The sequence below is a fragment of the Canis lupus genome, chromosome 33 (genome assembly GCF_011100685.1).
Source record: "Canis lupus familiaris isolate Mischka breed German Shepherd chromosome 33, alternate assembly UU_Cfam_GSD_1.0, whole genome shotgun sequence".
In the NCBI taxonomy this organism is placed as follows: Eukaryota; Metazoa; Chordata; class Mammalia; order Carnivora; family Canidae; genus Canis; species Canis lupus.
This window is the reverse complement of record NC_049254.1, coordinates 1274455-1391172: the sequence shown is the minus strand read 5'-3', so window position 1 is coordinate 1391172 and position 116718 is coordinate 1274455. Positions and strand designations below refer to the sequence as shown.

Here is a 116718-nt window from a genome sequence, read left to right as displayed (position 1 = left end):
TACTGAGAGTCTTTCAAGGCCAAGAGAACTGCAGTGTCCTCTCGCTCCACAACACATGGCGTGTTTTCCCCTCCGTGATTGATATTGAAAAACACTTATTATTGGAAATACTAGAAGAGACAGTAACAAAGTTGAGAGTTTAAGGAGGTTTGTTTGCAGAGCAAATCATCATTAATAGGTCTGTTTAAAAACTGGATTCAACCTTGATGGAAAAATATCTGGAACCAAACACAGAACACCATCACCAGTTTGCTTCCTATGAGTTGTGAGCAATTTATTTCTTCCAAAGACTTATATTTTCATGATGATAAAAAATAATTACACCTATTTTAGTTAAATATTAGTATAATAACTACACTCTGCAATAAACTGGAAGAGGATGTACTCTAAGAACTTTATAGAGCACAGTTGATATCATAGGCCAAACCATAAAAGAAGAAATCAAGTAGAGATGAGAGGCTGTATAATGGGGCCAGTTGTATGTACAAATAATTCAGCCTGTAAACAAAATCTGTCTCTGCAGAAATATCTGCAAATCAAGGAAATGACTTCTCTCTGAACCAAGAAAGGATACTTCCTTCAGAAAAGGAATCATCCTGGCAAATATATGATCAACAAGAAATGTATCCTGTGTTAGTGTGGTTGTGGTAGAGAAAAAAAAATGCAGCAGCATGTGGCAGACGAAGCATCGAGGAAGAAGTGTGAAGTTAAGCATCTTTGACAATTATTGGGCCAGTTCTCCCATTAAAAGAGTTAAAAATCAAAAAAATTTTTTTATTTGGCAAACTGCTGCTAAATGTCTACAAGTTTTGGGAAGCCTTGGAATTATAAGAAAATCAACGGTGAATTCAAATCAAATGTGCACCAGAGAACTCTAATCAAAGAGGTGTTCGGTCGGAGAGGTCTTTCTGTCCAGTTAATCGAGGAAAGCGTATGATGTATTCCTGTCTTGGAAAGAAGAGTACATTGGCATGTGAATGAATATCTGTGAATCAAAGCTGGAAAACACAAATCCAAGTATTCATACGTATACAACTCTGGCTAATTTTATTTAACTCCAAATGAAACCTTTCTGTGATCTGACGTCAGAACTGGTATTCCACTAGCAAGCTGTGGAAGAGTAGTACGTTGGTTTGTTTTTTTCTGGAACAGGTGAAAAACGTCCTGAGTGATTGTAGTGGTGTTTGATGGTGACCCAAGATTGCCGAGTGCGTCTCTATTGTCGTGACATGTGTTTGATTTCAAAACATCTTTCTCTAGACCTGGGATGATCTTTCCAAATCTAATGCCATGGTAATGTAAACTAAGATTTATGCTTAATAGATTGAACAGAAAGCTTTATAAACGCAATTAGTGTCTTTAAAAACTATTTTATGGAGCACCTGAGTGGTGCAGTCCCTTAAGAGCCCGACTGGACTCTTGGTTTCGGCTTAGGTTGTGACCTCAGGATCCTGATCTCCAGGTCGGGGGATGGAGCCCCAGGCTCTGTGCTCCAAGTCGAGGCTGCTTAAGTTTCTCTCTCCCTCTGCCCCTCCTCCTTTCTTTCTCTCTCTTTGTCTCTCAAAAATAAATAAGTGACTTTTTCAGAAAAAGGGCACCTAAGTGGCTCAGTTGGTTAAGCGATTGAGTCCCAGGTTTAGGGATTCAGTCCCTCACTGGGCTTCCTGTTCAGTGGGGAGCCTGCTTCTTCCTCTGCCCTCCCTCCCATGAGTACTCTCTCTCTCTCTCTCTCTCTCAAAAAAAAAAAAGTCTTTAAAAAATATATCTTACATGGGAATCTATATTCAAAAGAATACCACAATCCCAAGCATCACTTGCCACAGGATGGGAATAGTTATGATAAGAAGTACCCTGTTTTGAAGGGATTGCTGCATGCCAGGCAGCAAGAATTTCCTCTTAACAACTGAGAATCCATTTTTTTTTTATGTTAGTGGCAAAATTACTACATATTTGAGTCTGCACATGTCGGACTCCAAAAGATATGTAAATTTTAAGCTTATTACCCTGGAAGGAAAATAATAATCTCTAGGACACAAACCTTTTACATGTTAATGTAAAAAGTGTCATGAAATGGTGCACTAGGATTTCCATGAGCAGAGGAGAGGAAAGAGGTAATCTTGGAGAGTTGTGCCAGGTAATGCTCAGAATATGATTGCCACAAATTAGCTAATAAAAAATCTGAACTTTTAAAGAAATCTGTGAATAGCTGTAAGATAGGCTTTCTCTCCTTTCACTCATCAAAGAAACAGAGCTTAAATTTGTACCATGGAGTCACCAGAACATCTTCCCAGCAGTTTTTAGATGTTCATTACCCCTCCTCCCTGCTGTTCCTGCAGCCTGGACTTAAGGACGGGAGAGTAAAACGGAGCCCCTCTCTAGGGGCTCAGCGTGGCCCAGGTGGCGCCACACTTCTGAGTCTGCTCCGTGCCCACTGGGAGTGAGGAGTGGCAGGTGGGGAGGTGACCGGGTGGCCGGTAGACCAGCGATGAGCTGTGGGGCCCAGGGTAAAATATATGTGAATAAATGTGAAATATCTGGAAGTTAGCTTATCTAGAAATCCGTGACTTCTAAAATGTTTGTGTTTCCTTAGTAAGATATAACAGGTGATTTCTCCTGATCTTTTATCTCCACATGAAGTCAAAGATCATCCTAAAGACTGTTGCGATTGCCCCATCCAGGCAAAAAGATCATCAACAGATAAGAGATGATTCATCGAAGATAGATAATTATCCCCAAATACTCAAAAAAGTGAATTTATTATGCCTACCTGAAATTAGAGGCACTCATACAGCTTGGGAGAGTTTATTTTACAAGAAGGTAATAAATGGACATCTTTTTTTTTTTTTTTGCATTTTTTTAGGAAATTAAATTTTTTATTTTGGTAGAGAAGTACTCATCCTCACTTTCGAGGTCATCTAGGTGATAATAAATATTCAAAGAAGTCTATTTGCTTTGACCAGAAGTCTTCCTTAGCGTCTTTTGAACTGTAAATGTCGAGGGTCTGCTGGTTTCCCACTTGCTGGCCCTTCCTCTAGATAGGACCTGACAATCTCAGAGCCATTTGCTTGCTGTGGAGACAGGTTCTGAATCTGGCCTGACTTGCCAGGCAGGAGGAGGTGAGGGTGACGGACACCAGTCTGCGAGGAGCAGCCGTGTGAGTGACCAGCCTTGCTGGGGGGCCGGCCCCCAGGGAACGCACAGCACTCACCCCGCCCCGACCTTCACCTGCACCCCAGCAGACATCTAGGTGCACAGGTGTGAGTCCCGGTCCCGCAGCAGGACAACCGCACATGCCTGCCTCTATCCAATACTGACCCATCAAAACCAACTCACCACACGTTTTGTCGTCAACTCAAAACTTCTGAAATACTTTTACCAAGAGTCTATTTTACTTTCAGCAATAGCACACACGTTCTACTTGAAATAACAAGCATAATGAGAGCAAAGAGTGTGTCAAACTACATGAGAGAACAAGAGAGGCCTTACAGTGGCTTGTGGGCCGCAAGATATAAAGGGAAATTGTGGAGACATATGTGAGGGAAACAGACGACAGGTTCAAAGGAAATAGATGACCGACCACCTAGCAATTGTTTGAGGCGTTGCACTTACTCAGAATTTGCCTAGTGTGAGAGGACAGACAGGTGGGCATCGTTCTGCAGCAGCCAAACCCGTTCATCTTTAAGGCAAGGGTATGATTGTATCCCAGCCAGAAAAAGCCTCGGGTGTGCACCTTCGCACTTCCCGTGTGCCCAGCATGTTTGACGCAGGAGCGAGGCTGGGGACCAGGCCCCCGGGAGGCGGGTTCCAGGTCCCGACCGAGTGTGGCCACAGCAGCGAATGGGCCGCGAGCCTCGGCCCCCAGGCTGGCTAGGGGCTGGCTGGGGGCTGGCTGCGGGCCGCTGGGGGCTGGTTGCAGGCTGGCTGCAGGCTGGCTGCGGGATGGCTGGGCCCCCAGCGAGGCGCTATCTGAGCTCTGCAGACACAAGATACCACTTACTGGTTCTGTGAAGATTCACTGAGTGTCTGCGATGCACCGGTTGCTACTTCCCGCCATGGGAAACGAGTCATAAACACAGGACGGGGGGGGGGGGAGCGCCAGTGTTAAAGGGAGAATTCAAGGTCACCTTAGTTGCAATCTGGGATGGGTGTCTCCATTCTCCATTCCTTCCGAAGGCAGCTTTTTTTTTTTTTTAATTTTTATTTATTTATGATAGTCACAGAGAGAGAGAGAGAAAGGCAGAGACACAGGCAGAGGGAGAAGCAGGCTCCATGCACCGGGAGCCCAATGTGGGATTTGATCCTGGGTCTCCAGGATCGCGCCCTAGGCCAAAGGCAGGCGCCAAACCGCTGCGCCACCCAGGGATCAGATAAGTAAGGATCCCACTTTGTGCTTCTCTCACCTGGCTGCACACTTGCTTCTGCTCATTTTCTTTGTAAATGCAACGTTCCCAGACCATGGGAGGGGGAATGGAGAGGAACAAACAAGAAGACCTAGAAATTTGGTTTCCTGCTTCACATTAATTAACCTTCTGACCTTAAGTAAATTAGTTAATTTTTTTCTGAGCCTAAGTCTCCTGGAATAATTCATAGAATTTTACACAAGAGATAAAATGAAGCCCCATTTCTGGGAATCAGTACTGTAAATTGAATAAAGACAGAACAGTCACAGACTGTTCTGTGAGTTTCCGCCTGAACCTTATCATCCAGGGGAAAATGTTCCAGTTACAGTTTAGGCACAGCAATCTCCACCGCGTGTGTATTAGCTCTTTGCCCCACACTTGTCTTTTCATTTCTTATTTCTTCAGATCTACTTTTCTAAGTAGGGGATATATATTCAATGTAAAGGAAAATGAAAACTAAAAAATATTTTTTTTTCGTGGAAAAAAAATCATACTGAAAATACATATGTAGGTATAGGTATAGTGATGTAAAATACCTATGGGGCCTTGTGGTTTACAGTCCTGTTGTAAAATCTCCCTTTTATGTTGTCTCAAAGGAGCCAACTCAAGAATGCAGACGTAGGGATCCTGTGGTGAAATGCAATCGAATCATGGCTAATGGGGAAATGAACAATCTGTCTTTTGAAGAACGGCGAGAAAACTTGAGATTTTCTCCATCTTCATAAAATGGTTTTATTTATAATCCTCCTTTTTAACATACATACATGCACGCACACACATCTCCTCCTTCTACCTGAGTCAGTTTGCAGAAAGAGTTGAGCCGAGTATTCTGATGTGTAATCCTTGCACATGGGAGTGGTCATCTCAGCCAAAAAAGAAAAAGAAAAAAAGGAAAAGAGAGAAGATGAATCTATTCCACCCGAAGAAAAGTTCAAGAGTTCCTGTTGTTTAACAAATAATCAAATGAAGCTATAACGAGTATCGCTGCTTTCTATAGCTTTAAACTGAATGGAGGCATGCCCTTCCCCCCAAAGAATTGTTAGCTGTTTGCAATACATCTCCTGGTTAACACTTTACACCTTAATATCTAAACCATTATTTTCTTCCTGGCTCAGCAGGAAATTCTGTCTGTCATTAAATCAGTGACCCCTCATGTTTATGACCCGCAATAACTGCAGGAGCCTGACTTAGGTGTGGGGTAAAACCTGTCTAATTAGCATCAGTCTACACATTAGCATATGTTGATAATGGCCTTTCATGGGTTATATCGTTTTGGCATCAGCGATGGATAACAGAACCTAGAGTAGTTCTTCTTTATTATTTTATCTTCTTGCTATAACTTCCTAAGCATTTTTTGTCTTGTCTTTCCCCCCCCCCCTTTTTTACAATGTATTTCCAGAATTACTCTCAGTATCGTGAACTTTAGGTGCCTCGTTCTTGCTTTCTGAAGAGGGACCATGGGCAGTACTAAGCTTAAATGTGTTAACATCTTTAGATCATCAAACCTCTTGCCTCTCTACGCTACAATTCTATCTGTTGCTTTAGATCTGCTTCAACATCCATAATTCATTGCTCAAGATACAGGAAACTGACTGAGGGCTGTATGAAATCCAACTATTGTAGATAGAAGGAAAACAGGTAAAGGAGAAAAGAAAAGAACAATAGGAAAGATTGTAAAAGAAATGAACTATTCCTATCAAAATGATCTAGCAGTTATTTAAACAAGGTCAATTCATCTTAAAATCTACAAGGATATTTCCTGGATTCAAATTTCTAAGAAATTCTATTCTTCTATTTTGAGGTCAAAAATTAAATACTGGGCTTCTATTACTACAGTAAGTGATAAGTGCTGGTAATGTTCCTTTTGTGCAATTGAAAGTAGCTTCCACTTTTTTTTCTTCAATACCAAGCTGTATAAATATTTTTCAGCAGCCATCTTATATGATGTTAAAATAATATAGGATGCAGGTGACCTTATTTGTAATCTCTTAAAAACATAATTTTAAACTAATATATAAATAAAACATTTGTACTTAATTGTTCATTGCATGAGCAGTTTTGAGTGGATGGCATAAATTGACTTGAAAAATAATGAGTGGTGTGGGAAGTCTATAATATTCAGAATTCTATCTTACATATTTTTGATTCTGTGTTCCACAATAATTTTCATCATAATTTAATGTATTTTAGGTTTTAACTCATTTGCAGCATTTATTTTATTTCCCTTTCTATTTACACAGTCTTTAATATATATGACTTTTTTTTCACTTTGCATCAAGTTTGGTCTAGAATCTAAAATAGAGTCAATAAAATTGTTCAGTATGTAATTGATTTGCTTTGTGGCCTTGATTTCGCTATTGTGCGATCTACCATAAAATAATACATTTGGGCACCTCTTTCCTTCTTTATTATCATTCCTTTGAAACTTCTGGCTGGAGAAGAAAAAAGCTAATAGTGTTTAAGAAGACTATATTTTTCCCCCTAATTTTCCTAAAGGATAATAGGTGACAGTGTTGAAATGCATAATGTAACACATCATTTGAAAGTCTATTTTTAAATAATCGCCCACCAACAGTGCAAGAGTGTTCCCCTTTCTCCACATCCTCTACAACATTTGTTGTTTCCTGTCTTGTTAATTTTCACCATTTTCACTGGTGTGAGGTGGGATCTCATGGTGGTTTTGATTTGTATTTCCCTGATGGCCAGTGATGCGGAGCATTTTTCTCATGTGTCTGTTGGCCATCTGGATGTCTTCTGTGGAGAAATGTCTGTTGATGTCTTCTGCCCATTTCTTGACTGGATTATTTATTTTTTTTGGGTGTTGAGTTTGATTAAGTTCTTTATAGATCTTGGATACTAGCCCTTTATCTGATATGTCATTTGCAAATATCTTCTCCCATTCCATAGGTTGCCTTTTAGTTTTTTCCACTTTCCTTTGCTGTGCAGAAGCTTTTTATCTTGATGAAGTCCCAGTAGTTCATTTTTGCTTTTCTTCCCTTGCCTTTGGAGATGTATCGAGCAAGAAATTGCTGTGGCTGAAATCAAAGGGGTTGCTGTTGTATTCTCCTCTGGGATTTTGGTGGATTTCTGCTTGCATTTAGATTCGTCATCCATTTTGAGTTTATCTTTGTGTATGGTGTAAGAGAATGGTCTAGCTTCATCCTTCCTCATGTGGCCATCCAGTTTTCCCAACACCATTTGTTGAAGAGACTATCTTTTTTCCCATCGGATCTTCTTTCCTGCTTTGTTGAAGATGAGTTGACCAGTAAGTTGAGGGTCCATTTCTGCGTTGAGCTTCTCTTCTACCATACAACTGGCAAACACCCCACTCTTATGCCTCCATGTAATAATGACATGGCTTAATTCAGTGTTGTACTTTTTGACCTCTCCCAAGTGCCTTAGTTGAAATTAACCAGTGTAAATCTCATAGCTCTTATTTGTGATCATTCCTACTAATTTTTTCCAAGCCGTGTGACACTTTGAACATCTTCTGCTTAAAACTATGATTTCACAGTCATCAGAGGGTTCTATTTCTTTTCCTTAGTCTCTATGTACTGCTTCTGTTTCCTTAGTTACTCTTCAGTGATTGTTTGAAATGTGCCACATGATTCATATTTTTTATCTCTCTGCTCTTCATTTATTTTCTTGCTTGGACATTTCATATCTTCTAATGACTTTAGTCATAAATTCCAGTAAAATGATTTCTAAGTTTACCGAAACTGGTTCAACCCTATAAAAATGTTTTCAATGGAATGTGTGATCACTGTCTCAAACTCATGTTGATCGAATACATCAAGATTTTCCTAGACCTGGTTCTCCTCCAAACAGCTTCATTTTCTTTTAGACTAGCCAACATTTTCCAAGTTTTCACACTCACATTCTTGTAATCCTTCCTGACACTTTTTCGAATCTACTTAATTATTGCATTCAGTAAATTCTTCCACTTCATGTCACCTTCATTTTTCCTCTTCTTTCCATTCCCACTGTTATTAACACCTTCCAGTCCAAGCTATCCTTGTTATATGGCTAATTTAATATTCTCCTTAGCTATCTTCTTGCCCCCTTGAATAGTTGCCCCTAGATACTATTGCTTTCCAAAGTATTAGTTTGCTCCAATCACTTTTTGCAAAAAATTTGTCAAAAGTTTCACCATTCCTATTATGTAAAATAAGATTGAATTTATTCAAATTTGTGAATTTGTTTCTTTTATCTTTATTTTATTAAAGTTATGTGCAACCATATTCAAGAAAATTGTTCTAATCCTATTTATTTTTTTAATCTAAAAATGTATTGTCTCAAAATTTTATATTTTTCTACTTACAAAAAAGATCTATGATTTACTCATTTGTATCTGACCATGCTATTTGCATAACTGTATCTATATTCATATCTGAAGCCTTTGCCACAAGAGTAACGTGTATAATTCCTTTTCATGTCTTTTCATACACTAGTCTTAAAGGGCAATTTAAATTCCTTTTTACCTTCTTTAAAATCCAGCAGAAATGAGTCTTCACTCATCTTAATTCTCTGGCTTTAAAATAGAGAAATTCAATTTGTCACTTACCACTAATTAATATCATTCTTTTTCTCCTCCTTCTTCCCCTCCCCTTGAAGGACAATTCACGCGAACCCCAAAAATCAGGGGCGGGGGGTGTGGTTTCCCTTCACCGCGTCTATGGAGCGAGGAGTTCGAAGCGCTCGTACTAAGCAGACGAATTATCGCATCTATCAGCTCACTACCGTCACCTTCTTCTTTAGCTCCACCCTCTCCTCCTCTTTCTTCTTCTTCTCCTGTTCTCTTTCTCTTCTTCTTCCTCCTTCTCCTTCTTCTTATCCTCTTGTTTTTATTTCTTCTCTTTCATCTTCCTCCTCCATTGAGGAAGCATTGAGTTTCCAAGTGAAGCTTAAGCACCTTGGAGGCAGAAAAACAGTTATATATTCCTTGTCACAACAATTTCTTAAAATATTCTCTATTGTTAATGAAGAAAACAATAAATGAAGAGAGAAAAAATAGAGAAAAGAGGATACTATCCTCAATTTATTCAATAAATATTTTAATGAATTCTTCTTTAAAGGCCCTAAACTAGATCAAAGTAAAACTCAGAAAGCTGGTAATATACGTATATTTCACTTTTAATCTTTGTTAAGTTTATTAATATTTGCTTCTTGCATTTCATTTTTTAAACCTTTACATAGACCTTATATTGAACGTATCTGATCTGGGTCTTGGAAGCAAGATTTTAAACAGTTTTTTTTTTTTGTTGTTTTTTTTAATTCTAAAATTTAGAATCAATGTTTTTAAGCAGTTTTGGGGCATGTTCCTTTTTTTCTTTAGTTTGACTACAGTTAGGTATGAGCTATAAATAATTTGTATACAACATCCTGGGATCTAGCCTTGCATTGGGCTCTCTGCTGAGGAGGGAGTCTGCTGACCCCTCTACTGCTTGTTCCTCCTCACCACTGTGTGCTCTCTTTCTCTCTTGCTTGTTCTTGCTCTGCTGTCTCTCTCAAATAAGCAAATAAAAGCTTTAAAAATAAATAAATAAAATACAAATCAATGGGAAGTTTATCACCACGATGCAGATAAAATGTATAAATGTAATCTATAATGAAAATGAGTCCAATTTTTGTCAGTGACCTTTGTTTGCATTTATACTGATTTCCATCACAATTTTATTTTATTTTTTTTATCACAATTTTAAAGAAAACTTCTTTCAGATTATTTTTTATCCAGTCATAATTATAACAAACCAAAATTTTGAAACTTAGTTTTAAATCATTTAAATATGTTTAATGAGTTGTTACAATCAATATTTCAAAGCACATATTTGTGATAAATTAAAGCTTGAAGTTTTACTTGTACTCTATTATAATTATTAGCTGAAATTCTATGTAAAGTCTCTTTCAAATAAAGCAAGCAAACAAACAAGCAAACAGTAATCCATATTTTATGAGGATTTTACTTGAACTTCAGGGTAATTAAGAATAAATTGCAATATAAGCTCTTTTTAACAAACTGGACCTAACAGTAATTCTCTCTTCTGACTGTCACTTTATGTTTAAATTGTGTTTAAAGCACATCATGGTGTTCTGAATCTATGCATTAGATCAAAGCTAAGCTCTTTCAAAATAAATCAGCTAATTTCAAAATCAAAAGTGTTTCTAGGATGAAAGTAAAACTTCCAGTTTTAAGCTATCAAGGAACACTTAAGTACTATGTTTCTAATCAGCATAATATCATAGAATTCTAGATATGAGTGAACCTTGGAGATATCTATTTCAACCCCCCTCACTTTACATAGAAGCAATATTCACAGAGATTAAAATGCAGCCTGCCCAAAGTCTCACAACATTTATGATAAAGAGTCTGATAATCAGGTGTTTGGACTCCTAGTTTAATTCTCTTTCCCTTATAATCTTTTTTGGAGTGGACAGCAAGAATCTCTTCTATATCCCACTGGGATAAAATGGAAGCCTCTTTGAGAGTTCCTTGCATGGTAGTCGAACTGAGGACAGATATAGTAGTTAAAATAAGCCACTATTTAATAAAAGATAATAAAAGATCTTGAATAAACATTTTACTAAGTTTGTGAATTTTTTCAGGAGGTAAGTATTAAATGAATGTTCTTGTGTTTCCTTTTCCAGAAGAGAAGAAAGTGATTTGACAGTATAGTTAGTAATTCCCTACTGTGAGCCTTATTTCTGTTTATCTTCTCTTTTAAAGAATGTACTTTATATAAACTAGCTATCTAATTCATATATCTTAAGTATAAGTGATCTTGTCAGTGCAATGGAAACTAAGCACATACAGGAATGAAATTTATCTCAGAATTTAACAAAAAGCGTAGAAGAGAAAGGATAAGTTGCTAAGTTAGTCATCTCTTTTTTCATGTCCTGTGTGATAATGCTAGAACAGTGGAAAGGGATCTCTAAGGGAAATGATATTAAACTCAAAATTAATGACTCAACATTAACCCGTAAATGCAGATAAGTATTTTTAAAAGTTTTCAATCAGCAATAATCGTGTCTCAGATAAACCTCGTTGGCTATCATGCTCTCACTGTGCAAAGCTGATACATACATTTAAAAAGCATAATGTAGATCTCTTAGTTTAATATTATGGCATTTTTCTAAGACCCTAATATAGGTGAGTGGAGATTACAAAAATTAGGATTATGACAAGATGTTGATCAATACTCGTAGGAGAAGACTACATGAATAAAATTTGCATTTTTGTACCTCCAGTAGGTTGGTTGACAATGCCATTTTGTTGCCCTACAAGATTACAGACCAAACCAGTAACAGTCAGCTGCTTTGAGGAGATTGGGAGTGATGATGAAAGCAGATATCAACTTTACACGGACAGTTTTAAATTTTGTATTAGAAAGAGTGTATTCATTATTAGACTTTTAATTGAAAAAAAGTTTTAAACTAAGATTCTAAAGTGACAAACATGATTTAGCTTGGGTAGCTGAAAGTAAATAAGACATCAAAATAATGTGCAAAGTTATCAATATTTACAGAGGTATGGATAAATGATTCCCTATCATCACTCAGATTACATCTCTAGGAGTTATTACAATCAACATGGCAGACTGGACAGCAGTCTTTAAAGACGATCGTGTACTTGAGCATGGTTGCAGGGTAAAATAAATTGCTTATGGAAGCTGGAATCCTCTTCTTTGGAAGTCCTTAAAAATATTCTCATAAGTTTGAGGCCCATAAAAACAAGTATGAGGACTATGTGATTATGTAATAGTATACACTATAAATTCATGGTCATTTCTAACAATTTCCTTTACAGTATTTCATATTTAAAAATCAACTGGCAAACACCTCCTGAGCCAGCATGAAGATCCTGTCATACAGCCTCCCCAAGCAATTTTATGAGACCCCTCTTCTGAGGTTGGTAGGGATGAACCAGATGTCCAACTCCAGCTCCTTTCGATCAGGGAGCATGTGCTTGAGGCCTAACGAGAATTAAAGTTAAATTCATTGGTTATCACCTATGCGATATGAGTTGTATGACCATTTTATGTTTTCCAAGATAACTTGATCATTGTTTTTCTTGCTTAATTCTTCTCTTATAGTCTTCAAAACTCAACATAAATCCCTTAATATATTAAAATATAATAAAATGCATGTTTATTCAAAGAACATAGAGCTGCAGTACAAAATGGCAACACAATAATTAATCCAACTTTCAATGAAGAAACAGGAAAAATAAACTTTATGCTAATACTGTTTTTAAATTGAAGATTAAAAGTCCATCCAAATTGGTCATCCTTTCCCAAATGAGATTTTGATCAAGCCCAGTGATATTTCCCTTTCTACTTGAGTGCAGCTGTAAACAGGTCTCCAAATCCAGGGAAAAGCCTGACTCCACAAACCCACCCACACAGTTTTGTAAACATTCAGGATTCTACATGTGGTATCACTCAGTTATTAAATGGAAGTCTGTTCTTTCATTGTATCCCTGTCATTGTGCAGATTTCTCCAGTTCAGTGTAATGCATCATCTTGGATTAGACGAGCAACAAACTCTTCTGTTTTCAACTGCAAAAATATAACGGATGAAAGAATTTACCAAAATAAGAATTTGGGGGCTTGAGAACCCTCTTTCAGAACATCTTCTGGGACACATCAACCAACAGCAGCATGTAGCACAGCTTTTGGTAGGCATCCATATTTCCATTTCAGAGGCAGCCTCGTCCTAGGAACAGCTGCAGGGTAGAAGGAAGAAACACACACAGAAACCAACATTTACCTAATTTTACGTAGTCCATGCTAGGAGAAAAATACGTTCTGTTGGTGTGTGTCTACAAACTCTAAGGAATGACTGCGCCTCTTTTAAGCGATAAAAACTTGTGAGGCTATGAAAGCATACTTCTAGACTCGGAGCATTTTGATCAAATATCATTTCAACCTCAGACACACGCCGACGTTATGCGTTGCCCTCGGTACGCCCTCTTCATTTTATGTCTTGGCAAAACAAAGCTCCGCTACCGAGGACTTATTTCTCAGGCCTCCGAGGTAATTCTCTAGGTAATCGAGATGTCACTTGAGTTTTCAGCGCTCAGATCTGACATGTGAAACTCCCCAGACACAAGGTCTGCACAGTTTTATCAAGTGCTTCTCGGATCTGAGGTTCTAGCACCAGAAACCCAAGAAATATTTATTTCTGGTAGGAATGAGTGAAGGTGGTGGCCTAGAAGGTGCTTTAAGAATGTTGTACCCGATGCTATTTTCAGTCTTTCAGGCCTGAGAGATGTTCTTTCTTTCACACGTGCATTATATTTGATAGACTTTAAAGATTCTCAAAAGGTTGATTTTGTTTTGAAACGAAGTGATAAATATCTCATCCTGCAGTTTTGCTCAAAGATGACTGGAATCAGTTACGTCTCCCGAGGTGAGGTAACAGCGGTGGGGGAAGCACCCGATACCCACGCGCGGCTTCCAGTCTGTCCTTCCACGAGCTCTGATCGGACTGACTGGCGTCTGGCGTGGTGCTGCTTGAAAATCAAGTTTCGGCCCCGCCCGCAGGCCCCGCTCCCCGGCAGAACCGTCCATCGAGGCGCGGCTCGCGCGGCCCAGGGAGTCCGCGAACGGACGCTGGCGGCGGCCCCGAGGCCCCGAGGGCGGCGCCCAGGAAAGCGGCGGCCGTCACACGCGGCGCGAGGCCGAAGGATTTTTGAGAGATTCTACACGTGGAACCAAATCCGCCATTAGATGCTTTCTCTCTTCCTGTCACGAGGACAGATTTTCCTCGGTCCTGAGTCACATTCTCCGGAGCTCGCAGCAGGCGGGCCGCTGCCCGAGGGCGCCGCACAGCGCGCAGAGCAGACGGCGGCCGCCGTGGGCGGGGCGGGGCGGGGCGGGCGCGGCGAGGGGCGGGGCGGGGCGCGGCGAGGGGCGGGGCGGGCGCGGCGAGGGGTGCCCCGGCCTGCTAGCGCGCGCTCCACGTGGCCCCTGCCCCAGCGCCCCACCGCGCCTCGCCGCCCCGGGACGCTGTGACCAGATGACACGTGTTTCAATGTTATAGGGCCACAGTCACCTGTCGCTTAGAGAGGCAGCTCCCGCGCCGCCTGCGCTCACTGCCGAGCCCTGGGGTCAGGCGCCCCCCGGGCGTCGGTCCCGGTCGCCGCCTCCCTCGCATCCCCGCGGGGCCCGCGCTCCTCCCGCCCCACGGCGCCCCGCGGCCTGGGCCAGGTCCCCACCGCCACCCACGGTTGGGCGCCCAAGGTCGGCGCGGCCTGCTGGGGACCGAGCCCACCGCGCCCGTTGGACCCACTAGGGACCGTGCAGGTTGGGGGGTGAGTGTCCTTGCCACGGGGGTCGGAGGGGCGGAAGGGGACAGAGGGGGTTGGAGGAGGTCAGAGGGGGTCGGAGGGAGGTCGGAGGAGGTCAGAGGGGGTCGGAGGGAGGTCGGAGGTGGTCAGAGGGGGTCGGAGGAGGTCAGAGGGGGTCGGAGGGAGGTCGGAGGAGGTCAGAGGGGGTCGGAGGGAGGTCGGAGGCGGTCAGAGGGGGTCGGAGGAGGTCAGAGGGGGTCGGAGGGAGGTCGGAGGGAGGTCAGAGGGGGTCGGAGGGAGGTCGGAGGGAGGTCGGGGGGGGGGGCGAGAGGGGGCCAGAGGTCACACTGCGCCGGGCTGGGTGCTGCGTGTCCCCAAGCCTTTGAGCAGGTTCCGCTGGGCCGCCCTGGCCCGACCGCCTCGGGGCGGTATTTCGGAATACGGTGACTCGCTCCGAGGAAAACTGAGTACCCCTCTACCCGAAGAGAGTTATTTTCAATTATTTTGAATAATTTTACATTTCCATCAGCTGAGACCTTACGTTTGTTCCAGGTTGTTGGCAGGGTGGCTCCATACCTGGGAAGCCAGGAGGAAGCTATGAAGCGTCTCTTGAGAGCAACCAAGTCTGAGATCATCCACGTTCTTCCAGAGGAGGCCCTGTGGGAACACCTGAAGACCATAAATGGGCACATTTAACACTAGGTCGATTTAGAGATGGTGAAATAAAAAATGTGTTGTATGCCAGCTGAGTCCTGGAAATGTATGTATTTAATTCTATCCTCAAGGATTAAGCTACTTCTAAGAAATCTGAATCTCCTTTATACCTGGATATGATTAAAGGAAAAATAGGCAAAAACCTGCCGATTGAATAGCTCTCTGGAAGAGGCACACACGGCACCCCAGAAAGACAGCCGTCTGCACACAGCGCTAATACATAAGAGGCCTAGTGATAATCAGGGCACCTTCTATATTTTGCTACAAAATCTCCCGACGTAAAAAGTCGCACAAAACAAATCTAAAGAACCACGTCAGCCTTTGACCATCATGTCAGCACAAAACGTTGTGATTCAGTACAACACGGAACAGCATTTTCTAGCATATGTTCTGCAAAACAGATACCTAGTTAAAAGCTTTCTGTGGTCAAATAAATTTGAATGATGTAGAACAAGCACAGTTAAACAGATGTTTTGGCGCTGCACTCTCTAGAGGCTTTAACAAAGAAAAGCATAGAGGTTCACCAATAACAGGCATAGAGCGTATAACATTTTCCAAACTTAGTCACAATACCACTACTGCTTTTTCCAAAGCAGACCACTTTGAGTAAACCTGCATCTTTCTCCCGCCCCAATCCAGGAGCCCTCTGTTTTCATTTAAATACACATAATTTGTAGGAATACATTTTAGCAATGCACATTCATTGTGATCTTTGGAAACAAATCAACTGCAACAAAAATTGGTGCAGTAACTACTATTTTTTGCAGCAGAAAAGCAAAATCACAAAATGGCATGTAAAATTTACCAGCAGCGCAGATACATGATGCTAAGAGTTCAATTTTTCTTTTCAAGTAGAAATTTCCTAATAACCTTGATTTCATTTCTAAGGCACTTAGTTCACAAAAATGTCTAGATATCACACAAAGATACTAGATGAAGCATAATCTGTACAACTCTTATCACAAACAATTGTCAAGATCAGTTCTGTTTTTAATTATACAGTAAATTGTGCCACGTATTTGACCATCCTTAAGGCTATCACAGCTTTGCAGAAGTTTGTATTCCCAGGGAATAGAAATAGTGGGCACAAAGAACTTTAAAGATTTATGTATAATTTGAAATTTATTGTTCCATCAATTACATTTCTAAACTCCCCTTAGTTTGTTCATGCCAAACAAAAGCAGTCAACAATCCCTCTTGATGCTTTGCAACAAAAAATATTTATAAACACACACATGATCTGTTATGATGTCAATTTTGGTGATTGTTAATTCTAGACAGTAATGTTCCTCTTTGGGAGGACAAGGAAGCCAAATAAAAAATGTTTTGTTTTGAAGCCAGTGAATATAATTTAAAATGGGCACTTCTCAGATTCCATAACTGTCTTGCAGTTGAAGAAACAATGGCAGAGGACAGTGATTCTATGGGTAGTAGCTTTGGAAATCTTTCTCAGTATTTTATAAAATGCTTAAGATACTAAAAGACAGCCAAACATTTTTCCAGAAGAATTCGGAAAATGGACAAAGGTCAGACAGGGATTCAGGAACTAAAAAGACCTTATAAAAATCCAAAATTATGAGCAGCTGGTTCTATCCAACTCCTGTGAAGTGGAGTGCTCTGGTTCAAGAGTTTCCTTGTCATGCAATCAAAGGACGGAAACATTAAGATTGCAGATGGGAAGTGGTGACACACTGTAATTTCATACAGATCATGATGGTTTGGTGACATAAGAATTACTAGACCATGAGGCCGGGGGTCCATGAAATGGATTAAAGCTTTATTGCTCTTTGGAGTTCTGACAATGACAAATGCTCTCTCTGATGTTGGGATTATCTTGTCTAAACTTTTGTTTCCTTAGTTTCAAGTTTCACTTTTTCCTTAACCATCTTTTAAGATCACAAATAACTTCCGTTTTTTCATTGTTATTGGAAGGCGTTTAGAAACGCCCCCCTTGTTTTATGCCTTCTTCTCTGGCATCACATCTGTGCATATTGTCATTTTTCAATTTCCAATATCCTGATAAGTGTTTTGGATGATAGAATTAATGATACGGTCACGTGACTCAATTGCAAATTCCTATTAACAAACAAAGGAAAAGAATGAAGACAATAAGACACTTTTACAAGAACACCCAGATGCAAAATTTATGAATATTATTTATTAATACATTTATCCAACTGCTGGCATCAATTAATGATGCAGATGTTTGGCAGCAAACTTTTGAATAACAAATCAAACACATCATATATGTCTTTTCCACCATCACACACACACACACACACACACACACACACACAGTTTCACAAGTGAGGTTTCTGATTTAAGTTAGAAATAAAGACTTTAAGTAAATTCTGAAAAGCATTTTGCAAAGACATTCATTTTTCTTGACTAAAATGGAAAAGATAATTGATAGAAAAAAATACTTTTTTTTTTTTTTTTTTTTTGACTCCAAACCTGATGGCACTTTTCTCTCTTCTTACCATTCTGCCTTTGTCATTATCATGCATTGTGAAAACACTGCTTCTGGTGAAGTTAAGTGGGTGAAATCTTTAATATGAAAGGAGTTGTATAGTACACCAATTCAGCAAAATTTGATGGCATTAACATTCAGTGTTTCTCTAGTACCTGATAAAAAGTGTGTGAAAGTCTTGCAGATGGAAACACATTAGGGTTTTACATGTTGCTAAAAATTTCCAGTAAACCAGATTGGAAACTTTGTTCTAAAAGCATTACTTCCCAACAGACTTTCAGGCTGCATTTGAATATATTATAATTGCAGTTACTTTTTAAAATATTTAAATAATTGGGTAGTGGATGGGGTCGTCTAGTTAAGCTAACTTTCCTATTAGTTTTTCTGTCTTACAAAAAAGAAAAACAGCAAGAACATGTTCCACGTGCCCAATAGAAGTTACATCAATTGGCATAGCAAAGTGATATATACTTCATTTTAGGGAAGGCAGAGAAATGGGTCAGCAAAAACGGTTAGATGTGTTGTAGATTTGAAAACTTTTAAAGTAGAAATTTCTTGCAATTTAAGAGGGAAGACTTTTAAGAACAGATGAAAACTTCATGGAAGTTTATTCCATTTCTTATTCTTTAATTCCAGGCCACTAGCATTGTTTTTGGTACATGGGTATTTAATGACTGTTGTCATCATTGACCGGCTAAGTACAAATAATTGAAACTATATTGTGTGCTGAGCATTGCTTTAAATCTTTTTTTATTTATTTAAATTCCAGTTCACTATCATACAGTTAATATTAGTTTCAAGTGTACAATATAGCCATTCAACACTTTTATAGAACACCCAGTCCTCATCACAAGTGCCCTCCTTAATCCCCTTCACCTGTCTCACCCATCCCTCCACCCCTGCCCCTCTGGCAACCGTCAGTTTGTTCTCTGTAGTTAAGAACGTGTTTCTTGGTTTACCTCTCTCTCTTTTTTACCTTTGCTTGATTGTTTTGTTTCTTAAGTTCCACATAAGGTATTTGTCTTTCTCTGATTGCCTTACTTTGCTTAGCGAAAAACTCTCTAGTTCTGTCCATGTCCTTGCAAATACCAAGATTTCATTCTTGCAGATGGCTTCATACTATTCCATTGTGTGTGTGTACACCACATCTTCTTTATCCATTCATCAGTCCTTGGACACTTGGGCTGCTTCTATATATGGCTATTGTACATAATGCTGCTGTAAGCATTGGGGTGGATGTATCCCTTTGAATTAATACTTTTGTATTCTTTGAGTAAATAGCTAGCAGTGTAATTGCTAGATCACAGGGTAGCTCTATTTTTAACTTTTTGAGGACCTTCCACGGTGGCTGCCCCAGTTTGCATTCCCAGCAACAGTGTAAGATGGTTCCCCTTTGTCCTCAGCCTCACCAACACCTGTTGTTTCTTGTGTTGTTGATTTTAGCCATCCTGACAGGTGTGGGGTGATATCTCATTGTGTCTTTGATTTGTGTTTCCCTGATGATCAGTGATGTTGAAAGGTAACCATTAAACAGCAACAGTAAGGATATCCATCATACCAATGAGTTTATAGTATTAAAGTACTTCAATTTTTGGAGAACGAAGGCTCAGCGGTTGAGCATCTGCCTTTGGCTCAGGGCATGACCCCGGAGTCCTGGGATCAAGCCCCGCATCGGGCTCCCCACAGGGAGCGTGGTTCTCCCTCTGCCTGTGTCTCTGCCTCTCTCTCTGTGTCTCTCATCAATAAATAAATAAAATCTTACATAAATAAAAATAAATAAATAAATAAATAAATAAATAAATAAATAAATAAATAAATAAAATTAGAATTAGATAGGTATACTTTTAAATCTCAGTTGTCACTGGCTGTGCCCCTAGGCAAATGTCTGATCTTTCATAAGGTTCCCACATCTATAAAATGGAGGAAATAATATCTACATCATAATTATGGTAAAAGATTAAATGAAATATTTTCTGTGGAGTGCTGCTCCACACAAGGGAGTCAATAAAACATTAGTATGTCTTCCCTGTATCAGAAAACTTAAAACCAAAATATATAAAAGTTTCATTCTTTAAAATTTGAGAACTTCAAAATTGGCAATCACATTGCATGGCATTGTTTCTGCATAGTGTACTATGAGGAAAGCAGGACATCCAGGGTTTTAAAAAGAAAGTCAAAATTTCCCTCACACCTACACTTCTACATATGTCTTCTCTAAAGATTGCTGATGGCTTTCTTGAGCAAGCTCACAGGGTTAGGGTTGATACCCGGCAACTTTTTAATCAAAGACAACTTCTACATTTCCAAATGCCACCTGAAATATAGTTTTCATAGTAAAAAGGAAGCCAAGACTCATGAAAAATAATTTTGACAACACTATATACGTTATAGATTACATTAGATACTACTAAATTTTTATGACATTTCTAGAAAAGGAAAATATATAGAGACAGAAAATCGATCACTGCTTGCCTGGGCTGAGATTGGGAGTATGGAACTGCAAAAAGGTGTGAAGGAAATTTCTGGGGAGTTCTAAAATTGGATAGTGGTGATGGTAGCACAATTGAAAAATTTTACTAAAAATTAGTAGGCCATTTACTTAAATAAATGAATTTCATGGTATGTAAATTATATCTCAATAATATTACATAAAAAACAAGTTATTATATGGCATTATATTTGCATTATGAGAATATCAATTTCTTTACACCATGGATTGGCACAGAAATGTAGCATTTTCTGCACACACCCTATTTAAGGAATTATACCCTTGAGAGTATACCCATTGGGTGGCTCAGTGGGTTAAGTGTCTGCCTTTGGTTCAGGTCATGGTCCTGGGGTCCTGATCCAGCCCTGCTGCCTCAGGCTCCCCACTCAGCAGGAGTCTGCTTGTCTCTTTGTCCCCCTCTCCCCCTGCTCATACTCTCTCTCTCTCAAATAAATAAATAAAATCTCAAAAAAAAAAAAAAAAAGGAATCACAACCTTGACAAAATGTATCATTATTGTCATTATAGCTTCCTCTCAAATTCTGTAATAACAAGTAGACTCCTTCCCCAGAGTAGAGACTACATCTTGCTTATCTTCGTATCACACACAGTTTTGGGTGCATCCATTAATATTCAATGATATTTCTGTTCATCAAATATTATGCATTATAAAGAGTGACTATAAACACTAAGACATTAAATAAATAGAAGTATTTCTATTTCACTAGAAATATGCTTCAATATGCTTTCACTGAGACTGATTAAATATATTTATCTGTATAATTTTAAATTATTTGTAAACATAGTTGAACACTGCATTTAGCAATAAATATGATCAGTGATAATTTACCCATGAGAGGTAAAAAAACAAACAAACAAACAAAAAAACTGAGACTAAAAATCTACAATGTAATTTATATTACCTTAGATTTTTTTCATTGTTTGGGAATTTTTGATAAAGTTTATTTTTGCATCAAGCAAGAAAGTGGGTGTTTTACAAATTACAAAGTAAAACTTAGCAGCAATATAAAAATGTAATTGTTTTTATAATTTTGCATATTTTATACCTGTTTGTAGCGTTTATGAGAGCTTTGATGCTATATCACTGCACTTCCTATTTATATCTTCCTATCTTACTCATTTAAAAGAGATTAAAATTTCTTTTTTTTTTAAGATTTTATTTATTTATTCACGAGAAACACACACAGAGAGAGAGAGAGAGAGAGAGGCAGAGACACAGGCAGAGGGAGAAGCAGGCTCCATGCAGGGAGCCTGACACGGGACTCGATCCCGGGTCTCCAGGATCACGCCCTGAGCTGAAGGCAGGCACTAAACCACTGAGTCACCCAGGGATCCCCAAAAAAGAGATTAAAATTTCATTTTGGTTAAATATCATTTATGCTTATGACTAAATTCTGATGAACATCTCTAAAGTAGGAAGAATTAGTGGAATTTCAGTTTCGAACTATCTATTGACATTTTGTGTTGTTAACTTATGAGGTTCATGGACATTTCAGATAGAGTCATTAAGAATATGTCTCAGAAAAAATCTAAGAGCATGTAATCTGAATCGTATTACTTATAATAAAATATATTGAAAAATAACACGCATAGTTTGGGGCATTGAAGTTACACCCCAAACAAGCAATTGAATGGAGAAACAAATTTCATTTAGAAACTGTAGACAATCTTTATAGTATTGAAAACCTGCAACTTGGAATATTACAGGTCCTGCCTTGCACAAGGTGGACCCTCAGAAAGTATTAAAAGAATTAAGGAAGAAAGGGAAGGAAAGGAGAAGAAAATCAAGAAAGAAGAAAGGAGAGAAAGATAAAACATAGACTCTTATGTGTTTTTTTAGGAATGAAAACAGTGGAATCCCCAGTAAAGCTGTATATGGCCAATTCATGATAAAAAAACATGCTGTTAGCTGTATCATTAAATGCAAAGATCCCCTGAAGGCAAATGAGGGGCTCAGACAGATGTCCTCAATCATGAGAGTTCATACAAAAACATGCTCCATATGGTTTAGAACACAAGATGTATGGCTCAAGTGGCCCAAGAACAAGAATACACAGCAAGCGGGGGAGAAGAGGAAACAGTACAAGATCGGCACCATGTTAATAATGGTGTTGATAGTATAATAGCTAATGAGAGCATACCAATTAAGAATGGCTCATCTGCATGTACATGACTGAGCTTTTTATTTTTAAGGCACGTTTTATAGTTCAGTTAATGCATATACATAAAACTAAAGTGAAGAGGAGACTTTATCAAACCAAATATTTTGATGTATATGCTCATATCCTTACCAAGGATAGAAAACATTGTTAAAACATTGTTAAACATTGTTTTAGAACTAAAAGAAGAAATTGCATCCAGATCTCTAGGAAATTGTCCATCTCCTGCAAATGTCTAAGTATCAGGTCAATGTGCTTTAGCTCTGTTACAAGATCAACTCCAGAGATCTGCATCTAGCATTTTAATCTAATGTTTCCTGAAATAAGCAGTTACTGTAAGGAAAACCAATAAAAGTGCCTCTTGCCCACAATTTAATAAGGAGATTTCCACCATGGGTAAACAAATACAATCACAAAGCTCCGCAAGACTAAAACCACTCACAAGAGCCATATTTTCTTCTTTAACAACCACATTGAATCAAATAGCTGGCCAACTTTTTTCCACGCATTTACTGTGTAGGATCAAATAGTTCTTTTAATCAAAATACAAATTTGCTGAATGAATCAGATCTTCTAAGAGCCTTGCATTTTTCTCTTAATTGTTAAAAGACTTTGGAAACATTTTCAATCATTTCAGACTAAATCTAATAATTTACGTGTCCTACATAGTAAAAAACTATGCTCACAGAATAGCCATTTACCACACTTAATATCTACTCATTTGAAACAACATTTCCAGAACTCTAAATGTATGTAGTCCACTGAAAACTAGGAAATAATGGCTTATAATTTGAAGCCAAGAAACGGAAATTAAGTTTTTATTATTTGAGACTGAAAAATAGCATCCATAGAAAGTCAAAATATTCCGTTTCACTAAAGCAAGCCTTGTACCTTATATAAATTTTATTATTACATACCTCAAATGTCAAAGACAATAGTCATTTTTTCAACAATGGGAAGTAGGAGAAAGCTTGTTCTATATTTTGAAAACAAGTATTGATCAATTGTAATGTAAAAAAATTATTATCTGGAGTAGGTCAAATGGCTCCCAAAGGGTTTCCCAAAATTTACCTTTTAAGCACACTTCCTTTAAAGCTCAATTTTGATGAACATAAATCCTAAAACGAGGCGTTTTGCTGTACCAAGATAAGTAAGTAGGGAAGAAGAACTTACCCACTTGAGTAGGTAAACTAATGTTTTATGTATGATTTTCCATTTTATCCTTCCAACTCTATTAGCTTAATATAATTATTTTAATAGACATGGTGAAAAACTGATAAAAACAGCTAAGGGTCTTGACATCAGGTCTGTTTAACCCTAAACCTAAACCCTGACTTCTTTCCACGATAGTTATTTTTTAACAAGCATAACAGGAAGTACTCACAGTGACATAATATCTGGTGATATTCATGTTTATTCACTTATCCATGCAAAATGATCACTTTCAAAAAGCCCTTTAGTGTTCAAAACACCTGGGACATACAAATAAAAATTATTATAGACAATCCTCCAGAAACATACACTCTTAACGGCAAAGGGTGGTTCAGAATTAAGAAAACTAAGAAAAGTGCAGCTCACTCAGTAAATGTGGGTTTACTGACTGCATGGATGGTGGGAAGAGCAATTTATCACGGCTCTTGAACTGTTGGAGTCAGAAAGGACTACAACTCCTTCAAGCTTCAACATGAACTTCAGCGTCACCTTCACTACATTCTTCACCTCTCTATTTCACCAACATACCCAAGGCCCAGATGAATGCCTGACACAGAGTGGGTCTCTCCAAAGAAGTAAACAAATACAAAAAAAAGCCACCTTATTTGTTTCTATTGCATAAATGCATGGACTTTTGGCTTGCCTTAGTACTATTAGCCAACTCCAGCTACTTTGATGCTTTTGTTTCCATTGAGCTATCCAGTGATCTTAAGCCACATAAACAAACCGTAAGTGTGAGTTTATAAATTCAGTCATGTTTTTACAAACTTTAACACCATTGATGCTTCTATCAACATGTAAAAGTATGAAAAATACAAACATTAACTGAAGATGCCATTTTTGGAAAAAAGAATGAACAGTTAGAATTTCTCCCACATGACAAATAACCCAGAATATTACAACCAACCAAGAGGATCCTGTGCTATTTTCAATTAACTCCTTAAACTCCTGACAGACCAGTTCAAAAAGCTCTGTTCAGTAGGATAGGTAATAAGTCACCTTTATTCTTAATTCCTGTTGAAAAATATGTCCATTTAAAAATTATTATATATGCATTCTTTCTCACCTAAAATCAATATATGTAGCAAAGCTACAAGGCTTTATTTTTCTATATATAGCACTGCAGGTTTTAAATATGATGTGATTTTTTTCATTTTTGTTATTGAAGAAAATTTGACATGTTATATTAGTTTCAAGAGTACAGCATTGTGATTCAACAACTTAATATATTATGCAATGCTCACCACAATAAGTGTAATTACCATCTGTCATCCTACAAAGTTATTAAAAAATTATTGACTATATTCCTGTGCTGTACTTTTTATCCCCATGACTTACTTATTTTATAATTTGAAGTCTATTCCTCTTAATCCCCTTCACCTATGTCATTTATCTCATTCCTCCTCACTAGCAACCACTAATTTGTTCTCTGCATTTAGAAGTCTGTTTTTCTTTTTTGTTTGTTCATTTGTTTTGTTTTTTAGGTTCTACATATGCATGAAGTCCTAGGGTGTTTGTCTTTCTCTGTCTGACTTATTTCACTTAGCATTATACCCTGTCAGTCCATCCATGTTGTCATAAATGTAAGACCTCATTCTTTATTATGGTTAAGCAATATTCCATTATGTCTACATACTATATCTTCTTTATCCATTTATCTATTGATGGACATTTGAGCTGTTTCCATATCTTGGGAGTTGTAAATAATGATGTAATGAGCATTGGAGTATATATGTCTTTTCATATTAGTCCTTTCATTTTCTTTGGAAAAATACTCACTATTGGAATTATTGGATCCTATGATATTTCTATTTTTAATTTTTTTAGAAAGCTCCATACTGTTTTCCACAGTGGTTGCACCAATTTACATTCCCACCAACAGTGCATGAGACTTTCTTCTTCTTCACATTCTCACCAACGTGTTATTTCTTGTCTTTTTAATACTAGGCCTTCTGAATGGTGTGAGGTGATGTCTCATTGTGGTTTGATTTGCACTGATGATTAGTGACGTTGAACATCTTTCCAAGTGTCTGTTAGCCATTTATGTCTTCCTTAGAAAAATGTCTATTCAGCCCACTGCAGTTTTAATCAGATTATTGGAGTTTTTTGGTAATGAGTTGTATGAGTTATTAAATAATTTGGATATTAACCCCTTATTATATATATCATTTACATAATTTATATCATTATATCATTTATCATTTATATTATCATTATATCATTTATTATATATGATAATTTGTAAATGATATATCTATTAAGTGGTTAATATATCTAATAAGGGGTTATTATATATAATATATATCTATATATCTTTTGTAAATGATATATCTATAGAGGCAGTTGTATGATAACAAAAAATATCATACAAATGCCTCTTTCATTCAGTAGGTTTCCTTTCTATTTTGTTAATGTTTTCCTTCACTGTGAAAAAGCTTTCTATCTGGATGTAGTCCTAATAGTTTATTTTTGCCTTTGTGTCTCCTTCCTGAAGAAATATCAAATATAATAAATTTTTTTTCTCAGTGTTAGTTACATTGAGAATTAGATCTTCCTATTCTAACATCAGGAAGATCTGTAGAAAATATCTAGACCAATTCTCACTTAGTACAGGTAAAAAACAGAAGAAATAGGCAAATTCATAATTATAGTTGGGGACTTCAAAACCTCACTCTTGACAATATAGAAGTGATAGGAAAAAAGTGAGCAACAATATAGAATAATTAAAACACCATTAAAAAACAAGATCTACTGATGTCGATAAAAACACTCCACCAAATGACAGCATAAAATGTGTTGTATTCAAGTGCCAAGGGAATATTCACCATGATAGACCATACCTTTGGTCATAAAACAAACCTGAAAAAATTGAAAGGAATGGAAAACATATCATGTATGTTCTTTTTTTTTTTAAGATTTTATTTATTTATTCATGAGAAACACAGAGAGAGAGAGACAGAGACATAGGCAGAGGGAGAAGCAGACTCCCTGAGGGGAGCCCAATGTGGGACTGGATCCGGGGACTCCAGGATCATGCCCTGGGCCAAAAGCGGCACTTAACCACTGAGCCACCCAGGCGTCCCTATGTATGTTCTTTTATCCTTTTGAATATTAATTTGACATTTGAATATTAAACAACATACTTTTAAGTGATCCATGGTTAAAGAGGAAGTCTAAGAGGAAATAAAATATTCATAGAACTAAATGAAAATTAAAACAAAAGATATTAGTATTAATGAAATGTGCTTAAGTGATAAGAGAGAAACATAATACTGTATTCTTATTTTAAAAGAGAAGAATGACTTCAAATCAATAATCTATCAAGAAACTAGAAAAAGAAGAACAGCAATAACTAAACCGTAATTGAGTGGAAGAAAAGAAATAATAGTTAAGAAAAAATACTAACAAATATAACCAGTACAACAATAAAGAAAAGCAATAAAACAAAAAAGAAGGTTCTCTAGAAAAATCAAAAACAAAATGAAATAAACTACATAGTAGTCCCACAACAATTACATAAATTGTATTAATAATTTAAAATCTCCTGAGAAATAGATCTCCAGGCCTAGATAATTTCACTGGTGTCTTCTATAATCATGTAAAGAAAAAAATTTATACAATCTCTTCTAGAAAATAAAAGAGGAGGAGATAATCTCAACATTTTTTAATGAAGCCAGATACCAAAAGACAAACAAGTAAAGAAAAAGCAAAGAAATAAGAGAATAAAAACTACATCTACATATCTCCCATGAACTTAGAAGCAAAATTCTTTTTTAAAAAATGTATTTATGTATTTATGTATTTATTAATTAATTAATTAATTAATTTATTTATTTGAGAGAGAGAGAGTGAATGAGAAAGAGGGAGCACACAAACTGGGGAGATGCAGATGAAGAGGGAAAAGCAGACTCTCTGCTGAGCAGGGAGCTAGATGTGGGGCTCAATCCCAGGACCCTGGGATCATGACCTGAGCAGAAGGCAGATGCTTCACCAACTGTGTCCCCCGGGCAGACCAGATGCAAAATTTTTAATGATTAGTAAGTTGCATCTAGCAATGCACTAATTTTTCATACATCATCGACATCTATCTATCATCTATCATCTATCATCTATCTATCTATCTATCTATCTATCTATCTAATCTATGTACAGATCTCTAGAATCAGAAATACAAAACAAATTGAGTATTAGGGGATCTTCAGCCCAAGATAAATAGTAATATTGGCAAATTGAGCATTACCTGAAGGAGGAACACTGCCTGAAGGGGAGAATCCAAATTAATTTTGACAAGTCTTTTTCATTTTTGTGCTGCTGAGTTGCTGATATGAAATATATATTTATTGTATGAAGTGTACCTATGGCAGTTAAATTCAGATAGTGTTATCTATAACAATTTGTATTGGCTTCCTCCCAAGGCTTTTGATTTGCCCTGTATGAGAATAAATGAAAACCATATGAAAGTCAATAAGTCCTTGATAGTACATGACATCCTGTGTTCTCTCATCCTTGATTTTAGCAAACATTCCAAGGTTTTGGCTTCCATCATTGAGGGTGATAGGCTTCAAAAATGTAAGGGCTTTTTCTTGGCTTCAGATAAGAATCCCAAACTTAACACACTTCCATAAATCATTGGTGTGGAAATCTGTCAGAAAATAGCACAACAGTACTACTTTTTCCTTGTGGTATTTGGTGTTTCCAAATTAGATTATTTGTTGAATGTTCAAGGGAGTAGCTTTGCTTGAAGGGTTCACCATATGTCAGACGAATCTCATGCTCTTGAAATGGAGTTCACAAAAATGAAATCAAGGGTTACTGTCTGTTCCTTCCTCTGCCATGGTGGGAAGAATCAAAGGATTCTGCAAAAATGTAGCTCCACTAGCAGAGTCACTGAGTAACATCGTGTATGTCGGAAAGCGACAAAATGGAGACTACCCAAGATCCTAAATCAGAATGCATTTTATAGTCGTTTTTCAGATTTCATTCTCGTTAGTAATATAATTCTGACAGGCAATCGAGCCCACACTCCAGAGCATGAGTCCTGGAGTTGATTTTGACTTCAGTTCTTCCCCTTACTAGCTATATGACGTGATGTGATTATTAACCACTTTAAGCCTCAAACTATAAAGTGGATAATAACATACTCATTTCATAAGTCTGTTGGGAAAATGAAATAAATATATTAAGTGTTTGGCACATAGTAAGTGCCCAATTGATACTAGTTATTATCATTTGGAACCGGTAAATATAGTACATATGCACATATGCATATATACACACACACACACACACATAATAGAAATTATCCAGCAGTTTCTAGATTTTTATTTGTTGTTACTATTACTGTTGTCTTTTTTACCATTTCATTTTCTTTTTTCTTCTTTTATACTTCCAATTTAACTGGAAAATTATCTTTCTTCAAAGAAGGAAGATGATAGCCCACCTAGTGGGAAAACATGACTTAATGACGACTATTCTCCACCAGCTTGTAACTGGGTTTTCCCAAAGAATTTCAGGGTGAGGACTTCTGTAAACCTCCACAATCTTTATTTTATGGTGTATTTAATTCTACCACTTATTTTCCCAAATTGTGTCTAGATCCCCTGGGTCCACAGAATATGTATCCCAGATGCCCCGTAAGAAGGGTGGTTTTTAGTAGGCATGTTGACGTTATTTGTACATAGTAAGAGAGTAGAGAGAATCAGAAAAGCTTTGGCATTTACCTTGTTAAATTTTTATAGCTAAGCTCTGGTTCAAGGGTCTACTTAAACAACTTAACTGCACTAAGAAAAATGAGAGCATTGAGACCAGTGAAAGGAGTTCACAAAATTCTATGAAAATGAACCAGTTTTAGCAGAAAACAGTATGTTCAATGATCCAAGATACACAACTAGAACATTAACTAGTTTTATTGACCTGAAGGAAATTTACACTTTTTTCTATAAGGACAAAATTTTTTAAAAAATCAGGGACACTGTCCTTTATTGTATTATCAAAAATTGTCTTAATACATTAAGCGAACTGAGATAATTCTGAGTGCTTTTTGCATACCAGGCATTGCAATGGGCGAGGGGGCACAGTGGTTTGCAGTTCTTGGTAGGTGCCCTCAGCTGCAAGTAGAGACGGGACCTAAGGAAGAGGCAATTTCGATATAAGTTGATGTGCTCTGCAGGATCCATCACGGGGTTCCTCAGCTACACACACACAAAAGGAAACTCAGCACAGTGCTGGGACATAAGGAGAGGAGTAAATAAACGGTCGGTGCATGATTCTAAACAGAGGAACAGAAGTTCAAAAGTTCTGATGTGTAAAAAAAGAAACCAGTGTGGCCTATTCAGAGAACAAGGAGTGTTTCGGGGCAGTTGTGTGTAGGGGCAAGAGGTAGTGGACACACACGAGACTACGGCAAGAAGAAGGCTTTTCTTCAAGTCCAATCTCACTCCCGTACCAGTTTAGGTAGGATTCTATTTTGCAGAAATGGTCATTTCTGGCGGCTGTGAGCTTAGGTCAACCGTTGGCTGTGTCTTCATTATTAGGTGGGTTACCATATGCAAAGTATATAAATGTTTCTCACGAAAACCCAGAATAGGAATTCTTTTAGGGGCTCCTAGATGGCTCAGTTGGTTAAGTACCAGACTCTTCATTTCAGCTTGGGTCGTGATTCCAGGGTCCTGGGATCCAGCGCCTCGGACTCCTCACTCAGTGGGGAGTCTGCTTGAGATTCTCTCCTTCTCCCTCCCCCCATCTCTCTCTTTTTCTCTCTCTCTCAAATAAAGAAGTAAATCTTTAAAAAAAATCAAATCTTTTTTAAAAACCAGAATTCTTTTAAGAGGTCAGGAATTCACATTAGTTGCCTTATCCCTGAGAAATTGCTTTTGGAGGAAGGAAGGGGAAGGAGGGCTTTTAGGGGTCACCCCCTTTTCCACCTGCTTCACTTATTGACAGCCACTGCCAGGCCCCTGAAGCATTTGCATGTGCAAGAGGATCTATGTAATTAAAGTTGCTCTAATGTCTAAGTCTGGCACTGGGCTTCAGACTCACCTCTTCAATACTCAACTCATTAAGGTTTTGCTAACATGGTAATTTTAGCAGACTCATAATGTCTAACTAACTTTTCCTCATTCCCCACCTCTAATGGTGCTACCCTTACCACGGTCAGTGAGGACCTGCATTCTATATGGTTCACTGTGACTCCTACCTTTTGAAAGACTGTTATATCAAATCGGTAAGTTCTGCTGATTATTTCTTTGTGTCTTTGTATGCATTTCACTATTGACATTCCACGTCGCCATTCTAGAGTAAGAGCATAGCTTCCTGCCTATGGCACCCAAATAGCTTTCTCGCCTCATAGAGTCTGCTGCTGCCCCACCCCAAACCATTTTTGCAAATTGCCACTGTCACTCTCCCCAGAGCATTTTTTGGATTGCAGCAGCAATGATATTGCAGAAATAACACAAAACAAGAAGGTTCAGCTTGAAACATCTGTTTGTTTCCTTATTAGAATTACTTTGGGAAGGTGACTTGGACCTTCTGAGCCTTGATTCTCTCAGATATTAAAAGGGAGTAATCTGTGCTCACAGGTTTGTTGAAAAGATTGAATGAGTTAGCTTGTAAATAAATGGCAATAACAAAAAAACCTGTTTCCTAATAGCGCTTCATAGGTGTTCACTGAATGAATACGTATATTCTTCTTCACCTCTTCCCCTTTATTGAGCTAACCTGCTGCTTACAAGTTATTCTCTACTCCAATCAATGGGATCAAATGCTCATTTTCCCTCAAGGTAATCTTAAATCGGACCTGTTTTGTAACCTCTCCCCATCAGCTTTACCTCTACGGAATTCTTGGTCACTTATCTTGCCTTTAGTGTTAGTCTTTTTTGGTTTTCACATATAATCATGTTCTTTATATAGCTTGCAAATGACTATGGACCTACTTTATAAAAACTATCAGGTGTTTCTTACGTAACATTTGCAGGTGTGGTTGTTTGTTTGCTTTTCATTTTCATTTTATTGGCCTGCCCAAATACTTTCCTTCTTTTTCCATGAATGACATTCTGATTTTCTTTTGGACAGAAGCCACTCTGACACCTCTAATCCTATAGATCACGGATCCCACCTGACCCCACGGACTGTCTCCAAGGCAATGCACAGGACCATCTCAGTAATTCACTCTTTTGCCCAAAATGATTCATATAGGGCTTGTGAGCCAAGCAAAGCATAAGGGGGCAATCAGCCCACAAGAATGACAATGTAGATTTAAATTAACTAGAGCAATATTTTAAAAGACATAGTTTGCAAACTAACCCAGTTGGGAGAAAAATAGGGTCAAGTGAGGAAGACAAAGAATAAAGACTTAGTCCTAGGTCCTACTGTCCATGATCTCTCAGCTAGGAAATTCATCTCCAGGCTTTTCAGCCACATGGGCTCAAAATCCTCTTTTTCCTTATGCCAATTAATTTTTTGTCATTTACAATCAAAAGAAAGTTGCCTAATACAGTTATGCTTTTTAACTATGAAGATAATATTTACCGCTTATTTTTCTAGCTTGCTGATGATGAGATTTAGACAAAAAGTGGATTATATAGCGTGAATACTCCTCACTAATGGAGAAAAAAGAAACAGGAGCACATTCTTTGTGGCTTATATAAATTTCATTATTTTGCTATTTAAATAAGCACATATCTTAAAATAGTTAAAAATGCTTCAAAGACCACTTCTGTATTCCAATCTGTAAAAAATATTTTCATTATGTTTATTATAAAAATATAAATGTTTCCACTACAAATCATTTTACATTAGTAAGAGGCCATCTACATTGTATGACATAAACTAAATGAGTAATTTTTGAAAATACAAGTTTAAAGTAAATATATATTGCCAATCATATCACATTTATACATGGCTTAATTGATATTTAGCACAGCATAAACTGGGTGAATTACCAGAAATAAATAATATATGTTAATCAAATTTAAGATACAAAACAGATAATATGGTACATAACATTGTGAAGGAGTGTGGTTTCATGTTTATTGAAAGTCAATGCAGGTCCTGTACAAAGAGATGGCCATCAGCACTCTAGTACCTCTACTCTACAGTTAAGAATCGTACACTGTTATGTTTACATATGTACAGGGTAAAAAGCGTGTAAAGTAAATTTATAAGATGTCAGATAAAAAAATAGGGGAAAAATGAGGAGCAATATACTGTGTATACAACCTCTACTTTCAAATTCAAATGGAAACCACAGCCAAAAGTAGTGAAATAGATTCCACAATTCTCGACTTCTATTAATTCATGAAATGCACAGATTTTGAGTATGCTTAGAATAGTACCTAAGATAGTAAATGCTAGTATGGGAAAAAAAAAATGAGATTGAAGCCAGATTTAGGTCTCAAACATTCCACAACACAAACAAAATGATTTTTTTAAATGTCTTTTTAGATGCTTCTAGCAGGCTTACGTGAAATTTGTAGTTCATTTCATAATTGCATATATCTTTTTAAAAAGTTCATGCTCTTACAGATCCAATACAGAATTGGTTTGACTATAAGGAATATTGCAGAAATCTAAGAAATAATCTCATACATGAAGGAACACAACCTAAGCCTTATTACACTAAATTTACAACGGATTAGCACTTGTGAATTTTGATCTGTGACTGTGAGCCGTACAGGGTTCCATTTTGCATGAGAACATGAGGGCTGCAGCTTTGATGTATTCATTCAATTCTCGTGACCTATGCATTTCTCATGTCTTATTCCTATAACATGATCATATCAGTGTTAGAAAGAATACAGATAGAGCTAAAATGCTGCTTCACAATATATTCATGGCCAGATCTCCACGAGATACATCTTTTCCAATATTACTGGGTGCACTTGTATTTGGCCCTTAATGGAATAGCACATCTCATTTCCTGCAATGAGAGATCTCTCCACTGCCTCCAGGTTTTCAGTCATCTGCTGGTTAACCAGCTATTTTGAAAACCAGATGCTCAACAAATGCAGAGGAGTTCAAGGCTTCTAAGTCATAAACCAAAATTACAACAGGTGCATGTCAGTGGAAGACTCTTAAAGATAATAATACCTGCTATTGATGATCACAATGTCTAATTAAATGAACTAATCCCCAGTGATGCAAATGCATAGTTTAGTTTTCATTATTCCTTATAAACAGCTCAACAAGTTTAAGCAAAGATATTAAGTGACATTTCAAAGTCAGTCAGCAAGTGATTATTTGACTCATGCATTGGCCTCTAGACTTTGTCACCAATTAATGCAGCAATCCAAATAGGATTCCAATTCTTTCCAGTGTGGCTATTCTGTACTCAGGAGCTATAACATAACTCCTTTACTGATGGAGGGAGGGGATGGTCTAAGCACCAGAGCAGGGCAGGTATGTCACTGAGAATCCATTACATACAAGCCAGTATATTACACTGAATTAGGAGCATATAGCTTACAATAAATGCAGAGATAAAAATGGATGGGATAATTCAAACTGAGATGTGGGTGGTGGATGAATAGGGAAGGGGTTTGGTTTCTTTCTTTTTTGATATAGATACGGGTACATAGAAGCGGATGGTTCAGAAAATCTAGAAAGAAACCCATCATCCCCCCATCTAGTTTACCATGTTTCTTACTGCTGACAATCTGAGAAAACATTTGGCACTTGGCTGTAACAAATCCAAATTAAATCATCAAGGCATAAATAGAAAGCAATAAAAACAATTCAAAAGAAAATAAATATGTACTTTTCTTCAAAATTAAGACACATTTTTACATGATAATACTTAAGGAGGCTAACAGTTAAAAATATGTAGTACTTAAAACAACTACACACTTCATTTCTATATGAGTTTAGCAGATGAAAGAGAAAAATACAATGACAAAGGTAGTATATATGGCCAGATAGTTTGAGGTATAAATTCCTCTATTTTGTTTGCTTTTAAAGAAACAAAATACCTGGTACAGATTTCTTCTGTGTATAAAAATATTACAAGTCTTTTCTTTTGTGGCTATTAGTAAACAGAGCCACCATGTTCATTTTGTTATTACGCTTGTTCTGCTTCTATGATAGTCAGTTTATGATCAATGGCTCTATGCTAGTTCTTCATCATTCCACGCTGAAGAATTTTAATTTAACATTTAACCCAACAACTAATATAAAAAAGCAGTTACAAAACAAAATACATCCCTCCTCCCATCCACTAAATGATAGGGGAAAATAAAGAGTCTTTCAATTCCATTTTAAGGCATTTGTATTCATATCTGAGTGTCTTATTGGGCTTGGAATTGCCACCAGCATCTCCAGCACTATCATCTGTCTGTAGAATGATGCTACATCTTCCACAGTCACCACTTCCTTCCAGAAATAACACTTTACACTGGAACTGGACCATTTTTTGATTGTGTTTCTAGAACTTTGATGCTACTGATGATTTTCTTCTGTGGACCAACCACGGTGACACCGACCTTTTTCATGTCACTGTAAAGAAAAAAAGAAGAAGAAGAAGAAGAAGAAAAGAAGAAGAAGAAGAAACTGTCTGGTGAGAATCCTGGTTTCCTGAACAATATTATAAGCAGAAGGTTTTCAATCAGCAAAGCTTGCACAATCACATATTCCAGCTCTTTGAACCTAATTTTCTGATTTTTGCATCATCCATGCACTATATCCTGACCATTCCACCTCTATCCTTATGAAAGAACAGATGGTCTAGTAGGTTGACCAGTGTCCCCTCAAAATTTCTGTCCAACTGGAACATCAATGTGACCTTGGTTGGAAATTGAGTCTTTGCAGATATTATCGAGATAAGGGTCGAGATGAGATCATACTAGATTAGGGTGGGTTCTAAATCCAATGAGACTATCTTTAGACACAAAATGACACAGACGAGAAGGCCATGTAAAGATAGAGGCAGAGACTGGGGTTATGCTGCTGCCAGCCAAGAAATGCTAGGATGGACCAGAAGCCAGGAGAGCCAAAGAAGAGTTCCTCTGCCCCAGAGATGTTGGAGCAACTATGGCCCTGCCAATGCCTTTATTTCCAAAGTCTGGCATCCAGAAATGTGAAAAAATAAATTTCTGTGGTTTAAGACAATAAGTTTGTGGTAACTTGTTATGGCAGCCCTAGGATACTAATACAAATGATCAGAAATTCTTCACAGGGCATTATCCTATTGCCTTGTCCCTGGGCCAGCTTGGGGACCATTTTCACTGCAAGAATATGTTGCAAGTGACACTGTATCAGTTTCCACAATCAGGTCTCAAGAAACTACAATATTCCATTCATCTCTTGAGACGCCATCAGTGGGCCCTGAGCCGCCTATAAGTCTGGCTACCTTGATATGACCCTGAAGAGCCACGTATAAGCATTTAGTCTACACTGTCAGTGATGCAGCACCTGCACCAGGGCAGACATAATGAGGTCATCTCCAGCCCTCTGGACTAGACCAGATTCATGTTAGATGAATACATCAGTCAATACCAACATTAGGGCAAAAGAATCACCCATCTGAGCTCTGCCCAAACTTATAACCCATGACATGGTCATACACAATAAAACTATGCTTTTGAGGTAGTTTGTTACACAGTTCTAGACCACTGGAACAATTTCCTTAAAGTATGAATTCCTTTCTAAGTAGAAGCAATGACTAGGATCTATTTCCATTTGTCAAAAATATTTAAAATAGTTTAAACTTAGAAACCAGAAATTAAAAATAAAGATTTTAAAAACAAAAGGAATTTCATTCAGGGGCAGGAGGAGACTTAGCTAAGCATGTGCAAATAATTAATTAAATAGCTTAGTTCAAGTGATTTGTGAATATTCGTCTTTTAGGTCTTGACTCAAACATAGTCATCTCAGAAGACCTTCCCTGACCTTCTTATTTAATACTGTAAAACCTCTTGCACTCATACCTGCATTTCCCATTTTCTTTTGTTTCATTTTCTTCCAAAGCCTTTATCACCATGCAGCATATTGCCTTTCTTTTTGATTTATTTTCTTTATTCTCTAGCCTATCCCACAAGAAGGTGAATTCCATCCATGTGAACAGATTCTTGTTGGTTTTGTATTCTGCTTATCAACCGCACCCTGGACAACGGCTATCTTGTAGTAGGGGCTCAATATATACTTAATAAAGAATGAACCAATAGTCTAAAATATGTTTATTTGGGGAAACTGACAGAGGAGTAAAGTATCACTTAGCCAGGAGTGCCAGACTAATTGAGAAACTGTATGCATGCATGTACACGTATGTGTGAGCACACACAGGGATACATGGAAGGGGTTCCTTCGTATTGATCACCAAGGAAAGAATGAACGGTTAGGAGCTCAATTACCCGGAAACCCGGAAGTGAGTTCCGAAGCAACAAAACTGTGCAAGCAGACACTGGGTAACCATTTTAGAAGCAATCTATATGATATTTATACATCTCCTACATAAAATTAACCAAGACTTAGTTGTATTCCTATCACCTAGGCTGGGAATGAAATCCTGATGACTGGCTGGCACTGATAAATTCTCAATGTACAACCTGTATCTGCCCAAGTTCTCTCTGATTTTACTCTGGTAGCCTTGCCTCACCAGGGCAGATATGGTGACAGCAGGCTTGCCGTTCTGTGTGACTTGTGGATAATGAAACTCACTCAGAGTAACATAGGTTATTTACATACGTTGATCCCTACTTCTGAGAGTGTGTGTCGTATGGGATTTTGCTTCTTCATATACCATGGATCTACTGTTAAAATGAACAACAAATATTTCCCCACTTATCTCTAAACTAGAGGAATTTAGAGCTAGAAAATGGAGCAGATATAAATATATTTGTACAAATCAATAAATCCTCAGTCTTTTTTTTTTATTTCTTCTCTCATCTTTATTCCAATTCTATGCTATACTTTTCATGATTTGCCAATTTCTTCTGTCTTCCTTTTCTCCTTCTTAGAAAACTTAAAAAAACAAAATGACAATCTTGGAAAGCAGGGGGAAAAATCTTCTAAGTTAATAAAATAAATTTCCAAGCTCTTTGAGAAATTTAAGCATAGTAAGAGTAATACATGCGATGATGTTTGGCCTAATCCTCTCAATGGAACTGAAATACCCACACCCCACTGACTAGAAAAAAGTAGGATGAGAGTTCACAGATGGGTTTGGGACAACTCTGAAGGACCAGCCCAGCTCCAGGACTTGTTCTGACAGGAAGGACCAAGTCTTCTCCTTCTGCCTAATACCCCACCTCTGCCTCTGTCACCACTTTTCCTCCCCATCACTTTTTTTTTTTTAAAGATGTATATCCTAAACGCACTCCTCAAGAAATCTTGTGCATAAAACTGTTAAAGATTCTGTGCCTGGAACCCAACATAAGCAGACAGATACCTAATTTTGTATATATTTAATGCAAAGGATAATATGAGATAAGATAAAGTAATTATCTCATTAGGTTATACCTTAGCTTAGAATTTTATGCTCCCTCTATCCTCCCTACCCCTGCCAAAACGTCTCTTACCCACCAGGCTGCCAAGTCCAAGATAGTTGTAAACATCAGCTCCTGTAGTCTAAATAACATTTCCACATGCTTATCTCATTTTGACTATCCGATTCAGAAGAGCAGTGGAAAAGTTCAAGCCTAAAGAGCAGCTCAAGATTAAGACCAGAGGTTAATAAGCTATCTGGCTGGCCCTTCAAAGGCAAAGGACAGGTGATGACACTGTGAGAATGGCATCCAAGGGTGCAGGATAATGACCTGGAGCAATTAATCCACCCAAGATTCATTCCACATGCTCAATTCTCTTTCCAGTTTCTTTTTTTTTCTTTCTTTTTTTTTTTTTTATTTATGATAGGCACACAGTGAGAGAGAGAGAGAGAGAGAGAGGCAGAGACACAGGCAGAGGGAGAAGCAGGCTCCATGCACCGGGAGCCCGACGTGGGATTCCATCCCAGATCTCCAGGATCGCGCCCTGGGCCGAAGGCAGGCGCTAAACCGCTGCGCCACCCGGGGATCCCTCTCCAGTTTCTATAAGTACTCTTGCCCTTTCTCATTCTCTCTTCCCTTTTCACATTAACCTCTCTAAATCCATCGTAGGCTATGAATAATATTTTGAAACATACGCTTTTTGGACTGATCAAAACCACACATTTTCAGGATTTCATTTGAAAATTACATAATGCTATTGGTTTGTGTGTAAATGAAGTCCCTACACTAACATTTTGAAATAGACATTTCCTTAGATATGAAGCTCTACTGATCTTTTCCTGTAACTTGAAAGTCTGGGTAGCAGAAAAAAAAAAAAGAAATTCAATATCTTTTTTTAGGTTTTCTGTCTTATTTCAATAAAAACTCTAGAGTTATTTGGTCAAGAGAATCATTTCTGAATTGAATCTGGATGGCACAAGAAAATGGAATCGAAAGGAATCAAGTTTAAACAAAAAAGCCCAAGACTGCAAAAGATGGGGCGAAATAATCAAGGTAAATGTTTTATAGCTTTTAAGATAAAAAGGTTGCCTCATTAGATTTCTTCTCTCATCACATATTTTTTATAAATTCTCATTTCTGTTATATAAATCAGGAGCATGATGTACACCATATTGCAGATACCCACGAAACAAACAATTTTTTTTTCAAGGAGATTTAGATCGATAGATAATTAACATCTACATTGTCCCTGAGTTGAGGAGAAAGAACATTGTGGGGACTGAAATACAGAGACATGCAACCATCTGGTTTAGTGCGAAGGACAAATCTGAAAGAGCTGAGTCTCCCAGGAAAAGTCAGCTTTCAACTTTACTGTACATTCACAGGTTGTTTAAATAATAATAATTGAGTGAAAATATTTTCACCAACCAAAAAGAGCTCACCATCCAACAATGTGCTCTTGAGGCGATCACACCCCTGACTTGGAAGTAAAACAAATGCCGCCACTTCATCATTTTAAGCAAATAACTTTCTTACCACATTCACAGCTTCTAACATCTGACTACATTTAAACTGAGCTAGCATTTAATCATATTAACAGTGTTCTGCTAATCCCCTTCAGTATGGGTTTTTCATTATCTAAAAGCTCTGAGTGTTGATATTTGATTGAGAATAAACATTTGTATACCTTTGCCTTTGAAAACCTGGCAATGCTGCAGAACGTTGAACTTTGTGCTTACTCTTTGCTATGCTTCTGTGCTCTGAAGTAGGTGTCTTGTATAGCATAACCCTAATTGTTTACATTACTAAAATAAGAATTTATAAAAATATTTAAATACATTAGTATAGCCTGAGACTGTGTTGGATCAAAATAACTACCACAGAAACTCAAATAGTATTATTGACTGGGTCAGAAATCTATTCAAGAAACATTACATTACACCTCATACAGAAATTGCCTACACGTGTCAAATAGACTGGAGGGGGTTTATTTTCTAAGAATAAATTCTTCTCTTCAATAGGAACATACCCTTCCCTAAAGATCTTTTTGTGAATTTTTGTGTTTCTGATTGGAATGCTATATCATCAGTGATAAACTTTACCTATTTTCTTAGGCACTTGTATGTCTACTAATTATACGGTACACTCCTTTTTGACATCTAATCTGTTGCTCTCCACAGTGACTTGGAGAGCAACAGATTGGTTTAAATGACTGCGGGGGTGACAGAGAAAGTCTTTATAAATATTCAACATTTAAATATTAAGATATTGGATGGGAAGGATAAAACTTTAAGAAACTTGAGGGCACTACAGGGTTTATTTAATGAAACAAACAAACAAAAAATGAAACAAAGGTCAAGGTAGAAGGCTCTGACACGAAGTGACCGTAGACTCCAAACAGACCCTGCAAGCTACAAAACTGTCGATAACTTTAGTGTAGATGCCTGGCACAAAACCTCTTTCCTTGGAACAGTCCTCTAGCTTCCCCTCAGAAATGGGTCCCTACAGCCACATTCATCTATTTCATCCCACCTCTTTCGAATAGAAATGAGATCAGGGCACATGGTATATGATTTTGGAGGAGCCAAACTACAAGTAGGACTAGCCCATCAGAACTTCTCTTCTGGGAACTTAGGAAAAAGAGAATTGGACCCTGGTCAGTTGAGTGACACACCAAGGTTATACGACCTGGGTCTAAGGAAACAGTTTATAGCCACATGCATGGAAATGCAAACAAAACAAAACAAAACAAAAGTCACTGGACCAAAAAAAAAAAAAAAAAAAAAAAAAAAAGAAAAGAAAAGAAAGGAAAAGAAAAGAAAAAGAAAATGTAGTTGTATTAGGAAGTAAAGTAAATTGGGTTTCATTCACAGAGAGATGGAGAATATGGCTTCCAGCTCTTCATTTTCTTCATTTTCCAGTTCCAAATAACCATACCCTGTGAATGAGTATGAATTTTATTGATTATATACTAGATTCTCTTGATTCCTTATAAATGTCCTTTTCCTTTAGCCCATGTGTTCTATCAAAGGATGCCTTTTAAAAAAAAATCCCTAAGAAATACAGCATGTTATACTGAATTATTATTGACTTTAACACATAAAACCATAAATTAACACTAATTAATGCATACTGAATATGCATATCCTGTCATTCCAATCTGACTATAGTAAGTAAGCCTTTTAAGGAAAACAATAACATTGTGTATCTTAAACATATTTATAACTTCATTTTCTAACATGATATCCCTTCACAGGGTAGACAATAGTAGATGACGACGTATTATTATTTACTAGATGTGAAAACTACTTCTAGACCTTAGAGTGTTTCCCTGTATACCAGCTTATCCACTTGGCTCCTAATTTTCCACTTCCATAGAGGTTAGGCTTTGTTATAAATAAGAGAAAATCACAAATGCAAGAATGCTTCATCATCATGCTGTATTTACTTGTGTCTTAAATTAAGAACTAGGGTCACTGGGGCTGGGAATGGGTATGTGCCTGTTGGCCAAACTGGAAAAGGTCATCGTTCAATGACTACACCTATTGCGAGAGTGCGGGGAGGGAGGAAGACACATCAACACGCATGAATCTAGAAGGCGTCGTTGACAGACCCAGAGCCCAGCGTGGTGGTTACAGAAGGCAGTAAGACCCTCCGAGGTTCAGCTAACATTTGTGACTTATTTATCCAAAACACATATGTCCACTAGAAGTTTTAGAATCGCACAGTCTTAAAAGAAACCTTTCTCTTACTCTGTGGAAATCTTGGCTATGGTGTCACAAGAACTGTACTCCACGCCAGTGAAGATTTCCTTGCACTGTGCTGTCCGGACACCATTGAGCCAGTCACCCGTTGTGCGGAAGGTAGTGATGTCGACGCTGCTTTGGTCCAGAAGAAGGTTCGATGGCCTGTGGGAAAAGAAAACACCAAAGGGAGAGAGATCAAGACTCAGCAGAGTTGCTGTGTGTCAAAATTTGACACCAATATCAGCAGGAACTTCCAGACTTCATGCGGTGTTCCTGTTTCTCTGTGGAATTTATCTGCCATGGAGGCTTTGTCTGCGCAAGCTGGCAGCTGGCAAGACTGCCATGGGATCATCTTGTCTCAGTGCTTCCCTTCTCCACTCATGACTGCTTTGTAAAGCAATGGAACTTTGCCAGTGGAATGCATAAACATATCCATACCTACTTCTATAATTTAATTTTTGCTTTAAAAAATATTTTATTTATTTATTCACAAGTGACACAGAGAGAGAGAGGCAGATACACAGGCAGAGGGAGAAGCAGGTTACATGCAGGGAGCCTGATGTGGGACTCGATCCTAGGACCCCAGGGTCACACCCTGGGCTGAACGCAAACACTCAACTACTGAGCCACCCAAGAGTCCCAATAATTTAATTTCTTTATTAGCAAAGATAGTGGTAATTCAGGATACAGTTAGGGCAGATGTGACACATGGAATACTCTGCTGCCTGGAAGTTCATTTGTAGACATTGCACAGGTTGCTGTTTAAGAAACACTTGAACAACCTAGATTATATGTAAAGCAGGACATAAAGTCAGCACAGATGTAAATAATGTCACATATGTCGTTCAGAATAAAGATCACCAAAGGAATAGAAAAAAATAGGTAACAAAAAATGAGTCTCACATATATGACAACACCAAATGGAGCTCAAGATAGAGAACGATGAAAGAGAGAGAGAGATATAAGTAGATAATAGACATTGTGACTGTGGTTTGATTTGCACAATACAATCATTATTAAGGGAAATTTCTAGAATTGTTTTATATAACTGCAGGTCTGACCATTGATCTATGACCAACCACAAGATCTGGTGAGTCAAAGGAACAGCAGAGACATAAAAGAAGCAGAGAAGACCATGTTTTCATCCTGGGAGAGCCAGAAGCAGCAGCAGATTGGTAAAATGACCTTCAGGTATTTTTTTCCAGCTCTGTGTGACGTGCATAATTGTCCTCTGACTCATAAGACTGGGACCAGTGCAGTTACCAGATAGAAAATTGTCCTCTTCATTTTCTTCTGTTAAGGAAAGGAGCTGGAGCCGAAGTAGTTATGAAGGCCTCTGTATTGAGATGGGTATTAACAACAATGGTAATGATGATGACATGGAATGTTTATGAGCATTCTACTGTCCTGGGCTCCATACTAAGCATTTTACACCCACACGAACGGTGTTGATTCTGCAACAGGTAATGATACTATGTACCTGTAATAGATGTAAAAACTGAAGCTAAGAGAGACTAAGCCACAGATCTGAGTTTCCTCAGGCAAAAGAGCCAGAGCTGGGATCTAGACACAAGTTATTTTATCCCAAAGCCCACACTCTTGGCCACTGTGCTCTACCACTTGGGTACAACTTTGTTCACATTGCTTTCCCCATGTTTTCTCTAAAGTTATTTTTGGTTCCATGAGGTAGCCTCTTTGATTTTTATATTCCATGAAGTGCAGTGACCTAGTGCACAGGTACTGGGACCAGGAGGCTTGGGTTGAATCCTGGGTATAGCACATACTATCTATGTCACCCTCAGTGATTTCCCTTTTTTTTTTTTTTTTAAGACTTATTTATTTAGAGAGACAGAGAGAGTACATGTGTGCACAAGCAGGGGAGGGGCAGGGGGCAAGGGAGAGAGGGAATTTCAAGCAGACTCATGTCCAGTGGGAGTCTGAGAGCCCAACACAGAGATCAATCTCATGACTAAGCCGAAATCAAGAGTCTGTTGCCTAACTGACTGAGCCACCCAGGCACCCCCAGTGATTTTTATTTTGTCTGTTTCCTCATCTGTAAAACGGGAATGATGGTCCCAATAGAGTTCACACAACTGAAGATTAAATGAGGTTTAAAAGAGGTCACATATGCACGTGACACTCAGAGATGTGTGGACACGCAATATGCTATCAGCTATTTGTTAGTCTGACATTAGGTAACATATCTAGTCAAGCGGTTGAAGTTTTTAAAACCTCAAAAAGAAAGTAACAATAAATCCCAGTGTATAAAAAATGTTAGGAATGTGGTGATGCTGTTAATTATCTTATTGAGCAACTAGAAAACTAGAAGTTTGGTCATATATGATCTTATGAGCCTAATAGGGAAACAAACTCATAAAGTAGATATAATTGGGGCCCCATTAGAATAGCCAAAAAGTTTTACAAGTTCACAATGACTCTATAACAAATGCTTGCAAGTGGATATGCTATTCTGACTTCTGTAGTTTGTTTTCATTACTGCAGGAAAGTATATTATTAACATTAAGACTGTGTATGTCATAACCTAATCTTTAACTTGTAGTTGAGAAAGTACATTGAGATTTTTACCTTTTGAGAGTGGTCATTAAGAATCTTTGATGTTTTGTGATACTGCAGTTAATCAGCACTGAGCTTTTAAAACTTTTTAAAATTATTATTTAAAAAATCCCCAATGTTAGGATTTGTTAACTAAATTTCATATTTTATTATATATTAAAAATTAATACTTTGCCTAAATGAAATCTATTTTTTGAAGTGCTTAAATTCAACATTTAGGATTGTCAGAAGACATCAAAATAAATGAAGGATATGCTAACATGCATTTATCCTTATTGTAGAAACAAATTCAGCTCTCTAAAGTACACATTCAATAATATTTTTAGAAATAGCATGAAATAACAACAAAAGGAACTGCATGGTGTTTTATCTATGAATATGAACCATTGATCATCATCTAGGAAATGTGGTAAAGTTCATCTTCTCAGGAGAAAAATCTTTCTGTGAAGCAAATCTACAAATACGCCAACTCCACTCACATTTAAAAGGAATTTTTAATTGGGAGATTTCTATTACTATTGATAATATTTCTCCAACTCACTCCCTGATACATAGGACACATGTATGAAGTGTAAGGCTAATTTTCTTAAATGTGAACAATTTTGTCATGTCCCAGCCCTGCATGCTGCTGTTGTAGACACAGGAGAGAATTTAAATTGACTACCCATCTGGATTTTGATGGGGATACATTACATTTATTTGATAAAATGGAAATGTTAAGGAAAATTTAATACTGAGTTGAAGAAAAAATTGGCAACATGACAGTTTGGTTCTGTCTATATTTTTATCCTCTTTGGAAAAAATAGATCAAGAGCTGGTTCCCTCCCTCTCATTCATAATCATTTGTCAAGAGGAGGACAGCTGAAAATGGATAATTTTTCAACCTTCTTTCCATTAGACTAAACTACTTCAATTTTCTCTACCTCAATTATTTGACTTATAAGTTAAAAATTAAAATTATAGAGTTTATAATTTACATTTTATATTATGATTTAGTTTTAACTAATGCTCAGAGGTTATCTTAAAAAAAGGAAAAAGGAAACAAAAATTAGGTATTATTTTAAAAATCATTGATTTTTCTTTCCTTCAAGGAATACCTAGAAAACTACCTAAAATTCTCTTCTGGAGCATAAGTGTAATTTTCTATGACTCTTCAAATTACTCATCTGCAAAAAGGTTTATTTTCATAATTGAAATTTTCTTGGTTTAGTTTTTTTTTTCTCCCAGAAATTTGAGGACTTACAGATACAGATATACGAGCCAGATTCCAAATTTTACACGATATTCATGGGTTGTTTTAGCATGGCCCTCATGGGTGAAATAGCTTTTATCAGTAGCCAGCATTCCATAGACCATTGGACCCTTCCGATCGGTCACTGAATTAGTAAACATGATTGATTGGCATCCCATTAAATCAGGTGTAAGAAAATTTTATAAGAAAAATTAAATCGTACTAGAAGACTATGAAGTATGAACCATCAACCGGCATATGTGACACGCAGGGTGTGCACAGACACACACCCCACCGCCTGGATGTCTACAGTAGCTGAGCATAGAATCTAACGTCGACTCTTGTCGACTCTTGGTCCTATGAACAGCAATTCTCCTTTATTTATGGGTTTGTGGGTATGAAGAATCAAACCCCAGGACATTTATTCAGAATATTTATGAACTGTGCCTAATAGCAAAATGCAGAACTTTTTCTTCTGAGTTCAAACTGGCTTGTATTTTTAAACTCAACACTATAGCCAGACTCAACAAGAGTTTAGAGAAAATTAGTATAAACAAACTGAGATAGAACAGGACGTGCAGATTAGGGATTAGAGTGACCCCAACTGAGTTTTTCTGTTTATTACTTGGATCAAAGTACAAGGAAGACAAAGAATGGCCTAATTTTCATGCCAGTGACCTCAGGATAACCAGCCCTGCAAAGTATCATTTTTCTACTTCCAAGACTTCTCTGGGGAATTCAAATAAAAATTGGTTCCTTTCCTCCTCGGAGAGGACATCTGGAGAGTTTATCAATGGATAGGAATTTGTCTCTCACTGTGAAGAGCCTGTGATGTCTCTTCACGCGCACCGAGGGAATGCAGGCTTTGCGCAGCTGCAGGCCTTGACTGTTTTTTTTAGACCCAGCCCCAGACTTGGGTCTGAAGGGGAAATTTATAGGTGGGGTGATGTGCACCGTGAGCTCACACTTTTACTAGACAAATTAGATAGGTTTCAATCCACGCAGCTGTAAACGATGTCCTGCCGAGTTCCACCTGAACTTTTACAGCTTTTCATAAATCAGTACCTACTGGCCACAGAGCGCGGTCATTAAAAAGAAATCATGGAAATTGCATGTTTGCTCAGGGGAAGCAAAAAAATAACTTTCCTCCCCCTTCTCCCTCCCTCCCTGTATTTAGGTTTGTGAATTATTCTTGTATGGATTTTCAGACTGCTGCATTAAAGAGGTAGGCACATACTTTCTTCTCATCAACTCCTATTTTACCTGCACATGGCTTCACACCAATTAGCACCTGATATTGGGGACCCAACGTCAATAAACAACTGCCAGTCCCAAGCGTGTCTTCTTGGGAGGATGCTATTTCAATATTGCATCAAAATTCTGAATCACTAGGGTTGAACGTTAAGTTACCCTTTTATGACATAAAAAGACTCCTTTCGGTACGCAAAAGGCTTTCATTTTCACGAATAATACACATTGCCTGCGTAAGTAAGTAGGTCCCAACTGAGTTTAGAAGCAAATATCAGGAACATTAGGGATGTACCCTCTACCACTATCATTATCTGTTCTGAATAGTGTCAGGGAATATATTTACTCAAGAATAGTTTCTTAAAGGCAGAATATTAACTGTATATTATTGTCTGAAACTAGTAACCTAATTTTTCAATGTCTTTTAGGATTTACTGTTAATTTTTTTTATTTGAAGTAGTATCTTCTCACCATATTTCAATGGGGAGATTTTTGTATTCACCAATTTTTTAAATGTGGATTTATCACAATCTTGATCTTTTTATCATTAACATTAAAAATTCCAGGTAAGATTAAGCAAATTTAATTTGTCATCAGTAACTAAAAATAATTTTGAGTATACAGAGTTCCCAGCAGGAGAGTAGTTGGTACATGACACATTAGGGAGAAGTAAAGTCGTCATGTTTATTTTAGTTATCTCTAGGCCTTACGGATAAGAATCTTAGCAGTTATAGCTATTACCTCTGCTTTAATTCTTCCCAGTGGCAAAATTACCTACTTTGACTTTTAAGATTAAAAAAAAAATCGTCTGGGTGTCTGGCATACTTGCCTCCCTCTAAAAGGTTCTGCATCCTATTTAATCAGTGAGGAAAATCAGCCTGTCAGTTTCAGAATTGGGGTCAAAGTCACATTGACAAACATTTTGTTGTTGTTGTTGTTAGACTTCTCATAAAGGATGCAGTATTTGCCAAAAAGTTATTCTCAAAAAGAATTATATTATGTTTTCTTAGAAATCAGAAGCATTTTATTTACACTTTGTTTACTTATTACACTTAATTTAGTGCCATTAACAGGGAACAATCACTAGCATTGCCTATGTCTGCTCCTGTTTATCCTGCAAGTTAATAAAAATTAAATCCCTTCAAAATTAGTGATCAATGAAATGGAACAATATATTTTAAATTATTTCAATAAATTAACTAAGTATGATTGGATCTGCAGAACCTCATTCTAAATTACAATTAAAGGGGCGCCCGGGTGGCTCAGTCACTTAAGCATCTAGCTCTTGATTTCGGCTCAGGTCAGGGTCACGAGAGATTAAATAACCGTGTTTGGACTCCATGCTCGGGAGGAGGGAGAGAGGCTGCCTGAGATTTTCTCCCTCGCCCTCTGCCACTGCTCCTCACTCACAAGTTTTCTCTAAAACAAATAATTAATCTTTAAAAAAACAAAAAAATTAAAAAAACAAATTACAATCCAATATATTGTTTAAGACCTTAAGCTGTGAATTTGGGTGCTTCACTTTAGAACCTCATTCTAAACACATGAATGTAATATTTAATACTTTATGCCAAAAATTTGTATCCCATAAATTACAATATTATTGAAGAATCCTACTGCCTGGAGTATGAAAATTATGTAAATTTAAAGAAAAAATAATTGCTTTATTTAATTTTACATAAATATCCAAAAATTAAAAAGGGCATGTTACTGCTGAATAGAAATGAATGAATTTATTTCTCATTTTTCTCTATTGTTCATCTTCTTTATTTTTAATTTAGCTACATTCATAAAAATAACTTAATTTATTTAAATCCAGGAGCTATATTTTATATGTAATATAAAGCTAACTGAATATGTATATACTACGAAAAATATGTATCATAAATTAATTTAAATAATACAAAATTAATCCTTCAAAATAGTCTCTTTTAAAAAATGAATTAAAAAAAATAAAAATAAAAATAAAAAATAAAAAATGAATTTTTAAATTTTTGGGGGGCTGGAGAGGGAGGAGGGGAGAGAGAATTCCAAGCAGGATGTGCCACCCAGGCTAAAAATGAAAAAAAAATTTTTTTAAAGATTTTATTTATCATCTATTCATGAGAGACACAGAGAGAGAGAGAGAGAGAGAGAGAGGCAGAGACACAGGCAGAGGGAGAAGCAGGCTCCATGCAGGGAGCCCAACGCAGGACTTGATCCTGGAACTCCAGGATCACACCCTGGGCTAGCTAAAGGCAGACACACAACCGCTGAGCCACCCGGGCATCCCTGAATTTTGTTTTTTACTTTTATCGGTATAACCAAATTATGTGTTAGGAAGTAATAGAAAATTTATCATTATAAGACCACTTTCTATTTGTTTTTATGGAAGTATTTTCTATCAAGAACTTCTTTAAGGGATGCCTGGGTGGCTCGGCAGTTGAGCATGGCCCCCAGGGTCCTGGGTTCAAGTCCTGCATGGGCTCCCCGCAGGGAGCCTGCCTCTCCCTCTGCCTGTGTCTCTGCCTCTCTGTGCGTCTCTCATGAATAAATAAATATCTAAAACCCCGGGGTCGTTGTCCTTGCTTAGAGAAATGGCTCTTTCCCCTTGGGGCCCGCACCCCCTTCAGCAGCTCCTCATAACAGCTCCCTGCTTCGGGCCCTGGAGAAGCCCGGGAGCGCGGCCCGCGGAGGCGGAGGGCGCAGTGCTTCTGGCCCCTGCCGCCGGGGGCGCTCCGGAGCCCCCTCCCCACCCCGGGCCCGTCCCGGCCTCTGGCGGGGCGCAAGGGCCGACGCGCTGGGGCCCCGAGGCCGGGCTGCGGGCGGCGGGAGAAGCTCCGGGGGAAGGATGCACGGCCTGTCCCCGGGAGCCCCGGCCTCTGCTCACAGGCCACCTGCCCTGGTCCGGGGGGCGGGGGGCGGGGGGGGGGGCTGCCGCGGGAATCAGGATTCCAGAAAACCAGCAGCCTCCCTGCGAGACCGCGCTGCGCCCTCGGCCTGCTGCTGCCCCCGCCGGCGCTCGCGCTCCCTCTCTCCCGCTCTCTCCCGCTCTCTCCCGCTCTCTCCCGCTCTCTCCCGCTCTCTCCAGCTCTCTCTCGCTCTTGCTCGCTCTGATGTGCCCCGTGTCTCACCCCCCCCAACCGTCGGGCCGCGCCCCGAGACCTCGTCTCTGGCCCGAATTCCCTCCTCCTCTCTCTGGCTGGAGGAGGTCCTGCGGGGACCAGCGAAGGCACCCCAGCTCCTCCCTAGGACCGTCTCCCCCTGCAGCGTCCTCAGGCCTGGGCGCCGGGGAACTAGCCAAGACCCCAGGGGGCCCGACCCCGCGGGGCCCTAAGGACCTTCCAAGGTTCCTCTTTTCCTCGTGGACAGAGTCCAGATTTCTAGGGACGCCGTTAGGTCACCCATCATCCATTCAATCTATCCGGTTCCCTCCTCACACTCGCCTGTTTTGCTCTTATCCTATATTCCAGCAGAATTGTACGATGCAATACATTTTGGAAATATCCTAAGTTTTCGTGCGTCTTGCTCCTCTGCACCACGTTTCCCTCGCCGGGTGCGGCCTTATCTGCCACAGCAATGTCATCCCCGTGCAGCTAATCACCATGAGGCCTAGCGTGGTGCCTGGCGCCAGGTGGCTGCTACCTACGCACCCGGGCTTCATGGTGACCTTCGGCTAAACTTCCAATGCAGCAGGTCTCCTCCAATTACTCTGCTTTTAGGAAAATAAATCAATTATCAGAAGACAACATGAAATTTAATGTAACTCCGCCGTCTTCTCACCACCTCCCGTGACATCTGCGTGGGTTTTGGGCTGGCCCACCCTGACCAGGTGCGTAGAGACCGTCCCACCTCCAGTGGTGATGCCACCAGGCCACGCTTTTTTTTTTTTTTTTTTTTTGGAAAAATGTAAATAAAGTTTATTTTATGCTGCAGAGAAAGATGCAATCGATTTGGAGAAGAATGAGATCCAGCCAAGTGTCAGCTGGAGATGCAGAAGGATGGGCGCTTGGCAGAGGTGGAAACTGGGAGCAAGGGCAGTGCGTGTCCAGAGCTCTGACACCAAAATTTCAGAAGTTGCTGTGTTGGCTTTTTCCCTTGATGATTTTGTTCCAGAATTTACCAGCGTGAAATCTTCTAAACACGTTAGTGTGGGCCCTATAAGACGTCAAAGTATTGTGCAGCCATCAGTAGAGAAAGGGAAAACACCACTTCCCCAGTTTGGCTAACTGTAGGAAACGAGAGAAGAGCTTCTTTAATTCTTGCCTCCTCCATTTGTAGATTTGTGGTCCTGGGCCAGTGGCGGCGTTGGCATCACCTGGGAGCTGGGCAGAAACACAGAAGCCTCGCAAGCCCCAGCCGCCCCGAGAGATGCCTGTCAGGGATCATGGATCGGGACTCCAATGAAGGTGGAGAAGTGCGGTGATGCACGGTGGAAGGTGTCCGTGGCCCCGTGTGGGATAGATCCCGCCCTAGAGCCAACTGGACTCGCCTGGACTCTGAGAACACCATCGCCCTGGGAATGACACGATAATGTGACTCCTGCTAACGGGCGTCGCAGGCGAGATTCAGCACGCTGACCTGGTGGCTCCTTTGGAACCTTGGATCATGGGGGCCGCTCACAAGCTCCGGCCGGGTGGGTCTGCGAGCTGCTTAGGGGGGACGTTTCTGGAGTTGAGCTGACAGGAAGAGAAATGTGAAATTTTGCACAGGGGAAAATTTTAAGCTTTTAGTATCACGGCTGATGTCTGCGAAATCTATATAATGAATAGAAAAAAAAAAACTAGAATGTTTTTTAAATTGTGTATCTATTGAAGTGGACATGTATTATTTTGGAAAACATACGTGCTTGTGCTTCACAGACACGGGCTCACGTACCAGCTGGGCGGTGGCCACCCAAGGCCAGGTGGTGTCGCGCTGGCACCGGGCGAACAGGATGCTGTGCACCCTCAATGACGTGCGGGGCCCAGCTACCACAAGGTGCTGGAGGAGAGGGAGGGGGCACGCCCCGGGATCCGACCAGGGGACCAGCCCGGGCCCCTGTGCTCGCCTCTGAGTGCTCCAGGGCCGCGAGTCCGGGGGCATCGCCCGATCGCCCCAAGGTGCCCTCCGCTCGCCCCTCGCCCCCCAGCAGGTGCGTTACTCGAATCCTGTCACTTCCCTGCTTTCAGCGCCTTAATGGGGCCTCATGCATATCAAAAAAAAAAAAAAAAGAAAAAGAAAAAGCCCCAAGTCTTTACAGGGCCAGCGGGAGGGGGCGGGCAGAGAGGGGCCAGGAGACGGAGGGGGAAGGGGGCAGGAGAGGGAGGGAGGGGGAGGGAGGCAGGAGAGGGAGGGAGAAGGAGGGGGGTAGGAGAGGGAGGGCGCAGGAGAGGGAGGGAGGAGGAGGGGGCAGGAGAGGGAAGGAGGGGGAGGGGGGCAGGAGAGGGAGGGGGCAGGAGAGGGAGGGCGGGGAGGGGGCGGGGGGGGGGGGGTGGTCTTCTCCGCCCGCGGAGGGCACGGCCCCTCGTCCTCTCCTATCAGTAGGAGCCAAGGCAGGATGGGTGGGTGCAGGCTATGGGCACCCCTGGAACCCCATGTGCAGGCCAGTGCCTCGATGGCGTGCGTGGCCGGGGCACCACTGGGAAAGTAGGCGGGAAGGGGACGAGCTCCGTGGGTCATGACGATGGACGAAGCCGTCGTCGTTCAAGCGGGAAAGCACATCTACTAAAGGGGAAGGAATATATTTTCTTGGGCAACTTGAGCTGGTCGCTAATGAATCCGTATTTGACGCAATCCACCCCGCTGCGTGTTTTAATGGCAGTAAGTAAACACGTCAACACAATTCCCAAGACTTTCATGTTTAAGTGAATTAAGATCTACAGCACCTCTTGGAAAAAAATATTTCCCTAAAATTACAAGTTTTGTGACAAAATATACAGAATTTATTCAAGTATCAAAAATATATGGACTCCTGGATGGCCCAGCGGTTGAGCGCCTGCCTTGGGCCCAGGGCGTGACCCCAGGGTCCCGGGATCGAGCCCTGCGTCGGGCTCCCCGCAGGGGGCCTGCTTCTCCCTCTGCCTGGGCTCTGCTTCTGTGTCTCTCATGAATAAATAAAATCTTAAGAAAATACACGGTGCAAAGCCTGGGTCATGTGTCCCAGGCCAAGTGCTCCTGTTGGCCCCTGCTAGCGCCCCCTGCTAGCTCCCGGGGGCATCAGGCCCCCCTCGCTGTGACCAGCCGTGGGCTCAGCCCACACTTGCTCAGTTCCGGTGGGAGGACCTGCACCCCTGGGGCGCAGTGCTCCAGGAGCCCTGTCAGTTGTGAAGCTTTATTCCAAATAACAAATGAATTGGGAATTCACCTGAATTCACCACCGCTCCAGGACATTTCTTTTTTGTTTTTCCCCTTAAATTTTTTTCTGTTTAAATAGTAGGGAGTGAAAGGAAGCTTCGTGTCCAGGGCTCCTCCTCCTCCCGCAAACACCACCCTGAATGTAGACCCTCAGTCACCCTGGGAGTTAACAATATCTGCAAATCACAACTAAACCACATAAGGATTTCTCTTGAAAGGCTTTGTTTTTGTGTTTGTGTTTGTGTGTGTGTGTGTGTGTGTGTGTGTGTGTGTGTGTTTTAAGGAAGAAAAGAAAGACAGTTTTCTCCAGTTGTCAGGAATAGAAGTTCCATAGAATGCAGTTAGGGAAGTGGGAGGAAAAAAAAGTAAATCAGCACACGGGGCATAGAAAATACATGGGTTTCAGAGTGAGTGCAGAATGCGGAATCTAAGTGTCACCTGGCGGCCGCGCTGGTGATGATCTTCAGGCTGCCTGGGTTCCGGATGAGCTTGTCCAGAATGCTGACAATCTGCTCAAACTTGGGTCTGTTGTTTCTGTCCTTCTGCCAGCAGTCCAGCATCAGCTGGTAGAGCGCAGCCGGGCAGTCCATGGGCGGGGGCAGCCGATAGCCTTCATCCACAGCTTTGATGACCTGTGCGAGAAGCAGTATCCCGGAGCTTAGGGACCGAGGCTCCCGTTATTGTCCACGGGAAGGACGATACTTAAACTGTGAATATTGGAAAGTTAAGTGGAAAAATCTCATTTTCAGTTACTTAAAAGGATGACGGCTTATCAGGTAAGTGAGATTGTTCATGCCGCCCAGAAATGTTGTGCAAAGAAGGTCGAGAGAGAGAGGGGAAGTGGATTTAGGAAAGAAGCATTGGTAAAGCTCCTTTTCACCTAAGAATCAGAGGACACAGTCTACCATATAGAAAATGCAGTGAGTTACAAAGATATGATTATTTGGTAATACAGATTTGTGTGGAATACTGTTCATATATGAGTGAATGCAGAAAAAGTTAGTCTGTGGATTTTAGCTCTCTTTCATTCCGAGGGCACCTTCCAAACCATAGGAACTTCCTTGGGTAAGAATCCTACGTGCTGAACCGGGAAGTGACTATTAGTTCACGTGTACTTTTCAATCACATAAAACAGTGATTTTCAAGCTTACTGTGCAGCCAAATAACCTGCAGGACGTAATATAGAGATCGCTCTCCTCTGATCGCCTAAGCCTGGAGGGAGGCCTGAGATTTTGTATTACTGCTAACTCCCAGGCTCTGCTGAAGCTACTGGTCCAGAGACCACACTTTGAGATCCTCCGATACAGAGAAAATTTGGAACACAGAGACGTGGAGATGTGAGTCTGATTTTCCCAGCACTGTTATAAATATAGCTTGACTGGACAAGCACAGAAAGGTTTTAGATGCCGGTGCAGTAAGTGCAGCTTTACATGTAATGAGCAGCAAACGACTGAGAGCATCTCAGCGTTCCACCTTGCGGGTCTCTGAGACCATGCTCAAGGCCTCTGGCTGAGCACACATGGAAGTCTCCCGAGTGCTGGTCCCATGTCAATAGTATCCTTTTGCTGAGCATTTGTAAAACATGACTCATAAAAACAAAAATCCTTTTCAGAAATCATATCACACTTACAATAGAAAATTAGAATTATTTTTCCATCCAGACACTTCACTTCGTGTGACTAAATTCTCGTACAAGTTTAATACATTAAGACAAACAACATACTAGAGACTGGTTGCTCTGTCTGACTTTGGGAAATACTACGTTTCAGTAAACAAAACGTCAGCCTCGATGCACGCATAGAAATCCACAAAGGGTGGCAGGCATGTGGCTTATTAATGTCACACAGAGACAACTTTGCCGTCAAAATACTTCAAACAGTCTCCCATATCTATGGGCTATCTTTTCAGTCACGTATTTCACTACATTCTTGCTACAAACATCTTCATTTTCTCTCATTTCCAAACCCCTGCTTAAGGGAAACACGTAAAGCCGTAAGAGCAACTCAGTTAATATCCTTGTAAGACTTGGCAACTGTTGCATTTCTTCTAAGTATTCTATTTCAGTGTCACAAACCGGGAGCCACCTGGTTTCATTATGCTCCACTTCCTTGCACAGCTTGATCTCTTAATCTGAACCCATAATTCACGGACGACAAATACTTACATCCTGATTGGACATCTCCCAGTACGGCCTCTCTCCATAGGACATCACCTCCCAGAGAACAATCCCGTAGCTCCACACGTCGCTGGCTGACGTGAACTTGCGGTAAGCAATAGCTTCTGGGGATGTCCACCGGATTGGGATCTTCCCTCCCTTTAAACATAAAATCACGTACACATATGATCAATGCACGGAACACATACATGGTCGTACGGAATCTTCGCTGCATGTGTCAGGCTACTTCTCTTCTGAAATGGGATATGGGTTTAGGCTGAAATGCCTTGATTATTTTATTTAATACCAACCACAGTAAGCGGCATAGCATGCACTGAGGGTTTGCTTCCAATCAATCTGATGAAGGGACAACATTTTACAATTGTTTAGACACTGCTGGTTTATATCAACTACGTCATGTTAATTACTCATCTACCAAAGTAGATGTGCTACAGGGTGTAGTGGGATTGAACGAGGTATCCTGAGTCAACATTTATCCATCTGACATAGATTTATGCTTGGCCAAGCCATGTTAGTTCAAAAGGCCAGTTAATATTTGTAAAGAGCTTATACCAAAAAAAAAAAAAAAAAAAAAAAAAAAAAACCCCAAAACCAAAAACCAAACCCTTATAGCAGTCCTTGACACCTAAGTTCTCATTGGTGTTTGTTAGCTAAGTAAATTCAAAGGTCATACCCCTAAAAAGCTCTGCTCAATACATAGTCAATCACGTAGGTTGGCATACCAGGGCTTCACCGCATCACTAACCCCTGAAGTCCCTTCCATGCTACTAGGCACCATGCGGCCTCAACAGGTCCATTAACTACATTCCCAGGACTTACAGTCTGGAGGAGAATATTGCTTCTCTGAGTTATGAGAGATATAAAGGTAGAGCTCCCAGGGAACTTGCTCTCGGTTTAATAAATACATTTAATAAAAGTGTGTCGAGTAGCAACCATATGGGAAGTATTAGGCTAGTCACTCCCGGGACACAAACATAAATAACACGCAAGCCCGCGTGGTGGCAAAATCTCCGGCAAACGGGGATGGCATTAGCTGTTCTGAATCATGGAAGGCCAGAGAAGCGCCTGGTCCTTAGCTGCCCACACCTGGCCCGGTGGGCGAGTCAGGTGGGGCGTCACACGTTCAGCTGCGGTACCGCCGGGTCCTCGCTCCTCGCGCCCCCTTCCCTCCACCTGCGGGGGGCAGGCTCGGGGTCACCGCTCCGCGCATCCCCATCCCCTCCACCTGCAGGGGCGCAGGCTCGGGGTCACCGCTCCGCGCACCCCCATCCCCTCCACCTGCAGGGGCGCAGGCTCGGGGTCACCGCTCCGCGCACCCCCATCCCCTCCACCTGCGGGGGGCAGGCTCGGGGTCACCGCTCCGCGCACCCCCATCCCCTCCACCTGCAGGGGCACAGGCTCGGGGTCACCGCTCCGCGCACCCCCATCCCCTCTACCTGCGGGAGGCAGGCTCGGGGTCACCGCTCCCCGCGCCCCCATCCCCTCCACCTGCGGGGGGCAGGCTCGGGGTCACCGCTCCGCGCACCCCCATCCCCTCCACCTGCGGGGCGCAGGCTCGGGGTGCAGCACGGGCCGGGGCGCTCTCCCGGGAGGCCGCGGGGTGGCCTGCGGGATCGGCTTTGGGAGGCCCACTTCCTGCAGCTCGGCCGCTGCGTGCACAGGTGGGCCGTGGGCCCGAGGCAGCTGGGGGATGACGGGCATTGTCCCTGCGCGGCGCCGGCTTGGAGGCCCGGCCACACCCCCCTGACCCGGGGCCGGGGGGGGGGGGGGGGAGGCGGCTAGTGCACCCCACGGTAAGCGGACGCTTTTGAAGAAGTTTCCAAGATCTCTATGCAGAGAGAATGTCGGAGAAGGTACTGGAAAGGGACGGGGAGGGATCCCTGGGTGGCTCAGCGGTTTAGCGCCGCCTTCGGCCCAGGGGCGTGACCCCGGGTCCCGGGATCGAGTCCCACGTCGGGCTCCCTGCATGGAGCCTGCTTCTCCCTCTGCCTGTGGCTCTGCCTCTCTCTCTCTCTCTGGGTGTCTCTCATGAATAAATAAACAAAATCTTTAAAAAGAAAGAAAGGAAAGAAAGAAAGAAAGAAGGAAAGAAAGAAAGAAAGAAAGAAAGAAAGAAAGAAAGAAAGAAAGAAAGAAAGAAGAAAGAAAGAAAGAAAGAAGAGAAAGAAAGAAAGAAGAAAGAGAAGAAGAAAGGAGAAAGAAAGAAAGAGAAAGAAAGAAGAGAAAGAGAAAGAAAGAAAGAAAAGAAAGAAAGAAAGAAAAGAAAGAAAGAAAGAAAGAAAGAAAGAAAGAAAGAAAGAAAGAAAGAAAGAAAGAAAGAGAAAGAAAAGGACGGGGAGGTGGAGCGGGGATTTAACCATCGGTAAACTGAGGCAGCTTCAGCCTGCGGAGGACGGGGTCCCCGTAATGGGCGGCACCTCGGTGCGTCCCGGGGACGCTGTCCTTCCAGCGAGCCGCCGGCGCGGCAGGTGGGCTCACCCCAGGTTTGCAGGGCCCCCGGCCTGCTGACCGCCCCCGACAGGCCACTAGCTCTCGGGCCGACGCTGCGGGCCTGCAGGCTGGCTCCGGAGGTCAGTACAATTTTTAAACAAAAACATGAATTTCGCGTGGCTAAGACTCGCGCTGACTGAAAATCCTTGGTAGGTTAACCTGCGAGGTGAGCCTGTCTCTAGGAGTTCACGCCACAGACGCCTCCGGCCGCTGTCCTTGCACCCAGGGAAGGACGTAAAACATAAAACAGAATCCGAACATCAACAATAAACAGACCGTGTTTAAAATTTAGAGCACTGGGGAAAGACTTACAGTTTTGAGCGTAGGATCAAGAGCAAATGAGAGTGAAGTTTTAACAGGAGTAAAAGTCATACACTCACGGGTTCCCTGTACCGGGGGTAGCGCTACTGACATTTTAGATCAGATTAATGATTTGATGTGGGGACTGTCCCGTGTGCTGTAAGCCGGTTAGTAGCACCCCTGGCCTTCACGGCTCGGGAACACTGGCGTCCCGGCACTTGTGACACAGCCCAAAATGTCTCCAGACAATGCAAATACCTCGTAGGAGCAAAACTGTCCCCACCTGAGAACTACTGCTTGAGATGGTGCGTGACAAGCTTTACCTCGCAAGGGAAAGTAATTCGGATGAGGTCCAGGATTTCCCTGGGATTTTAGGTAGAATGAATGGAATTAACTTTCTCTCTCCCTCTTTTTTTTTTTTTTTCCTTACCATTCACACCCTTTCCATGGATGTTTTTATTTCTGTTCTAGTCAAGTGAGGGCCAAGTTCATCATGGCCAATTTGGGTAACTGAGTTTTGGTAAATGTAACAGTATCCCTTTGAGGTGTTTCTATTTTCAGTTTTTTTTAATGTTTTTATGTTTTTTGTTATTTTCTCCTTTCTTTTTAGCTTTCTTCTACCCCCCCTTTTGTTTTAAAAAAAAGAGGATGATTTCCTGTTGCAAATGAAAATAATAATAATGTCTTCATCAAACAGAGGTATCTATGACCAAAGAGTTTAGTAAGAAACGTGTTTTTCCTTCAAAAACAAACATTACCTATGGTTTCAGAAACATAAATGTCATTGACATAGGGAGACACTGGATACAAGTCCTTAAGGGCTCAGTTCAGTTCTGAAGTACAGGTGAAAGAAGAATCCATACATTTTGATAGAATCCTACTTCACAGTAAGGGTGTCTGTCTTCAAGCTAAGCATCTGTAGATCGGATACTATCAAAATAAAATAAAATGAGTCTATAAATGTCTGAGTCACTAAATTTCCTACAAATCATCCATCATAGAATTTATTTATACTTTTACTGCTGATTGATCACAAAAATTCCCCCTTTTCCCCCCTACTCACTACCCTAATAAAATCTGAGCTGGTAGTGTGTGACTTTTTTCTTTTTTCAGGTCCAGAAATTACTTTCTCAGATATGTATGTGGGAGGCATTCTGAAATTTTAGATGCTTTTCAAATAATTGCCAGACACATCCTTCAGTGAGCAACCCAAAGACTTGGTTTTGATGAGACAATAACGAGTCATCATTTGGCACCCTTGGTTCCCGCGGCGGTATGACTACTCAAGTACACCTGTTCTAAATGAGCTAAACTTTTTTTTTTTTTTAAGATTTTATTTATTTATTCATGATAGTCACACAGAGAGAGAGAGAGAGGCAGAGACATAGGCAGAGGGAGAAGCAGGCTCCATGCAGGGAGCCCAATGTGGGATTCGATCCCGGGTCTCCAGGATCGCGCCCTGGGCCAAAGGCAGGCGCCAAACCGTTGCGCCACCCAGGGATCCCTAAATGAGCTAAACTTTGAAATCCGTTGACGATCTAAGATGTGCTTGGAAAAATGCTAGTGGGCACTGAGGGTCCTCGAAAGCATAGCCAGTTACTATAAAGATGATTTATGAAGATGTATTAGTCACAACACACAAAAGCATTGTAAAGTGAACACATTTACCTACGCTGCTCTCTGTATCCACATGCAAGCTCTCCAGATATTTACGTATTTGAGAAATGTCCCCAGTTGCGTGAAGCGAGCTCAGAATGGAATTAGTCTAAAATCTCAATTGTAGAGGGACATCCAGGACAGAACCAACCGTTCATGCGTCTTTCCCTACCTAAGATGCCAAGCCTTGGCCCTGCTGCCCTCTGCGCTGCATAGCCCAGTGATTGGGCCTGGGAGGACTTTATCGTCACTCGCTCCATCTCCTTCTGAAGTGTAGCAGAAAGCGAGAGTCTTGGTTTCTGGTTCAATTCTAGCAGAATGTTTAATTTTGCCAAGTTCCTTGACTTCTCCGTGTGCAGCTAGCTCGTCCTTCGTAAACTGGGGATTTTTTTTTTTAAGATTTTTTATTTATTTATTCATGGCAGAGGGGCGGGGGAGAGAGAGACAGGCAGAGGGAGAGGGAGAGAAGCAGGCTCCATGCAGGGAGCCTGACGTGGGACTTGATCCCAGGTCTCCAGGATCACACCCCAGGCTGAAGGTGGAGCCAAACCGCTAAGCCACCGGGGCTGCCCTAAACTGGGGATCTTGGGGAGTATCTTGAACAGCTGTGCTAATCCATGAGCCTGAGCTCCCTCAACTCTCAAATGTCTGCCTTAAACCTACAGGCATAGCAAGGATGCAGGCATTCATAATATTGATTATTTTGGAAAAGATAATCCTAAATTTGGATCTACTGATCTATTGGTTGTCATACCTGGATTTACTCCTATAGAATTCTTACAGAAAATTTAAAAGAGAAGAATAAAACGACGCATGCAAAGATACTAAGGATTCTCCGGGCAGAGACATTACATAATGGCTATCCTCAAATCCAGGATTAGGTGAAGTAGTCCAAGACCTTGTTCACTTTGTCCGGAAATAGCGTTGGATTAAACCTAGTCTTAAAAGATCCTGCAATTCAGTTCTCTAAGCTTAATGAATTTAGACAGTTCAAACGAGACATTTGGCTAAAAGCCTGAATTTTTCAGGCCCTCAACTACAGCCAGCTCTTTCACCATGGGCTACAGGGCTTCAGGTCTTGATTTCTAAAGAAAAAGGAGTATAATTGCCAAACTCTCTGGACATGAATGCATAATATCTCATATCTGCCCCAATTTTTTCTCTAATTATATATACAAATCTCTCCCCATCGATTTAGTAAATGCTGTGCTGATCCATGGTTCACACTGTCTGCTGGCAAGCCCTGTCAGATCTCGCTCTCAGAGGGACAAAGGAGGCTAGAGAGTTTATCTTAGTAAAATCCTGAGTAATTGAGTGTTTAACCTGGAGGCAAAATCTGGCTTCTCAACAGTGGACCTACAGAGATGAATCATTCCACTCATTCGACTTAGCCTCTATCTGACGTCAGGGACCAACCTTCATTCACAATGAGGTGAGGGGCAACCCGGGAAGCCCCTGGGGAAGCATCTGTTCTTCTCCCCACTCGCCCAGATCTAAAAGCCATTGAGAGGATCACCCTGGCAGGTGCTGCCTGCCTCAAGATACCAGGACAGATGATCTCCTAGGTAGCAAGAGCCTAAACTTTCGAGGCGTTTCGACATTATGTGAAATGTGTAAGAATTTCTTAAAATACAGCAAAATCTTCAGCTTGCATTCTAAGTTTCTCTATGGCTATCCAGGCAATGCAAATAAATGGCTTTTCGGTTACTTTCTGCTAGGGTCAAATTAGGTCATCTGACGTATAATGTCTATCTTCAAAAAAAACAGTGTGAAACATTTACAGCTAAGGCTAAAGATATTTCAGAGTTCAGTGAGGTTTAAAATGTTAAATTTTTCTGTTTTATATATACCCAACCCTCATTTTTTTTAGATGATTAAAGAAATTCATTTGAAAGTGTGTGTTTTTAGCACTTGAATAGTTTTCCAAAGAAGCAACATCATAAGTAAATATGTCAGAAAGATCTATTTGGTGTAGTGAGAATACTGGATAACTGTGATCACAATATTAGAAGTGGAAATATCTAGTAAGTAACCAAAAAAGTACAAAACGCGAGTGAGCTTGATTTGTTTAGTACTGGTGATTGTAAAATAAGGAAAGATGAAATGATATGTTGAGAATGTCAAAAATCTAAAAAGATAATATTGAGTACATGTCACGGCAATGGTTCCCTTATAGGTTCATGTTTTGTAACAGCTTGAATTCTGGGGCAATTCCAGAGCAGGAGTCAGCAAACAAAAGAGGGAAGAAGTCATGGCAGCACATTTGAATCATGACGTGCAGAATCATGGTTGAAGAGGGTGATGGGACAAAAGTGAGTCACAGCATTAGCCATCGCAGACATCTGTCCATTTAGGATGTCAAGACTGCTGCACTTGCCAAGGAATCTGGGACTGGACAATGGCTTCAAGCAATGCTTCGGGCAATGTGTGATCATGTATTTGAAAATGTGGGAATAAAAAAAAAAAAAGAAAGAAAATGTGGGATATCCACAGCGAACTGGAACTAATACCAGCAAGTGATTTTTACTACACTCCAGGCTCACCAACACAGGAGACTAGACCCGTCGCTATGAGCCTGGTGTCTAGTCGGAGTTAGATCATGAATCTGACTTCCTAATGTGCCTTCTTGCAAGGTAAGCCTGTTGGAATCAGAACGATGATTACAATTAATTTGTTAAATTGAAAAAAGAGTTAAAGCAAAATAAATCTTGTTTGGTTAACCATGATATTTATGTATTCCTTCACTGTCCCAACTCGTGGTTCTAATGACATTTATTTTATCAGGGAACTCCCTTAATCTTCCTAAACTAAAATAACACCCTCCTCCACGCCCCACATTTTCCGTCCTACTTCCCTGCCTTGCTACCTCTTCCTTGTCTATTTATTACCTGAATCCCTGATAAATCCTATTTATCACCCTAGAATGTGAACTCACCAGCTCAGTGCTTTGTTTTATTTACTGCTGGGTCCTTTGGCCCAGGGCCGTGCCTGCTATACCACAGGCACTCAATAGTGAATGAATGAATGATGCGCTTTAGAGATAACTGTTCCTGCTGGAGACTCTACGTCATATTTCACACACCAGCTCCATGCTACTATGTTCTACTCCAGAATTATGCTGTGGTTTTTTCCCACATAAATCTGGATAGATTATTTTCACATGTTCAAATGTTTGTGGTCTCTCTCCCTCTCTCTTAATTGGGTGACTAGAAAGTATTAGCTCTTCATTAAGTTTTAATGAAACAGGTATTTTCTGATTTTGAATATATATGAAGCTACATAAGATTTATCCATCCTGATCCTAGAAGAGAAGGGAATAAATTCATGATTGACATTGTTTGGGTTCAAAGCTTAAAATACATCACTATATGAAGGCCATTGATTAGATGTTTATGTGTTACTTTTCTCATTTCTGTATAAGTGACACATGATACATATTACTTACCAAAATAATATAATTTTCTTTTTATAGCACACCAGTTCCTGGTATTCATAGTTTATAGTCCTGGGCTACAGCAGAATAAAGGCTCATGTTTTCTATTGTTTATTTGTTTATATCCTTAGAATGGAATTATCCTGACCAGGAGCATTTAACTACTTAGCTTTTTTTTTTTTTTACTACTTAGCTTTTAGCCACTTGTATGAGCCACTTTTTTTGTTTGTTTGTTATCTTGCAAATTAAAATAGGTAAAAACAAAAACAAAAATAAACTGTAGTAGAATATTTCTGGCATTAGGTTGGCACATTTTAAAGAAAAAATCAAATAAATTATTATGTAAGATAAGATTTCTTTCTCCTTCACTTAACACACAAGGCCTGTGATAACTGTTTATTTGCTTTTATCTTCTAAAAATTAAATAGATGTTAATGGGCTATAGGACATGTAATGGAAGGGAGAAATTTCTTATCCAGTATAAAAATCCAGGTGTTAATGACTCAGTCTGCATCTTTAGGACAGAAATAAAAAGAAAAGAAAATTGAAAAATGAAGAGTATAACCAAAAACAAATCATCTGGCTTTCTCAAATTGCCCAATTGGGTTTATGTGGTAATTATATCCCTAAAATGAATTTGGGAGCTTGAGAATTGGGTTGACTTTGTATAATACAGCATATAAATTAGATAAAAGCCTATATCTTCTCTAACTTGATCCTGTTAAATAGTAAATTGAGCACCACCACGGTGGAATTCGGACCCCATTTATTTGAACATATGAATAAAAGAATGTTCAGATGCACAGATGCATGCATGCACATAAAAAACGCTAACCTAACCATTTGAAATGAAATTTCATAAGAAAAAGACTAAAAATTAATTTAGTGATAAACAATTTTCACCAATAATTCCATGGTTCTGTTAAAATGAAATAAATTGGTAATTCAGTGCAAAAAAAAAAAAAAAAAGGCAACGTGCTGTAACTGTGCTCTGAATTCCTATGATAGGAAATCAAAGAGAGGCAGTTCACTTCTGTGTTTGTTTTTCTCAACAACAAAAAGTTTCTGCAGGTCGAAGGCCGCAGGGCTAAATGCTCCCCCCAATAAAACCGGCGCCTTCCGACGAAGGCAACTTCTGGATGCGGCTGCTCTCGCGCTTTCCAGGCCTTTCCTCAAGCCCTGCTGCACCGTGCGATACGGACGAAAATGTTATTTGGTTTTCAGGGCGCCCAGAAGGGCGGTTGTCGCGGGGTCCCCGGCCTGGGTGCCCCCTCCGAGGCTGCGGCCGCCCTCGGGCCGCCCTCCCGCCCCCGCTCCCGCCCCCGCTCCCGCCCCCGCTCCCGCTCCCGCTCCCGACGCCCCCGCGGCCGCGTCAGAGGCCACCGGCGGGGGCGGGGCGCAGGGGAGCGAGGGCTGAGCGGCGCGGACAGGGGCCCACGTCCCAGAGGGTCCCTCACCAAGGCAAGACGCGCAGAGTGTGCCTAGGGCCGCGGCGGCAAACCTCGGGCTCCGCTCGCGTCGCAGGCGGTGGGCGCAGAGGGCGCGGGCACGGGTTCCCGCTCCCGTCCTTGCCGGCGGCTGCCCCGAGGCTCCCGGAGGGCCGCGGAGACGCCTGCGGGCCCCGCCGAGCGCCCCGCCCGTCCCCGCGCCCGGCCTGAGGGCCGCGGCCTGCCCCGGGACGCCGCCTGCTGCCCTGGGACGCGGCCTGCTGTCCCGGGTCGTGGCCTGCTGCCCCGGGTCGTGGCCTGCTGTCCTGGGACGCGGCCTGATGCCCTGGGACGAGGCCTGCTGTCCCGGGTCGTGGCCTGCTGCCCCGGGTCGTGGCCTGCTGTCCCGGGACGCCGCCTGCTGCCCTGGGACGAGGCCTGCTGTCCCGGGTCGTGGCCTGCTGCCCCGGGTCGTGGCCTGCTGTCCCGGGACGCCGCCTGCTGCCCTGGGACGAGGCCTGCTGTCCCGGGTCGTGGCCTGCTGCCCCGGGTCGTGGCCTGCTGTCCCGGGACGCCGCCTGCTGCCCTGGGACGAGGCCTGCTGTCCCGGGTCGTGGCCTGCTGCCCCGGGTCGTGGCCTGCTGCCCTGGGATGCCACCTGCTGCCCTGGGACGCCAACTGCTGCCTTGGGACGCAACCTGCTGCCCTGGGACACCACCTGCTGTCTCGGGTGCCAAGCACTAAGATTGGAGTCCCACTGACTCGCTGTGAGCCTGTCATGGTAACTAAAGGAACGTGACTAACTTTTTAAAGCAGATTCACCAGAATGTGTTTGTTTATCCAAAAAGAAAGCTGTGGCACAAGATCGTAAATAGTGAACTTGTTTTTCTGAAGTAATCGTAATTCCTAGGAGGCTTAATCAATAAGCTGAAAAATACTGGTTTTGGTTTAAAAAAAAAAAAAAACTACCAAATTTTATTATATAACAAAGGACTGCTTTTCTTATTTATTAACCGTCAGCTTATTGAGACCTGAAATTTGATCTCAGGCATGTATGTTTCCCAAAATACTATATGCTTAAATAATTTCGAACAATGATACCCTTCACATTCTAGTTTTAAAGATGATTTCAAAAGAGGAATTCCCCAAACATTTTGTGCAGTAGCAATGTTCCTATAATAAGTACGAAACCCAAGAATTAGTATGGAAACACTCATTTAACTGTTTCAGTGTTGTTGTTGTTGTTGTTGTTTTTTAAAGTAGCAGTCCTATTACTTTAAACCATACCTCATAGTTTAGGGTAAATTATGAAATTGTTGTACCAAAAAGGATTATTACAGGAGATTAAAGATTTCTAATTATTCTAGAAATGCAGGTGCAAATAACAGCTTCTCAGAAAGATGTTGGGATCCCCCACAGATATTTTGAGAAGTTCTGAGAAAATAGAAGGATGAACATCGAATAATTCTAAACAGCTATTTATTGGCAGGTAATGAGCCATTTGGTTGGTATAGTTTTTAAGATTCTTCCGAAAGTAAAAAAAAAATGCAAAGAGCCTGTCACACTTTTATCTCACAAATGAGAATGAGTAACTTTGACACAGCAACATCTTTTTCTATCTACTTGGGTCGAAAAATGGTCTTTGTAACCTTTGGGTCCTTGCAAAGTAACAATTAGTACAAATGAAGCTCTGAAAGTTTTTTTTTTTAATTAATAATAACCTTTTAGAAACATGAAAAAAACAGCAGAAGTTGACATTGAAAAACTGCCCATCCTCTTGGCAGGTGTTTGGGGCAATAACCTTCTTTATATGTTACTGCTAGAAGTGAAATTCTAAGAAAACAACCAGCCAATCCATATATGAAAATCACACACATATCTGCACACAGTTTGACTCAGCCATTTTAATCCTAGAAAATTATCCTGAGCAAATAACCATGGCAAGACATTAACCGTTTGTTAGGATTACATCAGAGTATTATCAAGAATATCAAATCTTTGGAATTCACCTAACTAATAGTGTATTGGATAAATAAGGTATGTCTATGAATAAAGTGGAGTACTATAGGTTACTTAATGATACTGTAAAAAATTAATCATCTAGAAAATTCTGCATTTTATATTTTAGGTTAAAATATGCAGATTACAAAACATTGAATTTGTATATGAAGAAAATACTGGATTGATAAGTGAATATCATTTTATATATCAATACATATAATATGATCCCATTTTGTAATCATATATTTAACTGGTAACTGTTTACATATGATAATGTATAGAAAAATATTTTGAATGGAAAAGAATGTTACAATTGGTTACCTTTGATAGTTTGATTAGTAATGATCTTTATATCTTTATTTTCTAAAATTGTCTGCCATGAAAAAAGAATTCTATAAAGAAATGCCTTTTTGAAGGAATTTGCCAATAAATATATGAAGAGCTAATCAAAAGCATTTTGAACGAAATTAATACAAATCAAAACAATTAGGTACAATTTCTTAAAACTAATAAATACAAAATGATAATGTCTACTTTTATCAGGATATAGTTAAGCACACTTTTAAAATAGGCACAGAAAATTCACTTTTAGGATTATATCATAGGGAAATTATCAGAGTCATGCAAATATGAATGCAGGTGGATCATTTGCACATTTGTATAAAATATTCCACCTGACAACATATAGCATTCCTTCATGACAAAAGCCCTCTGCATAAAATAGAACACATTTCAACATTATAAAAGCCTCATATGAAAAACTCGCAATCAACATCATACGTAATGGTGAAAAACTGAGAGCTTTCCTCCTAAGGTCAGGAGCTAGTGGAAAGGGTGTCATTCTCACCACTTTTAGTTAAACATAATATCTGTAGCCATTAGACAACATAAAGAAATACAAGGCATCCAAATAAGGAAGTAAACTCTCACTATTTGCAGATGAGTCTATGTAGAGAAAACCTGAAAGACTCCACCAAAAAACTACTAGACCTGAGAGATGAATTCAGTAATGTCACAGGACGCAAAATCAATCTACAGAAGAAATCTGTTGCATTTCTACAAACCAATAAGGAAGCAGAAGAAAGAGAAAGTAAGAAAACAATCCCATTTACCATTGCACCAAAGCCAATAAAATACCTAGGAATAAACTTAACCAGAGAGGTGAAAGACCTGTACTCTGAAAACTATAACGTGCTGATAAAAGAAACGCAAGACAATGCAAAGATATGGAAAGATATTCCATGCTCGTGGGCCAGGGGAACAAATGTGGTTAAAATGTTCATACTACCCGAAGCAATCTACACATTCAGTGCAACCTCTATCAAAATACCAACATCATTTGGTATTTCTAGTTCACAAAACTAGAACAAACGATCCTAAAATTTGTATGAAACCACAAAAGACCCTGAATAGCTAAAGCAATCTTGAAAAAACAAAACAAAACAAAAAACACAAAAAAAGCCCCCACAAAAAAACAAGGCTTCACAATTCTAGATGTCAAGTTATATTACAAAGCAATAATAATTAAAACGTCATGGTACTGGGATAGAAATAGACATACAGACCAAGGAACGGAACAGAAAACTCAGAAATAAACTCACAGTCATATGATCAATTAATCTTTGACAAAGGAGGAATGAATGCATAATAGGAAAATGGGTCTCTTCAACAAATGGTGTCGGGAAAACGAGCGTCATATGCAAAAGAATGATACTGAACAACTTTCTTTCACCATACACACACACAAAACCCTCAAAATGTATTAAAGACCTAAATATAAAACCTGGAATCATAAAAATCCTTGAAGGGAGCACAGTCAGTAATCTCTCTTAAATCAGCCTTAGTGACTTTTTTTTTCCTCAATACGTTTCCTGAGACAAGAGAAATAAAAGTAAAAATAAACTGTTGGGACCACATTGAAATAAAACGTTTCTGCAGTGAAGGACACCATCAAGAAAACTAAAAGGCAACCTACTGAACAGAAGATATTTGCATGTGACATATCCCATAAGGGGTAGTGTTCAAAATATATAATACAACTTAACACAAAATAACAAGTAAGCTAATTAAAAAAGGAAGAAGAGGGGGATCCCTGGGTGGCGCAGTGGTTTGGTACCTGCCTTTGGCCCAGGGCGCGATCCTGGAGACCCGGTATCGAATCCCACATCAGGCTCCCGGTGCGTGGAGCCTGCTTCTCTCTGCCTATGTCTCTGCCTCTCTCTCTCTCTGTGACTATCATAAATAAATAAAATTAAAAAAAAAAAAAAAAAAAAGGAAACCAGGTTGGATTCCTTAAAAAAATAAAATAAAATAAAAATTAAAAAAATTAAAAAAATAAAAAATAAATAAAAAAGGAAGAAGAAATGAACAGACAGGTCTCCAAAGAAGACATCCAGATGCCAACAGACACATGAAAGGATGCTCAGCATCCCTCAGCATCAGGGAAACGCACATCATCACTGCAATGAGGGGGCACCTGGGGGGCTCAGTGGTTGAGCCTCTGCCTTCAGCTCCGGTTGGGACCCTGAGGTCCTGCAGTCAGGCTGCACCGGGCTCTCCGGTCAGCAGGCAGTCAGCTTCCCCCTCTCTCCCCCAACTTGTGCTCTCCCCCTCCCCCCCCCCAACAAAAGGAAAAAAGAAAAAAAAAACACAATGAGATACCACTCTACACGAGTCAGAATGGCTAAAATCAACAAGACAGATGTTGGTAAGGATGTGGGGAAGGGGAACCCTCTGCACTGTTGGTGGGAATGCAAAGTGGTGCAGCCACTCTGGAAAATAGTGTGGAGGTTCCTCAAAAAGTTAAAAATAGAGCTGCTCCACGACCCAGTAATCTTACTGCTCAACAATTTACCTGAAAAATACAAAATAGCAACTAAAAGGGATCCATACACCTCTATGTTTATTGCAGCATCATCTATAGTAGTCAAACGGCAGAAGCAGCCCAAGTGTCCACTGATAAATCAATGGAGCTAGGCAAAGTCATACACACACACACACACGCACACACGCACATGCATACACACATGCGCACATACATGCACATGCACAGACACGCACACACACGCATACACTGGAATATTATTCAGCCATAAAATTAATGAAATCTTGCTATTTGCAAAAACAGGAATAGAATCAGAGGGCACAATGTCACACAAAATAAATCATTCAGAGAAAGACAAGTACCATATGATCTCACTCCTATGTGGAATTTAAGAATCAAAACAAACAAGCAAAGGAAAAAAGAGAGAGAGGAGACAAACCGAGAACCAGACTCTTAACTATAGAGAACACACTGATGGTCACCAGAGGGAGGGGTGTGGGGGGGGGGATTGAAGAGTATACTTACTTTGATGGAAAACATAGACTGACAAAAATTAGAGAAAAGTTAGATATAATAATAATTTTCCCATAATTAGGGGCTGAGTTTTAAAAGATGGTACATCCAGATAATAGAATGCAAAAAATGCTAAAAATGAAAACTTGAAGAGTATTTATTGACAGTGAAATACATTCAACAGCTGTATTGCTAAGGGAAAACCAGGCTATACGGTGACATTAGGAATAATCCTCTTCTAGTCATGTGCTCACCAAAGGTGTGTATGATAGGTACGTGGAAAAAATCTGGAAGAACTGAGTGGCAAAGTCATGAATGCTCTCTGTGGGTGGCAAAGTGATGGATGACTTTTCTCCTTTTATTGCTTTGTTTTGGAATTTTTATAACGTGAGCATGTGTTACCTAGGTAAACATGAATCTTAAAATGATTTAAAATTATATGTAGTTGGACAGAGGTATCCAATCTGCTTACTAAAGGTGGCTCAACCATGATGCAAAAATGGGTAAATATGAATACCCCAGACTCCAGATATGCGGCAACCATGCTGCCTTTGTGAGGGAAACAATAAACCGATGTATGATGTTTAATTTTTTTTTTTAGGATTTTATTTATTTATTCCTGAGAGACGGAGAGAGGCAGAGACACAGGCAGAGGGAGAAGCAGGCTCCCTGCCGGGAGCCCAATGCGGGACTCCATCCTGGCCCAGATCCTGGGATCCCGCCCTGGGCCGAAGGCAGGTGGACACCACCGAGCCCCGGGGGGCCCAACGTTTCAGAACCACAAGCATTACCCGCCTTGTAAGCAGCGACCATCTATTTTGCCCAGAAGTCAGGGCATTGCGTGGGTAAAGGACAAGTGTCCTTCAGGGGAAGCTGGAACCGACACACCTGACTGCTACTTATTTGCAGGTCACAAACCACAAGGTAGACAATAAAGACAGAAAGGGAAAAAAGAAACCACAGAAAAACAATGTCACTCACCCTTGTGGTGTAAGCAGCTTCTGGATCGTCCTCTAGAACACGCGAAAGTCCAAAATCAGAGACCTTACACACCAGGTTACTGTTGATCAGAATGTTCCGGGCGGCGAGGTCGCGGTGGACGTAGCCCATGTCCGAGAGGTACTTCATGCCGGAGGCTATTCCGCGGAGCATCCCCACTAGCTGGATGCCCGTGAACTGGGCGTCGTGTTTCTGAGAAACATTCCACACACACAGTTAAGACACGTTGCTGCTCTTCCTGAGACACGTCTTGGTTCCAGTCTCATCCTGAATTGTAAAAGCCCTGCAGCCCTTGGCTTCTGGGCCCTCCCGCAGTCGGGGCGTGTGAGCAGGTGCCCGGGGCTGCACCGGGCACCCCGAACCCTGAGAACCAGACCTCCCGTGGGCTTTCTGTGACGTGCAAGCCCCTCGGAGATTTTAAATTCAAGAACAACAAAATGAAATGAATCCTGTGGCTATTTTAGTTTTACATATTGATTTGATCGAATGTCCGTTCTTCCTTCTGGTTTTCCAGATTATTCCTGGCTTCAAATAAAGTGGATAGTGAACGTGTAATTTACCGTCCTAAATAAACAGTTCGGAATTAGTCAAGAATATTTACTGAATATTTTTTTCTCCTCAATCTTGAATTATACATCGTAAAATGGAAAACAATAAAACACAAAGTCAGAGTCTGGTATTTAGAAAAGTTTCCAATTCACTTGGATCAAAGTAGAAATACATGATTTATATGATACATAGGTAAAGAGACACGCACACATGTATACATATACATATGTGCATAAATGCCTGTACAGATAAATAGATATGAAATTCCGTGTTCAGTTATAGATACACAATGACAACTTAAAAGTATTTATTATAATGGTTTCAATTATGTAATTTGAAAAATATTTGTTTTTGAAATGTTCGGGAAAATGATTGCTGATAAAATTTGTATTTGCCTCATGAATATTAAAATAAAGAATATGACTTCTCATTTATAGAAAATTTAGAATTTTCCTCCATAATAATGAATTATTCTATCTTTCCTATCTATCTATCTATCTATCTATCTATCCATCCATCTATCTACAGTGCTGAATGCGCATTGAGGACAGAGTATATGGGGTTTTTTTGGCCCTTACAGTGACTGGTGATTGGCAATGTCTTGTTCTCCATAAAACTTTTGCATTTCTTTGAACAAATATTTACTGAAATATTTTTAAAAATTAAATAAATAAAATTTTAAAGTTTAAATAATTAAAAATATATATGGATGCATATGTATCAGGAAAATGGTATCTCTAAATTGAAAATACTTTGGAATTACAATGCTTGCTTATTTTCTGAGACAAAAGCTTTATGTGGTAGACGGTCTTCTAACAGCAGTCTGAAGGTATTTTAAATGAAGGAAAGAGGATATTCATCTTACATCATTGTTTTTTATGTCTTACTTTAAGAGTCTTTTTAAAATTTTTATCTTAACCAGTGTGGGTCCTGGCAGTACAAAAGGGTGGAAGAAAGATTGCACAAATTTGTTTTAAATATATGAACCATTAATTTTGGATCCTGCAAGATAAAGATGAATTTGGTCTCTTTGTATTTAGTCCTCCAAAATTTCCGTTTTGCTTTAACTTTTGTTATCTGATTGTTGGCAAAATATCAGAGGTTGCCTCTGACATTTTCCGTAGTTCATTCCATATTTATGCATATGTTTATATAGATAGAAGGATAAAATATAAAAAATAGATAAGGATAAGAGATACATGAATATATATAAAATCTTCTACTTACACGTAAGAAACTGTCCAGGGAACCATTCTCCATGTATTCTGTGACAATCATCACTGGTTTACCTGGATATACGGTAAATTGTAAATTAAACATGTCTAATCATGTTTAGAGTTCAACAAATATCACGTGATGAATACATCTAGTACACCTTGATACCCCTCATGGATTATAAAATGTAAAAGCTTCCCCTGTCTTCCCAATTTTGCAAAGTCACAAAAAAATTTTTCCCAATAAAAAAATTAAACCAAAAGAAAAAGAAAAAGAAGACTGGGTTTCAGAACAGGGATGATAACCTACAGCATCCAAATTGGCTTATTTGGCATGGCTTTCTGTGAACATAAAATACGCCCCCTTTCTGCCCTTTAATAATTGCATGTCAGCTGCTCTACAAAATTAAGTATTTCTGCTTTCCAGCCCAGGACAGAGCCAGGGTCTCCACAATCACCGACACGTTCCACAGGTATTGACAGTAGTAGTTGGGCAAGTAAAGCAAAGTCCCCATCTTCGTGGATCCTATATATAAATTTCATAAAACAACACCAATCATTGTAACTTTTAAAAAATCTGTACTCAACACATTAAAATAATATATAAAATCCATGTTAAAAGGAAAATAAAGTTAAAATTGCTGCTGGCAATTTTACAAACTTACAATAACCATTGTAGAAATATGTGGCCTTAAATACCATTATTAAACCTGTTAATGAACATTTAACTTTATTTATATAGTTAAATATATGTGCAAGATGCTGGTTTAATTATTTTATATGTGATATCTTATTAATTATTATCATTTCCATTTTGCACACGAGAAAACTGAGATATGTAGAGGGTGATCAATGTACTCAATGTCATACAACTAATAAATAATAAAGCCAAAAGCAACAAACTGCACCCATTATGCTGTTAATTTTGGAAATTTATACTGAAGGAAACATTTAAAATACGAACAGCATGAAATACAGGAGTGTTAAGTAATCTGATATACAGATTTATGAATAGAATAAATGTTCAGGCAACGATTGGGTGTCAATTCTATGGATTATTCTGAATTAAATTGACAGCTCTGAAGTCCGTAACATTTTAGATAATTGTTATAGTGTAATGTCGTGAACAAGGCTGAAAATATAACTCTATATACATTACAAAACACGTAGGAAAATAAGTAATGCAAAATGAACATTTCAAAAGGAAAAAGGAATATGGAAAATGGATATTTTTGATATACAGGAAACACTAGTAGATATTTTTGCATAATTAGACTCATGTAACATCACATATTCATATGTGTGTATATTACATACATACCTCACACCACTTCATCTTCACGTTATCTCGTGCTTTAGTAATATACATTATTCTCATTTTTTTCGTGTCTCCAAGTGGAAGCATTGTGAATTTAAGGAAGCTGCTGGGTCACACAGTTAGCTAATTTTCCAGCAGATCCCAGACGTGCCGTCTCTGATGTCAAAACCTACTGTATTGGGCAGCCCGCGGGTCGGGGCGGGGGAGCTCAGCAGCTTAGCGCAGCCTTAGGCCCAGGGCATAACCCTGGAGGCCAGGTATCGAGTCCCGGAGTGGAGCCTGCTCCTGCCTCTGCCTGTGTCTCTGCCTCTCTCTCTCTATCTCTCTCTCTCTCTCTCTCTGTCTCTCATGAATAAATAAATAAAATCTTTTTTTAAAAAAGAAACCTATGCTATTACTACACGGTAATTCTCTTCCCATATTTTCGCTATGATCTTGTTTAAAACTTAATTTCATCATGTCACAAAAAGAAGGAACAGCGCTTGTCCTCCACGTCTGGGGCACCTGAATCAGCTCTTGAAAAAGCGCCACTGAAAGACCTGGGCAGGTGGCTTTTCACAAACACTGATGCGCCCCTGACCCGTGTGCACACTTAGGTCTTCCTCACAGGCTCCTTCCCTATCATGAAAGTTAGTCTGCCTCTGATGATAGAAAACAGCTTTCTTTGCTTCCTTTTCCTTTCATAGGTTAAAACTCTCATTCACACTACTTATGAATAATGTTGCTTGGTACTATGAAGGTTATACTTACTGTATTCAGTACTTCGATGTATACTAGGTTATAGGTTTAAAAGGTAAGAAAAATGATTTAAATTCTATGATTTTCAGACAAATTTTATACACGTGACAACCAACTGATACACCAATCTATTTTCTGTGAAGGTACTGATTTAATTACATATATTCAGTAACATGTCATACATATCTAATAAATCTGATAATATAAATCTGTAAAGTCATTTAGCCAAAAGTTTCAGCCTCTAGAACTTGCTTTTCTAAAATTCAAATTAAGCTCTGATTTGATACTATTCAGGAAGAAAGGGAAGATTTGACTTTTCCTTGGAAACTTCTCTCTCTCCTGAACTGATCACCCCGATGCTAAAGAGTAGTCCCAGAGACTGATACAAAATTAAAAGCATGGATAAGTGAACAAAGGAATGAATGAATGAAATCTTTCACATGCATGTTCTCTGTAAATCACTATAATTGTCTTTGTTCTTGCCTCAATACCATTCTATGGAGAATAACGTGCTCACAAAGTTCAGTGCATACGTTAAGCGTAGTCACAGGTATTTTGTCTCCTACAGCAAACTCCCAGTGACAGTCACCATGTTTTTGTGCTCCCCAGACTGTTGCTTATCACTTGTTTCCTCCTGGCTCCCAGCCTCATGCCTATTCCATTTCTGGTTAGCATGTCTGGTGGATTGTTTGGCAGGGGAAATAAAAGTAGCTGAAAAATCAAGCCAGTCAATTAAGCCAAAGCCCCATGACCATTCAGAAATCAGATCGGGCTGCATTTAGCTCTAAGATTTAGGTATTTGTAAACACATCAGTTATGATGGGCAAGTCTGAAAATATGCTTTACATTAAGTTCAAAGATTCAGCAAACCCAAATGTACAAAGAATAAACAGAATCAAAAATATTCCACCTTGGAAAGCCTTGATTTCTAAGTTCTATTTTTTTTTTTTTTTTTTTTTTTAGTGTCTAAGCTTATTTTTAGCCTTAGTTTCCTTGTGCTTTTGATTTTAATGAATAGGGTTAAAGGAAAAGAAACTCTCTGCAATAGTGGTGGGAGCTCATCCTAACACATATTAAAGATTGCCGGAAATTATTTATAAAATATTAGCTCACCTGCACATGGATGCCATGTGTTTCTATCCAGGTTCATGCTCTTTCACATGTATTTTGATTTAGAAGTGACATTCTCGTCTTTTTCAAGAACCCTATCATTTGCTGCCCTCGGAGATCCTAAAATACATCTGAGCATCTGCACGAAACTCAATAAAATTGTTGCTGGATGACGGCTGAAAGGAAACACTATCAAAAATGCGCAAAACAAAATGTGCAGCAGAATTTTACTTTTTTCCTACATTGATTTGTAAATATAAACAAAATTATGATATTTCATGATTATAGGGTTAAGGGAAGTGAATCAGTCTGTTACAATCAGTTCATTTCCCCAATTACCTCCAGTGGTTCAGATATATTATTAATCATTGAACCACTGTTTGATGACAGAAGAAATGTGATTCAGAATATCTAAGAATCCCAGGTTCAACATGGTATATTTCACCACAACCTTTCTAATCACATTTTTATAAAAAGAAGAGCCGAAAAATGTAATAAATATTTAGCCATGCGTAGGGATTTTTATTGTAATTATAAAATAGATGTTGGCTTTAGATTAAAATATTTGCATTCAAACATAGTATTTATCAATGATTAGACTATTAAACTTTATTGGGGTGCCTGGTTGGCTCAGATGGAGCAGTAGACTCTTCATCGTGGGGTCATAGGTTTAAGCCCCATGTTGGACATAGAGATTACTTTAAAAAAATAAAATTAAAAAAGTTATTGAGGGGAGCCTGGGTGGCTCAGTTGGTTAAATGACTGACTGTTGATTTTGGCTCAGGTCATGATCTCAGGGTTCTGGGATCGAGCCCTGTGTAGGCTCCACACTCAGGGTGGAGTTCACCTGTGATCCTCACCCTCTTCCCCTGCCCCTTCTGCTGCTCATGCCCATGCTCGCTCCCTCATTCTCTGTCTCTCATCAGCTCTTACATCCACAAGTCTATGGATTAATGAGGGCAGGGGCCAGCTCCATGCTGTACCTAGTTCTAAAACCAGTGGAGTGCCGGTTAAAATGGATCGTGTCTATAGTCTCAGGATGGCCAAGGATCATCTCTCTCTTCAAAGTCAGGCTGAGAAACACTTTCTCCACGTTTTCCTAACCAACCATCCTCCATCGATCTGAATACACTGAATGCTTCACATTCAGCTGACGTAACATTTCTAAAATTTATTTGTGCTTAATCTGAAACAAGATTTAATACTTTTGAAGATGGGAACAGATGAAGAGGACACATAGGCTATACAGGCAACAACAGGCCATGCACTTAAAGCTGGTACATCACTGTATATCCACTACACCTCAACGAAGAAAGAAGACAGGGATGATATTTCTACTTTCCCTTGTTCTATTCAAAGCTGATTTGTATAATAAGTCCAATAACAATCAATAAATATGAAATCTGAATGTGTTCAATTGATTTTACAAGGACTACTTAGTTTTTTTTTTTCCTTTTCAAGCTTTCTATTTTCTTTGTCTAATTGTAAAAATGAGGGGGATCCCTGGTAAAAACGAAGACCTTAGGTACAAGAATGAATTAAAGTGATAATAGCAGAAAAAAAAAGTGATAATAGCAGGATTCTCATTTCTACCCTAAGACAAATGCTTTTCATGTTTTACTTCTGAATATGATGTTGTAGGTTTTTTGTTCTGCTTTGTGGTTTTTACGTATATTTATCAGACATGCATATTTTCTATGTAGGATGTGCTAAGGAAGACTTTTAAGTTAAAGTGTTTATTTTCTATATCTTTAGAGACTGACCTTTTCTTTGCTATTAATGTTATGAATTTCTAAAATGACTAGATAGTAAACCAACTTGCATTCTTGGAATAAACTAAACTTGAACGTGATCTAGTATCTTTTTTGATAAAATTGTTAACTATGGCTTTTTATGCCAGTGTTACTGAAGTTTTTTCATGCCTTTACAGTTATTTTCCCCTCTGAAAACATTCTTGTATAATTTTCAAGATATCATCATCCTCATGAGTTAGGGACATTTCTTTTTCTTACTTTTTGCAAGGATTTGTGTATGATTAGAATTAGACAGTTATTAAGTAAGTGTATAATTATGGTTCTCTTTTAGGAAAGTTTTTGTATATTTAAACTAGTGCTCTTTCAAAGTTGGTCTTTGGACACATGTAAGTCCTTTTCTAACAAATGTTAAGTTGCATTTAACCATTCAAAAATATCACAAACCCATCATCCTATCTAAATGGGGAAAATACATATTTTCTTGTAATTCAAATGTGGCCAATTTAACCAAAAAACATGGATGGACAATATTGAAAAAAATAAGGAAAGACTTACTTTGAAAGACTTTCCTAATTTTATTGCTGTGGACACTTTGATAGAAATGTTCTAACCTCCTTTCTCAAATTAGTTATGAATGCATGAGAACTTGTGTCATGAGAGTTTACTCTAACAAACTATTTCTATATATTATCAATAAAATAAACATAACATATATATTGTCTATTTTGAATATTGCAGGGAGTTAGTACCCTTGAGACAAGTGCATATGAAAACTTTCAGAGAGAAGCAAATAGGACATAGCAAGAATTTGGCATTGTCACTGCATAATGATATCTTATTTCAGCAATATTTTTATCATATGTCCAGGAGATGGAAAGGTGTAAATAAATGACTAAGCTTTTGGTGTAAAGTGGATGCTCACACCAGTATAGAAATGCTTTAATTATGAGTGATTGTCCTAATATTCTGCTTACTATATTCCTTAATGATGTAAAGTTACAGTGACGCATTATTATTTATTATTATTTTTAAATTTCAGAAAATAATCCCTCCCTAAATACCAACAAACACATCAATTTTATCTAATATAATTCCTTCTGTGTCACTAAGTAAAAAGTGGCCAATGGGGGTCTTCTTGGATTATGAACATCACTTGACTAATGATGTGATGGCAGAAATATCAAACATTTGCTAAAAACAAGTTCCATCTTTTTGAACTTCAGCTAAAATTGATAACACATGTTAGTACCAAGTTCTGAGCAGAGACGGTGCCCCCAGCTTTCTGCTACTTTGAAGATCAGAGACTCTCTCACCTTCTCTTGTTTAAGACCATCAAGCTCAAAACGTATCATTAAAATTGTTTAGGGTTCAACTCAAATAAATGGAAATATAATAATTGAATAAAGGGCTTTCTCTAAATGACTTGAAAATAATACCTTATAACAGACGTAGTGTTTCAAGCGTATAATTAATAGCAATATTAAAAAGAATTACCATGGAGCAAAAAAAAAGTATAGCTTTCAAGAATGTTTTTCTATACAGCAAAGATTAACTGATAGATTCTCAAATCTACCAGAAGTGGTAACTTAGATTTTCATAGCTCGATTCCACTTAAAACTGTATTCCTAGATAATTTTATTTGATTTTGAAAGTATCCAGAAATAGTGACATATAACTGCTATTCTGAATTACAAGGGAAAAAACCAAATCTCTATGAGTGGCCTGATTTGCCAGAGTCCCACAACCAGTTGGGTTGAGTAAACACTTGAACTCTGACCCTCTGATTCTTAATCCAGATAGTGATATAATCAGTTTTCTTCTTTAAACACAAACATGTTTATTAAGTTTTAAGCCCTGTATCACTCTTGGGGGGGGTGTTTCTGAACCTTGCAGTCATATATTCTCAGGAAACAAAGAAGATAATAGGAGTGGATGAATCACTTCTCATGACAAAATTGCCTTAACATATTTATATGTTAACTGCAATGTATTAACTTTATTTTAGGGCATTTCTGTTTCCTCTCAGATGTTATAGGGTACCAGATAGAGCTTTTATATATGCCACGAAAGGAGTTCAAAATCTAATTTAGGTCTGCGACTCTATTATGTGTGCACTATATGAGATGACTGGGATCTATATCGTCGGATTTGGCAGCCTTTTACATGCTTATTTGACCGGGGAGATTCATCAAATTTAGAACTTTCACCCTAAGACTAAGGCAGTTGTAACCCATATTAGAATGTTACAAAATCAGACTCGAATAAGGCATTTAATGGATAATACCTATGATTTTTAAAAGTCTTTTTTTCCTTAACGCATTTTTTTCTGCCTTTTGTTCTTGGGGATTGTTTTACAGATTTCTTTGCCAGCTGACGATAGCTCATACTTGATGATTTCATTTTTATACTGAAGGAAAACTTGCCATAATAATTATGGCTTAATGTTGCACATCATTCAGTGAATATTGAATTGATAGGTAACAGTCAGCAAAATGTAACAGGTCATTTTCAATAATTCATTAACACTGGAAACCTCCCCCCCCCCCAAATCAATTTACATTCGGTAAAATAGAAGAACCTATCAATAAACTTAAATTTAAATCTGATGTCTATTTTGAGCGTCACTTTTATCTCCTCTTCTAGGAGGTGTAGGTGTTGGAGAAGTTAGGTGATAATTCTTGCCCATGCTAAAATGTCATGGTTTTCTCCGTCATTCCCTAACTGCTGCAAGCAGTCACGCAATTGCCCTTCCTTGCAGCATGCGTTCAATTTGATGAACCAAGATTGAAGAAAGACCTCTAGGTAGAAGATATTGCTTTTTTTTTTCATTCAAAGTATCAATATTTTTATTTCTTAACGTTGCTAAATTAAGAACCTAGTACGATCCAGGTTCTATTCTCAGTCACTGATTAAAAATAACATGGATTTTTGCCTTTTATGAGAGTTCACATTTTTTTAGGTATTAAGGGTTATTAATTATTACTAGAAAATTTTTGAAGCTTGAGGGATTCCTTCCTATGATCAAGTTATTAGGGGAAACTTAAAAAAAATCAAGATCAGAAAAAAAAATCAAGATCAAATAAGTAGAATACAAAATGAAAATTAGAAACTCATTTTTATCCACTGTTAGGGCCAGGGGAAGACCAACCTTCTGACGCTATCTCCAGCACTTTCTAATCAGACCAGCCACTTGCTCTGTATAGTTATTGTTTGTTCAAATATAAAATGGAATTATCGTATCTGATTCACAGGGTAGTGATAATAATGAAATGACATCCATGGTGCAATGTGTGGCATACAATGGTCAACCCATAAAGAAAGCCTTACCCAAAAAAACAAAAACAAAAACAAAAACAAAAAACAAAAAACAAAACAAAACAAAACTTTATGTAAGTTGAGTTAAAAGAAAAACAGCTCTACAAGTACAAATGAGTTTTCTCCCCAAGAAGTGCTCAAGATCTGAAGGACCCCCTCTTGGTAAGGATGATTTAAAGGAGAATAAATGACGAATTGATTATTAAAACCCCAGTGAGACACAGTTCTGTAATTCCACGGGCATTAGCTAGTATGGTCTTAACAAAGGATTTGAACATTTTCCCAATCCTTACTAACAGTGTTTTTATTATTAATCTAAAAAATAGTAAAAAAAAATGTTCTTCGTCAGAAAAGATTTCAGGGCTACTACTAATATAACCTCATTTTTAGGAGTATAAAGGGAAAAATGCTTCTTACAATATTTAATACGGGCTCATAGTTTATGGTTTAGTTCTACATTACTCAGTTCTTAATCTTATTTATTATATAAGAAAACTCCAAAGCAAATCAAAGTACATTTCAATTTTACCATGCTCTTGTGAGAAAGGAACTGCCTTTTTAGTCACACTAAGATGAGAATAGGTATTAGTGCCATTTGGAAAGTGCTCCATGTAATGTTAAAGAAAAATATCATTGTGAAAAATATAATGTGTAATGTCTGTGGGTAACCATAGAATATGTAAATGTGGTGCCAATGAATTATCCCCTTAAGGATGCCAAATTTCCTGCCATATGTTGTCTTTTGCTCTAAGTAGTTTGTTGCCAATTTAGCTTATTCTTCATCCTGTGCTCCAAAATCTCAAGGAAAAAAAAAAAAATCCTAGAGCATTCTCAAGAGGTTTTCATCGGTAACAAAGCCAAAAATCACATATCTGCCTCACAGGATTCCTTCTGAGTCTGGCTGGAGAAATGATCATGGAAATAAGTCCAGATCTCTATCTCGGGCTATGAGGCAGCGTTTCCCCAGACTGGTCAGAGCTCCGTCTGGGACCCTAGATTAGAATTATTTGAAATCCACAGAGTACCAGGAAGAGGCCATGGGTTTAATGTGATCCCAATCTTTACAGCTCAGGAGCATTCTCCAAACTCACATAATTGTCCTGAAGTCAGGGAGGTAAAGATTTGGGAGTTAACTGAAGCTGTTGACCAATAACAGAAAAGGCAGCTCCCTGGGAGTTCCCAGCAATTCCTGTCAAAATCGAGTCATTGTTGTTCCTCATCCTTCTGCACCACAGAGACGTCTTTATGATTCACTTCTGAATCATCTTTTCATCAGTGGACCTTAATACCACCCCATTTTTTAGCTCCTAAATTTTCCCAATTTTTGAAGATCTAGAATAGCACTGTCCACATATGACCAGTTAGATATCTTTGCTCTCTTACTGAAGAGAGACACGTTGGCCTCAAATGAGTTTTTCTGTTAGGACTGACAGACAGCTATTAAAAAAATAATAATAATCAAAATCCTTTAACAATTGAGTGTGGTTTTAAAGACTCTCTGCTCGACATGGCAAAAGTTTGTCTTTCGACTTGACTTACTCTTAGTAACCACTCCCTCCAGTCGGATGATGTTGGGATGGTCAAATTGTCCCATGATACTTGCTTCTCCTAGGAAGTCTCTCCTCTGCTTTTCTGTGTAGCCCACTTTTAGGGTTTTTATGGCCACCGAAATCTCTTTTTTTGAAGGAAGTTTCAAGCGGCCACTGCATACTTCTCCAAATTCGCCTATCAGAAGAACAAAACAACGACAAAAGGTAAGGACTTATGTCATTAAAAACAACAACAACAACAAAAAAACTGTCAGTGGAGAGCAACTGTTTCCTCTCAATGATCCCATTCAAAATATTTACACCTTTGATCTGCAAGGTGTACGCTGTAGGCCTCCAACTTATCTCACAAGATGATGATCAGAGACTCCCTGAGAAACCCCAGGACATCTACACCCCACTGGAAAATGGATCCAGTGAGTAGCCTCGTGCATTTTGAAGTACTACACTGTGAATAATAGAACATGAAAGAACAATGCGAACGTTGAAAGCTACAGCTAATAGGGTTTTACCTCCTTGTTCTCATAGCAACTACTTCCTCAGGGTAATCAATAGACCAGCACAGATATATTATGGGTTGAGCAATGCATTAAATTTCACATGTTTCTAGCCATTCTGTTATTATTAAGAGGGCCAATTTAGCTGTATACTCAGACTCTGAAAATGAGAACAGAAGCATCTGCTACCAATTCATTTTATTGGAGTATTGGCATGTTGCATTACTGACATACTAGCTATAAAGTTCTCTGAGCTTCTGGAAGGAAGAAGAATGTACTAGTATCAAAAAAGCACATCTTTTCTACAGAATCACTATAAATATTTTCTTAGATTCAATGTCTTCAATAAAAAAATGCATGATTAATCCACAATTAACTGAATATGGAGTGTTGTTCACTTTTAAATAGTCTAATCCAACTAATATAAACTTTCTAGAACTAGTTTGAGCACCAACTTCACATATATTGTTAATTGAGGAGATATACCCATAACTCTTTCATCATATTTTGAGTTTTCTGAGAGCAGAGACCTTTATATTCACTTCTCTAACCCACTGTTGCCACGGTAATTGTCACAAAGTAGTGCCACCCATAGATTGTTCCTTGTTCATAGAGGAAATCCTAGAATCATGTGGATTATTCTGTCTGATTTGTACAACACCTTAAATGTGTTTTTTTAATATCAAATGAGAAGTTTTTCTAAAAAAAAAAAAAAAAGCATTAATTACACGGTTGTCAGGCCATCTGTGGGATGGAAGAGCATTCTTGGTCCAACCTTCTCACTGCGAGTTTTTGTGTAAGCTCCACGCCCCATGGATCAGCCAGAGACAAGTTGTCAAGAAGTAAGATGCTTCTTCTCTGTATTTTGTTCAAGTGTTTCAGCCCAGAAATGCAGCAGGTTATTGGTTTACCAGCTGCTTTCCTACAAATGACTCGCTTCCCTTCACGAAGCTGTATGCTCCCCCAGGCTTGACCCTTTCTCCGGAATTCAGTTCTGTCACTGTTTCTAAAACGATGATTTATGCTATAGCTTGTCAAAGTCATTTAAGGTCCAAAAGCAGTTATTTATACACTTTTTAATAAATACTCATCAATTGGCAACAGTATGACAGACACGTTGAAAAATACGGAGTTACGCTAAAGAAGGCAGATCTCATTTCTTCCCTTTGAGGGAGTGTAGAGAAGATAGTGACATTTGGGCTAGACTGTTCTTTTGGATTATGGGGAGAATCAGGTACAGAATTTGAGAACATTCATTGACTTTTGACGTCCAAGGGAGAATATGGCATTATACAGTGTGTGTATCAGGGAGAGGAATAATGATTCAAAGTAAATAACTGTTAGAATTTGTAAGCAAGAATAAGGGTTCTGGGGTGCCTGGGTGGTCAGCCAATTAATTGTCTGCTCTAGGCTCAGGTCATGGTCTCGGGAGTCTTGGGATGGAGCCAACGTCAGGCTCCCGGCCCCACGGCGAGTCTGCTTCTCCTTTTCCCTCTATTCACCCACCTTTGTGCATTCTCTCTCTCTCAGATACATAAATAAAGCCTTAAAAAAAGAGTAAGTGTCCCTTTCTCTAAACTGGGTTCTTGGAACGTTGCCAGAGAGCCCTCGTTCATGTTGTGTCAACATTAAGTTTGAGCAAAACCATAAGGAATCATCCATAATAAACTTTTACTTTCTGAAAGAAAGTTCTGCCATTATCATGAGTCAATATGTTGTGATGGGTCTTGTTTTGAATTCTGATGTCATCATCACTCATTGTAGGTGACAAATCACTTGTCAGCAGACTTGTCAGCACAGCAGACAGCACAGCACTGTGGGACAGAGCATGGACTCTAGGGTCCAACTGCCTCTGTCACCTATTAGTGTATGATGTTGAGCAAGCATTTTAACCTCCCTGTGCCTTTGTCTCCTTCTCTATAACATGGGAATACCAATTGTGTCCAACTCATAAGGCCTTCGTGCAATTAAAGGAATTAATGTATGGACGGACACATAGTGCGTGTCTTCTATGTGTCCATTACTATTTTCCTCTCTGAGTTCAGACCCACCTTAGGAAAGATAAATTATCTATCTACCTCTGATGAGTTAGGTCAAGTTGAAGAATAAATATAAAAATGCTTTATAAAATGTCCAACTCCGTATTGATGTAACAAGAGGTGGTTGTGGTGATGATGGTGAGAACAAGGTTCATGCCATGTTGGGTAGGTATTTGTAAAGGAGAGTGCTTCCCCCTCACTCGGGATGTCAGGGAAAGGGTTCACATTTCAAGTGGGTCAATTAGGGTTCCTTTCTTTCTTCTCAATGGGATATCTGACATACGGAAATGTCTATCTACCTCCAAAATTCAGAAAATGGTGTTCTCACAATGCTAATTCTTAAAAACCCCAAAATTTTGAAATGCGATTATTCCATCAGATAAATACTAGAAATGATCACCAATATATTATGCTGAACATAGAAATGTCAGATATTAATTCACTTCTCTTTATAATAATTTAAAACAAATGGGTTAGAAAAATTAACAAAGATTGGGCAAATGCAACGGTCGACCTTTCCACCTACTCAAATTTTGCATGGTCTTATTCAATTAACTTTGAATGCATAAAAAAGAAAACTTAGTTCCTGTCATTCTTGTCATTTCTAAGTAAAAGCACAACTTCAAGAAGATCATTTGGAAGGCACTGCTTGATTTTTTAAATCCAATTAGTGCAGCAGTTTTTATTTGTCCTCTGAAATAAAGTATGTGTTGTGTGGATGGGCACACTGGATTCTGATTAAAGATGCATGATGCAAAATTGCTCAAAATAAAATTTCTTACCCTTATGTCACTTAAAATAGGGAAAAAATCTATTTGTGTTTAAGTAGAATGGCACTCTGTCTTAGTTTCAAATTCTAATTTCCTACTGTTTTAATAAGAGAAGCATAATAAAAGTGCATATGGGACAATGCTGGTGTGTCAGCTAAGCATTGTTCATGAACTATCTCAATTAATCCTCACAAAAATGTGAGAGGAAGGCACTACTGTAGCTCTTAGTGTCTAGTGCAGACTTTGAAATTGGAAAGTCTGAGATTCAAATTTTGATTTCCCTATTAATAACTATGTGACTATAGGTCACTCACATTTTTAGCTCTTGTTTCCTTATCCAGTGAAACGGAGATAATGCCAATCCAAAAGGCTAATGAAATTAAATAGCATTCAAGTGAATGCCTAGCATAGACTAGGGAGTTAAACAAATATATTCAAATATATTCTACCTTCAGAAAATGTCTGTATTTAATCTTTGAAATAATGGTTAGATGGAAGAATAAAAATGAGAACTGTAGTTATTATTAATTCCACTGTTAAAAATTTTACTACTTTGAGAAAGCCAATTCATGGCTCAGTTTTAATTCTGTTATTTGAAATATGGGTATAAGTCTTCTGATTAGTCAAAGTATAAATGAGAGTTTCCCTTAAAACTTATTTCTTTGTATAAGATCTCTGATGGAAAATTAAGAGAATTAGCTCACATATATAGAGTCTTTCTGCATATTTAATTGACTTGTAAAGTCCGTTCATTGACCGTCTTTGACTCAGCCTTTTAACAATGGAAGGTAGTTGCTATCAATTTAGCATAATTATTAAGTTTTTATGGACAGCGTCACTTTTAGAAATTTAAAAGGAGATTGGAAATGAGTAAGTGTATAAATGAAAGGCTGGCTGGGGATAGATTGTTTTTGAAGTTGTGGAAATGGTACTTTTATACTATACTCTCTATCATCCTATTGTACAATTTCATCCACTTTTGTAGATATTTTACATTCTGCAAAACAACATGCTAAGAAAACTTGAGAGCTCTCAAAATCTTGACCTCTTATTCTATCTTGGTGATGACAAACCCCTGCAAGGGGAATCAAGATAGACTAGAGTTGGGTGTGGACAGTCTTATATTGAAATCTTCTAGGAGTGGTGTAATCGGCCTGGAAGATACTCTTGTTTGCAAACAAAGCCACACATATTTATTGCTCTGAATGTGGCAAATGAGGATATTGGCTACAAAACCCTGAAAATGGGCACAGGTCTAATTTTTTGCAAATATGTTTGAAGGGAGAAATGGAAAAAAGATGATCCGTTGTGATCTTTCTTGAGGATCGGGGATTATTATTAAATGAGTCAGTGCAAGTAGCCTTTCCTTTTGTCTCATTTATCAAATGCCATTTTCAATGAATGTGTTTTGTCTCACACTACTGGGTACCAGATATCTGGTATAATCAATAACATCTATATATTTAAGCTTTTACTAATGCAGAGGGCCCCCAAGTTCAAGGTCCTGAGGTGTCTGCCCAGCCTTGTGGACACTAGCTGAGCTTCTTGTCCTCACATCAACTGAGGGTGCAAAGTCTCTGTGCTACATATGCTCCCCAGATTTCCATGCTGGAGAACAGTGCACTCCTGTGGGACAGCAATGCCAGGACCACAAAATCCTCTGCACCACAGGGCCACTGACAAAGCTCTACACAAAGAACTATACAACTGAGAGACAGTGATCAATGCATATTTGTTTCAACTGGATTGACAAAGGTACGCCATGAATGTGTATATTCTTAAGTCTTAGATTGTGGAAAAAGAAGCACATGGTCTACTTTCCTTTTGTGAATTACTGGTTCCATGTTTTAATATCACCTGCACATGTGAGTTTTAGGCAGATAAACTATCAATAAAGTTAGAGGAGCAGATTTCATGCATTATCAGTTTATTTAGCTGATACGGAATTACTCAGGTTGTCCTACTTGAGTGGCAAGTATGGCTAGAATTCTAAATACTGCCTTGAGGTGCAAAGAAAAAAAATCATAAAGAAAAAAAATCATAAAGAAACAAAATCATACGATATTTGTGTAAAGATGTATCAGTCATAGATACACAGTACTTGCAGAAAATATGATCTGATCTGTTATGTGTAATTCAGTGAGCCAATTTCTTGATCTTTCTACTTCCTACATCAACATAACTACTTTGCATTTGTTTTGGAAACAATACTGACCAATGAGATGATGGAATAAAAAACTATTGTACAATATTGTTTATTTTTACTTCGGAGGACTTAGTTTTTATTTGATCTCAAGCTACCTGTCTGTAGGTGCCATATGTTTATGTGCATATGTAACAATACTGTTACTTTATGAGTATGGTTTTTATTGGAAATACACAAGTTCTATTCTATGAGAACAAGCTTCCACACAAATGCATTAAGACTGTATGAGCCTACAGGCAGATATTAAGGTGGTGCACTGCACGCTGCTTAAACTATCCACTCAAAAACAGTTCTGAATGGATTTGTGTAAAATGTGTCATTTATGATTTTGTGTTCTCTCTTTAATTCCAAAGAAGTTTCTAAAATTATTATTATTATTATTATTATTATTTTACCCAAACCAAAATCTTCATGTAGTGAGCTTATTTAAAGTAGGACCCTGTTTTATCCTGTTATCCCTGCACAGCCACACAGGCTTGGTGACATGGGACTCGGGTAGCCAGCGGAGGATTGAGCTTTTGTGGCTGCTGGCTCTGAAATCCAATAAATAAAAACGCCGGCCATGGTCTGTGAGTCTGTAAGTCTGGCACCTTCGAAATCATTACATTCCATTAAATACTCCCTCGTTTATTTATTGCCTGCCTTTGATCATGAAAAAAAAAAAGTCCCTTTTCATAGCAATACAGCTGAGGCCTGAGAACTTGAGGGACCCGGGCAGCATTCCTCTCCGTAGTGGTGATTTGTCATCACCATGCATGTTGGGGGTGGGATTGGGTCGTGGTTATTACCTGCTCCAACAACTTTGTCGATGGATATGTTGGTGGCATCCAGTTCCTTAGCAAACTCATGAACCGCTTGAGTAGGGTCTTCGTACGTGTGGGGGTCAACGTAGGTCCTGAGACCTGGAAGTTTCACTGTGTGCAGGAAGGAAGGAGAGAAAGCAGGCGTTAATGGAGCTAGATGTAGGAAACCTTAACTGAGGCAGTTGTTTAATCACATTATTAGTGGGGTGGGGGGGAATCCCCATTATGAAAAAGTACATTGATCTGTCGTTTATTGTCAGGTGTCACAGCAGTCGGTAGACACAGAATTTGGACTAAGTATCAAACGACATTTCCCATAATGAGACAAAAGAGGAACCACTGTGAGTTTTCTCCGCAGAAACATTAGACAGAAAATGTACTTTCGAAAAAGGGATCTCATGGGGAGGGTGGTTGGGAATTGAGTAGGCCCAGTGGTCACCCAGTCCCCCAAGACGCACTAGCACAGGAAGCAAATGTTCACGATGACGCCACATCTGACCATGAGTCAAAGCTTGTGAGACGATTTCATAGGGCAGAAGGGCAGCTGGGACACAGAGCTAAGTTACCTGAAGGCCACGCAACAGCACGTCTTTGTCGGATACCATTCTGCGTTTAGTGACATTCACAACCAGCGTCCCCGCCTGCAGTCACAGACCTCCTTAACCCCGTGAGGAGTAGTCTATACACTGCATCCCATGCCTGTACCAGGGCAGCGTCACCTCGCTGAGACCTTGCTGGACCGCATTTCAACACAGTTAAAGGCAGTATAGATTCTTGGGGAGTTTGGTGATGGTGCTAAGGAACTAAATTCTAAACATGAATTATATTTACAACTTATCAAATATAAACCTCTCTCATAATATGTGTATTTATTCAATTATTCTGAAGATGAAAGAGCATGGATAGAAGATCCTGGAGAATCGTTTTGGATTGGACATAGTTCTAATGAGGTTCCTATCATTTGGAAAAAAAAATAAATCATATTGGAAATGATTTGGAATGTTCAATAACTAATTTTCTCTAAAGTAAAACCATTGTCTTAAAGTAAGCTCTAGGCCCAATGTGGGGCTTGGACTCAGGAACCTGAGATCAAGAGTCAGTGCTCGACCGACAGAGTCAGCCAGGTGCCCCTAAACTAGATTTTATCAAAAAGGGAGACTGGGATCTATCAAAGTACATACACATGCTCTGACGGTAAGGATTTTATGTGTGTACTAATACAGTGGGTTTTTACTTTTGATTTTGGACACATCGGTAAAAATATATTGGTAACACTGTTCCAGCAAGGGGCAGGATGCCTGATGGTGATATATGGCTTCATTTATCCCACTATGTTTTCAAAGATATTTTGATCCCAAAGAAATGAATAAAATCAGATGTTATCTTTTTCCAATATGATTTTATAATGAAAGAATCTTAATGACAAATTGCAAGTGAACATTGTGTGATGACTGGAGACTTCTTGGAGTCCATTTTGCTCTTTGCTTGAGGTGGGCATGGAGATGGTGATGGCAATTACTCTGGGGAGCCGGCCACACGGCACACGCTGGGCCAATGGGTCCCACACGGCAGAGTGCGGACTGGGCCATTACGAGTCCGCTGACCTACAGGCCGTCTTCATGAAGGCCACGGCTATGCCACATCATAGTTTCTGTTCCTGTAGCGTATCCACGAAGGGTTTGAGTAAAGAAATAGGAGCCTATGGCACCCCGGGGGCTCCATCACTTAAGCGTCAGCCTCTGGTGGCTCGCTCTCTCTCTCTCTCTATCATGATCTTTCTGTCAAATAAATACAATCTTTAAAAAGAAAGAAATAAGGATCCCTGGGTGGCGCAGCGGTTTGGCGCCTGCCTTTGGCCCAGGGCGTGATCCTGGAGACCCGGGATCGAGTCCCACATCAGGCTCCCGGTGCATGGAGCCTGCTTCTCCCTCTGCCTGTGTCTCTGCCTCTCTCTCTCTCTCTGTGACTATCATAAAATAAATAAAAATAAAAAAAAGAAAGAATCCTAAGAAAAGCAATGGATCATAAAAATAAACGGTGGTTAGGAAGCAAAAAAATTCAGTGTTCCCAGGCTGTGTGTAGAGAGGATTCCAAGACTGTAGTTTAGGAATGGGACGGGGGGAACCAACGGAGGAGAGAGGCCGATGCTCCTCCGACGCGGGCCTGCGTGGACACGGGCACAGCAATCCCCCGGGGCCAAGTGCAGGGAACTGGGGAGACGCTCTCCAGGGAGTCACGCCCGCAGAAGTGGGGAAACGGCGTGGGCTCTGCCCCTGCTCTGAGCAAACATGGACGGGGCGGCTTTGGAAGGTGAGAGCTGTGCTCCAGAAGCTTTCCAACGCTGGGCAGCTCCGCAGAGAGAAGGCTCTGGAAAACCTGCGGTGTGCCCGCCCGACACCGGCCAGCATCAGGATTTTCGCTGGAGGCCGTCTGGTCACCGTCACCCGCGTGCCCGAGGTCTCGGGAGGCTGAGACCCGCCGTCCCCTCGGGGCTGCCGCTGGGGGCTCCAGCTCCGCTCACCGTGGGACGCCCGGCGGCCGGGCTGCTTCGGGGGCCGCGACGCCCTGGAGCGGCGGCAGGTGGCACAGCCCTCCCGGCCGCGCTGCTCCCAGCTCCCGGGGCCCACCTGCAGGGCCCCCGATCGCCCCCAGGAGACCGCAAGGTGAGGAACTAGGAGCGTGCGGAGCTTTACTATTCCTTTGCAAGGAAAAAGAAACTTTTTAAAGATACGATAAAAATTAACTTTTCCCCAAAAAGGATATTTTTTTCTTGTAAACAATGACAAATGCCTTTATCTTGCCCAACGTAAGGAAATCAACTTGGAAGCATTTTACCAGCATCAGGATTCGCAAAGACCAGCATAAAATGGGCTGTGAGGAGCAAAGTCTGAGACATTTTAAACAAGCACAGGCTTTCAGCAGCCCTGGGAGTGGCTTTAGAGCCACCCTGTACCTGTCAGCCCCGGGGCGGAGATGCCTCGCTAGATAATCTGAAAATTCCATAGTCATCCCCAAATGAGATCAATCACATTGCTCGCCTTAAGTAAAACCACATAAATTGTTTTCCTATGCACACAAAACTTGGCGAACAATGCAATTAGAAACACACACCCCCCCTTCCCCCCCAGTAAGATCGCCTGTTCACTGTGGGCGCCTCGGCTGCTGACTTTTAACTGCTGACCCCAGAGGCTGCAGGAGTCAGGTGATGCAGGATACCAGGCACATAATCCCTTCACACCAATAATTAAGGGCAACGTACAGAGTCACTGGGCTGTGTCAAGAAAACCAGATAATAAACACATGCACACGTGTTAAGCTGCACTACTTTACAGCTCGTTCTGCGCAAACACAATAATTTACATTTCCATTTTACCAGCATGAGTTGCCCTAAGGACAGCAAAAAATAAAAAGGCCTCGCCAGAGAGGGCAAGGGGACAGGATCTCAGGAGGTGAAACACATTTCTTTCCTTTTGAAGCAATGTTATAGGATTTGTAACGAGGCTGGAGGGAATTGTTCATAGCTAGAGCTTTTTAAAGTAATACCAGCTAAATGGTCTGAAATAAAACAGCTGCAGCATTAAGACGCAGAAAGTTTACAACATGCACAGAAGTTCCTTTATACCCCTATAGCTCGGATAAAATGCATTTCTTTTTTGTCTGTCTAGTCATAAAGATATTGTGCATTTGAAGAAAATTAAAGTTTCAACCAACTCCACCAGGAAAACCAACGGCTGAAACCAGACCGGAGCGACCCAGGCATCCTGCTCACGACTGGGACACAGACATTTACCAGTGTTGCAAATTCAGGAGATTCACAATTCTGACGTTAAAAAAAAAATCAGTACAGTCTCGCTGTGTGGGCGATATTTACACTGACTGTCCAACCCCAGTGAAGAACCGTTTAATCCACAGGAAGGTTGCCGCTCTAATTGGTTCCTTCATTCTTTTAAGATGCTGGAGTTGGTGACCTAAGTCATCTGAAATGATGGGGGCGTCGCTCTTACGAGCATAGCACTTGTGCTTTTGTGAATTATTCCACAACCACGGCGATGAGATGCATGAACCAGACCACACCGTCAGTGAACGCCGCCCCTGTCTCCCTCGCACGTCAATTCACATTTGCAAGATGCTCTTTTTCTCCTTTTTTTGCAAGCTACCGTGTCCCCCTGCCTGTTAGCCGCAGGTAGTCCGCTTTTACCTGCGTTATAACTAGAGCTATAGTTGTATCGAGTCATTTATATGAGGTATCACGCGGAATTGAGCATATTTTCACAAGGCGGCAGTGAATGCCGAGGACAGCGATGCTTACGTGAGTTATACTGAGATTATTCAAGAGCAGATGAGTATAGTCTGTCCTAATTTCCATGGGAACATGCTGTTCCCTTTGGGTCCACTCATCATTAACAGGCCACAGTAAACTGAACCATAGTTTGGAAAATCAAAGCACCTGGGATGATTTGTTTTGCACGAAGGGGGAAAAAGCAGTTTTCTTATTAAACACTTCATTTTCTTAAGAAAAAGTAGTTCTTTTAGAAAATATTAAAAAGAGACCAAATGGATTGGTATTAAAATCTGAGGGAGGGCAGCCCGGGGGGCTCAGCAGTTTAGCGCTGCCTTCAGCCCAGGGTGTGATCTGGGGTCCCGGGATCGAGTCCCACCTCGGGATCCCTGCGCGGAGCCTGCTTCTCCCTCTCTCTGCCTGTGTCTCTGCCTCTCTTTGTGTGTCTCTTGTGAATAAATAAATAAAAAATCTTAATGAGGGAAGAGCGCTGGCCTTCCTGCCAGGGGGATGTGGTGGGACTCCAAGATACAGTTTGGTTGACAACACGGAGTAAAAGGTATTTCCCATAAACAGAGGCTGCTTACGTGTATTTGGGGGCTGGGAAGGGGAGAGGCTCCTACTTGGGCTTCGGCAAAGGACGAGAGCAGGGACGGCAAGGCCAAGGCCAAGGCCGGGGGGCGCAGCGCGGGCTGCGCGGGCGGCTGCGGGGCCCGGGGGGGGGGGGGGGGGGGCTCGCTGCGCTCCCCCCTGCCGCCGCGCCGGGCAAGGCTTCCCGTGGAGCCTCGGGTTCCCTCTGCATTTAAAATGAACTGAATTTGCTCAATTCGTTCATGAACTGGCTTTTGCGGTTTCCATGCCGGGACTTACGCTGTCCGTTGCCGAAGTGCAGCCGCTTCTCGTCCGCCCCGGGCTTCGACTTGTTGTAGCCGCAGAACCTGCAGGCGAGTCGAGGAGACAAGGCGGGGGAGCGGGTAGGGCGCGGGCCGCGGGCACAGCCGGGACCCCTTTGCCTCAATCAAACGCGCGGGTGGAAGCCTGAGGGCTCCGTGTTCCCCAGGTCCCTTACGGAAGGGCCCTCCCCCTGGGGCTCCGCACGGCCGCCCAACCCGGGGCAGGGGAGGGGGCGGGCGCAGGGCGCAGGGCGCAGGGCGCAGGCTGGGCTTCCACGGTGGCCCGGGCCGGGGGTGGGGGGGGGCGGGTACAGGTGTGAGGAGTGGGGTGGGGTGTCGGGGGAGGCAGAAGCCGAGCTACGGGGAGAGAGGGGCGGGGGGGGCGACGGGGATCCAAGCCGCTGCACCCCGCGCGGTGACTGGGCGGCCACCCAAGGGAGCAGCAAAGAGCCGCGGACCCACCTGCCGATCAGGACGTAGGTGACCACGGTGAGGAGGATGACGGCCACGGCCGCCGAGATGGCGATCATCACCACGTGGCTGTTCTCCCCAGAGATGGAGAAGGCTGCGGGTGGAGGGAGACAAGGAAAGGCGAGGCGTGAGCGCAGCGCAGCCGACGTGTGCCTCGAGCCCCCCCGCAGGCCCTCACCCCCCCGCGGCTTCCTGCCTCGGGCAGTGTAAACGGAACTCCTCCCTGTGTGCTAGGGGGGTTAGACGTTTCCTATAAACGAGCTGGAAACTTGGCACCAAGAAGGTAAAGTACTCTGTTCCACGGCAGCGGTCACAGGTGAGACAGCCTGCTCTGGTTTTCTCTAGCCTCCGCGCACACTCATTGGGTGGGTGGCCCAGGCGCTACCAGAGAACCCGGAGAACGGGTAAGATTTCCTGGAATTCAGGATAAAGGCTTCCAATGAAGCTTGTTCCACCTTCAAGATCAGAGTTATGGGGCAGCCGGGGTGGCCCAGCGGTTTAGTGCCACCTTCGGCCCAGGGCCTGATCCTGGAGACTCAGGTTCGAGTCCCACGTCGGGCTCCCTGCATGGAGCCTGCTTCTCTCTCTGCCTGTGTCTCTGCCTCTCTCTCTCTCTGTGTCTCATGAATAAAATAAAATCTTAAAAAAAAAGATCAAAGTTATGCAGGTTCTCTATGACACATGCCACATACAAACTGTTCACCTAGTCCAGGTGTTGGCACAATGGCCCAGGAGGCAAACCTGGCCACCGCCACCAGGTTTTGTAAAGCCCAGGAGCTTAGGATGATTTTGCATTTTTTAAAGGGTTGTAAAAAAGTCAAATTAAGATTTTTTTTTTTTTTTAAATTAAGATTTTTTGACATGTAAAAATCATAGAAAATTCAAGTTTTGGTGCCTATTGGTAAAATTGCATCAGACCGTGGCCGCATACACTTGTGTGCTGGCTTCGGCGGCCTTCTTGCTACCACGGCCAAGCTGAGTGGGGACGACAGGACTGTACCCCGGGGCCTAGGACACTCCTCTCTGGGCCTTCACAGATTATGTTGGCTGACCCCGGATCTGGACCCGTGGTCCTCTAACTCTGGGGATCACTCAACCACTCAGGAATCTCTTGGAAAAGTGGCTTCTGATCCAGTTGCTGTGGAGTGGGGACGGAGCCTGTGCCTTTCTGTGAGCTCCCGGTGACGCTGGTGACTCTAGCGCATGTGTTGAGCAGCACGGATGGAGTCCAGGACTCTGAAGGCCCCTTGTCATCTCCCTCTCTGATCCTCCGCTCTTGAGCGAATCGCTGGCCTCTCTATGCATCTTTGTCCTCACTCCCTGGTTGCCACCAGAAGCTCCTCACTGGCCTCCATCTGCGTGGTGACGGCCTTGTTCCCCTGACCTCCACCAGCTCGCTCTCAGCCAGGAGATGCTTGCAGGGCTCTCCCGTCACATTTAAGATCACATTTAAGACAGATCCCCTCGCAGAGCAGGTGAGGCCAGGGTAAGGCCAGGTGAGGCCAGGTGAGGCCAGGGTGAGGCCAGGTGAGGCCAGGTGAGGCCAGGTAGGGCCGGGTCCGTGCCTGCAGCCCCCAGCTGCTCACAGGCTCCCGGCTACGGTCACCCCCCGACTTCTATATCGAGTGGGCTCCCAGCACCACGCCTGTCACAGGCCCGTGTTTTAACATGCTCTGCGCGAGCACTTCACACACATCTAACAGACGCATGAGGGACGTAGCAGAAGAGCTTAGAAGGGCGACTTTGATGGTTTGGATCATGTCCTTGTCAGGAGCCAGTATCAGGGTGCAGGGTGGTCACAGGGTCACTTCGGAGGCTCGTCACCGTCGGGCGCCGCACGTTTGCTCGGGAGGCGGGAGGCGGTGGGAGGGCCTCCCCCGGCCGAACCCCGAGGCCGTGCCGCGTCCTACAAACCATTCGGAGGAGGTTTTCCCGAAAGCGAACTTCTTTCTCTCTTTCTTTTTAAAAAAGATTTTCTTGATTTATCGGAGAGGAGCGAACGCGAGACAGATGGCAGGCGAGAGGGGAAGCAGGCTCACCCCGGGCAGGGAGCCGGAGGCGGGAGGCGACCCCGGACCCCGGGTGACCCCGAGTGACCCCGGGCTGAAGGCACACGCCACCCGATGGGGCCCCGCGGCGCCCGCTGCCCGGGTTCTGGCCCCTTCGCCCCCGCGAAGCGCGCTGGCCCGGAGCTTGTTCCTGCGGAGCTCGAGGCCTGCGCCTGCACCTGCGGTGTGACGGGACACCGCTGTTTTGAGGAATAAAGGGGCTGATACGGTTAAAACACTTAAAATAGTGCCACGCACACAGTAAGCGCTTAACGAACAGCATGTATTCTTATTATTCCACTTCCCGGTGAAACACGGGCAGAAAGTGCTGCGGACTCAGGTCCTGCTCCCTGAGGGCCTCCCGTGCCCGTGTGCCCCAGCGTGCCCCAGGGTCACAGTCCCTACTGGAGACATCGCGGTGACCCTGGGAAGCCCTTTTACTCCTATAAACTCTACAACCTCAGCTTCTCATTTATTTACTTATTTATTCATTTATTTATTTGTTTTACTCTGCCATCAGAGCCCTGGGTCAGGTCAGTAACTCCAGAACATGGAGATTCTAGGCTCCTTGACTCCACCTCGTAGCTATGCAACCTAAGGAAAAAACATATAAACTCAGGGTCCTAGTCCACAGATAAAGGAAAAGATAGTACCTGACTGGCCATGGAACAGGACAGATCAAATGCTGAGGATGTATTATGGCATCAATACAGGGTTCTAGAATCAGACCCATCACATACCAATGCTGTGATTCTGGGAAGCTTATGTAAACCTCCCTATTCCTCAGTTTCCTCACTGGTATAAGGAAAAACGATAATCACTGTAAAAAATAAGATATTTTTAACCAAGTTCAAAAAATATTATCTAAATTCCAGATAAAAACATACTTTGTTCTACTGAGAACTATATGTGTTATGAATAAGAACTTTTCATATAACTTAAAATGAAAACTAGAAAAAAAAAACTTAAAAAATAAGTACAATAAATAGCAAACTGTTAAGGAAACACAAGCACGAGTCTTTTACATATATATATTTAAAATATCAATACATAACAAGACTCTTAAGTTCCTAGAATTTTTATGAAGATATCTTTTAGATTAAAAAAAATAGAAAGTTAGGGGCACCTGGGTGGCTCAGTCAGGTAAGCATCTGCCTTGGGCCCCAGTCATGACCCTAGGGTCTTGGGTTCAAGCCCACGTGGGGGCTCCCTCTCCCTCTGCCCCCTTCCCCACTCATCCTCTTCCTCACTTGCTCTCTCAAGTAAATAAATAAATAAATATAAATAAATAAATAAATAAATAAATAAATAAATAAATAAATAAAATCTAACCACTCAACTCGAAGATTCTTATAATTGAGAAAGAGGATGTCAAGAAGTCATCTTTTCCTCATCCTCTGTATCCATCAGTGGAAGTATTGCAAATATAAAACGTACTTGGCAAAACCCCAAGACCCTGCAGTTTTCAAAGGCAGTATTTCTTAACCCTAAGACACGGAAGCCTCAGTAGGGGTTCATGCAGCATGCTGCTGCAGCAGCGTGTATACTAAATCGGGAACCACATTCATACATTGGAGTTTGTTGTTCCCTTTGCAAACGTACATATCAGATATAGCCGAGTACTGATTAAGAACATGCATGGTGTTCCACGCACACATCAACATAATTGGTGTTTACCTAATGGTGATCTGACTCCTGCTCCCCAATGTGCCTACTTTCTACCACAGGATATGATGAACATGTTTTTCTCTTCATAGGATTTGTGATCTTTCTTGGGAAAGCACATACAGATTTCATCATTGATGCCTTAAATACCACTTAAAAGTCCGGAAAAAAAACTCAATTCGTAATCATTTCAGAACAAGAAACTTTTCTGCAGGGCACCTGACTGGCTCAGCCGGTGGAGCATGTGACTCTTGGTCTCCGGGTTGTAGGTTCGAGTCTCATGCTAGGTGTAGAGATCATTTAAACATAAAATCTCAAAGAAGAAAAAAAAAAAAAGGAAAGAAACTTGTTTTGCAGTACTTAAATATTACAAAAAGATTCAAAATGACAAATGTTAAATTGTAATTAAACTTTGTTATTATGTCATCTAAAATGTTAGATTTGGTTTTAAAACTCCTTCAAATGCTGGGCACCTTGGTGGCTCTGGGGCTTGCCCCCCAGGGTCCCGGGGTCAAGCCCCACATCCGGCTCCCTGCTCAGCGGGGCATCTGCTTCTCCTTCTGCTCTTCCCTCCTGCTCATGACCTCCCTCTCTCTCAAATAAATAAATAAAATTTTACACAACACAAAACAATGACAAAAATGAATCTTCTTCACATGTGTCACGATGTCTTCTAACATTTCCTTTGTAATGCTCTCAGGGAGTGGTTTCTCCTCGGAGTCGCAGAGCGAGGCCTGCGCTGGAGGGAGAGGCCTGCCCGAAGCCCGCGTGGGCGCCTGGCCGTGGACGGGAGCGCCGTGCAGGCCGCCAGGGGCCTGGGGGCCGCAGCTGCAGGTTAGCAGCCGGGAGGTGGAACAGACTCCCCCGGGGCGCCCGGTGGTGGACATGCACCCACGTCACAGGGGGACCGGGTCTTGGAGCGGAGATCTGTGCCCTCCAGGGTCGCAGCTCCCTCTCCGGTTAACACTGTCATGTTTCCACCGTGAGCCGCTGCTTTCCGAGCACACTAGCTTCTAGCTTCTCAGTACCCGCAGAAGGTACCGCTCCTTATGGTGGCATTTCTGATCACCTGACAACCTGGGCTATAAAACACCTACTTGATGGGGTAACTATTATAATGACTTGAACGGCTTTCATAATTTCTGTTAGTCCTTAACATTTCTATTAGGTGTGGATTGTGGGCACAATCAAAATATCACTGTACCAAAGCCAATGTGATTTTAGGACATGAACAAAGCACTTGGATAGGGAACATACTTGTCAGGGGCCATGGCAAAGTAGAACCGTCCAAAGGGATCCCTGAGTTTCCTTTCTGGACAGCGCTGGCCCTTGTCAGACCCTCCCCGATAATCTGTTTCTAAAGGGTGTTCATCTCTGACTGCCTCTCTAGACTACCATACAATGGTGAATTTAAGTGACTTGTAGAATTTCTCCCATTATGATTAAAATAAAACATTCCCTAGAGACATAACTGGTTTATATGCAGCAGAAAACATGACTCCAGTCACATTTATTGTCCTATAGGACACTAACAAGTTTGGGACACATTGATGAATTAAAGTATGCCTGATTGCCTAAATACATAGACACACAGATATGTATTTATATGTGTATATGTATTGTTTCTTCAAATTTTCCTTTAAACCAATTTAATCTAAATAAATAAATAAATCAATCAGTTTAACCTTTTATAAGATATAATAGACAGATAATATATATAATTATAAATAATAGTCTCCTCATTATCCTCATTAATTAATAAACTAAATAAAATCTTGAACATGCGTTCAGTCCGTATCAGAGCCTCGGCCATAATATCACCTTTTTGAAAGTTACATTTTAGCAAGGGTTTTTCTAATATGAAGCAAATGCATTCGAAGAAAAGAGAAACGTTTTGTTAAAGTGTTTGCCAGTTTTAGACCAACTTTTGCCAAATTTGGTGTCAGACGCACGAGACCATCCAAACTGCTTGTGAATGTGAATGCGGTGATAAATCTGGTCTGGGAAAATCCCTCAGCTCCAAGGAATGCAAGACTGAATGTGCTGAGGATTAAAACAGTATTAAAATCCTTGGGCAGCCCCAGTGGCCCCGCCTGCGGCCCAGGGCGTGATCCTGGGGTCCCAGGATCCAGTCCCACGTTGGGCTCTCTGCATGGAGCCTGCTTCTCCCTCTGCCTGTGTCTCTGCCTCTCTCTTTCTGTGTCTCTATGAATAAATAAATAAAATCTTAAAAAAAAAAATCCTCGAGGACCAGCAAGCTTCGGTTTTGTAGGCCGCTGAATCATGCGATGAACCTAGAACATCTGGATTAGTAGGTACCGGGAGTGGATTACCATATTGCCTAGAGGTCCTTAAGGCAATTTATGGCCAGCAGAGGACCGGTAGCCTTCCAGGGGCTAGAACATGCTTGATTTGTAAAAGAACAACAACAACAACAACCCACAGATGCACAGATGCACACCCAGGCACATCCACATCTACACCCCAGGCCACACAACCGTCAGACATTTCAAGCAGTGTACTTTCCAGGTGTATCTAGATGCATTTGACCAAGTTAAGATTTAGAGAATGAACCATCGGCCCGCTGCCCCAGCCCACCCCTACGCGCCACGCCGAGAGCTTACGTACAGTCTGGGCTCGTTTCAAACTCGAACTTGCGGCTGTTGCTCCCATAGCCCGCGGCGGTTCGGGCGCGGATTTGGAAAACATAAGCGGTGTCAGGCTTGAGGCTACTGATGGTGACGTTCGTGCCTCTTGCCCTCAGAATGGTGTAACTCGTCTCTTGCTCCTGCTTTGAGGTTAAAAAAAAAAAATCATGTTAAAATCAAGTCTTCATGATGCTGTCCGACGATACAAGGCGATCCACTCAAAACCAGTTCTTTCAGACGTTAGCCCAGAGCGTAGGGCCGCGAAAGACTCGACCCACAATCACTTCACTCTCCGGGTGCAACTGGGGCATCTTGAGGCTGAAGATACTCCCAGAATTCCCCAACGGGGGTGGAATGCCTGGTGTCCCGCACATAGAGCAGGAAAAGTCAGTTTTCATTTTTCCCATTTTTTCCCACTTAGTGAATATATATGCAAGTGGAAACACGTTTCCCTCAGAGCCCGGTCTGAATGAAAGCTTCGACCTAACTTCAAAAATACACTCACAAGGAGGAAAACACCTCTTTGCATTGAACTTAATAGGAATGCCCTACTGAGTCTGAGGAAAATATTTTTATATGATGATAAAACGTTAAACTTAAAAAAGGGTCCAGGTTTTATATATACATACATATATGTAGCTCTACATGCATGACTTTAGTTATATGTGCCCTGTAGTAAGTCACTGCGGTTTAGTAGGGACAAATATCTTCAGATCAAAGTCTAGAGGAATTTCCCCAAAGGATCTCCTCCCGGAGACTCATGTTGTATATTAGGAGATTCACAGCGCACATTAACAGGGAAAGCTGTTTGGGTCAAACCTTGTGTAGAAAAATTGGATTTACATGGAATTGTGTTTTTCCCCTAAGGCACATTAATACGTGTTGAGCATTTTATGGGTAACCTGGTTTTGAGCACTGGCGGGATGTCCCTGCACCTGGGGTGGGGCCCAGAGTGGGTATCCTTAACCAAAAAGACGCAGGATATTACCGAAGAAATGAACGTTGCAGACATTTTGTAGTTAAACAATAGCATCTGAGTTGGTATGTTTAAAAAATGAAGAGGACCAAATATACTTATTTTACAGAAATAATTATTTCATTTGTTAAAAAAGTTGTTGTGCCTATACCCCAAAACTCAACTCTGCTCACCATCATCAGTGAATTACTGTCAAAAAAGCAAGAATGTAAGTTCTAGTGAAACATTCAAAATATTTTCAAGCATTATATGTATTTGGGAATAATTCTTAAATTCATGCATGTGCGATGTAAATATAAATATGCAATATTTATAATATTGCATGTATGCTAGTAGGCAATTTTAAAATTCTTAGGGAATAACGAGTAGATTCCGCTGTTTTTTTCCGGTACTGTTTAATATTGTTTTAATACAAGGATCTGCATTGTGCTTTGTCTGTAGAATGTCAAGGAAGTTCAGAATTTTTGTTTATGTCCGTAAAAAATGCAAACACAGATTGAGCCATATTTCTGAATTGGCCCCGTAGCTCTAAAGGTTGGGTGCTTCCCAGGTCTGCTATCCAGTCTGAACTGAGGTGTATCATTACCTTTCTTTTTATGTTGTTGCACCGTCTATAAAACACGGATTCCTATAGATGTCCGACCTATCTTGTCATACTTTTAAAAATAGAAGATCGTGATCGGGTGAGTATTTCACAGTGCAGCAGCAGAGCACCAGGAGCTAGGATATTAGTTACCCACTATGACTTCAGCACAATGCAGTTGATTAGGCCTCTCTTTGCTTTTAATGAAAGGGACATTCCTTTGAACATCTAGGACAAAAAGACGACATCATGCTTGTGAAATGCGTTAACCTCAGTGAAGAGAACTGCTACACAATGCAAATGAATGTGTATGCATTACACTTGTTTTTCTACAACGGATCATACGACTAATTCTCACATCCCTAATGATCCATTTTTGTGTAGAGCAAGGCAGGTTATACAGAGAAATCCACAAAAAGATAAGTCATGGGGGCTGGGATTCAAACTCGAGACCTGTTTATTAGCAGTGAGGCTCTGAGAAATTCAGATGATGCCACTGACCCTGTTTTCTTATTTGTGAATGAACCTATTTACCTATTTCATAGGATTATCAGACTTCTCAAAATTAAATATGTATGCAGAAGTGCTCTATAAAATGCTATATAAATGAACAATTTGTTTTTAATTCACTTGAAAACACTTTGTGGACTGCATTCAAATAGTTTGTGTTCACATGAGTCACTAATAAAACCTCCCAGCTCTGATACGGTTTGAATACGTATTGGTTCCAAATCTCACCGTAATTTATAACCAGGGAACGGCAAGTGCGCTTTAGAGGTGCTGAAACAGTATAGTAAAAATTCCACTTATAAGTAATTATGCATCTATTTTTATGATTGTATCACCAAACCACAATTTTTAGGACGTGGAGCAAACTCACGCACCCCCTCGCACCTGCTAAATTACCTTGTACAGAATCAAGAAAGCTTTTCATTGTCAGACCAATTTTTGGTCTTGTTACACAGTTCAATGTTCCCATCTCTGCTGAAAGAGATTCCCAGGAATGTGAAGGTCAGGAAACGGTGCTTCGGGCCACAGAGAGCTCATCAATAGGCTAAGAGATCACTGTGAAGTAATTGGTACAACGGGGGTCTTGGTGCAGAAGGACATTGATGTCACTTCTAACGCCACACCAGATGGCTTAGGTTTGGTACTGACATGGTTGCCGTGACTTGTCGCTAGAGAAGGGGGAACTAAACACGGTGACTTCCAGTCTCCCCTCCATGGATCAACCAAAGGTGCCCCACGACCAGAGTCCCTAGCAGGGCCCCACCACTTCCTAGCAATGCCACTGGTGTCTTAGCAAGTGCACAGCTCCTAAGAAGGTGACTCCTTGCCCTACACTCCTGACCCTTTCCCATGGTTGCCCCACCTTTTCATAGTACTTGACCTCGTAGTCCAATATGATCCCATTGGGGTGTTCGGGCTCCTGCCAGGATAAAGAGATGCTGTTCCTGGACGTGCGATCCTTCTTGATTGTCACGACGGGCGACGGAGCTGTAGAGACAGAATGGGAGGGGGTGGTGGGAGGACACGAATGACTCCAATCAGAAAGGGCAGTAACGAGGGGCTGCAGAGAAGGCAACCAGCGAACGCTGGCTACGATGCCTCGTCCTTGCCGAGAAAGCGCTCTCCCCATCTCCGAGGAGCTGGAGTCTGGACGCCGCCCGCCTCGGCGCCCGCCAAGGTAACCAGGGGACACCTGCAGCGCCGGGGCGACTGAGCAGATGTTTCCAATCTGCTACCATGATGTCAGCAACGAAATATACGTGATATATTAAAAAAAAAGAACAAAACATCAGGGCTACCTATTTGCTATAATGTTGCAAAGTGATTAATGCCAGATTCTTCAGCTCATTGATAACATTTTCATATGGGACTGACTGTGGGAGGGCTGGAATCCATTAGGCACAGGAGTCCCTGGTATCCGTAGGTGATAATAATACTGGGTGTATTGCCAAATAGGCAGGGTTTAGAGCATACCACGGTAGGTCCTGACTTGCCACAAAGATCTTTGATGAATAAAAATATATATCCGAAAACAATGTCTTGCTATTACATTTATTATTATTATTATTTTAATATTTAATTAGAAGTACTGGGGAACTGACCGTTCTTTGTCAACGAATCTCTATGTTCTCAGGTGTCTGACTGGGTGTTGACCCACATGTGTTGTGTTTTGCTACGTATCATCAAACGGTTAGAATATAAATAAATGACATGTTTGGATCAGAGATTACAGGGTTAGCCTCATTTCTAATTGAAGATTAAATCTATTTTAAGGGATACCCTACTTCAAATCCTTCCATTAAAAAGGAAAATACCTAGGACCCCCCAGCGCACGTCTGGCTGCAGATCTGAGCCTTGGAACGCTGGCCAGCGGAAACGCCTCACTGTGGCCCAACGGATCCTGCCTTCATGGAACGAGCAAAGTACACAGTAAACACCAAACAAACAAAAATCAAGAATTCACAGGTACGTTAACTGCTGAATTGTTTTCTTTGCTAAGAGACCTATTTCCTTATAGATTTTTCTTAAATGAAGAACTATTAGAACCCCGTGTATCCATGTTCCTTTAACAGCAGGTGTTGGAAATTTGTATTTGTGGATTCGATGTTTCCACGATTGTCACATGCTGATGTTTGCATCTAACCTCCCAAACTGTTCCTGTCTACAAATGCCTTTCATTTTTATTCCTCACTTAAAAAACCGAGCTTCTGTTAAGCTTGCCAGGTGACACTTTAAAAGAAAGTGTAAGTCTAAATGAGGAATCCCTCTCAGTAAGTTTCCCATCCTCCTATTCCTATTATTTGTGGAATTTTGTGTGCACTTTTGTAACCAAAGCATCATTAATTTTATGACCTGGGAATGATGGTTTAATCTCTTTCCAAGGAAAAATGTAGGTGCTGCTTTCCTGACGGAGAAATGAATACATTTTCTTATTCATAATTTTCTCCCATTAGCAATTACTATCATTTCATGTAACTTAACATCATTGGCCTTTCATACTTAATTTTCATCTATTCATTATTATTATTTTATTTCCTGGACTGGCTTCACCACACCCTTGCCTCCCAACCTCCAACCTGTAGTGGTTTGCTGCTCTGAAATTTATTCTAAGCAAAGGGCAACTTATTTTGGTTATAATTAGTTAACATTTAATAAATGTTTTCAATGTTTCCAAATGTATCACTTAGTCATAAATAAAGGAAATGTGTTAATTTTTGGAGAATTATTTTCTTTTAACCTAATCCAACTATTTAAAAAACATTCATTATCCAACTGCTAATAGAAAAATTATAGCCATAACATCCTCGGAAACAAATTTTGCTTTTTGTAAAAACAATGGAGAAATCCCACTAATTTTCCTGCTGAAGTAAGCCCATTAATAGGCTAAATTTTTAAACAGCATTTCAAAGATGCTTGATGTTGGAACACCTCCCTAATAAACCCACGGAGACCCTACATTCATTCCATATCACCATGAAACTGGTTTATTTTCCCTACCAGTGAAAATACATTTTCAAAGTTTTTAAAATTATCATGTCTGGTATCTCTCCTTAAAAACAAAACAAAAACAAAAACATGAGAGAAACCAATTCATTTCAAAGAACAATTGTGATGGAGACTGTGTTAACTTTTTAATGAGAGCTTCTCAGGCTGTTTGGGATCTGCCCAAATTTTACTACTTGTGCCCTGAGCAGAACTTTACAACGGCTGAAATCCTTCAAAGGTCTTGGAGCAAGCTGCGGAGCCCTGTTTGACTGTAATAAATGGTCTTTTGTAATTCCACACTTACTTAAGTAGAGGCAATTGCTCGAAGCTTGTGCCATCTCAGAGTTAAATGAACCTTTTCTGATTGCTGCTTTTAGGCCCCTGTCAAGTCATTTGTTCTGCTCTTTTAATACAGGCCTCTCGCCTTGGCTGCGTTTCAGCAGTTTCAACTCCGTGCACCAGCTGGAGTCCCGTTATATTTATAGGTAATGCTCATCAATATTTTAATATTAATAAATAATTAACAAAAATTGTTTTTCTCTCTCCTGATAAATAATTTTAAGACGTAATAAAAAAAAACACATCCTGCAGAAAGAGATGAATTCCGTGGCTAATCCCTGTATCAATGCTTTCTTAGAAGGTTTTCTACAACACTCAACTCATGTCCTCAAGTATAATTTACCCACACTTCCTCACATGCTCATAGAATTTGTAATATTAATGAGAAACTGTGATACGGATCACATTTTTTCAAGTTAGTTCCCAGGTATTAAAGAGTAGTTTGCTCAAAGTATTGACTTCCAAAACCCGTAGAAATCCATTATCATTCTTTTGTGTAGGAGATCATGGTATTGTGATATATATTGTGAAATAGATTTATTTTTGTCTCCATTTCTGTGTTTTATTAACTTTGTGATTTGAAAGAATCGTGGGTCATGGTTACATGGAATGAAAACAAAACAAAACAAAACACCAAGATCTGTCCCAAGACAAGAGAAGCGCCCAGCACTGGGGTAGGAAGTTCCATAGGCAGAGGAGACTCAGGTCTTTTCCAGCAAACTGCAGGTGTTTGAGATGAAACAGCCATTACTGGTGAACACCCCAACAGCTCCGGAGTGACAGTTGCAATCCAGTTTCAATCCTTAGATTCCTTAAATGACACATTACTGAGATGACTCTCTCTTATCAAGAGGAAGAAATCGGTGATAAAGTAGGCTACTGTGAAAGTGGCCAGGCCCGAATTCGCGCAGGTTGGTAAATGTGGAGGCCCGCAGGGAGAAAATACTGACATAGATCCCAGTTACTTATTTATAGAGGAAAGATTTTCTCTCACTGTCAGTGTAACCTGAGCCATTGACGGCATCTAATGAACTAATAATAGTAAAAAAAAAATTACAATGAAGAAGCAAAACATATCGGGCTAAGAGGTTTCCACGTACAGACACTGGGTTTGAAACGGGGCTGTACGGCTTGCAAGTTGTATTCGAGTTACACTGGGTAGACTTACACGCCAAATCCACCGACAGGCACGGAAGAGATTGATTATTCCAACTACGGTGTTTTTAAGCTACATTTATTATGGTTCTGCAGCTAAAATATGACCCATCCTTAGAATCAGGAAGTCAAAACTTCAAAATTCAACTCCTAAAGGATCCGGGTTTGGTTTGTTTGTTTTTATTGGGACTTTCCTCTTTCTGGGTTTGGGAATTTCTAATGAACCTCTGAGGTATCTGTGGTTTAGAGATCGGACAAGTTAAAGTAATAACAAAAAAGCCTCAGTATTTCTTTTCTAAGTGAGCCAAAGCTTTTAAAAATTATCTCCATGGGAAAATATCACGAAGTAAATGGTTGAAAGATTTTTACTTTGAATCAGACATGCTTTTAAAAATACTACTCTCTTATATTTTTGTACCACTCGGTACAATGCCCACTTAAGAACATTTCCTTCTTGGGGTTTTTTCTTTCTTTTTTTTTTCCGGAAGTGAACCCTTCTATTAAATCCAGAAACACTCTTGGGTTTGAATTAGCATAATCATTCATAGCTTCAAGTTCTCCATCTCACCAGCCCTACCCGGACTTCCTCCACCTGTTATTCTCTGGAATTTCCTGTTGGAGTCTCAGGACTCGATATCTTTACAGCCCAACCAGTTTGGATTTCAGAGGTAAACTTCTTTATATTTTCTCCCTCACCATGAACCCCACACGGCAACAGTTTCAACATCTGAAAGCTGACAAATTTTCTTTATTCGGTTCTAGTTTTCCAGCCCTGCTTCAGTTCAAACTCTTGCCAATTTTCCCCTAGATTCTATATTTTCCATCCTGATTGTTCCAGAAATTCAACTTTCTACACACTTTGATGACTTATTATTTTATAAAGTAAATGGAACATTAGCACTCCTCTCCTTCAAAATTTCATAATCTCAATCAAGTTTTTTCTAAACTCATTAACTAAATAATAAGATCCAAAAGAAAGGTCTAGGAATTTAAATTCAATTTGCCAACATATAGTTTTGAATTTAAATTTAAAAAATGTAAAACAAAAAAGAAAGCTCTAGGAATTTACATTTTTAAGAAGTTTGTATCAGAAGAGTCTGAAGATCACAAATTTGGGGAATGTCCTGGACTACAATAAGATACATAAATTGAAATTCATGACATAAATATTTAAGATTCCTCATAAGACCGCAACACACATACCAGCTTTATGATTTATTGCTCTCCTTTCAAACTGAAAACCTAAAGGTAATTCCTTTGGTCATCTGTCCACAGGGTGCTGCTACACTTGCTACCTGGAACATTCAATCTCTTCCTTTTTTTGTCTGAAAAATCTTTTGCATTTGTTATCCTTAGAAATCATGGCTGGGACACCCAGGTGGCTCAGTGGTTGAGCATCCACCTTCTGCTCAGGTTGTGACCCCGGGGTCCTGGGATCGAGTCCCACATTGGGTTCCCTGTAGGGAGCTTGCTTCTCCCTCTGCCTGTGTCTCTGCCTCTCTCTCTGTGTCGCCCATCAATAAATAAATACAATCTTAAAAAAAAAAAAAAAATGAAGAAAGAAACCCATTGCTAATTCAGTTCCCCCGAAAGCCCTTCCTGAGTCCCTTAGACAAGAGTTACTCCGCTTCTTCTTGTGCCCGGACACACAGAATCCTGTCCATTCTCTTACTCCTCAGCCCGCAGCATTGTGCTGTGGTTGCATCAGTTGCTTACCAGGCTGTCTCCCCACTGCGTTATAACCCCTCCTGGTCTTCAGTGCCCAACCTGACATCATGAAAACCTTGCATAAAACTAGCTGTGCAGTTTGGTTAGCTCTGCAGGAAAGCATACAATATATTTTGTGGTTATTTCCTTTGAAAGATAAGTTCTGTTTAGCTCTTGATGTTAAAATAATAGAATTCAAACCAAAGTGAAAACTATAATGTGTTTAGCAGAGATACCATTATGTATAAAATTATGTCATTAATTTCCTACAGTAAAGAGAAAAGGAATTTTCTCAATGGAACCAACGGTGCCAGAAGAAAAACATTTTAAGGCTGTACATTGAAAGTAAATTCACTAGTGATAGAAGAAGGGCTCATTTCATAGGTGTTTATTGCATGGGTCCTTTAGGAAGAGGTCCCATTTTTCACTTTTTAAAATTGCTTTTCACATTCCTTATTTTTAAAATTAAGTTTTCCTTTAAATATCATTCAATAGCCACACAGAATCAATGTGGTCTTCAAAAAAAAATTTTTTTTTAAACTAGTCTTTTCCTCCTGTTTCTCTTGTATTTTCCTATGATTACCATAGTCACAACACTTGTGCTCACCAAACGCAGGGCTTTTCCGCACCCGCCAATTCTAGGACACCAGCGGGGTCTCCTGCGACACTATGTCCCGGGGAGGGGGGGCGTCAGGCCCCAGGGGGAGCGCCCGGCCCAGGAGGCCCCGCTTACAGAGCACGGCAGCAGGTGTCAGGACCCCCGCGGCGGGGCCCCCCAGGGATTCGCAGCACTTCCTCCCGCACCGGATCCCCTAGGAGGGCTCGCAGCTCTCGGGGAAGGACTTGCGTTCACGGATTTGTCACAGACGGTGATGGGGACGGGGACGCGGACGCCCCGCGACCAAGGGACGCCCGGAGCGAGGGGCGGGAGGGTGCCGGGCACAGGAGCCCCCCGCTGTGGAGGCTGCGGGGGCTGCGGGGCTCTGCAGGGCGTCTCCGTCCTGCTGCACGGGTGGGCTCCAGGAACCGGGTCTCCCCGCGCCTCTCCCCGGGGTCCTCCTCCCCGCGCCCCTCCCCGGGGGTCTCCTCCCCGCCCCCCTCCCTGGGGTCTCCTCCCCGCACCCCTCCCTGGGGTCTCCCCGCACCACTCCCGCGGGGGTCTCCTCCCCGCACCCCTCCCTGGGGTCTCCCTGCACCCCTCCCTGGGTCTCCCCGCACCCCTCCCTGGGGGCTCCTCCCCGCACCCCTCCCTGGGGTCTCCCCGCACCACTCCCGCGGGGGTCTCCTCCCCGCACCCCTCCCTGGGGTCTCCCTGCACCCCTCCCTGGGGTCTCCCCGCACCACTCCCGCGGGGGTCTCCTCCCCGCACCCCTCCCTGGGGTCTCCCCGCACCCCTCCCTGGGGTCTCCTCCCCGCGCCCCTCCCTGGGGTCTCCCCGCACCACTCCCGCGGGGGTCTCCTCCCCGCACCCCTCCCTGGGGTCTCCCTGCACCCCTCCCTGGGTCTCCCCGCACCCCTCCCTGGGGTCTCCCCGCACCCGTCCCCCGGGGGTGTCCCCCCCGCACCCCTCCCTGGGGTCTCCCCGCACCCCTCCCTGGGGTCTCCCCGCACCCCTCCCTGGGGTCTCCCCGCACCACTCCCGCGGGGGTCTCCTCCCCGCACCCCTCCCTGGGGTCTCCCCGCACCCCTCCCTGGGTCTCCCCGCACCCCTCCCTGGGGTCTCCCCGCACCCCTGCCCCGGGGGCTCACGGAGCTGGCCGGTCGGGGCGCCGTCAGGGCCGCCGGAGCCTCAGCCCTTGTCCCCTGTGCAGACCCCGGGCGCGGCCCCAAGAGGCCCAGGCCGGCATCGCCGCGGGTCCCGGCTGCGCAGAGACGCCCCAGGGTCCCCTCGGGGCCACGACGTCCCCTCGGAGGCCAGGAAGCCCCGCGCCGCGGGAGCGGGGGGGGGGGGGGGCGCGTCAGGTGACCCCGTGACTGGGCGCGGCCCGCCCGAGGCCCCCCGCGGGCCTGCACGGAGGTGTGGACGGGAGACACGCGGCCCTTCGGCATCTGCCGCGCGCTTGGAGCCCCGCCCGAGGCCCGCCGCCCTTGGTCTGAGGCCCGCCGCCCGCGGTCGCTGCGGTCGGGCGGGGCAGGTCAAGGCCTGGTGGGTGGAGCCCGCGGCGGCCGCTCAGCCCAGGCCTCTCCCTGCGCCCGCCCCTCCCCGGCTGCCTCTCCCCCTCCAGGAGCTGGAGTCTCCAGAAAAATAAAAGAGGTAATCATTTAGGTAGGAAATACTCCGAAGTAGAACACAGAACGGTTTTTTTCTCGACTATTTGTCTTTGAAGAATGTAGCCGACTAGCACATTTGTCCTAAGATACTGAGACTCCTAAAGAGGCGACATACATCTGCTCCATCATTACCTTTTAGGAAAAAGAAGTATGTTCCTTGGATTTGCCGCGACGTTCTACAATCTTCTTTTAAGGTCGTCTGGTGGCCCTGAGTCCTTTCAAAGTCTATGCAGTTTCAGAGTCTCATGAGCTCTACCCGAAGACATCACGGGTTGGTGTGCAAGGCAATGGTAGAGAGTTGGTTCTTCATCTAAATCTCTGTGTGTGTGTGTCTGTATGTATGGCTTTTAATCTAATGTTGTTTCTTATACAGATGATCGGATGCTCCTGGAGGGTCTGGTTGTCCTTTACTCTTTGCTAGACAACTGAAATTCCACTACATCTGGGGCATTCCTCTGTTTCCTCCTCACTTACACAGGAAACATAAAGTACCTCAAACTCCCTCGACATTTAGCTATGCACACATCATTTTAAAATATGCACCATTCAGAAAAATAAAAAATAAGATATGCAATGTTCTTTATTTCTGAAAATATATGCTTTAGACTTCTATCTGCCTAAGCCTACCCTCAAAAAAATGCATTCCAGAGATAATATAAACAGTCTACAGGGAAAGGATAGAATCTCCCCTTCCAGACAGCCAACAGTTGTTTGAGAAATTCCTCACGTCACGAAGTTTCTTAATATCTTAAAATTTCCAGAATATACAGCTTGACTTTGTGAGTATTAATGTCTAAATCCTGAATTTTTTAGAAGTCATCTTAGGTATGTTTTCCTAGTTATATATTTAGAAGATTTGCCCCAGTGGGATTTTCATATCTCAGGTCCTGAACGAATGTAGGATTACCTTCAATAACATCTCCTACTTTTTGTCTTAGTTGAGTGGTTTCCACAAAATAAAGACAATAGAGTAGAAGCTTCAAAATTAAAGTTAGCAATCAAAATAAACAACTAAATGTGAAATCTTGGGCACAATCAGTTGCTATTTTATCCAACTTTTTAGTATAGACCAGGCTATTTTAGCACAGATGGTTCCAAAGATTGAGAGACAATTGTTGAATGTAGCTAATGGAAACATGGTGGTGGGAAAGGATTGTGGTGGGAAATGAAGCCCAGATGAAAGAGCAAATCTTAGGTTGTAACTAAGCTAACCACACTGTGAGTGTTTGTTTGCTTGTTTGTTTGTTTGTTTGTTTGTTTGTTTGTTTTAAAGGGCTGCTGAAGTAATAGGTCTCTTCAGGCTCAGGGTCGCTCGGACAGAGCTGCTGCATTCCATCACGGGAGAGAAGGAACCGACCTTGGACCTTGGTAGCATTCTCTCGTGGAGCTTGTGACAAGGGGCTGCTGCTTTCTAATTGACTGTGGGAGTGGAGACGTACGATTTAAATAGTTCCTAGTGCAGAAGAGGCCTGACATTATTCAGCTTCCACTTTACAGACAAAGATAAGAAATCTAGTCAAAAAGATTATCTCGTTGGGTTGTTTGATTCATGTGCTCAATCGAAATGGGAAGGAAAAGAAAAATTTACATTATAGGATGTTATGTTACATTTGGAAACAAGGCATACTGGTCTTAAGTAAAACTTCTTTAGGCAAACTAACTAGATGGATGGCAAGAGGCCACTGATAGAAATACTCAATGTTTTGAGTGGGAAAGGTATCTTTTTCAAAAGTCATTCTGTTTTACACTTATAATGCACTACATATGCACTACATATAACTATTATAGTGCACTACAATGCACTACATATAACTATTATTTCTATTTAAAAAGAAGCAAAAAGTTTTTTTACTCAAATATCATATCACTTTATTGACTATCTTTTTTGTAATTTTCTGTATTCTTGATGCTCTGGTACCTGAAGCCTTGCTGACTGGAGACAGACTGCCTCTCCCAAGACTAGCCAATTCCTAGAAATAGCGAAGACTAACCAAGGAGGGTGCAAACTAATCAATCTAGAGCCTTATCTATCTGCATTTATATTCCAGGAGACACTTTTTCTCTGCCCGAATCATCTCAGGGCTAGATACAAGACAGCGAGCAAGCCCCAGTGCTTCAGAGTTCATCCTAGGTCTACTTATCTTGCCTTGCCCAAAGAAACCATGATAAAGGCTCTTGCCCATTCTATCCACTTGCTCCTTCTGCCTTCTGACTGATGCTGTGCCCCTCCCCCCCATACTGTGGTACTCTCTCCCCTTCCTCTTGGGAAACGTGACAAACCATCTTTTTCATAACAATCATCACCTGGTGATGATGGACCAATCTGTTGGTCTCATCACAGTTGAAGAATAATAAAAACTACATCTTTAAAACAATTACAAGAGTGTAATATTGACTAGAATTCATTGCATACAATATACCTCTTCTCAACAGTACTATGAGCTATCTAAGAAAATATCTGGCATGCACAGTCTTGCTATGATTTTTTGTCTCACTCCCATCAAATCCAGAGACTTCCATGATGTGCCATTTTTGATGCTTAACCAACACGAAGGGTTAAAAATAGCCTACAGCAACTTTAATAATCCATGGTTTTAACCTCTTAAGCTATTTAAGGAATAGCTACTTCTTTTATAAGGTTGCTGTCTGTTGGGCTCCTGTGTCTCTGCTCATCAGTTCCATGATTTTTTTTTTATATTTTATTTATTTATTCATGAGAAACACAGAGAGAAAGAGAGGCAGAGACACAGGCAGAGGGAGAAGCAGGCTCCATGCAGGGAGCCCGAGGTGGGACTTGATCCTGAGTCTCCAGGATCATGCCCCGGGCTGAAGGCAGGTGCTAAACTGCTGAGCCACCAGGCTGCCCCAGTACCATGATTTTAGCCAGATTACACCATTAGTTAGAAACCTCACACTAAATTGTAAGCTAACACTTTTATCTGGACCTTGTTGGCACTCTTGGGGCCTCAAGGTGAACCATTTTGTTCTGTCCTCACCAGATCCTTTCATTTTTTTTAAGAAAAGAAAAGACAATGGAGACAATGATGCCATAGTTGTGTCAGTGCAGATTTCTTCAAGGCATTGTATATAAACCCTGTTGTTCAGGATCAACTAGGGTCTGTGTCAGAAGTAATAAGTAGCTAACTTTAATTGGGGCATCCAGATTGGAAGTGTGCGCACATACACTCTCTGGCATTCATGCATGTGTATGAATTCGAGTGTGGTCCTATAATAACTTCACTTTCACTTATATACTTTTCTTGGGTGGGTGAGAAATTGATTTACTCCTGAAGGAATGACAACTGTCCTTATAAGTATCACATGCATGAGTGAGCAACCATTACTTTTACTGCTGTATGAATCATGAATTTTTATAGTGCATTATCCCTCCATAAATGTACACCATTGAAGTATATGTTACATCTAAATATTATCGATTCTGTGTGCAGAAGCAGAAAAAACGTTGAGAAATGGTGCTTAGCATATGGCTTATGTAGACCTGGCCCATATGGCTTGTTCAGGGCTAGCAATCTACCCTACGTGGGGCAGAGACCAACTGTAGCAGGAAAGTCCTCTCTAGGAGTCATGGAGTGGAGTTCATCTCTTCCTTTAGGGAGGTAAAAGCCCAAACCTCCTATACAAGGAAATCTGCAAAAGCTGGTCAAACACTGGAAATTGGATTTTCAAAATTAGCTCAGACTTATCCAATTTACTCACATATAGAAATACTCAGTGGCTTGAAAAGAAAGGGGGGAGGGGCAAGAGAGTATTCCAGAAAAGAAGATTTTTGATAGGTCGCTATATAGAATTCAGACTATTTGATTACCATGAAATCAACTTCCCGAACAGCCCCACTTCTATATTATCTTGATGCCAGGAACTTGTTTATGACACAGTTATGCTCTTAAAGAGCACCGTGGTCTTTATTTGTTAATTTGAAAGAAATCACCTGGAAAAAGTTTTTTTGAAGATTTATCTGCTAATTTATTAAAGAGAAAGAGTATGTGAGAGAGAGAGAGAGAGAGCAGCAGGAGAAGGAGAGAAGCAGGTTCCCCACTGAGCGAGGACCCCCACCCAGTGCCAGATCCCAGGACCCTGAGATCATGCATGATCTGAGTTGAAATCAACAGTCAGATGCTCAACAAATGGAGCCACCCACGTGCCCGTCACTTGAGAATTTTCAAGTAAAATGGGAAAAAGTTAAATGCATTTGACAACTGCATGATTCCTCATACGTGCTCTACATCCCCTGAAATTATGCATCACAACCCCATTATCTGATTTCGATTAAAATTTAAGAAATTCAATAATAAAAAAAAAGAGGTTGTGTTTATTAATTTTGTGTAGTTCAGCTGCCTGAAGGATGTAGGTGGGAAGTATGCTAATTTGGGTGTGTTTGCATATTTATACAAACAAAGTGCACACCAGCAGAGACAGAGTTTCTCAAAGGAATCATGCCTGCAAAATTTCTATTTTGGCTGTAAAATTTGCATTGTTCATGCTTGCATTTAGTAATACTTCTCAAACTTTTTTTGTCCTAAACCAATTCCCTTTCTCTAGTCCATATCACTTGATTAAGAAATGAAAACATCTAATTGCAATAAATAACATTTTATTCCCCACAGAGATGCTAAAAAATATAAGCAGAAACAAAAGGGAAATTGCAGAGGCAGACTACCTGCTGCTTAATTTCCATGATGCCTGTGGTTTGACCTCTTTAGTTCCAGGCACAAGATTAATTTATCTAAAGAAGTTTTGTCAAATGCCTTTTGAGCTAGCATGAGTTTTGGAAGAATCTGAGTTCTCAGGTCCATCCAAATAAGGAAAATACATCAATACATATTTTTGCCATTATGTAAACTCTTCATAATTGACCTTAGAATTTTAAGGACTGAAGCAAATTAATTTTCACATGCCACATAAAAATTTTAGCACATTAGAAAAAAATAGCCTTAAGTTGTTCCATTTTTGGATTGCATAAGTAAAGCTAAAAAGAAAATTATGTGGATACAAATATAGTAATACTTGTTTCTTTTAGGAATTTGGCTTTCCTTTTAATGTGTGTATTTAGTTTCCTGCATTTCGAATTCCCAACAGCTAGCAGACAATTCTCCTTAGTTTACACAGACCGAGAGTTCTCAGACAGAGCTGGGTAAACTGCAGGAAGGGAGACAGTACATTTTACCTAAGGTGTGGAAAAATCCTAACATTCAGTCCCAAGTTTGTGAAC

General features: G+C 40.9%; 1 protein-coding gene across 1 annotated transcript; it reads right to left on the bottom strand.

Moving 5' to 3' along the window:
* Positions 1 to 9205: 9205 nt before the first annotated feature.
* EPHA3 (EPH receptor A3) lies at positions 9206 to 106354 on the bottom strand. The gene is made up of 15 exons (XM_038583245.1): positions 106321 to 106354; positions 104846 to 104935; positions 103894 to 104018; positions 100943 to 101105; positions 94593 to 94695; positions 94108 to 94175; positions 88944 to 89069; positions 82636 to 82821; positions 72875 to 72936; positions 71081 to 71290; positions 55444 to 55593; positions 53718 to 53911; positions 41918 to 42073; positions 15265 to 15357; positions 9206 to 9312 (listed from the first exon to the last, which is right to left on the bottom strand). Exons 1-15 carry the CDS (start codon positions 106352 to 106354, stop codon positions 9231 to 9233), a joined length of 1842 nt encoding a protein of 613 aa, XP_038439173.1. The 3' UTR covers positions 9206 to 9230.
* Between the last annotated feature and the right edge of the window lie 10364 nt (positions 106355 to 116718).

Coding starts and splice junctions, on each gene's coding strand:
- EPHA3 (XM_038583245.1), bottom strand. CDS start 106,354: ATGGCACAAGCTTCGAGCAATTGCCTCTACTTAA. Junction 94,696..100,942: donor GTTTGAAACGAGCCCAGACT/GTACGTAAGCTC, acceptor CTCCACCCGCAG/CCTTCTCCATCTCTGGGGAG. Junction 82,822..88,943: donor CGACAAAGTTGTTGGAGCAG/GTAATAACCACG, acceptor TTCTTCTGATAG/GCGAATTTGGAGAAGTATGC.